Source organism: Erythrolamprus reginae, chromosome 1, assembly GCF_031021105.1.
Source record: "Erythrolamprus reginae isolate rEryReg1 chromosome 1, rEryReg1.hap1, whole genome shotgun sequence".
In the NCBI taxonomy this organism is placed as follows: domain Eukaryota; kingdom Metazoa; phylum Chordata; class Lepidosauria; order Squamata; family Dipsadidae; genus Erythrolamprus; species Erythrolamprus reginae.
Window position 1 is genome coordinate 341,227,983 of NC_091950.1, and position 111,186 is coordinate 341,339,168.

The 111,186-nt window shown below is 38.3% G+C and overlaps 5 protein-coding genes and 2 long non-coding RNA genes across 11 annotated transcripts in view; 5 read left to right on the plus strand and 2 right to left on the minus strand.

The window, feature by feature from the left end:
- LOC139157369 (cation channel sperm-associated auxiliary subunit epsilon-like) overlaps positions 1-8,338 on the plus strand; it is a 129,167-nt gene extending 120,829 nt beyond the window's left edge. For both annotated transcript variants that reach the window (XM_070734067.1, XM_070734068.1), the window contains 3 exons: positions 814-968; positions 6,699-6,752; positions 7,537-8,338. In XM_070734067.1, coding sequence (XP_070590168.1) covers positions 814-968; positions 6,699-6,752; positions 7,537-7,720 — 393 coding nt within the window. In that variant the 3' untranslated portion in view covers positions 7,721-8,338. The remainder of the gene's footprint in view (positions 1-813; positions 969-6,698; positions 6,753-7,536) is intronic.
- Positions 8,339-17,819: 9,481 nt separating this feature from the next.
- On the plus strand, positions 17,820-42,208 carry DESI2 (desumoylating isopeptidase 2). Of its 3 annotated transcripts, none has more exons than XM_070734071.1 (5): positions 17,820-18,342; positions 35,885-35,957; positions 37,280-37,373; positions 40,196-40,337; positions 41,167-42,208. In XM_070734071.1, exons 1-5 carry the CDS (start codon positions 18,304-18,306, stop codon positions 41,398-41,400), a joined length of 582 nt encoding a protein of 193 aa, XP_070590172.1. In that variant the 5' UTR covers positions 17,820-18,303; the 3' UTR covers positions 41,401-42,208. The 3 variants fall into 3 exon arrangements, with proteins under 3 accessions (XP_070590172.1, XP_070590173.1, XP_070590174.1); XM_070734072.1 differs by having other exon boundaries at positions 18,300-18,385; XM_070734073.1 differs by lacking the exon at positions 17,820-18,342 and adding an exon at positions 18,494-18,792.
- A 4,626-nt stretch (positions 42,209-46,834) lies between these two features.
- On the plus strand, positions 46,835-48,318 carry LOC139157375 (uncharacterized). Its single transcript, XR_011557468.1, has 2 exons — positions 46,835-47,739; positions 47,814-48,318. It is a non-coding gene; the product is annotated as an uncharacterized lncRNA (long non-coding RNA).
- An 11,609-nt stretch (positions 48,319-59,927) lies between these two features.
- COX20 (cytochrome c oxidase assembly factor COX20) lies at positions 59,928-67,910 on the plus strand. Its single transcript, XM_070734052.1, has 4 exons — positions 59,928-60,257; positions 63,538-63,649; positions 65,657-65,720; positions 66,442-67,910. The coding sequence occupies exons 1-4, from the start codon at positions 60,228-60,230 to the stop codon at positions 66,575-66,577; spliced, it is 342 nt and encodes a 113-aa protein (XP_070590153.1). The 5' UTR covers positions 59,928-60,227; the 3' UTR covers positions 66,578-67,910.
- A 2,893-nt stretch (positions 67,911-70,803) lies between these two features.
- Positions 70,804-82,586, minus strand: HNRNPU (heterogeneous nuclear ribonucleoprotein U). Its single transcript, XM_070734070.1, has 14 exons — positions 81,663-82,586; positions 80,950-81,061; positions 80,791-80,864; positions 78,330-78,469; positions 77,380-77,479; positions 76,392-76,504; positions 75,625-75,888; positions 75,318-75,437; positions 74,664-74,792; positions 74,191-74,359; positions 73,487-73,732; positions 72,818-73,026; positions 71,996-72,067; positions 70,804-71,887 (listed from the first exon to the last, which is right to left on the minus strand). Exons 1-14 carry the CDS (start codon positions 82,345-82,347, stop codon positions 71,834-71,836), a joined length of 2,487 nt encoding a protein of 828 aa, XP_070590171.1. The 5' UTR covers positions 82,348-82,586; the 3' UTR covers positions 70,804-71,833.
- Positions 82,587-86,815: 4,229 nt separating this feature from the next.
- On the minus strand, positions 86,816-92,890 carry LOC139157379 (uncharacterized). 2 transcript variants are annotated; one of them, XR_011557470.1, is made up of 2 exons: positions 92,807-92,890; positions 86,816-89,700 (listed from the first exon to the last, which is right to left on the minus strand). It is a non-coding gene; the product is annotated as an uncharacterized lncRNA (long non-coding RNA). The 2 variants fall into 2 exon arrangements; XR_011557471.1 differs by lacking the exon at positions 92,807-92,890 and adding an exon at positions 90,716-90,954.
- On the plus strand, positions 92,730-110,498 carry EFCAB2 (EF-hand calcium binding domain 2). The gene is made up of 7 exons (XM_070734074.1): positions 92,730-92,971; positions 98,305-98,389; positions 102,852-102,924; positions 106,198-106,277; positions 107,255-107,297; positions 107,382-107,448; positions 109,612-110,498. Exons 1-7 carry the CDS (start codon positions 92,938-92,940, stop codon positions 109,725-109,727), a joined length of 498 nt encoding a protein of 165 aa, XP_070590175.1. The 5' UTR covers positions 92,730-92,937; the 3' UTR covers positions 109,728-110,498.
- Positions 110,499-111,186: the final 688 nt, after the last annotated feature.

Here is a 111,186-nt window from a genome sequence, read left to right on the forward strand (position 1 = left end):
TTTTAAAAAAAAACCTTGTCACTTAGGGTTGGTCTATACTTCTGGTTCCACAGTTTCATTCCTAGATCTAGGGAGTTAGAGGACTTGTTAAGACAGTGCCAGCAAATGCCAGTTCTATTTGTAGCAAGACATCAGTCATCTGTGGTTGGTGAATTATCAGTCTTGGGCAAGGATATTTCATTTTGGTTTTTCATCAGCCTTAGTATTAAATAAAAAGAAGGGGGTGATAATATTTTTCTGAGACAAGTTACTTGTGTCTAATTATGGAGCTGACCAGATGTTATGTTTATAGATTAAACTGGGTTGTACAGATAGGATGGGGATACTGGTTAAGAATCATCTGCTCTTCTTCCTGGCAGGACCACTTCCTGTGCTGATAGACCTAGTTAATGGGCTTATTTAGGTAAAGATACATTGGAATTATCTTTGTTTTGGAGCTGTTGATGGGTGATTTAGATATGGAGAACATGACAGTGTGTACTTTGCTATAGTCAAATCACTTCCTTGTTCAGATGAAGGTTATTGCCATCTTGGAGCTCCATGATGTAGGATAGTGACCTTAGAGACCCCATGGATCTAAATGGTTTTCAGGAGATTTTCCCTTGTTGCAGGTAGCCATTGAATTCAGGAAGATTATGGAAAAGAGTTGTGGATTCTCTTAAGGCCCTTATAATTAAAATAAGTAATTTTGAAGATATATTTATTTTCTCTGTGTTTATTTGTATCATAAAGTAGAATAGACACAATCTAAATACTTATATTTCATAACCTAAAGTTATATTATTAAATAAATGACATATCCTTTTTTTTTAGAATTACAGGTCTTGCTTTATTAAAAGATCAGGACTATTAAGGAAACTGGATAAAAAATATGAGATCTTAAATAGATCTGGTTTGAACTATTTAACTTGGCCTCAGCATAGCAGTACTTATATTTTCAAGCTGATAATAGTGGATCCAAATTTCAGGTTAACTTTTCAAATTTGATTTGAATCTGATATTCATTTTTGTAACTTCAAAGGAATGTTATTATTATGCATATTACATAGAATGCTTCCACAATGTTTAATGTGAAATTACTTAATTTTATTAATTCATTTTTTACAAGGTATCTACAAGTTGTCATCAAATAGTTGTCAAATTTGCTTATACTTTTTCCACCTTTTCTCTAACTTCCATTAAACTGCCTTCATCTAGTCTCTGGAATTTAAAGTCATTCACAGTACAAAACTATTCTCTTAACTATGCTATTTTTTTATTTTTTCTCTCCCCACATGCATAAATACATACAATGCAATATACCATCAATTTTCCATACAATAAAAAGCAATATAGTATTAGTAAATTATATATAATCTCAAAAAATTTTGTTCCTCTATTTGATTTTGGTATCAATCACTTCTTTTCACCGCCAGGTTTTTAATTTTGTCATCCAGATAAACCAATTATCTTTCACCATTAATTATAATTATCTTTCACCATTAATATTCCTTCATGTACTTAATGCAAACAATATCTCTAACATCTCAAATGCTAAGCCTCTTTCTTGTCTTCATAAATCTTTCTAAAAAAACTAAAAACCCTTATATGACCTGTATTATTAAAAACTAAACAGAACAAATAGAAACAAGCAAATTCCAAAGTTTTCCAACTCCCTCTTTGTAATGCAATATATATTCACTAATTCCAAATTTTAAATTTAACTCAAAACCTAATTAACATGCTTATTAATCCATATCATTAAACCATCTTCCTTTTAATAGTACATTTTATCAGTAATTTTAAATTTCTATATTTACTCCAATCCCAATTAACATTCAATCCATCAACACTTAAAAATTTTTTCTGCAATCATATGTAATAATAAATGAACAATAACAAAAAAGACAAAGAAACAGCAATATATCTTATGATCATTATTAATGCTTATCAATATATCATTTTATATCTCCTTAATAAATTTCATTTATAATACTCATAAAAATCAATTTGCAAATTTACCAAATTTAACACCACCACTACTAATACTAAAGACAGATTCAAAACTATTTCTAAAGAAAAGGAAAAAAATTACTATCAAAAAGTAACCAAAGCTAATCACCCCTTTTCAAACTGCTAATCCCCTTGTTTAAGATCAACAACATTCTGTTTAAAATTAATAACTTTCTTTCTTGATTTTTTGTATCTTTTTATTCCCTTTCCCTTCTTTATTCTTCTCCTCTTTGAATAACCAATCTTTACAGATCTCAAACCTCCATTTTTCTCTCGCTTTTTAATTCCCATTTTAGTTTTAATTTCTTTATTGACCTGCCAATTTCACCTTTTTATTAGTGCTAGTGTTAATATCAACATACTCATACTGTAAGATGTGACCATTAGCCCATTCATTAACCAGACCATTTTTAAATTTCTTTATTATTTTACCATCATCAGTTTCCTCTAATGTATCATTAATTGGGACTAGACAGTCCACGTGATTCATAGTAAATCTGTCCAATTTCATTCTTAACATTGTTTCCATTTCCATAGATTCCTGCAATTTCCAGCATCTGTTGGTCAAATTCTGTAACATTTCCTTCTCCAGATCTGTGTTCAATCATTTTGTTGCCACCATTGCTGAGTTTCCTTTAAGTTCACGGCTTCCTCCACTAATTCAAGTTGTAGGTTCAACACAATCCCTTATTGAGAGTTTACGTTCTTTAATACTTCTGCAAAGATCATTATACAAATCCCTTATCTCCTGCATTTCCATCTCTTTAATCTCTGCAGAAGCAACTTTTTCAGCTGTCTAAAAAAATTTTTTTAACAGCCTAGCCCTAGCACATCACTTCTGTCAATTCCTCTGCAGGGAATCAGTATGTAGTATGTAGTAGTTTTATCATTTTTTCCAAAGTTCATTCAAAGTTCAAACTCAGTATTCACAATGTTTTCTTTCATTTCTTGTTTATCACCTATTGCATGTCAACACTCCAGCTAGTTTCTTCCTCCAAGGTCACAGCTGGTCAGACAGTCCAGAACTAAACAAACCTCAGTTCACATCTCACAGAACAAGTCTTCAAGCAGCAGATGGCACTTAAACACCAAATTCCTTTTATATTTCTTTTAAAAGAAAAAGGGAAAAAAATAGCTTCATTTTTATTTTTAGTTCTTTTTAAATCCAAATTGTGAGTCCAAAAAAGAAACAATGCATCAACCTGGGTTTTAGCTGTAACTTTCTAAGTCATTTCAATAACAATTGAACACTTCCGATGTTGATTAGCCGCTTCCCCCCTCTTCTCTTCTCTTTAACAAGCAAATGCAAAAGAAAGTTAGTAAAAAGATTTTTTTCCTCTGGCAAAATAGTTCACCACATTTCAAGTGCTCGCTTTCTCATCCTCCTTCAGCACAAAACTTGCAGTCCTTTTCTTCCCAGATGACTTCCAACTTTCAATTCAATTCTTTCTGTTGCGTAACTGCTGTGTCTAAGGTGACCAAAGCCGCTTCACACCACCGCCGGTGGAGGCTCCAGGCAGGATCTCCGTGGGGTATGCCAATACCAAAATGGACTGCCCACCAAGTCCCCTTCTTCACTTCCCCTTCAGGGAAGATCTGGGCTGATTCAAAAAGAATCAGCACCTCCAAGCGACAGGGATTTTGGATTCCCCATAAGAGTATGGGGAACTCCGTGTCACCACAGCAGTTGACCACGTCCCTCTCCAATAGTCTGAACATTTATGTACTGTACAGATAACAAAGTTCTGAACTATGAGCCAGAGTTCTTTGCATTTTTCCAATAATAGTTTAAGTGGTCTCTTAACACTCCTAGTGACTGCAAGGGTTTTTAATCTGAAATTCTTACTTCAGAGTTTTCATTTCATTACAGAGGATTTAATTTAAAGTTTTCTTAACCAACCTTGCCTTGTGCAGCCATTCAGTTATTACCAGTTCTTGTGAACTGCAGGTAATCCTATTGTTCCTTTTGGTTTCATAATGATGCTCCTTTATCAATTTGGGATGGAGAATATTTAATTAGGTATAGCTATATTAAAACACACCATTAATACTAACATTAACCAGTCACACGTTTATTAAACCAGCATTTACCTCTTACGATCATTTTAACCTCATGGTTATTTTCTTCAGATCTGAGGATTTGTTTATTTTCCACCATTTAAAAATATTTAAAGTAAAAGTAATTATTCTGAAATAATGTCCAGTCATTATAGTGAAAAAATAATTTAAAGAAAAAGATTATCTATGAATTCTAATTTCCACATGCATGTTACCTTAAGCACAGTACTAGAATGAACATAGTATATACTCCAGTACACTAACTAGTACACTCTTAATAGTCTGGAGTATACCAATATTTTATGTGTACCGCTATAGTACTGTATATCTAATCTATATATCTATAACTCTGTATCTATTCAAATGGTGATGACGAATTACACAATTTCACTTAAATTTAACACTGAAAGACCAGAGGATGGGTAGTTATATAGTGCATGGAGGTTTAAATCTGTAATTTAAACCTGTATCACCAGCCTTTCCTCTATATCCTAGTGAGTAAAGGACTAGGGAGCCTGTCTGTAAGGGACTAAGAAAAAAATTCTTTGCAAGGCAAATTTTAAGCCATTTATTTTTTCCTTATTTTCACCTTTTCCCTCTGAAGAGGTGTGACACCCCCCACCCCCACCCCGTGGTCACTAAAGTTGAAGAAAGTTGTCTTTCTTCTCCAACATACCCAATGTCTCCATTTTTTTCTTGTGGGTTATTCCTTCTTAGTCCTTCAGCATCTTGCTTGCTCTGCCTGTAACCTTACCTAAAACATGTTGCTGAGATTTGAATACAGCTTGATGAACAAAACACATTATTTTGTGTTATTCACATATCAAATACAGCAAAGATACTAAATGATTTTCAGTGCAGTCTGATCAGTGCAAAATAGAGGTCAGAGGGTCCAAATTTCAGGTTGTTGAACAAAACTCATTATTTTGTGTTATTCACATTTATATCAGATACTGCAGATATTCACTGAATTTCTAGATGAAAATTGAACTTGCAATTTAGTTCCTATTTTTCAATTGCACTTTTGTCTTGCTTGGATTTGATTTCAACTTGTTCTTCCACCTCCAGCCCATTATCAATCTTAGGCAACATTCAACATTATTAACATCTATTAGTGAATAGTATATACATAATCAAACAAATTTAGAGCTTTTTTGGTCTGCCCTCTATTTTTTCTGCATTTTAGACATAATCTTCCTGGTATATAATGACAACTGTTCTCATACTTTGCATACAATTTTATATTTTATTCTACAAGACTTAATGTTTTAACTATATTTATGGTCCAACCATACTTTGTAATGCATGGGAAGTATCTAGAGCAGTATTTCTTGTGACTTTAAGATATATAGGCTTCAACTACCAAAATTACCCAACCTGTATGGGGAAATATTTAAATTTGTTTTTAAATCAGAATTTAATTATGGCCGCTTTGTCCAATTTCTGCATAGATTTGCAGAGAAAACCCTGCATGAACTGTAGTTTTGAAATAGCTACATATTTGTATACAGATAGTCCTTGACTTACAATCACATCGAGCCGAAAATTTCTGTTGTTGAATGAGGCCTTAAGTGAATTATACTTTATAGTTATGACTTTTAAAGCCTTACATGGCATCGGACCAGAATACCTCTGGGACCGCCTTCTGACGCACGAATCCCAGCGACCAAGTAGGTCCCACAGAGATGGCCTTCTCCGGGTCCTGTCGACCAAACAATGCCATCTGGCGGGACAGAGGGGAAGAGCCTTCTCTATGGCGGCCCCAGCCCTCTGGAACCAACTCCCCCCGGAGATTAGGACTGCCCTCACCCTCCTTGCCTTTTGTAAACTTTTGAAAACCCACCTATGTCGCCAGGCATGGGGAAATTAATATACCCCTTAGCTATTATGATTTCTGTATGGTTTGTTTGGGCTGTATGATTACTTTTTATAAGGGTTTTAAACTGTTTTTTAATCATTGGATTTGTATACTATGTATTGTTTTGTTGTGAGCCGCTCCAAGTCCTCAGAGAGGGGCGGCATACAAATCTAATAAATTATTATTATTATTATTATTATTATTATATTATTATTATTATTATTATTAATTTACAAACTTGCCACAATTGTTCAGTAAGTCACTGAAGTTGTTAAGTTAGTAATAGTTGTTAATTGAATCTAGCTTCCCCATTGACTTTGCTTGTTAGAAAGTTGTGAAAGGTGATCATACATGATCCCAAGACACTGCAACCATCATAAATGTGAATTCGTTTCCAAATTTCTGAATTTTGATCAGGTAACCATTATGATACTGCAACATATATAAGTGTGGAAAACAGCCAGTGTTTTTTTTCAGTTCCTTTGTAACTTCAAATACTCCCTAAACTGTTGTAAGTCATAGACTATCTATTTAGATACATAATTTGAACTGAAAATTGGTCACAATTTAGAAAGTACAGGAGTTAGCAAATATTAAGATACAAAGTGAATTTCTGTCAAAACTGACAAGAATTAATTCCTTACTTATATTAATTTTGTAGAGCCTTATCTTAACACCCTCTATCATGTGGGTTATATATTGTTTAGAAACGTTATATTTATTTATTTTTACTACCATTTAACAAAGGGACATGATCAAAATATTAATACATTTATTTTTTGTGTTTCAGTTTTTGTAATTTGTCTACATATTTTGCTGTCCAGACATATGGTATCGTTCCAAGGTAATTGCCTATGGGCTTTAGCTAATTTTATTACCAATTAAATGTATACCTTTCGCAGTGGGGTGGTGAAGAAAATGAAATAGCTTTGGTCTCTTGTCACTGAACCGCTACAGATATAGGGAAGCTGTGATTCTGCAATAAATTTTCTGTACATTCAAGAGCTGGAACTTTTAGGGTAGAACCTACCCCCACCAATTTCAACATGCATGCTTATAGAGGCCTCAGTGGAAAACATGAGAGGAAATTAATAAGACTTCTTTGTATGTAAACATAAAACAACTCAAACAACCTTTTTGATACATTGACTAATGAATATATCTTCCTAGGTGTCTTGCAAAAAGGTTACATAGTTTCTTAAGAATGATCCATTCAAGTGGTACTATCACCATTTAACAAACAAAAATCATTAGTATTATGTTAAGTGTTGTAAGTTTAATTTACATTAATATGCTGTAGGTTGAAAAATTATATAATACAGAATACAAAATACAAGCTTGGTGGACAGGATCTGGTAGACAATCTTCACCTGTATTTTGAAGTTAGTTGAAAAGTTCTTGCAATTAAGCATGTTTGATATTTCATCTTCAATTAAGTTGAAATTTCTTCTCTGGTTTAGTTGGCAACAGGTGAAGCAAAATCTAACTGTTCTTGTTGCAAAAGTTATCTTTTTGGAAATATAGATATTGCACAACAACTTTTAGGAATGTACAGAAAAATTACTTTCTCCTTTAATATTTTAATAATAATAATATTTTTTTAAAGTACAAATTATATTGTTTTTCAGACCAAGTTGGATTCATGTTGTCGGTTGGAGCATATTTCTAATGACTTTATTTTGGGGAGCCCTCCTGTACAGCTACTTCAGATATGTGAAAGTATTCCGGGCATTCCCTTTTGTTGATCCTCTGATGTCACTTAGGCATGTTGCCACTGCAGAAAAAGTATATGATCAGGAAAAGAAAAAATGATTTATCACATTGGATGAAATATTTTCAGTGAATTTCTATGTTTAACTTAAGAAAAATGTTATTCAACTTTCATTTTCTAGGAATTAATACAATCTTAAAAATATATTTTGTTATTATTATTGTTGTGGATTTTTTGAGATATTTTGCCTGCCATAGATCATATTTCACCATCCACAATATCCTTCAAAAACTTACACTTAAATTCCCAGATTGTCAGATATGCATTTGGAGAATATTTAGATTGGCCAAGGCAACCATAGTTTGTTTTTCTAACTTTTTGAACTTTTTCTATCCTTTCTTAATATACCTTCCCATTATTTAATGTGTAAACTATCTACCATAAAGGATAACTAGTAAATATGGAAAAGTTATATTACTATATGCAGTAAATAATTGTTATTAGGTGGTAATGCACCTTTTCTGTGTTGTCAAAAGGAAGTGTTCTAAGTCAATTTAAAAGATTAGTCCAATTTAATGAAATATTTATTTAACTTCATTTTAACATATGTCAAATTGTCTGCTACTTACAATATGTAAAAATTGATAAAAAGGTCAAAATAAATTCAGTTGACTGATTGAATGTTTTCACCATTTTAAATAAAATATAAGTCCATAGCATTTATTGCTTTTTGTATTTTAATATCTGTGTAATATATCGCATCCAGAACATGTGCTATTTGAATGGGAGGACAGGAAAACCCACATACTATATATGCTAGACTGGGAAATTCAAAAAGTTTACCGACAAAGGCAATGAAATCTATTTCTCTGCTGCTACCAAGGAAATAACATGAACATGTCTGTACAGTTATCACTGTGCTCAGTTTAAATAAGCATATCTATTTAGAATATTATATACACCATGTTCTTCAAAAGGTTCAAGAAGACATGGCTCTTTGCCTAGACTCTGAACTAGGATAGGGCTTATTCCTCCTAGAGAAGGTGAACATGGTATAATTCACTGTCTTGAAAATGTATTATTTTTTCAGTTGTTAATCTCTGTAAACCATAGAGAATTGACAATTGGGAAATTCAAAATTTAAATTACAAATCAATGTGCCATGTAATGGGCATTTACTTAGATGAGGCATATATACCGTTTTTCGTGAATTTAAGATAACACAGAATAGTATTGCCTCCTTCTAGTCCCCATAACAAGCTTGTGATGTAAGTTAAGCTTGGAAATAATAGGCTGAGAGAAAATGACTGGTCTAGCGTTGTCCAGTTGACAATGGACATAGCTCCCTTTGTGCTTTTCTTAACATTTTAACCATTATACTATAGCGCAGGGATGAAATCCAGTAGGTTCTGTCAGATTTGGGAGAAGCGGTAGTGGAAATTTTAAATAGTTCAGAGAACTGGTACCGTGTTTCCCCGATAGTAAGGCAGTGTCTTACTTTTTTTTAACCCCCAAAAGCCCCCCTATGTCTTACTATGGGGGTATGTCTTACATTGAAAAAAAAATTGAAAGGGTCCTTTTAGCGGCGCAGCAGCGAGGAGGCGAAGATTGGGGTTTCCTCTTTGCGTGGGCGGCGGGGAAGACCCAGGGAAGGGATAGCGGCGGTGGTTTGGATTAAGCGATCGTAATCCCCCAAAAGGATGAACTCCAGCATCGGAAGGCCGATGAACCGATGGCTACGAAATTAAGGCTTTTCTTTGAGAGAGAGAGAGAGAGTGGGGGATAGTCGTCGTCGGAGCGCTAAAGACCAGGGCAGAGAAAGCGCGAGCTGCATGCGGGAGAAGCGGAGGAGGAATCAGGCAAGCCGAATGGGAATCCCTCCCCTGCCCTCCCTCGCTCCATTCCCCGCCAGCAACTCCTCCGCAAACCCACCTCTACATCCTCGCTCTGCAAGTGCCGAGACAGGCGGACCACATTGCAAAGGGCTGCCTCTCCTGCCGCCGCTGCTATTGCTAATGCCCGGGGCTGTAAGCAAAACCCGGAACGGACTCACACAGAACAGGCTCCCATTCGGCTTGCCTGATTCCTCCTCCGCTTCTCCCGCATGCAGCTCGCGCTTTCTCTGCCCTGGTCTTTAGCGCTCCGACGACGACTATCCCCCACTCTCTCTCTCTCTCTCAAAGAAAAGCCTTAATTTCATAGCCATTGGTTCATTGGCCTTCCGAGGCTGGAGTTCGTCCTTTTGGGGGATTACGATCGCTTAATCCAAACCACCGCCGCTTTCCCCCCCTCGCGCGATTCCTTGCACCTTCTTCCCAATGTTATATCTGCGGTTCAGCCTCCTTCCCCGTCGAGAAAGCGTGTGCAGCGGGGAAGACCCAGGGCTCCCCCCCCCCCCGCAATACCCCCGTGTTTCCCCGAAAGTAAGACATATGTCTTACTTTCGGGGTATGGCTTATATTAGCCAACTCCCCTGAAACCCCCCATATGTCTTACAATCGGGGGGGTCTTACTATCGGGGAAACACGGTAGTGGAAATTTTGAGTAGTTTGGAGAGCTGGCAAATACCACTTCTGACTAGCTCCCCAGGAAGGTGAGAATGGAGATTTTGCAATATCCTTCCCCCAGGACTGGGAAAGGAATAGGATTTTGCAGTATCCTTCCCCTGGAGTGGGGTGGGAATGGAGATTTTACAGTATCCTTCCCCTGCCATGCCCACCAAGCCACACTCACAGAACCGGGAGTTAAAAAAAATATACACTGCTCAAAAAAATCAAGGGAACACTTAAACAACACAATATAACTCCAAGTAAATCAAACTTATGTGAAATCAAACTGTCCCCTTAGGAAGCAACTCTGATTGACAATCAATTCCACATGCTGTTGTGCACATTCAACTTTGTACAGAACAAAGTATTCAATGAGAATATTTCATTCATTCAGATCTAGGATGTGTTAATTGAGTGTTCCCTTTATTTTTATTTTGAGCAGTATATTTCACCACTGCTGTAGAGAGTATAGCTTATATGACCTGGTCTCAATCCACAAATACTAAAGAGAAATTCCATATTTTGTATCAAAGAAAACGGTTACAACCTGCAGAGCACATTAGCCATAGTAGTGCAGTGGTTAGAATGCAGCACTGCAAGCTACCTCTGCTGACTGCCAGCTGCCTCAAATTATGAAGTTCAAATCTCACCAGGCTCAATGTTGACTCAGCCTTCAATCCTTCTAAGGCGGGAAAATGAGGCCCCAAATTGTTGGGAGCAATATGCTGACTGTGTGAAACTGCTTAGAGAGGGCTGTAAAGGAGTGCATAGCAGTATATACAATAAGTCTAAGTGCTATTGTTATTAGTAGTTCAGTGGATAGAACTTACAAGTATTTTATCATATCACAAAAAAGGCCTTCTCAGTGGTGACCCCTTCTCTATGGATCATCCTTCCCTCTGATGTACAATTAACCTCCACCCTATTGCTTTGCTTTAAGACCCTAAAAACATGGTTTCATCAGTGGGCCTGGGACCACAAGTAGAAATGGAGTTGATAAAGTGGTTAATTTGATTGTATTGTTGCTGTCATGCAGGTGGTGTGGGGTGGGGATTTTTATAGGTTTTTATTATGCAGTGGATTTTTAAATGTTGTAGGCCACTTGGAGTTACTTATAAGTGAGTTGGGTGGCTATATAAATTTGTTTAATAAATAAGTAATGAATCAGATTTCAGATACAAATATTCAACACTTCTACTTTAGAGCTAAGTCTACCAGGTCAGAACATGCCTTCGGATAAAAAATGGTAAAATGATATATGCCATAAATCATGCAAATAAGGATACAGAAATGTGACTTCTGGTTGACATCCCAGCGAGAACGGCTGCAAAATAGCATTGTGAAATCCAGCTGATAACTACTGTTGTGGGACCCTATGGGGATCAGTCACCTTGTAGGAGCGGTAAAGGAAGGAGGGGCGCTTCACTGACCATGAGTAACTTGCAATTTCCCCATTAGGCCTGAAGCAAGCTTTACAGAATGGCAGCAGGGACAATGGCCATTTTTTCCAGTCACAAAGCTGGACACTGTTCCCTGCGCAACTGTGCAGACGATAAGAAACCTCCGTACAACACTTTTCAAGTGCTGCACAGTTCTGGCCAACATGCCTCCCTGCCCGACTTCCCCCCCAGGAGACTCCCCTCCATCTCAGCCTTCTCCCCCCTTCCAACAGCCTCCAAGTTTGCCCCTATGCCGCTGCTGCTCTTTGGCTCTCCTCCCTCCACAGAGGAGCCAGGAGCCATTTCTCCCCCATCCAACTCCCTTGGATGGAGATAAAGTCTCCTCCACTGCTCCCAAAACTGGCTTCCCCCTCCGCAGCCCTCACCTACCTGCCTGCCTGGAGCTTCTCCTGCTCTCAGCTCCTCTCAAGACCGGCTTCCCCCCGCTGGACCTCCGGCTGCTCTCCCCTCTGAGAGGAAAGCCATCCTGGCAGGCACCCTCTCCCCTCCTTTCCTTTCCAACCCACAGCCCGGAGGGGGAGAAAAGGCAGTGGGCGGGAGGGGAGAGGGCTCAAACAGATTGCCTGCCAGCACTGACCCTGCCCGACCTGGGAGCAAGGCAGCAGGGCAGGGTTGAGTGACAGCTGTCTGTTTGAATGAGGGTGAGGGTGGTTGGGAGGTGCAGCTGTAAAAGGGGGCTTTTGTCTTGGGGGGGGAAGGAGTGCCTGGGAAGGGTCCTTGCATCAAAACCAGATGAAGGCCTCAATCACTGATGATTTAATGCCACTATCAAATAAAAGCCAAATGGGCAACTTGGAGCCAATCATAGGGGACATGAGTTCTAGTCCTGCCTTAGGCATGAAAACGTCCTGGGTGACTTTGGGCCAATCACCAGAAGAATTCAAGTGCCACCTTAATTCTTATTTGGGGGGGGGGGGGGTGAAAATTGAAAAAAAGTTTCTCATATTAATTTGGGATACCAGAAAAATACTGGTTGTAGAAAGAAAATAAACACTAGAAATTTCTTTACACTCTTCATTTTTTAAGAACCCCTGGAGGGGCCGGTAGGCAAAAAGGAAGCTGTGTGTTCTTTCCCATATTTGGATATGCCAGGGTGATTTGATAGAAAAAAACATGGCTCTTCCCTGGAACAAGCTGAAGAGATGAGATGCTGTGGTCTAGAAGTTAAAGCTGTTGCCTTGCAATGCAGAAACACAGGTTCAAATCCTGATAAGATAGCTGCAGAGAGCAAAAGAACTCAAAATAGACTATACTAGTCTCCCTTTTTTTCATTATCAGCAAAATTATTTTATTTATTTATTTATTTATTTATTTATTTATTTATTTATTTATTTATTTATTTGTGTGTAAAGTACACACCAAAATAAAAACAATCCCAAACTGAAATCCCAGACAATTTTTCTGTTCAATGCGTTCTGCAAAGGAGGTTTTGCGAAGTCAATAACACTGATTTCGCTGTTGTCTTGGATGACATCTGGATGAAAAACATTCAGGTGCTCAGGTATGAAAATGTGCCGCTCAGACACTATATTTTTCCGCACACACCAAAAAATAAAAAATAAATAGAGGGAACATTGAGCTGGGACAACCGGGACTATAAGATTTGTGCTAGAGTGGTTCATGGACGGAGTATTGAAATTGGTTAAGATAATTACCAACTTTACTCTAAAGGCCTGATTCAATACAAGAATCTTATACCATCTTATAAGCTTCCAGTGTTGGAGTATTCACAACTTCTGGAGGCAAGCTAAAAATTTAAAGGGGAACAAAAGAGTTTCAAAATGGAGAGGGACGGCATACAAATCCAATTAATAAATAAGATAGATAAATAAATAAATAAATAAGATAAATAAATAAATAAATAAAAGATATAGAGAGACTTAAAGGAACTAGCCTAAAAGCCCAACTTTGAGGATGTTTTTATAACAGACCTGGTGGAAATTAAAGTGACTGGAAAGATAAGAAGTTGAAGAGAACATCTTACAATTGCTAAATGGATTCAAAATATAGAGAAACACTTCTTCAAAAAAAGAACCAATTTGTGATATTGGAAACTCACAAAACCCTCTTCTGGTTAAAAGAAATATCACAATAAATTATGGAAACATTTTTATGTTAGTCGCTGAGACAGTGCTTCACCAGAAGGAAATACCTAAGAGTCTGAAAGAACGTGAAAACAGTATGTAACTTGTTATTGTGTTTGATGATATATTTTTCAGTGGATTGGACTACAATATAAAGAGACTACATGGATTTCAGATTCAAATAAAAAATTTGCAAACTTGGTGAACTGGACTAGATTGAAACATAAAAAGACTATATGGATGTGAGATTTAAAATTTAACTTTGTAAATTTTGTGAAAGTAAAGTGATCAGAAGAACAAGAGCTGAAAGAAAATATTTTTCAAAGTATTAAGTGGATTTAAAATACAGAGACCTATCTGCTTAAGAGACTAACCTCATCACAGTGGGAATTGATAATTTAAATTGATGCCTTAAAAAATACTATAAAAGACTGGAAGCATGTTTATGCTAACAGCTGTAGATTTATCTTAAACTTTTTGAAAACTGATCTTGACAGTATGGAGCTGTGTAATTATGAGGAGTTGGCTGGGATCTTAAAATATATCTAAAGATTTTAAAAAGTATTTTCTGGGAAATGGAGGTGGAAAGAAAAGCTGGATTATAAAGAACATCTGGAAACAACAACAGTAGGAAACAGAAATGAAGAAATCGAAGAACAAGAAGACTGTAAAGAGGAAAAGAGACTGGAAGATATAAAACATATTGATTACTGTACACTGGGGTATACAGTAACAAGAAAAATGAAATTGAAAATGAAGAACAGATTGATGATTATATTGGGATTTATAATTATTACAGTGGGATTTATAGTGGGATTTAAGTGGTATAAGAGACAGTGAATATTTTTGGAAGTTAATTTATAGTGGCCAATTCGGAAAAAAGTTGAAAATTAGAGGTGGTAGACGCAGGCGACAAAAATAAGTGGAACGAAGCAGAATTAGCCGGGGTGGCGCAGCAGGTAGAGTGCTGTACTGCAGGCCACTGAAGCTGACTGTAGATCTGTAGGTCAGCAGTTCAAATCTCATCACCTGCTCAAGGTTGACTCAGCATTCCATCCTTCCAAGGTATGTAAAATGAAGACCCGAATTGTGGGGGCAATATGCTGACTGTGTGAAACTGCTTAGAGAGGGCTGTAAAGGAGTGTACAGCAGTATATACATTATGCACATGTCCCACAAGATTTCAGCACGTTTGCTTCCTGTGCATGCACGGAAGCAAAATCACGTCGGGGACACAAGCACATGCGAGACAACCCAAGCTGCACATGTAGCACACCAGCAGCAGCTGGTAACAGTAATCCACCCCTGTCACAAACCTGTCAGAGGGCAAAGCCCAAATATGTCCAAAGTCAAAGCACACAGAGTTTTTGTTTTGTAGCAGCAGCAGCACATTAATTCCCACCAGTTATTTTGATAATTGGGACTGCAACTTTGTTCTTCCAAGTATCTCTGTTCCTGAGATAATTATAGGCAGGAAAGAAACAAGTATTGAGAAGGCAGTTAGTAGAAATGAGAATTGGCAGCAACTATTTTGCAGCATCTTCTACCTCAGTGTTTCCCAACCTTGGCAACTTGAAGATATCTGGACTTCAACTCCCAGAATTCCCCAGCCAGCGAATTACTGAACATCCAAAATATACTATTTAATTCTATGTATATATGCCATATGTGCACATACATATTACACACAGGCACAGATACATATAATACACACAGGCACACCATCCTGAATCGCTTTGAGAAGGGCGGCATAAAAATCTTATTAGATTATTAGATTAGATTTATTGGATTTATATGCCGCCCCTCTCCGCAGACTCGGGGCGGCTCACAACAATTAATAATTAATAATGATGTATATTATCTACTATATAAACTTTATGTGTATGCACACACACATACACACACAGCTCTTCTAAAATTATACACATTCAATCTCATTTGTCGCGATAGGAAAAACACTCAGAGCCTAGAAGGGAAAAAAAGAAAAAAAATTCATTTTTTTTCTACCTGTTCTGCGTACCTGACCATACCCGTAGTAATTCATCACTGCTTACTAGTATCATGTATATGATAGAGTTTGATCTGGTGACACCTGATGAAGTGGACAAGGCCATTGGAGCTGTGAGTTCCGCCACCTGCTTACTGGATCCGTGTCCCTCCTGGCTGGTCTCAGCAAGCAGGGAGGTAACACGGAGCTGGGTCCAGGAGATTGTCAACGCTTCTTTGAGGAGAGGGTCCTTTCTGGATCCCTACAAGGAGGCACTTGTGCGCCCCCTCCTCAAGAATCCTTCCCTGGACCCAGCCATTCTTAACAACTATCGGCCAGTCTCCAACCTTCCCTTTATGGGGAAGGTTGTTGAGAAGGTGGTGGCACTCCAACTCCAACGCTCCTTGGAAGAAGCCGATTATCTAGGCCCTCAACAGTCAGGATTCAGGCCCGGCTACAGCATGGAAACTGCTTTGGTCGCGTTGATAGATGATCTCTGGCGGGCCCGGGACAGGGGTTTATCCTCTGTCCTGGTGCTTCTTGACCTCTCAGCGGCTTTCAATACCATCAACCATGGTATCCTTCTGCGCCGTCTGGAAGAGTTGGGAGTGGGAGGCATTGTTCTTCAGTGGTTCTCCTCCTACCTCTCTGGTCGGTCGCAGTCGGTGTTAGTGGGGGGTCAGAGGTGGACTTCAAGGTTACTTCCTTGTGGGGTGCCTCAGGGGTCGGTCTTCTCCCCCCTGCTATTCAATATCTACATGAAACCGCTGGGTGAGATCATCCAAGGGCATGGGGTGAGGTATCATCAGTATGCTGATGATACCCAGCTGTACATCTCCACCCCATGTCTAATCAACAAAGCAGTGGAAGTGATGTGCCAGTGCCTGGAGGCTGTTGGGGTTTGGATGGGTGTCAACAGACTGAAACTCAACCCGGATAAGACGGAGTGGCTGTGGGTTCTGCCTCCCAGGGACAATCCCATCTGTCCATCCATTACCCTGGGGGGGGGAATTATTGACCCCCTCAGAGAGGGTCCGCAACTTGGGCATCCTCCTCGATCCACAGCTCACATTAGAGAACCATCTTTCAGCTGTAGCATGGGGGACGTTTGCCCAGGTTCACCTGGTGCACCAGTTGTGGCCCTATCTGGACTGGGACTCACTGCTCAGTCACTCATGCCCTCATCACCTTGAGGTTCAACTACTGTAATGCTCTCTACATGGGGCTACCTTTGAAAAGTGTTCGGAAACTTCAGATCGTGCAGAATGCAGCTGCAAGAGCAATCATGCGCTTCCCTAGGTATGCCCATGTTACACCAACACTCTGCAGTCTACATTGGTTGCCGATCAGTTTCCGGTCAGAATTCAAAGTGTTGGTTATGACCTATAAAGCCCTTCATGGCATCGGACCAGAATATCTCCGGGACCGCCTTCTGCCGCACAAATCCCAGCAACCGGTTAGGTCCCACAGAGTTGGCCTTCTCCGGGTCCCGTCGACTAAACAATGTCGTTTGGCGGGACCCAGGGGAAGAGTCTTCTCTGTGGCAGCCCCGACACTCTGGAACCAGCTCCCCCCGGAGATTAGAACTGCCCCCACCCTCCTTGCCTTTCGTAAACTCCTTAAAACCCATCTCTGCCGTCAGGCATGGGGGAATTGAGACATCTCCCTCAGGCCTATACAGTTTATGCATGGTATGGTTGTGTGTATGTTTGCTTTTAATAATGGGGTTTTTAGTGTTTTTTAAATTATTAGATTTGTTGTACATTGTTTTATTGTTGCTGTAAGCCGCCCCGAGTCTATGGAGAGGGGCGGCATACAAATCTAATTAATTAATTAATTAATTAATAAACATTGTTATATATTTGTATGCTACTTGTACGTATTTGACAAAACAAATAAATAAATAAACAAGTGGCGGCCAGATTGAGATCTTGAGCTACATCCATACATATCTTTACAACATAGGATTACAGAGCAGCACTCTATCGCATTTCCCTGAGAACAGTTCAAATTGCAGCGAGCCCTCAAACATTCCAAGCCTTTCCCTCTGACAAAGCGGAACGCGGAGAGCAGAATTCGTCTTTCGCCGAATCCTGGGGCTTGGGCTCCTGCTGTAGTGTATGCTGGGAATTGTAGTTCGGGCGTCCATTTGGCCCCCAAGTGGAAGGCGCGGCCGGCCTGAAAGATTCTCGCAACGCTGGAACCGACGCTGGAAGGAGACCACGCAGCTAATCCTCGAGGAAGGTTTACTGTCGCGGTCTCTTAGGCCTGAAGATAGGCCGGTCGAGTCGGACCAGCCAAGTCGCAGAAGCAAGAGGGGAGAGGCGGAGTCGTGCCGGCCGGGTCCCCCGCGCTCGAGACTCGCTTCTCTTATTCTCTCCCTAGCCTCGCTCTGGCGCGAGGCGCGATTCCTGAGGGTGCAGCCCCGGCTTCCCCTTCCCCCGCACTGAGGCGGCTCCATGCAGCTGGCGGCCTCTTCCCCCTCCTCACACTCCTCCGCAAGAGGCAGGGCGAAAAGGCGGCATCCGCCCGCGAGCGTCCTGAGGCCGCCGCCGCCGCCGCCGCCCTCGGCCTGAGAGAGACCCGCGCTCGGAAGGAGAAAGCATGGCGAACCAGCTGGTGGTCCTCAACGTCTACGACATGGTGAGTGACCGGGCAGGCGAGGGCTCCTCCACCCGAGCAGCGGGTAAGCAGATTGCATCCCTCCCTAAAGCTCTTCACGCGGGCGCGTCTTCCAGGCCTCCCCTCCCTCCCCGCCCTTTCTTTTAAATCTTCCTCCGAGGATTCCTGGCTTTCTCTCGGCGAGTCGTCCGTTTTCCTTCCTTCCCACCCTCCGTCCGGCCAAGCCTTAGCGAATTTCGCCTCAGCTTTCTGATGTTCCAAGTTAAGGACAGGCTGCTTTCCCCGCTTCTTTCCAGAAGTTCTTGCCAGCGCGGTAACGGATACCCGCCCGGATTTGTCTCCCCGCCCGCCGATCCACTCTCAGTTTTTCAAATACTTTTTCAACCTCCGACTTAAAGATGCTATAATAGTTTAGGAAACAAGGGCTGGGCTCGGCGGGATTTAGCGGGAGCTGGAAAGTCCTAGCAACAGGTGGGTCTGAATCCACTTTTCTCCTGCCGGCTGCTGGATTCACACTCAGATGCTCAACTAGTAAATGGTTCCAAGAAGCTATTTATTCGGATAGGTAGGGTGAATGGAATGGGATTGGATAGGATAGAATAGAATAGAATCCAATTCTTTATTGGCCAAGTGTGATTGGACACAAAGAATTTGTCTTTGGTGCACAGGCTCTCAGTGTACATAAAAGAAAAGATATATTTGTCAAGAATCATGAGGTACAACACTTAATAATTGTCATAGGGGACAAATAAGCAACGAGGAAACAGTATTAATAAAAATCTTAAGGATACAAGCAACAAGTTACAGTCATAAGTGGGAGGAAATGGGTGATAGGAATGATGGGGGGAAACTAGTAGTAACAGTGCAGATTTAGTAAATAGTTTGACAGTGTTGAGGGGATTATTTATTTAGCAGAGTGATGGTGTTCTGGAAAAAAAATGTTATTGCGTCTAGTTGTCTTGGTGTGCAATGCTCTGTAGCGACGTTTTGAGGATAGGAGTTGAAACAGTTTATGTCTAGGATGCGAGGGGTCAGTAAATATTTTCATAGCCCTCTTTTTGACTCTTGCAGTATACAGGTCCTCAATAGAAGGCAGGTTGGCAGCAATTGTTTTTTATGCAGTAGGTGTAGTTTACTAAATTAATTTCTGTAACACCCCCCCCTCCTCCCCAGATATATCTAAGGAATAATTGTTTTGATAATGAGTTGGCTGAGATGACAGTCTTTACATTGTTTACAGTGGGAAAGCCTTAAATATCACACCATTACAGGCTTGGTTCCCACCTATCACTTTTTTTTCTCTTGGAAAAAAATCAAAAGATGGAGAGTAACAAAAAAGATCAAAATATATTTTGTGGTGGAAAAATACCTTTTCCGGCAGGCCAGCTCTTGTATAATACCATGACTTTAAATTAAACCTTTCTAAATTACAGCCCTAGCTTTGTGTATGAGCAGGGAAAAATTGTGAGATATTTTACTCAGATTTAAGGCCAAAGTTTTGCAATTTAGCCTTACTTAAGACTGAAGTTTTGCCATTTATTTGGTGGACCGTAAGTAAGTCAGAGGTTTCTTATCTCAGTCTCATTTGTTTTTTTCTTAGTGTTGCACACTGTTTTCCAACAGGAAAAACCAAGATAGTGCAATAAACAGTGGAACATAGAGTTTGAGCTGTGATAAATCTAGCCAATTGTGTGTTAAAGGGCTTGGGAGTTTGCTTCTATAATCATGTATCCTGTTCCCTAGCATAATATATCTTTATCATCATTCATGCCTGCTCACCTGACCTGATTGGTTGTATTTTGCTCTGTTTGGTGGTTCTAGAGCTTAGAAAACCAATCTTACAAGCATGAAATCATTAGAAATGGGTCAGAATGTTGAGCTAGGAATAGAAAATCTGCCTTTGTTAAAATTGCCATGGGTATAATATAGGGTGGGAATAAAATATCACTTGAATTCTTTGGAAAATAGGAAGTAATATAAATGTACAAAAATATAGCCATAGTTCTAAATAAATGATGAACAAAAATAAACATAATCTTTTTTGGTATGTACAATTTTAAAATGTCTGGTACTTTGATGCTTCTAAAGCATTTCTAATAAAAATCACGACATCCTTTAAAGTTACAAATATGTTCTAATCATACAGAATTTACAGAAGTTTTTGAATGAATGTATATAGTCCTCAATTTACAACCACAAATGAGTCCAACATTTCCTTTAAAAAAAAAGATTTTTATTGAATATAAATATTAAAATTACATTAAAGACATTGATTCAGACTTGTATGCACATAACATAACGTAAATATATACACACAAACATGCAAACAAAGAAAACAAAAAAGGAAAAAGAAAAAATAATAATGAAAAAATCAACTTCTAGATCTTTTCTTTTCATGGTAAACTATGCTGTTGTTATATTCCAATCAGTTAAATATTGATATTAATAATGAAATAGAAAGTTGAGTCCAACATTTCCATTGCTAAGCCAAACAGCTGTTAAGTGAGTTTTGCCCCATTTGTCAACTATTCTTGCCATAGTTGTTAAGTGAATCACTACAGTTGTTAAGCAGATCTGACTTCCCCATTTGACTTTGCTTGTCAGAAGGTTGCAAAAGGTGATCATATGATCATTAAAGCAAGTGTTTTAATTTTGATGGCGTGACCATGGGGATTCTGCAACAGTTGGAAATGAGAAAAAATAGTAGTAAATCAAGGACTAGCTGTACTTTTATGTTGTTGTTTTTTTGCACAAGTGTTTATAAAAACTTATAGTTACAGAAATGTTTCTTAACCTTGATAGCTTGAAGTAGGGAGGACTTCAATTCCCAGAATTTCCCAGGCAGCTTGACAGTTGAAGTCCACACATCTGCAAGTTGTCAAGGTTAATAAACAATGGTCTACAGTAGCATGAATTATTAAAGATGGTGGAAAAATAATAGTTACACATTTTCTTGACAAGGATATACATCTGGTCTTTATATTCTATGTCTTTGGCAACAATCAATCAGTGTTATCAAGAGGTTGCAACATTGTGAGCGTGGGGACAGTTGGTATCTTATCTTTTAACTGCTTCAGATAGCAAGTTAATACTGAAGCTTTAAATTATAGACTTGTAGTACAGCATTTCAACAAAAACAAAATCCTGTTTGTTTACTTGAGTTGGTTAACTTGCAGATTAATCCAATCTGAAAAACCAGAAGGAAACCAGACTTAACTAGACAAAAATATCAATATTTGTCCATGATGGATTGTAATAAAATTAGGCTATATTCCAGATCCCTGTTGTCAAGTAAAATTAGCATTTTAAGAAACCTTAAGTATTGGTATGGTGGAGTGGTTCCCTCCCCCCTCCAACCCCCTTCTTGATTTGAACATTGCCTGAGGCCTCAGTGGATTGTTTCAAGATTTTCTTTGTTCTATAAATTAAAGCAGCTATATTAGCTGCTATGGACATGGCTTTCTAATGTAAAGGGTGTTTGTGTGTGTGTTGTCTTTCTGTATTTGATTGCCACAGTGGACAATTCTCTATATCTTTGATGTTAACTTGAATATTTTATGTCAGAAATTGTTGTGACATAAGTTACACAATTCTGAGAGAAGACTAGAATACTAGTTAAAAGCATAAATGGAGGGTGAAGCATAATGATGACTACATATTTTCTCCCTATAATTGTAAAAAACAGAAAATTCACAACATTTTAAAAATTCACAACAGAGAATTCATTTGAATACCTGTTTGCTGAAAAGTCTTGTTGCTACAACTATATAACCATGTACAGTACTTGTGAAGAATATCAATCTTATGATCTGCATATATTTTTGGAGTGAATATGACATAAATGTAGAGACAGCTTGAATCTTACAGAAGCTCTTTCCCATAGCATATCCCTTGCAGAAGTGCAACCATATAGTTTGTACTAGGAATGTGCATGGTGGCATGCAATGTTTAACTTTAGCTATGCATCTACATGGAATTTAATTCCTCAAGAGTCTGTTGGAAAGAAGGCAATAACTTTCATAGTTTACCAGAATTATTTAGCACGTAAGATTACATATTTGCTCATTCAAAATTGATGGAAATGCACATAGACATAAGAATGCTACTCTCCAAAATATAATCTAATAATTCCTGGAGGATTCTTTATATATAATTATAAAGTTATATTATTACTCATTTTTGTAATTACTATCCACAGTAGTTTAGAATGATTTAGAGCTAAACAGTATATTCTTTAAAGTCCATAATATATAGTGTAGTGTGTAGTGTAACATAGTTAGTATAGTATAGTACAGTTGCTTGTGTAATTATTCTGGCCTGATAATTCTATGCTCTTGAAATCTGAGATACATCCCAAGAACAGGTTTGCATTGCTTATTATTCATTTATAACATCGTACTTTGAGAGTAATAAAAACAAGTCCCTTTCTGAGGAGAAGGTAGTCTCCCTTGAGTCAAGCCCAACTCCCAGTTATTATACAGGCATATCCATGTTGTTTTGTTAGCAATAGTATAGAAGGGTTTGCCACTATAGTCTTTCACAGTGTTTTTCTACTTCCTACTCTAGCCAGAAGCATTAGAAGTACAGTGATACCTCTACTTACAAACTTAATTCGTTCCGTGACCAGGTTCGTAAGTAGAAAAGTTCATAAGAAGAAGCATTTTTTCCCATAGGAATCAATGTAAAAGGAAATACAGTTATATCTTGTCTTACAAACTTAATTGGTTCCGGGACGAGGTTCTTAAGGTGAAAAGTTTGTAAGATGAAACAATGTTTCAATAGGAATCAATGGAAAAGCGATTAATGCGTGCAAGCTCAAAATTCACACCTTTTGCCAGCCGAAGCGCCCCTTTTTGCGCCGCTGGGATTCCCCTGAGGCTCCCCTCCATGGGAAACCCCACCTCCGGACTTCTGTGTTTTTGCGATGCTGCAGGGGAATCCCAGCATCGCAAAAACAAACGCTTCGCTGGCAACAGAAGTCCGGAGGTGGGGTTTCCTAGCGAAGGGAGCAGCAGTGAAATTGCAGCATCACAAAAACACTGAAGTCCTCGAAACCCCACCTCTGAACCTCTGTGTTTTTGCGATGCTGGGATTTCACTGAGGCTCCCCTCACTGGGAAACCCCACCTCCGGACTTCCGTTGCCAGCGAAGTGCCCGTTCTTGCGCTGCTGGGATTTCCCTGCAGCATCAAAAACACGGAAGTCCGGAGGTGGGGTTTCCAATGGAGGGGAGCCTCAGGGGGATCCCAGCAGTGCAAAGACAGTTGGAGCCTGTTCCCGGTGTGTGCATGTGCAGAGCTGTCAGGGGAAGGGAACAATTAAGGAACAGCGGTCCACTCGGGAGTAAAGGTACAAGTGGACACTGAACGCTCCCCCCTCCCATAGGGAATAAATAGGAGCAAAAGGGGAGTGGTGTTTGCAGGAGCCAATTAGTTCTTGCACCTGGAAGCTATCAACCTGGCAGCTATCCAAAGACTGATAAAGTCTGTTGTTGTAATTCACTCTTGAAAGGCTTTTTGCTGGGACTTTTCTCTATAGGAATGCTAGGAATTCACATTAGCCAAATAAAAAGGTTTTTTTTTGTGGGGACAAAGAGTCTGTTTTGTGATTTTGTAAAGCCTAGGTCAGAACAATTATTTACAAATAATAACTTACAATATATTAATTTTAAAAATCATAAATCATTTTCATAAAATTCATGTATTTAAAATTAAATGTAAAAATATCCAAATCTTATATATTTTATAGTAATCAATATACATAAACATTGTTCCTTGGTAAATGACCTTTGATTAGAAGTGAGGCATACCTAGTATAATGTTAGTATATCAGTATACTGTATACCATAAGGTTTTATACTTTAAACAAATTATTGAATAGATAGTGTTTCTCAACCTCAGCAACTTTAAGATGTCTGGACTTAAACTCCCAGTGGGAAATCCTGGGGATTGAAGTCTACATGTCTTAAAAGTTGAAGAGAATAGACTGTGCCAGGATGAAGTAGTCATACTCTGCCATCATTGGGAAGAGAAAAATTCCTCAAGGCAAGCAGCTGACTCCGTGACTTGCTTAATGAGGGGAAACAAGCTGAATTCACTCATAATGAGTAGCTGTAAACCATAGGTTACACATGACAGCGTTGGGTTCCCATAAACTCAATGAACTAAAATTGAAAAAAAATAATTTAGCATGATGTGGAAACTAGTAGTCAGAAAGAACTAATTATAGGACACAGATGTTTTTGTTTGTTTATAGCTTCTTTCTCAGGTAGTTCCAGGTGGAAAAAGCCACTCTGCCTTGTACAATGACATAGCAAGCTACATTTACCAACAAGTGACAGCTCATTAGTGCGCTCTGGCAAACAGGAAGATCCAGGGATCTGACTAAGCCATTAGTCTGGCTTACTATCCGAATAGATGCAGTTATTGAGTAAATTGTTTTGTGGCGAAAGACGTGAAACTCAAGACAAATATGGCTTCCCCTTTGAGATATCTTGCTGGAAAAAGATTTGGAACTGTGATTGCTGGCTGAACTGGCAGCTTGTGAGGATGAAGTTGAAGAATCATAGAAAAAAGTTCAGGATCATATTTCTGAAAAAGGACTGCCTAGAGGGCAGGGCAAAGAATTAAATGGAAATTGAGTGTAAACAGAACCACTTTGCAAGTCAAAACAACCAAAAGGACTGAAATCAGAGGAAAACTGCTGGATAACATCTCTTCTAGTTATGTTGGATTTGGTTATGATAATAAGGAAATAGGATGTGAGAGAAAAGACAGTGAGAGATTATTTTCTCTCATAGAAGTACCGGTAAGTGGATAATCAAAACTTTATGAATTGCCAGCCACTGCAAATGGAACTACTGTAAATAGCTATACCATTTTCTGACAAAGAAGAAATAAAGGATTTTGCTCAGATCAAAGTTGAAGATTACAAAGATGTCACTACAGTTTGTGTCTTAAAATTTCCAGAATTGAAACAGCACAAAGTATTCTACAGTGGGCTTGACAGTATTTGTCCTTTGAATAAAATTTTGAGAAAAGAAATTTAAAGAACGCTTTGGCTGTTTAGAGAAAGCCATCAAATAACAGATCACTAGAAGGTTTGACAATCTTATATTGCAGTGATGGCGAACCTACGGCATGCATGTCATGGGTGACAAGCGTAGTCATATCTGAGGGCACGCAAGGCATTGCCCTGTGTCAGCTCCAGCGCACATGCGTGCACTGGCCAGCTGATATTTGGCCTTCTTTTCAGCTGTTTTTGCTCTTCCCTTCAGGAGGAAAGTCTCCTGAACTCTAGCGACAGCAAAAAAAAACCCCACTCCAACCAGAAGTCCAGAGGCTTCAGTGAGGCCTGTGTGCATGTGCATGGGTAACAGCGTGGGGAGAGGGGTTTCTATGCATGCATGGGGGGGGCAGCACGGGGGTTATGCACATGCACGGGGAAGGGCACTGCGTTCTGTGTGTGGGAACATGCGCGCACATTATCGCACGCGTACACAACCTTTTGCAATCCGAGCCAAAAAAAGTTCATCATTACTGTTATATTGTCCTCCTAAAGGAAATAACTTTACATATTCTAAAATAATATGGATTTTGAATTCAAGGGACAAAAAGCCCAGTTCTTTCAAGATTTAAGTCCTGATACCTAAAACAAAACAACTTCAACTGACCACATCATTCTGGAATACCTTAAAATTGACATTTTCATTCAAAATCATGATTAAATTGGAAGGTAATTCTTCCCTGCCTATTATCCCAGCCATGCAGCAGAAAGCTTCAAGAAACTTTTGCGAAATTTCCCAGATATTGTTTCATTATATATTATTTCATAATAATTTGACTTATATGCCGCCCTCTCCCACAGGATCGCAGATGGCACATATCAGAGGTTACACAAGACGTTTAATTAATTAATTAATTAATTAATTAATTAATTAATTAATTGGATTTGTATGCCGCCCCTCTCCGAGGACTCATTGCCCTATGTGAGCTCCAGCGTGCATGTATGCACTGGCCGACTGATTTACGGCTTTGGGAAAGGCCATTTCGCCCTCTGGAGGCTTCAGGACATTTCGCCCAAAGGAGAAACCAGAAATTCGGAAAATGCATTTCCAGTTTGCCATTATGCTGTTTTTTGCACTTTGGAGGTTTCACAGAAGCTTCCTGAACCCTACGGAATGCAAAAAACCAGCACAACGGAAAAACCAGAAGTCCATTTTTCCGAACATCCAGTTTGCTCGTTTGGCTGTTTTTTTCATGTCCCAGGCTTCAGTGAGGCCTGTGCGCATGCGCAGGGATGGAGAGGATTGTGCACACATGTGGGAGCAGTGCAGGGGTTTGCACACATGTGGGGGGTAAGGGGTGTGGGCACATGCACACATGCTAGCACCCCCCCCCCACACCCACCCTTTTGGCACACGAACCAAAAAAGTTCCCAATCATAGATATACTGTAGATATATATTTTGTCAAATATATATATCTAGATATAGATATATATTTTGTCGAATCACCCTGGTATACCCAAATATGGGAGGGGTTAATGCTTCCTTTTGCCTCTCGGCCCAACCCAGGGCCATATCCAAGGCAGTTAATTTTTCATAGCTGACAAACTACATTCTGTATGTGTAACATATTTTTGCTGAATTGAAAATGAACAGAGACTAGACCTATTTTGGCAAAAGGAAACATTAAGCTCCTCCCATATTTGAGTATGCCAGGTGATTCATCAGAAAAAACATATAAAACTTCCCTGTGATTCTTGTCATTTTTGATACTACAGCATGGTAATTATTGCAGTCTTCTTCCACACCTTCAAAAAAGAAAAACCACAAATAGTCCTTGACCTACAACCACAATTGAAGCCAGAATTTTGATTAGAAGTCTTCATTGTAACTGGTTGCTTTGCTTAATGACCACAATCCCAGCTCTCCCCATTGCAGTTGTTAAAGCTACCTCCCAGATCATTAAGTGACTGCAGAGGTACCCCAGGATGGGGAATGCCCTTTCAGCATCCAATGGAATATAGAAAATTGCCATGGGCCAGATGGCCTCAACCAACTAAGTCCAGCAGTACACAATTCTCCTTCCTCCCCCTCCCTCCTCCCATCACAAGAAGCCTCCCTCCTACACCACCACTGGCCTGAGTCTACTTCCCTTTCTCTGCTGCTGCCGAAAAGCATGCCTAGCTAAAGTAAGGCTCAACTAGAAAGCTAGTGAAGACAATTTTCCTCAAACCCAGAGTGGCAATCTTTCTCAAAGCTGCACAGGAAGATGAAGTCAGCCAGCAAAGTGGTGGATGGAGAGGGAGAAGACGTTGTGTGCCAATGGACTCAACTGGCTGAGGACTTGCAGCATGTAGTAAATTTCCAGGTGTCAGTAGATCTACCCAGTCAAGGCTTCCTGGCTCACAGTAATGCTGGTGGTGAGTCAGCCATCTCACAGTGATATGGGTGGGCTCACTGCAAAGCACCCAAATTTTAATTGCATTACTATCGGGGCACTGCAACAAACAAACTTTGGCCAGGTGTCATAAGTGCCTTCATTCAACACTGTCATAATTTTGAACTATACAGTAAAAGAAAAGTTATATAAATGTTTCCAATGATATAGATACAATTTGTGTTCTATATTCCCCCATTCAAAACTTACCGGAATAAAAAAAGAGTAGAGTTTTCTAGCATATTTTGCAATAGTTAATTAATTTTAATCATGTGTGACAAACTATGTTTCCATTTATTAGTTGAATATACTTTCCATCTAATATCCTTAATGTTCCCTTCTCCTTTTAAAATGGTCCCTGAACACTAAAATGGTAATGTGCTAAGATGCAGTTTATTTCTCTTTCCCTGACAGGTGTAGAATTAAAGTTTGTAGACTGTGCTTGAAAAGAGCCGGTAAGCTGAACATTTAATTAAATTGCTTCTGCAATTTCTTTTATATTTAGGAAGATAGAATGCCTCCAGTTTAAGAAGCAGGTTCTCCTTTCTACTACTGCACAGCCACCATCTCAGCTTTGGCTTCTGGGGAGGTTATAATTGCACTAGATTATGGAATAAGACTTCAAGTCAGAAACTATTTATTCTCTCCCATTTTGTGGCAACTCTTGCTGACACCCTATTCAGTTGGGAAATTCACAGGAAGCTTTGAAATTTCATCTGATATTATTCCTTAGAAAGTGTTATGCTGGGCTATTGTATGCCGCCCCGAGTCTGCGGAGAGGTGCGGCATACAAATCTAAATAATAAATAAATAAATGAATAAATATTGGCAATTAGCCCCCAGTGAGTTTGGAATAAGTTTCAAACACACACACACACAGTCAAAAGGAATAAAGCAAGTTTATAAAACAGTCTTGAAACACAAGCTCCGAGAGGAGTCAAATTACTCTCACCCAAAATTCCTTTGATGCAGAAGCATGCCAAAACAAGACAGCTGTAAATCCACACAGCCACACACGCCAAAAGTCCTTAAGAGTTCTTTGACCGTGAAATATCCCAAAGTTTTCACTAAAAGTCCTTGAATACTATGAGCTTTCCACGGTGTAGCAATCGATTTTCAGAAGTCTCTGTTTCCCAAATGGATAAATGCCCACAGCCCATGCTTCCCAATGCCCGCATTTATCACTACCTCATTAACATAATTACCCCTTGAACAGGTCTGCTCACTTATCTTCTGAGATGCCTGCGCAACTGTTCCCTTCGTGCCACAAGCCTGTGCATACGGGCATCCACAAGTGGGTCCTCCTCTGATTCTGATGACTCACTAACTGGAGCACTGACTGGTGGGCTGGCTGCACCCATCTGTTTCCTCTCCCCCACTATCTGTCTCTGACTGTGAGCCAGCTTCACTGTTCGATTCTGCTGGCAACAAAACAGGTCTCTGGTAAACCAAGGATTCCCATAAATCAACATCAAAATTCCCCACTGCAGGAGCTGGCCCAGAGCCAACCACAACAGAAAGTAATCTGTTTTCGGATTCTTATCACATTAAAGTATTTTTCTCAAAATTTGCTCATAAGGTTGATAAAATCAAGAGGAAATAGAGCAAGATTAAGTAGCAGTTAAAAGAACAAAAAACTTAAGTTTGAAGCAGACAAGAAATTAATTGCAGCTTTAACTGCCTGAGATATAACAATGGACAGTGGCATATTTCAGATACCCTAGGCCAGGGTTCGGCAAAGCTGGCTCTTCTATGACATGTGGACTTCAGCTCCCAGAATTCCTGAGCTAGCATGATTGGCTCAGGAATTCTGGGAGTTGAAGTCCACAAGTCATAGAAGAGCCAACTTTGCCTACCCCTGCCCTAGGACAGAATTGCCCTAGGGAGAATCTATTCAACAGTTTCTTGCCGATTTAAGATACGGGTTTCAAAATACTCTTATATTATTGTCATTCTTTGCAGATCTTATTGAGATTGAGTAGAATAAGCAGAATGATAATAAACATGGACTACCATGATTTTCGGAGTATAAGACACAACTTTTTTCCCTCTAAAAGAGGATGGAAATGTTGGTGCGTCTTATACACCGAGTACAGCTATTTTTGCTCTCCTGAAGCCGTACCCTTGTGTCCCATTTTTGGACATGTTGTGGTTGGCTCTGGCCCAGCTCCTGCCCCAGGGAAAGTGGGGCTGGATGCAGGGGAAACATCAACATGTCATAGGCCTGTTTTATTGCCGACAGAGGCAGGTAGTGCAGTTTCCTCGGATGAAGAAGAAGGTGGGGGTGACTTGGAAGAGGGGGACTTGGCACACAGCCCAGGAAGCCAATCTCCATTATCTTCGGTCGATTCGGATGCGGAAGTCTTGGACCCACGTAGGCACAGAGTTATGCGTAGAAGAGACCAATTGAGAACATATTATAGGAGATAAGAGAGGCCACCTGTGTTTGGGTGGGGCTCTAGTAATTAAAGCTGCTGATATAAATAGCAGCATGTTGGTTTGGCTGTTGTGGAAGATTACCTGATCGCAGTTTTTCAGGACCGTGCTTTGCTGTTTTTCCAGACTTTGTTGATTTTTCACACCTTTGAAACCAAAGCAGAGCAAAGTGTGTGTGTCTCACTTCGTTGGAAGAAGGAGGGCTGTGACGTTTCTTCACAGCTGCTAGCTAAGTACTTAAGGACTGATTAAGGGAATTGTACAGCCTACAAGGTTGTTTTGGGACGAGTGCTCTTTGCAATACAAAAAGGGTGCTTTGTTTCTTTTGAATTTTGTGATAAAGAACATTGTTTTGAATTTTCAAACGTGTGTGTGTCTGAAATTTGTACCCTTCAATTTTCGGGAGGCTCATACCAGAGAGCCCGGCAGAACAGGACAGAGGGCCTGGGAAGCCTGCAGAGAGTTCCTGGGTGCTGGGGGATGGCAAAAATGGCCCTGTTTTTGTGAAAAAACAGGCAAAAAAATGGCCCAGTTTTCACAAAAATAGGGGCATTTTTGCCATCCTCCAGCACCCAGGAGCTCTCTGCAAGCTTCCGAGACCTGTTGCCCACCCCATTTTTGTGAAAAAAATGGGTGAAAAACGGCTCATTGTTTTCAAAATTTGCCTTCTAAGTACCCCATCTAGCATGACTGGAGGAGGAATTCTGGGAGTTGAACTCCATTAGTCTTAAAGCTATCAAGTTTGAAGACCCCTGGTTAGCGGTGCAAGGGTCTTCAAGCTTGGAAAGTTCAAGACTTGTGGACTTTCAACTCCCGTTCCTGAGCTAGCATGACTAGAGGAGGAATTCTGTATGTGCAGAAGCAAAAAAAAAATCGCCGAAAACTTGTGTGCATGTGTGCTCCCCCTTGCAAAATTTTGCTTCCTGTGCGTGTGCAGAAGCATAAACATGCTGGGATGCATGTGTATGCAAGACACCCAAAGCGGCGGTAGGAGCAATCCGCTCCTGGATATAAGCCTTTGCAGGAAGAAACTTTGTTCTGGACTGTTTAAACTCTGAAGTTACATCTTGACTTGTGCTCCGTTTAGCCTTGCCAAGATAATTGACAATTAACTCTTTGGCAGAATGTCAAGGAAGGTAAAAGTGGGGGCTTATTAGCCTTCCCCAGAAACACTGTGGCAGACCTCTGTCTGGCTATTTATAAATTGCTCAGGACTCATTGCAGGTTGTGAATAGACATAATTTGCAGCTATTGGGAAAAAAAGAGGATTTTGGGGACTAAGTGTGTGATTGTCACTGTCTCAGGAAGCCTTGGTCAGAACAGGTTGTAAGATGGGCATGGTCACGTTTCCCTTTACCACATCGCTTTGGGATCCACCCTGAGTCCTTTGGGATTGGGCGGCACAGAAGTCAAATTAAATAAATAAATAAATAAATAAATAGTTACCAGTTGCAGTTGGTAAAGGAGGACTGCTTGTATTTCAATACCAATCCATCAAGATCATGGTAAGTACGTGTACGAAGTATGTAGTAATGTCATTTGATACCGGACTAATGAGACCACCTTTGGAATGCTCTGTCCAGTTCTGGTCACCAGAATACAGAAAGGATCCTGGGGCAGAGCAGCACAGAAGAGTAGCAAAGATGATAAGGTGTCTAGAAGTTAAGCCATACAATGAACGGCTAAGACAACTAGGTATGTTTAGCCTAATGAAGAAAAGATTCAGGAGACATGATAGCAATTTTCCAGGACATCAATCTAATCACCTTAGCTGGAGGCAGGACAAGAAGCAATGGTTGCAAACTCATCAAAGAGAGATTCAGCCTGAAAACAAGGAGGAATTTCTTGACATAATGATTAATCAGTGAAACCGCTTGCGTCCTGGAGTAAGAGGTTCTCTGTCTTGGAAGTTTTCAAGAAAAGATTGGACAACCATTTTTCCAATATGATATAAACAACTCCTGCCTTAGACAGTGGCTTGAGCTAGAAGACCTCCAAAGTCCCTTCCAGTTCTATAATTCTTTGAATTCTGTGTCGGAAAAATTGTAGTGTGTGGAACAATAAGAGAGGATTTTTTTTCCAAATCAGTTGCCGTTCAAATAATATGGGAATAGTTTGAGATACCTTTACAGCATTTAAGATAATAACTATGCTTCTGGAGAAAAACTGTTTTGAATCACAAAATAGAAAACTTGAATTATATGACCTGGATACAATATATGGTATAAAACAAACAAAATGAACATATTGGAGATAAGGAGGGAAATCCGGGAAATGTTAGATTCTTGTTTGAAATACAACAAAGTAAAATAACACTTTAGTAAGGGATTTTCAAGGAATATATTACACCAGCTATAATGAGACTAATTTTCAGTGTTTTAAATTGTATAAAACTATATATTCTATACAGGTCCTTATAGCCAGTCAAATAGATACTTATTCAGATACCATAAATCTTTCAAAAGTTTTAGATATGGAACCAGAAGATTTGGCTATATTCTTAATATTACAGCATATCTATGATGCTGTTGATGAAATGAAATCTGGAAAGATCTCAGGAAGAGAGGTATAAAAAATTGAAAGAAAGTTATTTAAGGCATTTTATGAAAGTAAAGCTCTGCCAGCTTCTTATTATAAAGATTTTTATCGCTATAATTTTGAGGGCTAATAAGGATTTCACCAAGTGTCCAAGTTATTGTCCGATCTCTCTCTTAAAAGTAGATGCTAAGATTTCAGCAGCTAATTCTGAGAACAAGATGAGATTTATGAATACCAAGCTAGAAATTGTTTGGGGGCTGAAGTGGGGAAGTTCAACACCAACAAAAACAGACTGTCTGGATCTATGTGCCTTGCCTATTTGTAATTTCAGCTCATTAAAATAAGATGTTCTTGCTAATGTCAATAACACAAGTTTGCGGAAAGGGGCGGCATATAAATCCAATAAATCTAACTTTACATCTTTGTACAATAATTGAACATTCTAACTGAGCGTGTTCTATGGATTTATAAAGAGATATAAAATTGCTAGAATTTGTTTCATGTTAATAGTCATTTTGTGTTGATATTGCTAACAGCTTATTCAAACATGTCCATGTCTAAAACATGCAAGACATTGAACAGTAGATGTCTAATTTCATTATATACTGGTCTTAATTACGCCTAAGGCTTCTTTCCTTCATTGCGAAGTAAAGATGGAAGTTGTAATAATGCTTCTACAGCTGCATTCTGATGTATTCCAATTAAATTTTACCTGAGAATTCAGAAGGGAGATCTGTTTTTTTAGGAAATCTTTGGATTGCACTCTCTGTAGCCTATTGCAATTTCAATCACCATGAATTAGTAACACAAGGAAGGGCTGATAGGTTTTGCTTTTCTCCAGCTTTTGACAAATGAATTTAGTTCCCCTGCCTTCTTCTCTTAATCTGCAGTAGTAATTGAACAGCTCATCTCCTTCCTTGCTGAGTGCTGCTAATACACAATCAGAGAGCTTCACTGTACTTTCTATGGCAATGCAAATTGAGCAAAGAAAAACAAGGCAGAAAAACAGAACATATAAATTTAACAAGTATTTCCAGTCTGCTTTTGAGAAATAAAAGATATTCGATAAAACTAAATTTAAACTTTTCTGCAGTTTTTGAAAAGTTTGGAATAAATGTTTGGAACCAAATAAATTCTGGAGGAATTCTTTGCTGAAAACGTAAGAAATTTCCAGAGATAGATCATCCTGTTGAAATACAGTGAGACCTTGATTTACAACACTTGCTCAGTGAATGTTCAATAGTGCTTAACAATAGTGCTTAACAAGAAGGACTTATAACCAGTCCTCAGAATTCCAGCTGATGCAGTGTCTTCTCAGTCAAGCAAAGTCAATAGGAAACCAACAGGTGTTCACAAATGGCAACAATATTATGGTCTTGCTTATTAACAACCCACAGGGATTCTCTTAACGATGAAAACTGGGATTGCCAAAATTGGCATTGCTAAGGGTTACAATCAGGTAATCTAGCGTATTTTGCTGAGTGAAGGAAATTCTGATCTCAATTGCTGTCATAAACCAAGATTAAAATATTTTCATTTTGTTATCAATGTTGGAATAACCACTTTGTAATAACTGTTGAAATATACTTTATTTGATATTCTTTTTGTAGTCAAAGTTAGAAATAATTGATAAGTTTTCATATTATTTTTATATTTCTTTTATAAAGATGAAGTGCCTTTATAAAGCACTTAATCCTAAATCTTCTGTAATACTTGATTTTCATATCACATAGATTTTATATTTTTAATAGATTTCTGAATGGCCATTACATGTTTTTTGTAAATTCATTGATAATGGTCCTAGAATTCTCCCAGTTCTTCTTACTGGGTATCCTAAGATCTAGTTATATTCATGTACTTCATCATATCTCTATCATTATGTGATCTAGTTCCCTAAATAGTATAAAGTATAAAGTTTTAGGTGCTTAGAGCAATTAAAAACCTAGGTCCTAAGTATTCCAGGCCTAAACATGGGATTTAAGGATGGTTGGGAAGAAAAAAGAAAAATGTTTATCTAAATATAGTTAAATATTGAGTTATCTTGGTGACGTTGAATGGTCTAATAAGATAATAGTTTAATTTTTGATATCTAAATAAGGGACGATTACTTTGGCTTTGTTTAACAATTTTTAAAAAAAAATTGTAATGTCTAATTGTTAGACATTACAGGAATATGAAGGATGAAAGAAATGTAAGCTAATGGAAAAAGAGACTATATGTTTTATTAAGTATTTTTGTTAATTATTATATAATGTTTAATTTTATTGGATTTATGCTGATTTATAAAGAGAGCAAAAAATTTAGAAGAGTTTACAGAAAATGGGGTGAGGTATGAATGAAAAAATATCTTCTTGTATTAGAAGAGACAGCAATGAGTTGTTAATGAAGTTAACATTTGCAACAAACAAAGAGAAATGTTAATTCTGATTTTGGGATTTATTTGAATTGTCTGTTAAGAGCTACCAGAAACAGCAACATTTAATCTTGATAAAATAAATCCACTTTATATTCTTTCTGTGTACTTTTTAAAAACTTGATCTTAATCATTTCAAATAATGTCCCACAAGTTGATTTCTTATCATTTTATCCGTCTCCTCTCAGAAACTCCTTCACTAGTTTAACATATCTATTTTGTACATCCAAGATAAGAAAACTATCCAAGTCATTCTTCTGATTTATTATTTGTATGTCACCTTTCATTATTAAGACTATAGCCTTCATTCACGAGGTTCATTTGTATTTCCAATATGGTATATTTTTCCATATTACTTCTGTAGTCAGCATTTTTAAATCCACTTTCAGATCCACGTTCAAGTCAGTTTCAGTCTATTTTGTCCAATAAAAGTTAGTTGTTCATCTTCTGTAGCTGTAAAAAGGTATTTTTAATGGGTGAGAAAAGTTGTTTGAATTTAGTTGTCTGATCTTTGATATATCAAATAAATAAGCATTGGATTGTTAAGCCTCCTGGCACCTAGTTAAATTATACAGTGCTCTGTCTATGACTGTCTTAATGATTAACAAACAATGTTTTGAACATTTCAGGAAAAATAATTAAAATTGTCTTTCCCCTCAAAGATAATTGCTTTGGCAGGCGGGATGTAAATAAAAATGATTTACATTTAGTTGCATCTCTCATGTTCTTTTCTAGTACTGGATGAATGAATACACTTCCTCCCTTGGAATTGGAGTATTTCACTCAGGAATTGAGATATATGGTAGAGGTATGTACCTAACTTTAGCCTTATATTTTTTATTAAAAGGAATCATTTAAATGGAACTTTTTTTGTGTGTGCAGGAAGAGATTGGAAGGAGCAGCACATCAGTTTTTAAATTTAAATTTATCACAATCCAGCTTTTCCATTTGGATTTATTATGTAAAATGGCAGAAGACTTGGGCCTCCTGTACATGGTGGGGCAGGGAGAGAACCCAGATTTCCCACTAGGGCCCAGAGATCTGGGCCTTTCCCCCACTCCACTACATCTGGGGGACTTAGGCTCACTCCATGTTCCACCATGCCCAGGTCGACCTATCTTTCAGTGTAAGGGGGGGGGGGAGAGAGACATGGTGACGCAGTGGTTCAGCTTCGGTATTGCAGGCTAGCTCTGCCCACTGCACAGCATTTGATTGTGACCAGCTCAAGGTTGACTCATCCTTCTATCCTTCCAAGGAGCCAGATAGTTGGGGGCAATATGTTGACTTGGTAAACTGCTTAGAGAGTGGTGTAAAGTGCTATGAAGCGGTATATAAGCCTACCTACTATTGCTGTTGCTTTCCATTGTTCTGCAGCTGCTGACTACTAAGGTTCCCTCACTTCATCTTGTAAACAGACCCCATTCCCATCCTATTTAGGACACTTTGGAGAAGGGGCTTTCTGAACGATCATGAGAACAGTGGGGTTCAGAGGGGACATTCCTTGGCGCATTAGAGGAGTGGAGCTCAAATCTGGTGAAAACTGGAAGGCTCAGAACGCTGGTGTTTGCTAGCATTCACCATTTCAGTGGGGCAGAAATGATAACAGAACAGACAAATCCAATGTCCATTCTGCTTTCAAACTTCCTTATCTGCTTCCTTATTGATTTTCTGGAGAGACTAGCAGAGAGGATTGTAAATGGCAATCAGATGATCATAGGGTATTTTAGCAATTGGTCATAAATGTGAACAGGTGGCCAAGTATTTGAAATATGTTCATCTGACCAGAAGAGTGTGGCATATTTTTCCACACTCAAAACTGCAATAATACTGGGTGGTGGGGTTTTTTCATGGTTTATACATAAAGATACCTTCTTGTTTATAGTTCATCTTTCTTAACCACCTATCTCTCTCAGAAGAGATTTGCTTGGCATAAAAGCATTTACCTTACTATTTTTCAACCTAATACTCTCAACTAAAATATAAATCTTACATATTGTAAGTACCAAGTCTTAAGGTTTGGCTAGATTTTGTAGCAATATTTTCTATGTGATAGTATATCAGTTTTAAGCATGCCCAGAAAAAGCATTACTAACAGCTGACTAAGGATAGTATCTTGTATTTGTCTTTCAGAATTTGCTTATGGTGGTCATCCATACCGTTTTTCTGGAATATTTGAAATTTTACCAGGCAATGCATCTGAATTAGGCGAAACATTTAAATTCAAGTAAGCAATTTTCATTAGTGTATTCTGAAATTTATGTAAACAGTTTTCATATATCTATTAACTGCAACTAAAAAACTAAAGAGGGATCTTGGATCCCTAGTGGACAACCATTTAAATATGAGCCAGCACTGTGCAGCCAACACAGTTCTAGGCTGCATTATCAGAAAGAATCAAGATCACATGAAATGTTAATACCACTTGGTAAGGCCACACTTGGAATACTGCATCCAGTTTTGATCATCATGATGCAAAAAGGATGTTTGTTTGTTTGTTTGTTTGTTTGTTTGTTTGTTTGTTTGTTTATTTATTTATTTATTTATTTATTTATTTATTTATTAGATTTGTAAGCCGCCCCTCTCCGTAGACTCGGGGCGGCTTACAGCAATAATAAAAACAATGTATAACAAATCTAATATTTAAAATATCTAAAAAACCCTTATTTAAAAAACAGGACATACACACAAACATACCATGCATAAACTATATAGGCCTGGGGGAGATGTCTCAATTCCCCCATGCCTGAGAAGCAGAGTTTTAAGAAGTTTACGAAAGGCAAGGAGGGTGGGGGCAATCCTAATCTCCGGGGGGATTTGGTTCCAGAGGGTCGGGGCCGCCCCAGAGAAGGCTCTTTCCCTGGGTCCCGCCAGGCGACATTGTTTGGTCGACAGGACCCAGAGAAGGCCAACTCTGTGGGACCTAACAGGTTGCTGGGATTCATGCGGCAGAAGGCGGGCTCGGAGATATTCTGGTCCGATGCCATGAAGGGCTTTATACGTCATAACCAACACTTTGAATTGTGACCAGAAACTGATCGGCAACCAATGCAGACTGTGGAGTGTTGGTGTAACATGTGCATACCTGGGGAAGCCCATTATTGCTCTCGCAGCTGCATTCTGCACGATCTGAAGTTTCCGAACACTCTACAAACTCTATACTCCATGTAGAAAGCATTACAGTAGTCGAACCTCGAGGTGATGAGGGCATGAGTGACTGAACAGTGACTCCCGGTCCAAGTAGGGTCCAAGAAGGGCCGCAACTGGTATACCAGGCGAACCTGGGCAAACGCCCTCCTCGCCACAGCTGAAAGGTGGTTCTCTAATGTAAGCTGTGGATCAAGGAGGATGCCCAAGTTGCGGACCCCCCCCCCCAGGATAATGGACGGACAGATGGAATTGTCCTTGGGAGGCAAAACCCACAGCCACTCCGTCTTATCAGGGTTGAGTTTGAGTCTGTTGACACCCATCCAGACCCTAACAGCCTCCAAGCACTGGCACATCACTTCCACTGCTTCGTTGACGGGAAATGTTGAGACTCTAGAAAGAGTACAGAGAAAAGCAACAAAGATGATTAGGGGACTGGAGGCTAAAACATATGAAGAATGGTTGCTGGAACTGGGTATGTCTAGTTTAATGCAAAGAAGGACCAGGGGAGACATGATAGCAGTGTTTCAATATCTCAGGGGTTGCCACAAAGAAGAAGGAGTCAATCTATTCTCCAAAGCACCTGAGGAAAGAACAAGAAATGGGGGGAAATAATCAAGGAAAGAAGCAACTTAGAACTAAAGAGAAATTTCCAGACACAACAATTAATCAGTGAAACCGCTTGCCTCCAGAAGTTGTGAATGCTCCAACACTGGACGTTTTTAAGCAGATGTTGGATAACCATTTGTCTGAAGTGGTGTAGGGTTTCCTGCCTAAGCAGGGGGTTGAACTGGAAGACCTCCAAGGTCTAAGTAAATTCTAAACTGTATGACCAAACATAACAATAGCTGCCTATCTCCTATTAATAAAAGGAACCAATTTTAATCCTTGTTTAGAATAGTAAGATATTATTTATTGTGCTATCATATAAAAGGCTTTCCCCATAATTGCTATAGATAAAAAGTAAGCCTACACAAGTAAGTTGATGTTCTTATATATAAAACAGCATAACTGTAAAAAAGCAATATTGTGAAATATTCATTGAACATGAAGTTCAAAAAGTTAATCCCAGCGGCTGATTAGGTCCCACAGATTTGGCCTTCTCCGGGTCCCGTTGACTAAACAATGTTGTCTGGTGGGAACCAGGTGAAGAGCCTTCTCTGTGGCAGCCCCGACCCTCTGGAATCAATTCCCCCCGGAGATTCGAACTGCCCCTACCCTCCTTGCCTTCCGCAAAGTGTGGGGGGATTAATCCTCCCCCCTTTTTGTTTGACCTCTGTATCATGATTAGTTGGACTGAATATGTATGACTGTGTAGTCGATGATTGCTATGGCAATGTATTTTTTAAAAAATTAAACTTTTTAATGTTGTATTTGTATTTGTACTGTATTATTGTTATGTTGTGAGTTGTCCCGAATCCTCAGAGAGGGGCGGCATACAAATCTAATAAATTATTATTATTAATAATAATAATACGTTTTAAATCAGTGGTGCTCAACCTGGGGGTCGGGACCCCTTTGGGGGTCGAACGACCATTTCACAGGGGTCACCTAAGACAAATTTCCCCTGGTGTTAGGAACTAAAGCTTTTATTCTGGTGCCTTGGAACATATTTTTACAATCCGACCAATCAGACGTAGGCAGTGGGGGCGTCCCTCTGACCTTCCTGCCAATCAGCTTCAAGCTCTGTTTGGGGAGAATTGGCCCTGGACTTATGGTTGGGGGTCACCACAACATGAGGAACTGTATTAAGGGGTCGGGGCATTAGAAAGGTTGAGAACCACTGTTTTAAATGAAGACTGGTTTCCAGAAGTGTATCTGTGTTCTTAAAAGAGAATGGAAATGAAAAAGAACTCTTGTCTGAATTGCAAGAATCCTTTAATTTTTAGTCTTTTTTTTCAGAGAATCTGTTGTTCTTGGAAGTACTGACTTCATGGAAGAAGATGTAGAAAAAATTATAGAAGAACTTGGAAAAGAATTTAAGGGGAATGCCTATCACTTAATGCACAAAAACTGCAATCACTTTTCTTCAGCTTTATCAGAGGCAAGTTTAATTTGTATTATTATAAAAAGTAACCTGTTTATCTCTGGGTTTCCAATTTGTACTTGGCGATCAGTTAAGCTATCAAAGAATTATTTCATGAACACATAATCAGTGTGTTTTCTCAGATGCAATTGAGGACAGTGTGGGATTTGTTCTATTTATTGAAAACAATACATAAGGAGAAAATAATAGTGCAAACAGCATTGGTGACCTCCTACATAATGTTTATTGTGCTATTTTTTATTGTATTACTACAACTTCTATTAATGAACCTCCATTTCCCAGATTTTTGGATGCAGTGGATCAGATTTCCATATAGGCATCACTTTAAAATAACAGACAAGTCTGGCATATCCAATGTAATCCAGATATGGCTAAAGTGGTGTTAATGTGGCTAAAGTGGTGTCAATACATGACTGTGGTATTTGGGATATTATAATGACATGACCCACATTATCTTCAGTACATATAAGTGAAATTTCATTATAGTTTATATCCTAACTAGCCACACTAGATGCTGTTCTAGGAACTCTTTCCAGAGCACGATAACATAGTCTTTCGAGTCTGAAGGTTGCCAATATAAATTAGCCTTTGTTGGAAAAACTGATGCATAGTATACTGTACATGCAATTTCAGAATTATCAAATTATCTGTCTGAATATTAGATTTATAACATATTATCTTATCAGTCTGGCATGCAATATTAGTAGAAATTTACCTTGTGCTATAACTGCATATTTGAATATTTCAATTGAAAGAGAGAAATTATTGATTTTAGATAGGAGCCCACACATACCTTAAAAATGATTAACTTGTTAATTCCATCTAGATTCTCTGTGGAAGAGAGATTCCTCGTTGGGTGAATCGTCTTGCCTATTTCAGTTCCTGTATTCCTTTTCTTCAGAGTTGTCTACCAAAAGAATGGCTTACACCTGCTGCCCTTCAGTCTAGTGTAAGCCAAGAGCTTCAGGAAGTCCTAGAAGAAGCAGAAGATGCTGCAACGTCAGCTTCTCTGCCAAGTTCAGCATCTGGGGCAAGAACTGGCCATCATACTAAAATATAGGTTTAGTCCAAAGTACTGTTATTTTGGAAGCTTTGTCAATAACTGACTTCCCTTATACAATAGTAAATAGACATTTCATGGTGTCTTTGGTTTGCAATTAGAGAGCTAATTCAAACCCATGGTGTTCTGCTCAGGATTTTATATGTAGTGAAAAAGTGTCTTGATGAGATGAAAAGAACTCGAGAAGAACTCAAATGCAATCTTCATTTTAATCTAATCAAATGACTTGGACTAATTGAGCAGAAGTTAAACTGTTTACAGTATTTTGTGCTGCTGTTTACAAATCCCGAGGGATATCAGCCATTAAAAGAAAATGAATAAATTCAGTACAGCCTGCATAACTCCATCAACATCAGTGGAAGTATAGTAAAGGTCAGTGTTCCTTGCTTCTGCCTTGGAATAGAATAAGTTAGAACATGCATCTTCCAACTCTTGTTGGTATACAAGGAACTAGTAAATACTATGTGTAAACAGGGTACAGAATTATCAATACCAAGAATTTTGTCTAAGAAAGAAAGGAAAGATAAAAAAATACTATTTAGCAGAAATGTTCCTAAAATGTGACTTCTATGTCAATTTTTTCAATTTACAATGAGCAAATTTATATTTTATTACAAATACAAGTGCATTCTTTTGGGTGATAAATTGCAGTCATTTTATTTCAATTGCCTCATGCTTTTATCTGAGTTGTAGATATGAAAAATCATTCTGAGATTTTCAGATAACAGTGCCTGTTTCACGTATCATTTAAAGTCTGAACTTATAAGATGAATGAAGATAAAACAAATAAATTACAGATTCATATAAACTTGTGGATGAGTTAATTTAGAATATGGTAAATAATAGGTAATTTGGAAAAAATGTAGATAATCCAACAGATGTAAAGTGGTGTTAAATAGAATTCCAATTAGGAAACTCCAAAAGAAGTGACCATTGTAATTGCCTTTCTCAGCAGCCAGGTTCAAACAAACAAACCAAATGCTTTATCCACCTCACTGTGTTTTTTGCTGAATCAATGAGTGTTTTAGATGAATAAGTTATAGATATTTCTGTGCCATTAAATAGCAATATATACTGTGTGAACGACAAAAAAATCAATTGCAAAAATATTAGAGGAATATCTTCTATTTAATGTGTTCTTTTGCTGACATGATTTCATTGGTGTAGAGATTAACAATAGTACTGGCATCTAATTGAAATTGGATTCAGATTTTTATATATGTGCTTCTAAGGCTAATATATAGAAAGAAATGACCTGGAAACTGTGTTTAAACCAAGGTTTTTTGAGGCTTGCATTCTAATAATATCATTTTATGCTCCTCTGTGGATACATTTATTATTGTAAACAATACTCAGGTGTGTAACATCATCTTGTTGAAAGAAAAAATAATCTAAAATGGGTATTAAAAATATTACATACTTTAGCCAGTACTTTTAATAAGCAAATAAATTGTCTTGCTAGTCATAATAATAATACAGTGACCCCCCGAGTTTCGCGATCTCGATCATTGCGAAACGCTATATCGCGATTTTTCCACCCGATGACGTCACTCCCTTCTGTTCTCATCTTTCTTTCTCTCTCTCTTTCTCTATTTTGCTTCTTCCTCTATCACACTCTCTTCCTCCCTCTCTCATCTCTTTCTTTCTTTCCTTCTCTCTCTTTCTCTATCTCTCCCCCTCTTGCTCTCGAGCGGCGGGCGGCTCCCAGGGAAGGTTCCTTCGGCCGCCCACCAGCTGATCTGCTCGGCAGCGCGGCAGCAGCGAGGAGCCGAAGATGGGGTTTCCCCGTTGCCTGGGCAACGGGGAAACCCCATCTTCGGCTCCTCGCTGCTGCCGCGCTGCAAGCGAGCAGCCGGGCGGGCGAACGGGCAAGCGGCAAACGATCTTGGGGTTTTCCCTTTGCCTGGGCGGCGGGAAGACCCAGGGAAGGTTCCTTCGGCCGCCCAACAGCTGATCTGCTCCGCAGCGCGGCAGCAGCGAGGAGCCGAAGATGGGGTTTCCCCGTTGCCTGGGCAACGGGGAAACCCCATCTTCGGCTCCTCGCTGCTGCCGCGCTGCAAGCGAGCGGCAAGCGAGCGGCAAGCGAGCAGCCGGGCGGGCGGGCGAACGGGCAAGCGGCAAGCGATCTTGGGGTTTCCCCTTTGCCTGGGCAACGAGGAAACCCCATCTTCGGCTCCTCGCTGCTGCCGCGCTGCGGAGCAGATCAGCTGTTGGGTGGCCGAAGGAACCTTCCCTGGGTCTTCCCCGGGTCTTCCCCGCCGCCCACACGCAAACTCCACCATCTGCGCATGTGCGGCCATGGAAAAATGGGCGCGCATGCGCAGATGGTGTTTTTACTTCCGCACCACTACATCCCGAAATATCGATTATCGCGAGGGGTCTTGGAACGAAACCCTCGCGATAATCGGGGGATCACTGTAATAATAATAATTTATTAGATTTGTATGCCCCCCCCTCTCCAAGGAGTCATGTTTATGATTTAATCGGAGAAACTTTTTACTGGTTAATTTCAAATATATCTAATGTTTATATCCCATACTTTATGTTCTTTAACCAATTATTTAAATTGGGTTTCTGAGAATACACTTAAAGTCAGAGTTTTCCTCTGTAAACGGACAATGGGATAAATTGGATTTTCAACTGATATGGAAGAGATTTCCTATGGGCAGTATGGATCTCTATCTATTAAGGAAGTTGACATGTTAATAAAGAAAACTTTACTCCTAATTATTCATAGGCTGATGGATAGAAATTTCTCCATCCCTTTCAAGGAAGGATGATGCACATATTTTTTGACATTATTTACCAGTGCCATGAAATTTTATGCATGCACTGGAATCTCCATCAAATTTTATAAAATATCTGACTTTAATATTAATTACAGAATAATTTGACATTTTATGTCTTTATAGTCATTTACAATGACAGCATGTAATGAATGCAAGGAAATACATGGCATACTAAGTAAAAGCAGTTCTTTAATAACATGGTTGTTTATTCAGATTTTATTGGATGTTTCTATTATACATATTGTGGCATTTTATAGTGACTTTATGTCCACAAACAGCTGAACTCTGAAGCTGCTACAATATCTTAGGGAATGGTGGGAGTTCTATAACTTACTGTATCACGTGTGCTATATCAATTCTATACTTGATTCCTTCAAAAAATCAACCTGCCAAAATCTGTTTTCCTAATTAGCAACAGTTGAAGGTTTTTCACCAGCATTACTACTCATCAGGGAATGCACTTCTCCAGTAGTCAGTAGTCATAGTCATTAAAGCTAAAAACCCTTTCTACCTATAATACTGGATATCTCAACCTTAAAAGAAAAACGGGTAGAAGAAATACATTTTGGGTTCTCTGATCTGCCCAATTTCTGTTTTATTTCTTATCAAAGAGAATATTGTAGTTGTTTGGTGCTTTGTCTTATTAAAGCCATTCATATTTAAGAAGTCAAAAATTAATTGCTAACAAATGTCAGACTACACTAATAAGCTGGATGGTTTCATTATGAAAATATGTTGAGTTTCCTGAATACATGCAATACAACTCTGTTAACAACTGATGTTCACTTTTAGGTGATTTAAGATAGTTTTCACCAACACATTTTTGTAAACTAAAATAGGTTTAATGTAATGCATAGTATTTGTATGAAATAACAGGAGATGTTGACTTTTGTTACATTGTTATGTCTATTATAAACTTGAATCCATTAATTTATTAAAAAGATGTTTTTTATAAAAATATGTGGTTTGATCTTCTCAATTTTAATATATCTTTTCAATCATTTTTCACTATTGTATTAAATTTATTTCTACATTTTGAAATCAAAATATTGGTATGCCAGTGAGGGGGCTGCAAAATCCCTGAGGGGAACGATGTCTCGGAGGGATCTAGGGCACCCCCAGCCAGGCGGTGCCAGAATAAATGAATATTTCCCTTAGCAGTAGTGGGGGAATGAAATCAGATAAATAAATGAGAAAATAAAGAGTTAAGAGTCCTTAGGCCCCATTGCTTTTGCGCATGCCACCAAATCAAGCAAAGAGGCCATGCTTTGGGTCTCATCCAACAATGTCCTTTTGTTGGAGTCTGAACTTGCACCTCCTCTTTACCTCTCTTCCCAGTAGAACAGCATCTTCATTTAGGAAGATGACTCGTTAGCCCCGTTGTAACATTCTGAAGACCTATCTGTTCCCCAAGGGATTCAGTCTAGGCGGTTAGGAATGCTCTATTTTGGGAGGGAGGCAATAGGTGTGGTTTTAATCAGGGCATTATGAATTATACCTTGTGGTTTTAATGTCACTGCTGTGAGATGTATGGTTCTATAATCACATGGAAAATTCTTAAAACCCAATTGGCACTGGTTATCAGCATTTATTTATGGTAGGTGTCCAGGATAGGTGATGCTATATTGGTGCCAACACTACTAGAAGACCAGAACAGAAAATCATCTCCAAAGACTAGAACTACAGTATTAATACAAATATTTTATTGAGAGGATATAACAACAAAACTTTACAAACCTGACTGAATTATAAGAAATAGGCAGGTATAGCACAGTGAATCAGAAGGGCATTTGCCTGAATTGCTTCTGAATATTATCTAGCTTCCCAGGGCTTAAAGAATATTTTAGCCCCCCCTTGCCTGGATAATGGTTCTTGCATATTTCCATCAAAATTTCTTCCCTTATTTTCAACACATAGGTTTTTGCTCATTGTGAGCCAGTATAGAAGCTATTTATTCAGGTTGTTTAACCATACTAATTATTGGTAGACAAAACCAAACACAAATGTTAAAGAATGAAAACTTTTAAAGGGAGATATAGCTAATATATACCCCCAATTGGAAGAGATCAAAAAAACCAAAGCACAAAATAATGATTCCATACAGACCTTACACCAGTGATTTTCAACCTTTTTTGAGCCACGGCACATTTTTTACATTTTAAAATCCTGGGGCACACCACCAACCAAAATGACACAAAATGACACCCTAAGATACTCTCCTCTCTTTTTCCATCTGTCTCCTCCCCACCCTTGTGTGTGTATACACACTCTTGAACCATTTCCAAAAACAGGTGAGGGCTGGGGGGGGTTTCTCTCTTATTCTTTGGGTGCTTTTTATCATATGCTTTAAATCAAGAGTCACTTCTCACTCTCTTTTGTTTCTCTCTCTTTCCTTTCATTCTCTGTCTCAATCATTTTCTCATTTCTCTTTTTTCCTCCCCTTTTTGCTCATTTCTCTCTCCCTTCCTCTCCTTTTCTCTCTCTCTCTCTCTCGCTTTCTTTCTCTCTCTCTCTCTTGCTTTCTCTCTCTCACTCTTGCTTTCTGTTTCTCTTTTCTTTCTTTCTCTCTCTCTCACTCTCTCTCTCTCTTTCTGAGCAAAAAGTTGCGACCGTAACCTGAGCCTCCTTCTTCGCGGCACACCTGACCATGTTTCACGGCACACTAATGTGCCACGGCACACTGGTTGAAAAACACTGCCTTACACCATCATTACCACGGGATACGTTTGGAGCAACTCTAAGCAAACCTCAGATGATCTCAGTGATATGGAGGCTCCCACAGAAACACATTATCTCAATGTAGATTAGGCTCAGCCTATGTAACCTTTTAAAGGTAATAACCAGCATTTGGTATTTCATCAAGCAATGACTTGCACTCACTTTAATACACAATTTTGTAAATATAAAAAGGATACATGTCACCGTATGCTTTACACTCCAGTATGACTAGTTTGCTATAATAGCTAGTTGAAAGTCTGTATTAGTATTTCATTCACTGTGCCTTTGTTTAGCAACTATTACAGTTATAGTGTGCATGACATCAGTGTAGAAAGAGGCATTTCTGAAAACTATGTTATAAGAACAGATGTAGTATACAAATTATACTAATTAGTCTTCACAGATGGTGGCTAAGAATAGCTTAGCTGATGGATTTGATTTGATTTTACTTGGCACAGAGGTTTTTATAACTTTGGTGAAGATATGAGAATTTTCATGATTTTAGAAATGGCAAACATAGTTAAATGTCCAGAATAAAGATCTAATATTATTGAAGTTACATCTATGCAAAGCCATCAGGTAGGATCCCTACCAGCAAATATCCAATTGAATGTGGAATTATTCAGGTAATAATCTTTGATGAATATTCTTATATGCACAATCTGTCTTATTTCTGAGCTGATATATGAAGTAATTCAACCAATAGTGATGTAATCTGCTTCCATAGAAACAGAATACTACTCATTCTTCGAAGAACTTCACCTTCACCCTGTATTTGTGTATGCAATGTCTTGATCCATGGATATCTGCCAAATTCATTAATAGAAACAAGGTTAGTGAGTTTTAACAATGTCTAAATATTAAGGCTTTTACTGATTAAAGTTAATAATATTTTCCTGTTCTTAGAACTTGAAAGCTGTAAAGAACAGGCTTTTTTGAAGGATGACTGAATTTGTTAATCTACTAGAACTGTCAGAAAAACTACCTCAATTAACAGCAAATATCAAGAAACTGAATGACAGATTCATGGCTTTCCTGAACATTGAAACAAAAATGCAAAGAACAAAAACAGAAACGACAAAATTAATCAATACTTGCAGCTACATAAATTTAAAATCACTATTTAGAAGTAAAAAACAGCATGGGAAATACAAGACTCTGAAAAACAAACCTTGCAATAAAACTAAGAAAGAGAGAAACAAAGGCAAAATTGCATCTTTCTTAGGACTGTTTAGGAAACTGAGCTCCTGGACGAAGATCAAACAAACAATTGACGAAGATCAGGAACTGATTCCATTAGATTTATTTGGTATTTCTCAAGAGATAATGCAAGTTACCTGATATTGTTTTCTTTCTAATTTAATGTTATAAAATATGATTTTTAGAAAATAAAATAACACATTAATTTGAATACATGCATAATTTATTCAGTATGTTTATATTATAATTCAATAAATTTCCAGCTATTACTTGAAGTGATACATGTAAGCTATCATATTTAACTACAGTAATCATTTGAGGTCATTCATCTTTGAATACCAAGTGTCTATAACAAAAGAACTAGATACATCTAGACTCTTGTTTTATTTGTGTGTGTGTGTGCTACCAAAGATAATTGAATGTCTATTGCTGGGAAAAGAATCATTTTAAAGTTCAGTTATTCACTGTTTCAAAATACTGTCACTTGGTTAAATTTATAATATGCGTTTTCCAGCTAAGCTTCACACCTGTAATCTCTATCTTGTTTTCGTTCTCCTTTTATATTCCATCTCTTTTCTCAAGCAGTGTTGGGCGAACCCGTTGAAATTCGGGTTCGGACGAACTTGACATTGGCGTTCGGGTAGGTTCGCCGAACCCGAACCCCAACGGCCCGGCAGGGGGCGAAGCGCTGGAGGGGGGGATGTCAGGCTCCATCAAACGGGCGATGGCCGGGAGCCGCCGAAAATCCCTGCCCCTAGTTCTCTCTCATTTTGGTGGCTCCTGGCCATCGGCTGCTTGATGGAGCCTGACACCTCCCTCCCAGCGCTTCAAGAGAAATGAGAGAGAACTAGAGGCAGGAATTTTCAGTGGCTCCCGGCCATCGCCTGCTTGAAGCTGCCCATCAGGATCCTCAAAAGCCGGCCCAGCAGAACCTGCCTCCCAAGCCCTCTTGCCCGGCATGAGGCAAAGCGCTGGAGGAGGGATGTCAGGCTTCATCAAGCGGGCAATGGCCGGGAGCCACTGAAAATCCCTGCCACTAGTTCTTGTTTCAGCGGCTCCCAGCCATCGCCTGCTTGATGGAGCCTGATGCTTCCCCTCCAGCGCTTCAGGATCCTGGCTGGTAGCTTCAAGCGGGCGGTGGGCAGGAGGGGGAGGCGGGGAGGGCTCTGACTCAGAGCCCTCCCCACCTCCACCTCCCGCCCATCGCCCGCTTGAAGCTGCTGGCCGGAATCCTGAATCCTGACTCCTGACTCCCCACCCCTCTTGCCCGGCGTGAGGCGAAGTGCTGGGGGGGGGGAGGTCAGGCTCCGGGTCTGGAGTGGCCCCTCCTGCCCTCCCAAGCTGAGTTGGCGGCTTGAGCCTCAGAGCCCTCCCCGCCTCCCCCTCCCGCCCACCGGGTTCAGATTCAGTATGCCGAACTATGCAAGTTTGGTTCGGCCAACACTATTCTCAAGTCTATAAGCTGACAGGGTTGGTTTGTCTTCGTTACTTGATCATTATACAATATTTAAAGCCATACGCTTTTATATAAATAATTATCATGAATTTACTGTGATTACACTGATTCATCAGCACATAGATACATTTTGAACAAAAACTACTTACATCACACATACTGCCCAATATGTAGTAATCTCTATTAACTTTTACTACACAAACTATCTACATTCCATTCATGTAGTCAGTCCTATTCCTGAATACTCATGTACAATTAATGTAGTATTCCCTAGCAAGAATTAAGCACTGTCTTTTGATTGCATTATGTAGAATATGGTTCAGCAAATACAAGAACAGTCTATCAACATTTAGTAATTATATTAAATCTCAGGGTATTTTATGAAATAATCTTATACATGCTTTCCAGATCTTTTCAGAAGAAAATGCCACTGTGTGGCTTACTCCCTGCTAAATATGTTTAAAGTAACAGAGCTTTTACTTTAACGTTATAAGCGGGATTATGACTTTTAAAATGTTTTAACTTTGCTGCATTTTTTTATTTATTTAGAAACATAGAAACATAGAAGACTGACGGCAGAAAAAGACCTCATGGTCCATCTAGTCTGCCCTTATACTATTTCCTGTGTTTTATCTTAGGAGGGATATATGTTTATCCCAGGCATGTTTAAATTCAGTTACTGTGGATTTACCAACCACGTCTGCTGGAAGTTTGTTCCAAGGATCTACTACTCTTTCAGTGAAATAATATTTCCTCACGTTGCTTTTGATCTTTCCCCCAACTAACTTCAGATTGTGTCCCCTTGTTCTTGTGTTCACTTTCCTATTAAAAACACTTCCCTCTTGAACCTTATTTAACCCTTTAACATATTTAAATGTTTTGATCATGTCCCCCCTTTTCCTTCTGTCCTCCAGACTATACAGATTGAGTTCATTAAGTCTTTCCTGATACGTTTTATGCTTAAGACCTTCCACCATTCTTGTAGCCCGTCTTTGAACCCGTTCAATTTTGTCAATATCTTTTTGTAGGTGAGGTCTCCAAAACTGAACACAGTATTCCAAATGTGGTCTCACCCATTTTGAGACTGTCAGAAATCACTACCCCTAAATCCTTCTCTTCTGAAGTTTTTGCTAACACAGAACTGCCAATGCAATACTCAGATTGAGGATTCCTTTTCCCCAAGTGCATTATTTTACATTTGGAAACATTAAACTGCAGTTTCCATTGCTTTGACCATTTATCTAGTAAAGCTAAATCATTTACCATAATACAGACCCCTCCAGGAATATCAACCCTATTGCACACTTTAGAGTCATCGGCAAATAGGCAAACCTTCCCCTATGTCACTCACAAACATATTAAAAAGAATAGGACCCAGAACAGACCCTTGTGGCACACTGCTTGAAACCTGTCTCTGCTCAGAATACTCGCCATTAACAATAACTCCCTGATGTCTATGCTTCAGCCAGCTTGAAATCCACTGAACTATCCAGGGATTAAGTCCAATCTTCACTAATTTATCTATCAGCTCTTTATGTGGAACCGTATCAAAGGCTTTGCTGAAGTCCAGATAGGCAATATACACGGCACCACCTTGATCCAACTCCTTTGTGACATAGTCAAAGAAATCAATGAGATTAGTCTGACATGATTTGCCTTCAGTAAAGCCATGCTGATTTGGGTCCAATAAGTTATTGTTTTTTAGGTGCTGATTTATCCTCTTTTTGAGTAGAGTCTCCATCATTTTAACTATAACTGATGTCAAGCTAACTGGCCTGTAGTTACCAGCTTCTTCTCTACTGCCCTTGTGGATAGGCACAACACTGGCCATTCTCCAATCCTCAGGAACATCTGTTAACAGGGATTGGTTAAACAAATCAGTTTGTTTAACCATTTGCGTTATCTTAGGAATATTTTCATACTTATTTTGCAAACCATGCCTGTGGATATTTTATTTTACAAATTATTATCTGTACATTAATTTAAAATATAATTAGTACTAACTATAAGAGATGGGAGAGACTACAGTGAGTTTAATTTTCCTTAATTTGCTTTTCAAATAATATGAACTTGCTTTATCTTTCACCTTCCACATTCTATCCATACAAAGAAAATCTTATGTATTTTTAAACATATAAAAGAGCATATAAATTGGAAAATGTAGAACAAGCTATGTACTTTTTTGAAAACAGTGGCATCAGCCGCCTGGACCATGCAAACCAGCAACAAGTGGTTGAACAACAACTAGTTCAACAACAACCAGGGGAAAAACTAACATCTCAGCAAGAAGAAGATCTGGGGGCTACTGCTCAGGCAATAGAGCAGGACCAAGGCGCCAGAAGAGTTCAACCTCAGCGAGAAACCAAAAAACCTATCAAATGACAACAAGTAAAGATTTAAAAATCTTTTCTGTAAACGTCAATGGACTTAATGAACCAAGGAAAAGGAAACAAATTTTTTCTAAAATTAGAAATCAAAATGCTCAAATTACAATATTACAAGAAGTGCATATTAAAAAAAACAACCAAAAATTACTGTTGAATCCAAAAATTGGAAAAATGTATGCTGCATTAGCAGATCAAAAAAAAAAGAGGTGTAGTGATGTATGTTGAGAACTCTATAAATTCCAAACAAATATTTAAGGATAATGAGGGTAGAATATTGATTGTACAAGTTGATATTGAACCTAGACCTTTAGCTGTTGTTTCTATTTATGCCCCTAACGAAGATCAAATGACATTTTATAAAAATTTGCATCAAACAATAATAGACCTAGCTATTGAAAATGTATTAATAATAGGTGATTTTAATGCTATTGCGAATAGACAATTAGACCACTCAGGGGGGGGAGGTAACAATAAAAGGAAAAGAAGCAAAAAGACAAGAAGGAATTTGCTACCTAGTACTTTTCAAAAAATGAAAGGGGAATTATTGTTAAATGATATTTGGAGGGAAAGATACCCCCATAAGAGACAATATACTTTTTACTCTAACCCCCACAAAATATGGACAAGAATAGACATGGTATGGGCACCAAAAACGGTTGCAGAACAAATAAGAGATGTAGAGATAGATGCTAATACGTGGGCCGATCACAATCCAATAGTGGTTTCTATGAGAATGAATAATAAACAGAATAATTGGCGGATGAATAGAAATATATTGAATGATAAGAAATATAAGGATTGGATCGAAAAGGAATTAAAAATATTTTTTGAAATCAACAAAACTTCAGAAACTACGCCACAGAACTTATGGGATACAGCTAAAGCTTATATAAGAGGATGAACAATATCTTATATTGCAAAATATAACAAGGAAAATAAATTAAAGTATGCACAATTAATAAATGAATTGAAACAATTAGAATTTTTATCACAGCAACACATTAAGAACAGAGACTTAAAAACAGAAATAAATGTAATTAAACATAAAATTAGAATTATAGAACAAAACCAAATAACTGAAAAAATTAAAAGAGCAAAGCAACACTATTTTGAACATGCAAATAAATCAGGCAGATGGTTAGCATATAAACTTAGAAAACAGCGCCAATCAAAATTAATTAAACAACTAGAAGACAAAGATGGTACAATAAAATATGATACAGAAGGAAAGGCAGACATTGTGTATAATTTTTATAAAGATCTATATGCCAAAGATAATGTTAGCGAAGATGAAGTCTTTAACTATTTACAAGCTTCAAAATTACCACAAATAACAGAAGACCAACAGGCCACCATGGATGGACCAATAACTATGGAAGAACTCCTAACAACAATTAAAAAACAGAAAAGCAACAAGGCCACAGGCCCAGACGCCATACCCGCAGAATGGTACAAGATAGAAAATGAAACAATAAGAAGCCACATGTTAGAAACCTTCAATCTATGTAGACTTGAGGGTAAAATTCCTAAATCTTGGTCAGAATCACTGACAACTTTAATACACAAACAGGGCACAGACCCAGAAAAAATTAAAAACTATAGGCCCGTATCATTATTAAATGTAGATTATAAGATATTTATCGCCATTTATGCAGACAGACTCAAAAGAGTTATAAATGGAATAATACACCAAGACCAAAATGGGTTTCTACCAGGGAGACAAATTAAAAACAATCTTAGAACAGTAATAAATACATTAGAGTATTATGAACAATATCCAGGCAAGACAGCATCTTTAATGTTTCTAGACGCTCAAAAGGCCTTTGATAACGTCAATTGGATATTTATAAAAATGCAATTAAATAAAATGAGATTTGGCCCAAAATTTGTTAACTTAATAGATACTATATATTCAAAACAAACAACTAACATAATATTGAACAACAATCAATTACCAACACTCGATATAAATAAGGGAGTCCGTCAAGGTTGCCCTATATCACCATTGTTATTTATCATGATTCTTGAAACTCTATTAATTAAAATAAGAGCGGATCCTAAAATAAAAGGTTTAACTGTAGGAGATGAAACTTATAAAGTCCAAGCCTTTGCTGATGACTTAACGTTCATAATTGAAGAACCGATAACAACAGTTCCTACTTTACTGCAAGCTATTGAACAATATGGAAAGGTAGCAGGTTTAAAGATAAACAAAAGCAAAACATATTTTTTGACCAAAAATATGAACAAAACACAAGAAACTAAATTAGAAAGCATCTCTGGAATAAAGACTGTAAAAAAAGCAAAATACTTAGGAATAAATTTAACAGCGAAAACAATAACATTAAAAAATGATAATTATACAAAATTACTAACAGAAATTAAAAAAGATTTAGCAATGTGGAATAATCTGAAAATATCATTTTTAGGAAGAATTGCAACAATTAAGATGAATATTCTACCCAAGGTTTTATTTCTCTTCCAGGTAATTCCAATAAATCCAGGGGGAATTTTTTTTTAAACTTTAACAAACCTAGTTAAAAAATTCATATGGCAAGGGAAAAAAGCAAGGATAAAAATGAACTGCCTAGAAGATATTAAAGAAAGAGGAGGATTTGGCCTTCCAAATTGGAAATTATACTATCAGGCTGCCGCATTAACATGGCTTAGAGAGTGGATAACTCTAGAGAACAAAAGAATACTAAACTTAGAAGGACATGATCTTATGCTTGGATGGCACGCATTTGTATGGTACGATAAGGAAAAAAATCATTCATATTTTAAAAGGCATCTACTAGAAGTCTGGAAAGACATAAAGAAAAATCACTTTTTAAATATCCCAGAATGGCTAGCTCCCCTAGAAGCAATAACGCATCCAAAGTCCATAAAAGACAAGAAAATAACTTATAGATATAAAGAATTACTAAATGACCAGATGAAGCTAAAATCTAGGATTAAATTACAAGAAGAAGGGATAATAATAGACTGGTGGCATTATGCTCAGATTCGATCTAGATACCAGAAGGATAAAACTCTTTATATTTTTAATAAAGGTAAGAATCTTTTAAGCAATCTAATTACTACCAATCCAATAAAAATGATAGGGAAAATATATAAATTTCTCATCGCTCATAAAAATATAGAGTTGACTTTAAAAGATACTATGATAAGATGGTGTAGAAATATTGGCAAGGAAATAGACATAGACACATGGGAGAAAGTTTGGATTAATAACTGGAAAATGACCAAATCAGTTTCATTAAAAGAAAATCAAATCAAAATGTTCTACAGATGGCATCTCCCACCAAATAGGATAGCAAAAATGTTTCCCAAAACATCCCCATTATGCTGGAAATGTAAGAAGGATATAGGAACCTATTACCATCAATGGTGGACATGTGGTAAAGCTAAAACATATTGGAAGATGATCGAGAAAATATTAAAAGAGATAATAAAGCAAGATATAGATAATACCCCGGAATTTTACTTATTAGGAGTTACCAATCAGACCTACAAGAAAGAAATTCTTTACCTAATTATACACATATTAACTGCAGCTAGAATAATATATGCGCAAAATTAGAAAGGGGAGGAAATCCCCAAGGAAGAAGAAGTTATAGCTAAAATACTAGATTGCGCTGAAATGGATATGATGACAAGAAGATTAAATGATCAAGAAGATACTAAATTTTATGAAACATGGAACAATGTTTATAAATGGATAGATAAGAAAAAATAAGATATACACATTTATTTCTAGTTAACTTTTTGTATTTGTTTTTACCTAGGTGATAACAATATTAATACTAGTTTAAATGCATTTTTTGATTATTATGACATAGTAGTTTATGTATAAGTATAAGTATAAGCAACATATTAAGAACTTTGGTCTATATATGTATAATAGTTGAAATTAGTTTAAATGTTTTGTTTGATGAATATGGTATTTTACTATAGTAATTAAGATTACATTAAAGGTATTTTTTTTTATGACTATGTTATACTAATTTTACTTAATATTCATATTGTATTCAAGATTTGTAAAACTTTAACTCAAATTTACTAAACCTTTTAACATTTAACATATATTCAATTATGTATTCTTTTTCAGTACTTGAATGTACACTTTCAAAAGAAGCGGGGGAAATACACCCCCACTTTATGTTTAGTGTTTGTATGTGTGTCTGTTTATTTTATGAAAAATTAATAAAAAAATTGGGGGGGGAAAAAGAGAGCATATAATACAGTATTACTATCTTGATAACATAAAGGAGCAAACCTAAACAAAGACAATATTATAGATAACCACCAGAGGGCAGATAGACCTATATCTTATAATGAATTATACACACTTCCTACAAATGTCAGGAATTCTTATCAGACAGCTATTTTCATTAATTTTCCATAAGTTTGCACAAGTTATGTATAAAACGTTATCATTAGGATATCCTGTAACATTTTATCATATACATATTTTAATAATTATATTCAATATATCACTCTTCCTGAAGCGACTTTCAACATATTATCATGGTGTTTGGAGTCTGAAGAGAGACTGAAGTTGAACCCAAGGAAGATTGCTGTAGATTCATTGCGTTTGTCTATCAAAACTAGTGTCATCTTTGAATGGGCTTCCACTGCCTCTAAAGAACAGATTTGCAAGGGATCTTTGGTTTATGTTTTATGTTTAATACATATTGTAATTCTTCATTTTTATTTTGTTTGTCAAACATGCAAGATAGCAGGCATATGTATAAAAATAAACATATACAAAGTAAGTACAGATAAATGAGGACAGTAACACAGGAATGGTGGGCACAATGATGTGCTTATGCACGCCCCTTTCATACCTTGGACCTCACAAGATTTAGGAGCGCTGCCACTGAGTTTTTCTCTGAGTTCAGTCCAAAGTGCATGTGAACCCCCTGCATGCGCATGCAGCCTCCTGCATGTGCCATCCCGTGCATGTGAGCATCCCCAGGCATGCAGCCAAACCCCCATGCATGTGCAGCAGATACCTGAAGAACAGCTGGCCAGTGGTAAGTGCATGCACGTGCCATAGGTTTGGGGCTGGATCTGCATTGGGGCAATTGCAGTTTCCACAGAACTTGCTTGCTATCCTGCAAGGTAGGATGCTGGGCAAAGATGGAAGTGGAGGAAAAGATAAGTAGGTGGGAAATGTTGCAGTGACCCTGCACATGGAAGTGTAGGCAGGTTGTGAAGACCCAATTTTTGATCATGTAATCACAGTGCTGGGAAAAAATGTTCATCTGGACTTAGTTCCAAGTGGGGAGAAAGACACTGGAAACATGGAGGTTGATTGGAAAGATGGTTTAATGGTACACAGGACCACGTTTTGAGGATCTGGGCAATCAAGCACATAGGTGAGACAGAAATAAATATTTATACCAGGGGTGAAGTCTACTTACCTTCACTATGGGTTCGGAGACGTGCACTATGCACATGCCACCATCACACACGCTTTTTCACCTGCACATGCGCAGAGGCTTTGCGCATGCATAGAGAGTTAAAAACTAGAAAATGGTGACGGACGGGTGAGCGGAGCCTACCGTTGCTACTGCTACCAATTCTCCGAATCACTGGCAGCCACTGCTACCGGTATGCACAAACTGGGCCGAACCGTTAGCATTTCACCCATGATTTATACCTTTTCTTGGGGTTTGAACTTTCCTGTTCCTGTGAAAGAAATGTATTCTGATTGCTTGTCAGAGTCCCATGGGGCCATGCAGGGGTAACTTTGAAAGCTGCCTTGAGTCTCAGACTTGGTTGAATCTTGCTGGGTGATGCAATCTCCCCAGGTGCCATGTGGCAAGTTCTGTTGCTAGATGGGTAGATGTTGTGATTCAGCCTGAGGCTCCTCAGGGAACGGCTGGAACTCTGCCGGCTCCATGCTCAGAGGGGGAGGACGAGGAACAGGAGGAGGAGGAGGACCAGGCAGACGGGGAAGAGGAATGTCAGAACGAGGAGGAGGGAGAACAGCCTGAGACCCCCGGGGGGGGAGCTCTCCCCAGTGAGTAGCCTGGAGTCATTAGATGAGAACGCACAAGCCATCATAGATATGAGGCAGAGTAGGGCAGCACAACGAAGGGGACAATTAGCCAGGTATTTCCATCCCTAATAGGCAACAGCTGGGTTTGGGTGTGGTTCTCCTCAGAAAGGTTGAAAAGGCAGGCCCGCCCTTCTTGCATTGTGGAGAGTTATCTTTTGGGAGTCCTGTGACCTTGCTTCGATCCTTGGCGTCTCTGATTCTGGCTTGTGGCCTCGAAGGCTGAAAACTTGGGGGAGGCGTGGGTTTTATTATCTACAGTGGTGTGTGTGCCAGCAAGAAGCCTGTTGTATTGTCTGGCCGTCGTGACTCTTCTGTGAAACTTCATAGCATTCCAGTTTGTAAGAACAGTTTTTGTTATCTGTGTTTGTTTTCAAAGATATAAAATGACTTTGCTTTTTACCAGCGTGTCTGGCTACTCTTTTTAGTTGGTGTTGAGGTCTGGGGGAACCCAGACAGAACAGGTAGAGGGCTATTATGTCCTGAGGGTGAAATCCTTTTGTTTAGTGGATAAGCTGCCCAGTCTTTTGTCTCCTAGATCAGTGATTTTCAACCTTTTTTTGAGCCGTGGCACATTTTTTACATTTACGAAACCCTGGGGCACATTGAGCGGGGTGGTGGTGGGGAAACAAAGTTTGGTCAAAAAAATTATCTCTCTCTCTCTTCCTCCCCTTCACTCCATTTCTTTCTCCCTCCCTCTTTCTCTCCCTTCCTTCCTCTTTCTTTCTCTCTCTCTCCATCCCTCTTTCTTTCTCTTCCTTCCTCCCTCTTTTTTGCTCTCTTTCTCTCTCCCTCCCTACCTCCCTCTATGTCTCTCTCTCTCTCTCTCTCCTTCCCTCCCTCTCTTTCTCTCTCTCTCTTGCTTTCTTTCTCTCTCTTGCTCTCTCTCTCTTGTTCTCTCTCTCTCGCTCTTTCTCTCTCTTGCTTTCTTTCTCTCTCTCTTGCTTTCTTTCTCTCTCTCTTGCTTTCTTTCTCTCTCTCTTGCTTTCTTTCTCTCTCTCTTTCTTTCTTTCTCTCTGAGCTTCGCGGCACACCTGACCATGTCTCGCGGCACACTAGTGTGCCACGGCACACTGGTTGAAAAACACTGTCCTAGATAACCAAAATATCTGCTTGGGGGGGGGGGGGCGGGGAGAGCTTGGGTTGAGTTTCTTGTCTTAAGATTTCTCTTTCTGCCTTTTTACTAATTCCTAAAATATTTCATTCTTCTAGGAGTGAGGTGGGTGCTAACTTTCTACAACAGGGATGCAGCAATGGCTATAAATCCATTTTTTCAGCATTGGTGTAGCTTCAAATGGTCCCTGAACAAATGGCCATAAATTGAGGACTACCCATATATGACGCTTTCTCCCCTCTATCTTCTCTCAACTTATTCGCAGTGCTTTGAACGTACAAAAATTTACTTATTTTGCGCTATTTTTGCAAGTCATGATGAAAATGATTTTATTATGGATATCTAAAATGTAATATATTTATTGATAGCTGGAAACTGGATACAGAAAAATCTAGAACGTTTGGGAAGAGGAATTTTGAAAGGGTTGGCAAAAGATTTTAAATATCTCCACATAACTTTTATAAAAATATTGTAATATACAACCAGGCAGCATTACTTTAAAGTGCCATACTGGGGTATTCCTCCATTTTGTTTAAAGCTGTTTTAAGACCGATATTCTAATCCAGCCTTCCCTAAACTGATACTACACTCCACCGCAGCTCAAATTTCCAAGCCAGAAAGTCTTATCATTCCCAGAGACTCCTATGATGCGTTTCTCTAGTCATTCTATTAGAGTACATAACCGGGTGGATGGGGTGTTTTTAATTTCAAAAAGTGTATAGATAAAAAAATTCGGTTTCCCCTTGAGCGCTCAGAGACGGGAACGCAGAACAGCGACGCGCGGGAAGGAGCAAGTGCGCGCGCGCGGGCAAACGACGCGCGCGCGCTGCTCCGTGACCCATCTCACTGAACAAAGGATTCCTGTTCGCAATCTCTTAGACCTAAAATGGCGTCAGTTCAATCTCCCAGCACCATAGAGATAAAGGAGAGGCCGAGTTAAGGAAGGGCGGAAGGGGGGGGGGGACGGGAAACGCGAGTGGGTAGAGCGGCTGCTTGGTGGTGGTTTTTAGGCCTCTCTGCCTATCGCGGCATTCTGACTCGCTGGTCGTAGTTTTGAGCCTGGACTGGGGGGAAAGAAAGCCCCGGCGCTTGCCTGATGATGGGGTCGGAGGAAGAGACTAAGAAGGTAATGCAAGTGAAATCATCGTTAAAGAAAATTGCTTCTTCGCCGAATTGCTTCAAATCGAAAGGCTCGGTTGGTCGAAACGTACCGCCTTTCTAGCCGTGAAACTCAAGCAGTCCAAGCTAGGCGAACCTCCCTTCTGCCCGTCCATAGCTCTGATAGCTCTGAACACGAAGGTTTCGGTGACCTCTCGTCTCCTCCTTTTGAGAGCTAAACGGAGGAGACTTGGATTTAATTTTAATCTGCCAAATCTCCTTTAAAGCAACAGGCTCCTTTTCCCCCCTTCCACGTTGGGCTGCTGACGGTTGCTTCTGGAAATGCCGCTGCACCCAAGCGACCCCCCCCCCCCCCCCCCCGAATAACAGCCATAATCCCTGCTGTTCAGCAGTATTTTAAAGGGAGTTTGGCTACCAGGAGGAAAGAGCAAAAATGGAAGAAGGATAGTCAATCTTAACTGAATTAATTGTATTTGTTGATGCAATTATATCTAAGGTTTATTTTTCTTATTTTTCTTTTTATTAGTATCACATATATAAATATTATATCTTTACATACCTCCAATATGTATTTGAAAATAATAATAATAAAATAAAATAGTGGTAAAAACATCGTGTGGGGCTATGATCTTAATTATTGTTCTGATGTTAAAAAAATAGACCAAGTGTACTTGATATTTTTAAAATGAACAAACAATTGCTAGGAAGAGAGTTTTTATAAAATATAATATGCTCAGCATTCTGCTAATTTAAAATTCTTAGGAGCTGTTGCATGGTATCAGACTTTCAAAGGTCCCAAGGATAAGATCATCCTTAATTTAGCATATGCATATTTTAAAATGTGTAAATGTGTTTATTTGTCTGGTGACAATGTATTACAGGCATATCCATATAGCAGTGCTAAATATAGACAACACACACACCTGTCACAACTTTCTGTTCAGAGTAAGAAATCTTATGCAAAGTATAGAAAGGGAATGACAAATGAAGAAATTAAAAGTCGAGATATGAAAAAAGTGTAGTCACATCTAATTTATTATAAAAACATAGGTAGTGTCAAGGTGGATTGAATCCTTGGCCAATCTAGTCCAGTAATCTCTTCTCACAGTGGCCAATTGACAGCATAAGGAACCCCATTAGTTTCCCATCAGATAGCTTTCTAAAACAGGTGTTTTCTATCTATATCTATCTATCCATCCATCCGTCCATCTATCTGACTTCTATGTGGTCCTTCTCAACCGACTCAGGATGGCATACATCATAATAAATACAACACTGGTTTAGTGTATATCACAGTCTAACAGCCATTGATTGTCTGACTTCTATGAATTGGTCAAACCTTTTTGAAGCCAGGCAAACTGGAAGTCACCATCATATCTCATAGTAACAAATTCCAAAGTTTGATTACAGTTATGATATCTGAACACCATTCACTAAATCCAAATTTTCTGTCCTGCCAAATGAGTCATTCATTCTATCAAGTGGACCAGGTGTCCACTCAACCACCTTCAATTTCAATGAAACTTTGCACATATATTCCTTATGGTATAAAACTCAGTTGTGCAAAATTTTAGGTCCATATTCCAAACATTCATGGTTATACCATAAGGAATATATGTGCAGTTTCATTGAAATGGAAGGTGGTTGAGTGGGGAAGATTCTGAAAATTGGTCCACTTGACAAAGAATGTCCCAAATAATTGTTTTCTTCACACCCATATATCATTTTCTGTGTGACCTTTGGTTCTGAAAACTTTTTGCCCTTTTTTCTTTTTTGCAGATCTTATTACGGTAATTCAGATTTAGATTTATTTATTTATTTATTCATTCATTCATTCATTTGATTTTTTATGCTGCCCTTCTCCTTAGACTCATGGCGGCTTACAACATGTTAGCAATAGCACTTTTTAATAGAGCCAGCATATTGCCCCCACAATTCAGATCCTCATTTTACCCACCTCGGAAGGATGGAAGGCTGAGTCAACCTTGAGACAGTGATGAGATTTGAACCGCTGACCTGCAGATCTAGCAGTCAGCTTTAGTGGCCTGCAGTACTGCACTCTACCCACTGCGCCACCTCGATTGTTTTAAATAATGGATTTCTTCTACATTTTTGTATTGTTCTTGCTGTAAGCTGCCCTGAATCTGCGAAAAAGGGCAGCATAGAAATCTAATAATGAATGAATGAATGAATGAATAATTCCATAGACCATGACTTTCTCCATCTTCCCATTCTTCTCAATCTCAACCCTTTGCTATATCTTTACATGCATAGATACACACCATACACTTGCAATTCAATTCTCATTCATTCTTTTGTACAGCCGAACTACCACGTACATACTTTTATATTCAGCTGATATTCTAGGCCAACCCCCGTTCCACCCAAAGTAGGAGTCTTTATTCCATGCCAGACAAATGGTTGTCCAGTATTTTCTTCAAAACCACCAGCGATGGTGAGTTGCACTCACAATTCCAGGAAGCAACTGTTCCATCTAATTGTTCTCACTGCCAAGAAGTTTCTCATTTCCAGGTTAGATTTCTGACAAGCTTCCAGTTATACATGTTATAGATTCTACCTTATCTGACTGATTTCATTTTTATATACTGCTCAAAAAAACAAAAGGAACACTCAAGTAACACATCTTAGATCTGAATGAATGAAATATTCTCATTGAATACTTTCTCCTGTTCAAAGTTGAATGCACAACAACATGTGAAATTGATTGTCAATCAGTGTTGCTTCCTACGTGGACAGTTTTGATTTCACAGAAGTTTGATTTACTTGGAGTTATAGTGTGTTGTTTAAGTGTTCCCTTTGTTTTTTTTGAGCAGTGTACATGACATATAACTTAATTAGATACATAAATTTGATGTTGATATGTGACCAATCATCACCTTCTGCAACATATCCACCAGGAAAGTAATATTAGAGCTACCCAGTTCATAATCTATTTAATACCATCAGAGACCACTTGTAAACCAATAGAATCAAAGGAAGCATATTTCCTGTATCCAATCTAAGTTTTAATCTCTGAAAAATCTACTACAAGTAACATATGATGAATGAGTTTTATTTGTTGCAAAACTAAAGTAATTGTTTGACCTTACTGTTCAGTTTTTCCTGTCTTTCTGGCTCAGTAAAAAAGTTTTCACCAAATTTCTGTTATGCTTAATTATAGCAGAGGTTGATGCTTTTTAAAAAACAGGATCTTAAATTTTTATTAATTACATTCAGTGATCCCTAAGTACAGTATATCTTAACTACAATATAGTATTTCTTTTCAGTCCTTTCTGCAGGAGATGTTGGAAATCCATAAAATTCCTTGTGCTCGACAATCATTTCTTTATGGAATATTGGGTGGTCTAGGTGTAGGGCTTGGGCACTTTTTGGCAACTAGTAAGTAAAAAATACCTATTAACATATGAGATTGTGTGTAGGTTTTTTTATTTTATTTTCCCATCATACTTTCTCACAGATTGCTATTTGCCATCTGTGTACCATTTTAATAAACAGAGTTGACACATCTTTCAAAATAGTGCTTCTGTTACTCTGCATTCCTTTCTAGAAAAAGTGCATGTCAATAATGCCTAAGCTTTGAATATTGGCAAAAAACTCTAAACTTCTAAATGTTAATTAAACTTAATAGGAAAAGAATAATTCAGTGATCAAATTAATAGAAAAGAATAATTCAGTCTGTTGCAGTCATTAACTACAGTCTTATTTTGATAGTTTACCTTTCCTGTTCCTCCATCAATTTAATATGCTCTTTGTAATTTCCAAATAATCGTTCTACAATGATGATCTCAGGTTTAATGCAGTTTCATTAACTCCTATGCAACTAAAATAAGTATTCCATTTCATTTTCATTTTATTGGATTTGTATGCCGCCCCTCTCCGTAGACTCGGGGCGGCTAACAACAGTGGTAAAAACAACATGCGACAATCCAATACTAAAAGAAGCTAAAAACCCTTATTTTAAAACCAATCATACATACAAACATACCATGCATAAATTGTAGAAGCCTAGGGGGAAAGAATTCCCCCATGCCTGACGACAGAGGTGGGTTTTAAGAAGCTTGCGAAAGGCAAGAATGGTGGGGGCTATTCTAATCTCTGGGGGGAGTTGGTTCCAGAGGGCCGGGGCCGCCACAGAGAAAGCTCTTCCCCTGGGTCCCGCCAAATGACATTGTTTAGTTGACGGGACCCGGAGAAGGCCCACTCTGTGGGACCTAACCGGTCGCTGGGATTCGTGCGGCAGAAGGCGGTCCCAGAGATAACCTGGCCCGGTGCCATGAAGGGCTTTATAGGTCATAACCAACACTTTGAATTGTGACCGGAAACTGATCGGCAACCAATGCAGACTGCGGAGTGTTGGTGTGACATGGGCATATTTAGGGAAGCCCATGATCGCTCTCGCAGCCGCATTCTGCACGATCTGAAGTTTCCGAACACTTTTCAAAGGTAGCCCCATGTAGAGAGCGTTACAGTAGTCGAGCCTCGAGGTGATGAGGGCATGAGTGACTGTGAGCAGTGGCTCCCGATCCAAATAGGGCGGCAACTGGTGCACCAGGCGAACCTGGGCAAACGCCCCCCTCGCCACAGCTGAAGGATGTTTCTCTAATGTGAGCTGTGGATCGAGGACGCCCAAGTTGCGGACCCTCTCTGAGGGGCTTAGTGATTCCCCCCCCCAGGGTAATGGATGGACAGATGGATTTGTCCTTGGGAAGCAAAACCCACTGCCACTCCGTCTTATCAGGGTTGAGTTTGAGTCTGTTGACACCCATCCAGGCCCCAACAGCCTCCAGACACCGGCACATCACTTCCACTGCTTCACTGACTGGACAAGGGGTGGAGATGTAAAGCTGGGTATCATCTGCGTATTGATGATACCTCACCCCATGCCCTTGGATGATCTCACACAGCGGTTTCATGTAGATATTAAATAGCAGGGGGGAGAGGACCGACCCCTGAGGCACCCCACAAGGGAGCAACCTAGAGGTCGACCTCTGACCCCCCCACTAACAACGACTGCGACTGACCAGAGAGGTAGGAGGAGAACTACTGAAGATCAGTGCCTCCCACTCCCAACCCCTCCAGCCGGCGCAGGATACCATGGTCGATGGTATCGAAAGCCGCTGAGAGGTCAAGGAGCACCAGGACAGAGGATAAACCCCTGTCCCGGGCCCGCCAGAGATCATCCATCAGAGCGACCAAAGCAGTTTCCGTGCTGTAGTCGGGCCTGAATCCTGACTGCTGAGGACCTAGATAATCGGCTCGGATTTATCTTGTTAAACTTCATAAATCACTTTATTTTGGATTGTTACTGTGATTTCCTACATTTATATTATTGCTGCCTTATCAATACATGTTCTCCATGAGTAAGAACATTTTTCTCATCACCAGGCAAAGTGAAACGATCCTATAACTTGGGAGTAGGAGGTTTCTTTGTGATGACGTTAGGATGCTGGTGGGTATAATTAAAAAATGATAGCTTATTGTTTTAAGATTTATCTACACTTTTGGTGCTCACCCTTGGCACTTTTTTACTAATTATCATTTGTATAAGATTTCCTTATTACCTGGAAGAATTGTACTTTCTATGCATCGGTCCAAATTTATATCCAGTTGGTATCACTAGCAATGGCAACTATATTTTCTTCCATAATTTTCATATAGAACTTGGTTGATTTCAGAATTGGCATTAAATTGTGATTCTTAAATTTATTGTGAGTCATCCAGTTGTTTTTTAATTGGCAACCATACAATTTTTTTAAATTAGGTAACCAAGAAGCTTTTAAAATTTCAAACTAGTTGCTGTTCTTTAAAAAAAGGCTATTGAAATGAAAAAAAGAGTAGGCATATCTGCTGGGGGTTTTTTTGTGAAGGCATAATGGGGAAAGCATTTGAAATAGCTTCCATAGCAAGTACCGGTGGAAGTCTGACAGTTTTGGACTGACACAGAAAATAGAAATATATAAATATGAATGGGAATGAAATATTCTTCCATAAGGGATAGAGAAAAATGTTATGCAACAGATGTTCTTTAAGATTAATGTATATCAGTCTGATAATAGATGAACTTCTATTTTGTAAAAAGGGGAGGCTTTTTTTCCTAACTCAATTTTTTAATTGCTGTAAAGCAAACAAAATATAAATAATGCAAGTGATAATTGTGTGCTTTTTTAAAGGTTCTATTGTAGATACAACAATGCAAAACTAAGGTTTCAGCAACGCATGGTTCAAGAAGCAATAAAAAACAAGATATTGTTTGAAGGCACGGAGTTTGATCCCACAAAGAGAAATAATCATGAAAAAAGCAGTTAGTTTTGGCAATGCCATTAAAATTGCATATACTGCTTATGTATATTTACTGTACCTTACTGTAATATGAAACATTTCTTATATTGTTAAAAAAAATCTCATTTTAATATTGGTTTGTATGTAAATATACTGCTTTGAGAGCATGGCAGAAATCTTTCCAGTGGCACATTGTAGCCATGTTTTTTCTGATTAATTAAAAATATAGCAACAGCACATTGAAAGCTTTATCCATTGGACAAAATAGTCAAAACTAAAGGACAGTAGTGGTTACTTTGATCTTTTAAAGCTACTGCCTCTGAGTGCAACTTTCCCATTCGCAGTACCTATTTTAATAGGAAATTTAGTATTTTGCCCAAACTCACATTACAAAGTACTAATACATTTCAAATGCTAGAATTTTTGATGATCATGCAAAATATTTAGAATCTAATGTTAGCAATGCCTTTGCTCTTGTGCCAGTCATTCCTTCAGTCATAATTTGTGCAGGCTTTGCATCAAGCTGGTATATGCATGCATGCATGTACTGTATAGCATGTTATCTACCAATCACTTTTTTAAATGGGCAGTTATAAAGGATCCAAATAGTTCAAAAAAACATTTTACCAAAGTGTACTAGATTACTGACCTACTGACCTTTAGAATATTGCTAAAAAGCAAATGATTCTTCTTTCCTTACTTTTAATTAAAATGTATACCTAGTAGAAAAATTCAGTATGTTCATTTGATTGCATGTGTACAAAGTATTTATAAAGAACACAATATATTAATGTATGATTTTAATGTGCAATACCCTTTTCTAATAAAGTCTGTCCCAAGTGCACTGAGAAATCATGTAGTATAAATCTCTAGCAGGTTAGTTTCTTTGTCCAAGTCATAAAGTTGCAACCACAAATCCCAAATTCTGTAATGGTTAAATCTCATTAAATCTTAAACGAGGTGAATAGTGCTGAGGTTGTTTTCTTGCACCTTTAATTACCCAAACTAGGTAACATAATCACTGATGTCATCTAGTTTGGGTAATGAAACAAGCAAGCTCAGAGAATATCAAGGGCCCCTCACTTCAACCCTGAGCTACAAATAATTTTCCTTTATTTGGAAATCTTAAAACCTACTTAGGCTCAACTGATTTTTGGTAGCAGTTGTAGTTTGTTAGCACCTATAGAAATTGTCAATTGGAAATACAATAACGTTTTTTTTCTGTTCGTGTCCACTACAGTTCCACAGTGCTGTAGCCTTCAAAATCTGTGCCTGGATTTCCCAAGTAGAGATCAATACTTCTCTCCCTCAATGTCATGAAAAATTTTCATGTTTGAAGAGTAAAATGCTGTTTGAAATATATTGCTTCATCTTTTTTTTGAAGTTATCTCAAGTTCAACTTATCTGATTTTGTTTTCTTTCTACTGCCATTTTAAATCTATCATCTAATTATTGTTAGAAAAAAGTGTTTAACCAGCCAACCCTATTTATTTAATTTTGTAACAACTTAAAACATGACTCTAGCAGCAGTTTGCATTCCACTCTTATTAAACCTGTACGTTTAGCCAAGTTATTGTTCCAAAGTTTTTCGCTGAGAATGGGACTTGAACCAGGGACTTCCCAGCCCCAATTAACTTTAGTTCTCATTTAGCATTAGAACATGGCATGAAACACTCCAGGACATTTTGAGGACCCTGGTCCGTTTTGTCATACACTTAAGGTGTTTGGGAATCTAGAGAAAAACTAATTAGTTAATTCCATTTTCAGCCAAAGGTGTAAATCAGGGGTCCTCAAACTTGGCAACTTTAAGACTTGTAGACTTCAAACTCCCAGAATTCTCCAGCCAGCTTTGCCAAGTTTGAAGACCTCTGGTGTAAACTGATAGAATAGTACTTATGTTCTTCATTGTGGGTTTTAGTCCATGGCCTATAAAGAACCTGGCTGCACAACTGGAGGTGAGCAGATGAGCAAGCAAAACCATCCCTACCCAAGCTATGGAAAAGGTATCTTCCACTAAACCAGTGGTTCTCAACCTGGGGGCAGAACCCCATTGGGGATCAAACGGCCATTTCACAGGGATTGCCTAACACCATGCAAAAACGAAGTCCCCATGGTGTTAGGAATTAAAGCTTCTATTCTGGCGCCTTGGAACATGTTTACATTCGAACCAATCAGGTGTTTACAGTGGGGGTGTCCCTCTGACCTTCTCGCCAATCAGCTTAAAGCTCTGTTGGGAGAACTGGCACTAGACCTATGGTTGGGAGTCACTACATGAACTGTACTAAGAGGTCACAGCATTACAAAGGTTAAGAACCATTGCACTAAACCAATTCCTGGTGTCAAAAAGATTGGGAATCGCTGGCCTACAACACACTTGTTACTTATTTTGAAAATGTATATGGCAGTCTATCTGTAACTAACAAGGTGAAAATACGTAGTTAACGTATAAAAAATAAATATGACTGGTAAAATGCACCCAAACTAAAACATGTATGTAACAAAATACAAAGAGGGACTTGCTAGCATCTTGGCCCTAAAGCCTGAAAGAGAAGCAGCATTGTTTTCAGGTCTTCTGGGAAGCCAAGAAAATTGGAACCAGAAACCCAGCCTTTTTCACAAGACTAAGGAATGACTTTCAGAGAGACCTGGAATATATGTATGCTGCCAGATCTGGCAAAACAGATGTAAACCACTAGTGTTTTGGCCTTGTGCTATGTATGATTTAAAGGGGACAACCAGCAATGCATTCAGAAACTTGTTGGAAGCAAATAGTGGCAAAATGCCTGCACTGCTACTTTCTAAGCTACCTGGTTTTTAAAATGTTTTTCAAGTGCATGCCCACATAATGTATTGTAATAATCCAACTAGGAAACAACTAAGGCATGAAATACATCTCTTGATCTGGAAATAGGACCAACTGCTGCACTAAGTGGATGTGTTGGCGCCTGCTCGAGCCAAAGCCAATAGAATTGTGAAATTATGTAGTGTGTACAATAAAAAATACCGTTTCCCAGAAAATAAGACAATGTCTTATATTAAGTTTTGCTCCAAAAGTTGTGCTACGTCTTATTTTCAGGGGATGCCTTTGTTTTTCCACCGTGCCGTGTAAACTTGACTATGCCTCATTTTCGGGGGTGCCTTATATTAGCAAATTCTGCAAAACCTCTGACACGCCTTACTTTTGGGGAAACACGGTAGTTTCCTACAAACTTTCTTTTCGAAAACTAAAGTAGCTTCCCAAATGTTTTCTACTGTCACAAAGGGTCTTTTTTTAAAGAGCATATATATCCCTTCACAAAAATGGTGCTTTCTTTACAGAAAACCAATTATGATATTAGCACGTCCACAGGTATATTGAATACCTACAAGAATGCAGATTGCTTAAGTTTCCTATTAAAGCAAATCTAGGAATAACGTGTTCATGTTAGTAAATATTTTAAGACTGATACTAAGTCTGAACAGTAAAGCATGCAACTAAGCTCCCAAAAATCCATCCAAAGCATCCCAAAACCTTTCTTAGCCCAAATACAAATGGGGAGTCTTCGGAGAGGGGCGGCATACAAATCTAAGTAATAAATCTAAGTAATAAATAAATAGGAGGGAAAGGCACAAAATACAACAAATTAGGGAGAAATGATTCTCAGGCGTGCCTATAATTTATTAAGGCCAAGTGCATTTTGGGAAACAAATATTTTTTCAATCAAAATAAATTCTATTACTTGTTTTCAAGGACATCAGTATTTTGCTGAAAGCTATTAAAATCTATGGATAACATGTTTCCCAAGAACTAGAAATGCTGAAAATAGTACATGCAAACCATGATTGCCAACTTAATGGAATTCACGATAAAATGCACAAAAATGTCCACTTTCATTTTACTCCTCCTGTTAAACTCAATTATTCACTTGTACCCAACACTCCCAAAGCAATTCTTCTCTGCTACTAATTTTCATCTATATTAAACTGCAGTCAGAGTTCTGAAAAATTCTGGTAATGAAGTTAGGAGTTTAATCACTATTAGTGGACATAAGAAAGCCATTATTAGCTTTAGTGTAGTAACTTGCAACACAGGAATTCAAACTGCAAAAATAATAAACAGGCATATTTTCTATTAAAATGACAATTTGTGTAGGGTTCTCTCCCCTATATCATAGGATGTGGAGAACATACATTTTGAACCTTCTCAGAAATCAATTACGAATCTAACTGTTTCATTAAAGGGATTTTAGACCAATGTGGTGAGAATCCCAGAGTAAGAGTAAAATGATTTTATTTTATTGCAAACAAACTGCTAAAGTTAATTTCTCCACCCACTTTCTTTAAAGTAAATCAGCAGGCTAAGGAGACACACCCATCTGAAAACTAACATGATTAAAAATTAGATATAAAATGGGTGAATCACAATTTCATTTGTTTACAAAATGGTGGAGTATACTACTACAAGCACACTAAATACACAGTATTTGTGGGGAAAGGGTTACAGACACACAGCTAACTTTATATAGATCCCATTAGACAACTGGATTTACAACAAGTTTGTTTAATAAGAAATGGGCAGAGCCAGCTTTTTCAGAATCAAAATGCAGAACAATGGAAAAATTTGATGGTGTGTACCTTCACAAGTTGAGCCTCTACAGACAAATGCAACCAGGTTAGATGTGCACTCCACCATCACTATTTAGTTTTTATGGTTTTCCCTCTTCAAAAACATTGCCAAATTTTTTAAAAAAGAAAGAATATCCCTTTCTTTATTGCCAAAAAACTGTTTTGATTTTTCTTCCCTCTTCCATACCTAAAAACTATATAGAGAATGGAGTGGAAGATGGAGTGTAATTAATGTTATTTACATTGTATTGGGGGGGAGGGGGAGACAAAAAAGCCTGGTTGCTAAATATTCTGTTTTGATGACTCACGACTGTTTCCTAGAAATTGAGGGGAGGAGAAAAAATCTTTAATCAGAGGACACCAGATACAAAGCAACATTTTACTTTTGTTGTGGTAAAAAAAAAATCACATTTTACAGATAAAATGTAAGAACCCTGAAATACTGACACATTCGCTCATCGTGCACAATGCTGAGGTTCTTTTAAGATTCACTTTAAAACTGCAATTAAAAATGTACAAAAAAAAAAACCAAAACCAAAACCCACAAAGCTTCTAAAAAAGGAACCTGCAGGCACTTCCTCTTGTGGAATGTTTAAAAAGTTAGCCTACTAAAGAAAACAGTCGATTTCTTGTGAAGGTTTTGAAGAAATATGGATCAGTTCATTTTTATTTGGGAATTCAATAATATCCTTGGTGGTAATGCTGACTCCATGGCTTCTGACCCCAGAATTGCTGAAAAAGAATAAAGAGAACAATGTTTTGTTACTTATGAGTCTTATAAAAAGAATGAGTGAGATATATGCAAACAATGTTTTATTTAAAATTGAGAAGCATACTTACACCCTGCTGCCACTGGTTGTAGCCCTGAGATTGATTTTTGTAGCCACGATTGTTTCCCCTTCCTCTGAAATTCTACAACAAAACAAGAAATAGCTTAAATTGGTTGGCTGTTGAACATAAATCTGTCAATCCCATCGTTTTAGTTGAGAAAAAGGTTTTGTATCCCAGCTAGATATGAATTCTGTCTATGAAGAAAATGCTAAACCTATTACTAAGAGCATGTTCCCAATACGTCATAGCATATTTGAAAATGTGTTTGCAAGCTATTTCTTATAAAGCACAACAGTCATGAGCCATTTAGAGAAACCTAAAAGCTTTGTTCAGGTTAATAGCTGTGATTTATGCAACACTGCACCAAATATAATTTGAATCTGCCAGAATTCTACCTGTACTATTTTTTTTTTTTTTTTAAAACTGACTCAGCCTACAAGTTAACAGTTTAGGACTCCAACTGATTGCACACTTGTATTAACACTAAATGTGGCTGGTGCTCACTGTTCTTTGGTCATATTATGTTATATGTTTATGTCTTTATCATCATTTGGAGTCTTGATTACAACTGCACACAAAATAACATTAGAAATAAATGAGTACAGATATTATTCCTTGATTAGAGATCACTGGAATCTGGTAAAGCATGTAAGAAAAACCTGATTCAAAGTAAAGGTAACTGAAATGTTATAAAGTTTAAAACTTTAGACATTCTATCAGCAACAGGCTCCTTAAACTTTAGTTATCATTGCAACATACATCTAGATTGATTACTGAAAGCAAATTATTCAAGAAAATAAGACCATCTTCTTGGTTCTAACAACACATTACCTGATTATAATTCCCTCTGTTGGGCATTCCACCTCTGTTATAATTTCCTCGGTTTGAATAGCCTCCACCGCCGCCACCTCCTCTTACAGGGAAGACAGGACCACGAGGATACGGATAGCCTATGGCTCCACCACTGCCGCCACCGCCTCCACCTCCGCGCTGAGGCATATTGCCACCTCTCCTGTTATAGCCGCCACGATTTCCAGGGACTGTGGAGGGAAAATGCTACTAATTCTATTTCTTTCCCCCACCCCCTTTTTTTAAAAAAACCCTATTAACCCAGAAAGGCACACAACTACAAGCAACTGCTCCCCTTCAATGGTTAGCTGCTGCCCCAAACCCAGGTTGCCATGAACTTTGCGACTATAATCCAAACCTCAACTGGCACAGGACCCCAAAAGGATTTCCTTAAGAATCACTGTAGTGAAAGGAAATGCCAAGTCCCAACATTTTCAGCCACCACCTGTCACTTTCATATTAACCATGAATCACGACAAAAGGGATTTTCAGCAAGTGCATGTCTTTATCCTACTTTACAGATAGTGATACTGCCTTGCCTCTGAGCCAGAGAACTTTCTGGAACTAGATAACCCTTCAGAGTTCTTTAGGATCAGGCATTTAAGATTCCTACAATATACGGAACATAGGACAAATTGCACTACTGTCTACCTCCTCCTCTGAAGTTGCCACGCATGTTAAATCCACCACGTCCTCTCTGTCCACCTCTGTTAAACTGGTTTTTACCACTCTTTTTATTACTTTTCTTTGAACCAGTATTCTGCTTTTTTTCTGGAGGAAGGGCCTTCTTGCTTTCTTCTTTGTATTGCTCCAGAAGTTTTTGAGCTTCATCTTTTTGCAACTCTACGTAGATTATTTCATCAAAACATTCTGACACCTCTGGCAGAGTAAAATTTCCTATAAGACAGAGAGCCCTCAATGTTCAGTATTTATTTCTGAAATTATTAGAATAAGCCAAAGTTCCCCTCCTATATAAAAGGAATATAAGACAGGTGATCTTCAACTCAAGATGCTAAGAGCAAGCAAGATTCTCGAACACTTGACACATTCTCCCTAGAAGGTTGAACTGGGAATACATGTCCACTAAACATGTTTAGCTTCGTTTTCTAGGGCACTTTAATGCCAAGACAGCTTTGTGCATCTGCATGAAGCATATCATCACTGAATAGTGTTAAGGACTGCAGCAGAGGGAACACAATATAGTGTTGTCTTAACAAAGTTACAGAAGTCTTCCAGTTTTTTTAAAGAGGCATTAATTGTTTAAGGCAAGAAATTTTGAATCTTTATAGATTTTACATTACTCTTTTAAACAGATACTCAACATCCTAGAACACAGTATAGATTATGTTCCATGCCTTTCATTTTGAGCACTGCATGCTCTGGAAGATCTTTTCCCTCCACCTCTGCCTTCTTTTGTGTTCTTTGCTTGTAGTCTTCATCTTTTGGGCAAACAACAACTGCTTTGCGCTGGAAGCCTGCAAACAGGCACATTTTTCTCCTCTGCGCAGCTGCAGACACATTTGTCTGAAAAAAATGCAGTAACTTACTACACGTAGCTGTCATTGTTAGAGCTAAGTTAAATTAGTGTGCTTAGATTTCACCTCCATATGTATAATGCAATGAAGTTTACAAGTAGAAGGAAGCTATGTACGTTAGGCCGAGATTCTAGAGTAACCATTTTCCCCGATTTTAACTGTATTTTGAACATAAATGCTGCAATTTCAACTTTATACATCAAATACTATTTCCCACTGAAGTTTAGACTATATACCCCTTACTTAAACTGCGGATTAATTGCATTAGTAACAAAGAATTCTAACCCCCATACCTGATCCAGAATAAAGTTCCGTTTCTTACGAGCAGCAATCTCAATAAATTTGCCAAGACACTGAGGTGCTCTTTGAAGCAGTGTGTTAAGTTTTCCAGTGTCAGCCATTTGTTTCTTAAAACCTGCAACCTATAAAAGTCAAAGTAGGATATATGTCATTTCTGATTTTAAGTTTATTATCCATGTTAAGGTCAATAAATTGTCAAAAATAAAGCCATTTTATCCTTTCACTAAAGACACCAAATCTTAAGAATTAAACATACTATCCCAATTTATTTTCAAAGTGTTAACTTGATTAGCCAGTTTCATCATCTTTCAAATCAGAAATACTAATTATTGGAATGTCAAATAAATAACAAAAAGAACTGTCTCATCTGAACAGCCAGGATAGTTTTAATACTACCTTTCAATCAAGAATCTGAAGCACAGTAACAGCCACATTTCCAAATATAAGAATGAGCAATTTAGTGAATTCCCAACTCACATGAACAACTGTCCCTGCCCTTTCCAATAATGTCACATCCTCAATGAAGAACACACAACTTATAAAACTAGTCAACCAAATGACCTTTAACTCCACTGCCAAAGTATTTACAACAACCTTAGTTTCTATATATAAAAATTGTGCAATAAATTAGTACAATAATATCTCACCATCATTTTGTCCATAATAGTATTTGTTCCAAGGATGTTGTATTTTCCAGGATTATCTGTTGAATGTTTGGTGACCCATGTAGTCTTCCCAGCCCCAGGCAAACCAATCATCATGACCACCTAATGAAAATGTAGTCATGATCTTAATTACAAGGCCTCAAAATAAAACACTTCAGTATCTACCCAAGTGTTTAACTTGTACTATAAGCCTTCAGCATTACAGAACACAGTAGGTAACATAAAAAACAACAATTTCTTCTGAAAACACTAAGTTTTTATATTACTTCAAAAATGGGCTAGTACTTACTTCACAGTCTTTCTTATTTTCTGGTCCTTTGGGTCCTCTAACTCTATCTTCCAGATTAACATTCTGGATGAACGTATACCCCTCGGGTATGGGAAAATAAGGCTCATCCTTCTGGCCAAAGTTGAATTCCACTGCACAATTATGGCAGAGGACATGTGGGAAAATGGGCCGTTCAGAAAGAACGTCTTTAGGGATCTTGAAAGCAATTCCAAGGTCCTGCCCATTCTTTGAGTAAGAGAGTTCCACATCATCGCCATCAAAATTCTGTCATAACAAAAAATACTTTATTAAGCTAACAGCAAATCCCTAGTAATTTAAGATATCAGAAAGAAACCGTAAATATAAACAGATTACTAGTTACAATTTAACAATAAATTTTAGACTGTAGGTCTTAACAAAACTAGAGAAAGAGTCTGAAAAATATTCTAATCTATTTAGGAATGTCTTAGTTGACTTAATTCCTCCCCGACTACCCTGTTTTAAAGTAGTTCATTGCTATTAAGTAAATTCACCATTAAACAGAAGGAATTAAGATTTGAGGTTCCAGATGAAATATATTATTTTAATATTCATCTCCTGGACATCTCAAATAACTTCCAGTTCAGAGGATTTATTGGTTGAATCTGGAATGACTTGGTACAAAAAAAAACTCAGCATGCTTATTACTGTAATAAAGTTATCCAGTTAGTTGTTCATTATTAAAAATTACAAGCACATAACAACAAATATGGAACATGTACAACGCTAATAAGATAATGAAGACTTACAGCAAAGCATCCGATCACATCATTTTCATCATATTTCTCACCAAAATCTTCAATATCACAATTGCATGTTTTTATCCCTTTTAATGAATATCCATAAGAGAATTCCTCCTCACCTAATAAATATGAACAATTGTAGATGAGGCTTTCAAACTGTCAAAAACACAAAAACTTACTAATGGCACATGGCAAATTATATTTTGGAGAAAAAAAGTTATAGTTTGGCAGGGAGGGTTTTAAAATATCTATGGCAATAAAACTCCATTATTTTTCTATCCAATTGGATTCTCTCTAGCATTCTATGCCAATCTCTGAAAAATTATTTTCACAAGCACTCACCATCCTAAAGGGAGTCATGAAGTAAATGAGTTAAACTTGAAAAAAATCAGTGGTTTCTAAGTGTTAATTACTTATAACTCTTTCCTTGATTTACAAGAAATTCTTTCCAGTAGCCAGAAGCCACACCTTCTATATTCCAATGCGGAAGAACTCCCAAAAGTGAAAATGATGTTTGTTGAAACTTTTTTTGTAACTTATGTTGATTTGTGTGCCTTGGAAGCTTAACACAAAACATTTCATTTTTACTTCTTGTGAATACAAAATCTAGTTTCAGGCACAAATCATACCCGTGAATATTTCAATTTTGTAAGAACACCAATGCAACTAAAAACTTCGAGACAAAAGTTTTGAATAACCGAATTTGCTATAATATAGCAGATTACACAGAAGCTGCTTCATCTTCCCTTTACTAAAAGAAATGAATAATAAAATGTTTAGCTAAGAATAGGAGGGGTGTGGGGGAGAGAAACCAAAGATGCCTAACTGGTCTGCTATCAAATGTACACTTAGCTAAACTTGTTATATAAATAAAATGTAATTAATTCCAAACAAGGATATAATTAACCAGTTTTTTAAAATTGAAGTTTGTCCTTTCTCATCTCAGAATGCAGGAAAAAAACTCCACAGAAAAATCAGGAAAGAAAAATCTTACCAAGCAGCATCCCACTTGTGTTTAGTGACCAGCCAACTCTCACTTCATGTATGTCAATGTCTTTTGTATACAGATGCTTAACAGGAATTTTTTCAGTTACCTATTCCAGAAAAATAGTATTTAGTTTTGACAATAAAACCAGCTGAAAATATATACCTTCAGGAATTTCTCTTCAGAATTTCAGACATACCCATCTTTCCTGCCCACTTTTCATGCTATACTTATATCAGGGTGTCCAGGGGAAAAGCATTTTGAAAATTCCCTGATATTTTCCTGACATTTCCCTGTAACTTGCGATTTAGTTAAGGCGTGATTGTAGATGGCGTCATACCAAACGGCTAAGCCATGGAAAAATATTGCTGGCTGAGGAAGCAAGTTGTTGCCAGTTATGGTAATTTTTGCTTGACTGCCAGGGAGCATGATCTGTTTTTTTAAACATGATTTTCTCCTGACTTAAACATTTTAATAGTTTGTTTTTGTCCAGATTTATTCAATTTTTTTCACTAATTCCCTGATTATTCCCGAACCGCTGATTTCCCTGGTAATTCCCTTATTTCCAGGTTTGCTGGACACCCTGCCATATTGAACATAACTATTTCCCACATGGTCATTTTCTTGCTGTTTTTGCAAACCTGAACTCAAAAGACACATTTCCTGTTTGTGTATTGATGCTATTTTGGTTATATTTTAATTATTTTAATAAACTCTTGATAGTGAATTTAATATTAATCATATACATTCTTCCCAAGAGGCAACAATTATTTTCTGGTAAGCTTTTTCTTTAAGAGCAAAGGGGGTTATTATACTCTTTAAGTATTCATTTTTAATTAAACCTTGTACATATTCATAATACTTTCAGATACCAACAAGATATCTTCTTTGCCTTTGATTTTCAGCAAAAACACTTTCAGCATCAATGAGCACCTAACACCACTATTAATTTCACTTACTTTCATCTCAAAACAGACTTTTCCTTTAGAAACTCCATAGGACGCTCGTCCTCCAGCCCAGAGAAAGGCAAAACTTTCCATAGTTAATGAAGAAGCACTAAAACGATCTCTTGAGATTTTAAAGTGTAGGTCACAGTTATCTGTCCCAAAAAAAGGGGGAGGTGGGATATAGTTGAAATATGTTGTAGTACATTCTAACATAAAAATGAACAATGTCTATGGAGATTTTCAGTCATCCAGGTCATAGCTGTCCCAATGGTGCTTTTTTTCAAGAGACAACTGGACTTTCTGGTTTGTCTTTGAAGCAAAATATCTTCAAATAAAAACCAGAAAGTCCAGTTCCCTCTTGGGGAAAAAATACCCTTGGGACATGAAAATAAATAGCATCTTTAAAAATTGTGGTTCAAATTATTTTGATTTTAAAACTTGCATGCATTTCTGAATTACCATGGTTGTATTTTAAATTAATTTAGCTCACCTCTTTGTAAAAGCTCCAAAACAAAGCAGTAAAATCAATGTAATGGACACTTAAATTGACTCCAGAATTAATTTTTTCTACATGCAGCTTAGGTATAGTGTGCTTGTTATGTATTTAAACTAATGTGGATATAAAATAGATGATAGTTGGAGATTGGATGACTTGTAAAATTTTCCAAACTTTTTAACAATACACAGAAAGGATCAAGTTGCCCTTGTATCAATTATTTGATACCATTTATTTACAAAGCAGTTACCTTTGATCAAGAGCTTTTAAAGCTCCATGAACCAGATTTTGAGTTCTGTTGAGCATCCGGGAAATACTCAGATAACTATGCAAACAATTTCAATTAAACTGCAGTAAGCAAATAATTTGCTGTGGTTCCTTATCTAACTTGCTTACTTCTGCGTGGTCACTAACAGGTATCCAGCATAGGAAAGTGAGCACATTAGTAGCAAAATAAATGCCAAAAGTTTGCCCAACTTTCCTTTGGCATATGCTCCTTTGTATGCTTTGCTATGTCCATTATAGCAGAAAATTAAAACAGTACACAAGATGATTTTCAAGACAACTTAGGTGTCAAGTTAAGCAATTTTCAGTGGTGCTTTTGAATAAAGAACATCAAAATAATCACACTTCCCAAATTGATGTTAAATTAGAATCTTATTATAAATACAAGTCATACGTAATAAGATAACTTAGAATGTTTGATAACTTGATTTCTACACTATTCTTTCCAGATTATATGAAATGACAATATTCTCTTTCCATGTTTCCCAAAATTTCTATATCATTTTCAACTTGTGGGGTACCTTGAGATTTATAGATGGGTACTGAGATAAATATTTTTCATCAATTTCAATATCTTGTGACAGATATTACCGTATTCACTCAAAGCAGCATAAGATATTCAGTGTATTTTTGCCTTTAATGCCAAACTTAAAATTTTGGCTCCTTAACAGGACTTAAGGCCTCTAAAGTATACTTATTCACATCTAAGCCTCCCTGGATCTGTTAGCTCTCTATCCCAAAATAAAGCTCATTGTTCATTCTAAACTACAGTGAACATGCAAGCGATAAGATTTTTTATATAAAAGAACAGTTTTCTTCAATAGCCATACTCCATATATTAGGTACACTTTTTATATTTAAATAGAGCTTTAATCACATATCATTTAAACCAATTCATGGGGAACATTGCATGACGAAACTGAAGGAACCTGCAGCAAAGAAAAATCTGATTTATTGTAAACTTGATATAAATGTTTTTAAACTGATTTCAGTTTGCAATACTTCACCAATGCAGGATTATGCTTTTCGTTTCAACCCTTAACAATACTTGATTACAGCTCTGAAAGTAACACCTACAATATAAAATTCCAATAGCTTTTTATAGATAATTTTTTAAAAAATTCACCAGTAATTAGTATTTTCCATCATATTGGCTTCGATAGGAATATAGAAGTTACAATTTCTCTATTACAGTATTTTAGTTCAAATGTTCATATGATAAAAGTATTCAGAATGAGTACAGTGAGATTTTCCAAGTAAATCTCTAAAATATATCCATTTTTATATGCATTATAACCACAATCCTACATCCATGCACCATTGAATACTTCCTACCAAACTTCAGAATGTAGGAGTGATGAAATATACATTAGAGCTCTATAGCAACCCAATGTGGATGGGGAAATGATAATTCAGAGACTAATATAGATGCTAGAAAGTTAATTTTAAAATATAAAGTTAGGCATAGGTACAAAATACATTCAATCTATATCTCTGTATGTTGCACCACTTTCCCATTTGGCTTTTCATCATTCCATTTTGAAACAATCTTGATAAATTACAGTAAGGGACACTGAACAATTAATTCAAATAAAAGCAGAAATTGTACCTCAGCTGCGCAATAAGCATAAGTAGATCTTCAAAGTCTTATCAAAGTACCTTTTAAGAGACCAGCACTTTTTTTTTACTTACAAGTATCAAGACAAACCACTGTGTCATCAAAATGTTCGTCCTCTTCTTCAACAGGTGGCTGTGGTGATTTGGCCCTGATCGATTAAAAAAGGCACTTGAATTCAACTATCGGAAAACATTTCAGTATTTCATTAAAAATTTTAAATATCCAGTTATTACCTGCTGTATTTGTTTTCTTCAATATACTCAAAATAGCCTCGTCCGTGGTCTTCCCGGGGTCTTTTCACTCCCCTTTTTTTCTCGCCAGGTTTTTGTTCAGATTTAGTTTCTCCTTGGAATTTTTGGAGGAAAAAATAAAGTACATTAGAAGCAATATAGTGGAACGCGAAGGGACAAAAATCCTGCTCTGGAAAAGATCCGCCCTACAGCCGACTAAGCAAAAACGCATATCTATATCCATCGACCGCTTTCTGTTTCATTTCCAGAGCTAGGCGGCCATTTCGCGGCTTCAGGGTTCACTTCCGCTTAATAAATTTGAAGGCGGCTCCCAAGAGATCTCGTAACCTCACAAGGAGGCCTACATCGGAAGGATTTGCCTGCCTCCATCACGCTTCGCGTTTGAACACGAGCCCTCGGCGCCTCGCGAGCGGATGTGACGCAAGAGCGCACAAACGCTTCCTCCCCCTCCCCCCCGCGTTCTATAGCGCGCCCCAGCGGCTCCTCAGGGCCGCCCTTCCCCCGCACCCTCGCCGCTCTCGCGAAAATGGCGCAAGCGCCCCTCCCCCCTCCAAAACACGCGGCGCGCGAGGCCTGGAAATCCCCGAAGGACGAGTCGCCGCGGCCCGCCGAAAGAAAAAGATGGCGGCGCCCCCCGACCCCGTGAAGAAGCTACCAACCGCCCCCCGCCCACCTGGCCTCCACGAAGTACTCACCCGCAGGGCGAGCGGGCCCTCCGGGCTTTTGCTGCTGCTGCGACTGCTGGGCGGGCGAAAGCTGCTTGGCGCCGGGCTGGCCCGAGGATGCAGGAGTCGAAGCCGTGGCCTCCGGAGCGACAGCCCCTTTGCCAGACAATTCTTTCCCCACGGCGCCATGGCCGTTGGCGTTCCCGCTGCTGCTAGTGGTGGACGCGCCGGCGCCGGCGTCTTCCTCCTCATCTTCCCCCTCCTGAAAGCCTTGGTCGTCGCCGTTCTCGTCGTCTTCTTCTAAATCGTCGTCGGCCGCCTCATCGTCACCGGCGCCCGCCCCTTCACCGTTTTCTTCGCCCAACTCCATGCTTTCTTCCTCCTCCTCTTCCTCCTCCTGGCAGCCGCCGAACTCCGCCTCCTCATCGTCGTCGCAGGCCGCGGCCTGGTCGGGGCCTTCGCCTCCCGAAGCCATCGACGACTGTTCTTGGGCACCTCCGCCGCCCGGAGCGGCTTCTCCCAACTCCTCGATGTTGCCATTGCCGGGTTCGGTGCTGGCTAAGCCCCCTCCGCCGGTCTCCTCTTGGTCGAGCGCGGCTTGGAGCCGTTCCATGAGCTCGGCCTTGAGGCCCTTGTCGGAGAGGCGCCGCTTCTTCAGCTCCTCCTTGAGCTCAGACACCTTCAACTTTTTCACGTTCACCGGCGAGCAGCTCATGGCGGCAGCGGCGACGGCAAGAACTCGATGCGGTCGGGGCGTAGGCGGCTGGCTCGTATGGCTGCGGCAGCTGCAGAGAGATCCGCCTGGCGCCAAATCCTTTCACCGAGGCTCGCGAGGCAGGAACGAGGAGCGCGACTCGCGGGCTCGAGCACGTAACGCTACTCTCAGATTGCTCCGCCCCGCCCCCGCCTCTTCTGTAGCCTCGCCCTCAGTGCCACACCGCCTTAGCTCTCCCTACGGTAAACAGGGGGCGCCGCAAAAAATAAATCTAAACTTTTCCATGAATTATGGGACAATGTTCCAGATTACGGGATAATGCGTAGACTCCCTGGATGCTGGGCCCTGTACCTTCACCCAGAAAACATACCTTATTGAATTAGATATTAAATATTGCTTGGTTTTTTTCTACCAAAAATTTAGGTTATTTTTTGGCACAAATTGCACATTTAAAATTATTGTTTATTAAAAAAGCATCTAGACGGAAATGGAAATATAATGTGGCCAAAGGTTGCATTGGGTGCCAATGTTTTGTAGTGACTCCGAAGTTATGCAAGTGATAACACTAAAAGGAAAAGCAGCCTGAATTCCACCTTTGTCCAAGTCATTTTATTAAAAATTGTTCTGTTCCCACTAACTCAGTCCTTCAATTCAGTGATGGTTGAATGCCCTCAACTATGGAACCGTAGCAGCTAAGATGGCTACACTGGTATCTGAAGACTTGCATATTCCAAAGTCACTGCAAAGGATACCAAATCATAATACCTTTCATACTTCCTCTGCATATTTTAATCTATGCTTTTATTTTTAAAATAATTAAAAGATTACAGAATTAAAAGAAAGATTGTGCTGAATAACAGAGCACTTTGGATTCATATTTGATAGATTTTTGTATACTGTTCTGTTATTCAGCACAATCTTTCTTTTAATTCTGTAATCTTTAATTGCTCTCTGCATTTGTTGGGTTTTATTTACACAGAAGCAAGTTTTGCACTATTCTTTAACAAAAATCAAAGAATAAAATTTTAAATTATATATAAGGCAAATCGAGTCAGACAATCTCAAACATACGGCCTGCATAGAGGGAAGAATAATTCACTGGGGCACTCTTCTTTAATGAAATATTAGCTAGCTAACAGCTTTTTCATGTGTTGTATCAATATTATTTCAGCATTCCAGTCACATATTTCATTTATTGGATTTATATGCCGATTCTATCCTAATGTGCTGAGTATATGGAGAAGTGACAATTACATGCTTTTTATTTGCCTTACAAATTAGACAATAGAATTAAGTGCACTATTGCTGTTTAGAAACCAATGCATATGAAATAATAAACAGTTCATTTCTATCACTGTTGGCAAAAATTTCATTTTCAAATATTGCCCAATCTTATATCTTATATATAATATAAGAGAGTTATTGTTAATGGCGAGTATTCTGAGCAGAGACAGGTTACAAGCGGTGTGCCACAAGGGTCTGTTCTTGGTCCTATTCTTTTTAATATGTTTGTGAGTGACATAGGGGGAGGTTTGGTAGGGAAGGTTTGCCTATTTGCCGATGACTCTAAAGTGTGCAATAGGGTTGATATTCCTGGAGAGGTCTGTAATATGGTAAATGATTTAGCGTTACTAGATAAATGGTCAAAGCAATGGAAACTGCAGTTTAATGTTTCCAAATGTAAAATAATGCACTTGGGGAAAAGGAATCCTCAATCTGAGTATTGCATTGGCAGTTCTGTGTTAGCAAAAACTTCAGAAGAGAAGGATTTAGGGGTAGTGATTTCTGACAGTCTCAAAATGGGTGAGCAGTGTGGTCGGGCGGTAGGAAAGGCAAGTAGGATGCTTGGCTGCATAGCTAGAGGTATAACAAGCAGGAAGAGGGAGATTGTGATCCCCTTATATAGAGCGCTGGTGAAACCACATTTGGAGTACTGTGTTCAGTTCTGGAGACCTCACCTACAAAAAGATATTGACAAAATTGAACGGGTCCAAAGACGGGCTACAAGAATGGTGGAAGGTCTTAAGTATAAAACGTATCAGGAAAGACTTAATGAACTCAATCTGTATAGTCTGGAAGACAGAAGGAAAAGGGGGGACATGATCGAAACATTTAAATATGTTAAAGGGTTAAATAGGGTTCAGGAGGGAAGTGTTTTTAATAGGAAAGTGAACATAAGAACAAGGGGACACAATCTGAAGTTAGTTGGGGGAAAGATCAAAGGCAACATGAGAAAATATTATTTTACTGAAAGAGTAGTAGATCCTTGGAACAAACTTCCAGCAGACGTGGTTGGTAAATCCACAGTAACCGAATTTAAACATGCTTGGGATAAACATATATCCATTGTAAGATAAAATACAGGAAATAGTATAAGGGCAGACTAGATGGACCATGAGGTCTTTTTCTGCCGTCAGTCTTCTATGTTTCTATGTTTCTATATACAAGAACATGATTACAAATTAAGTTATCAAAATAACATCGAGTTGCTTAAAAAGGTATCTCTGATTATATTATCAAAGTACCGTAAATCAAAATTATATTTAAAAGTCTAATTTTTTTTCTCATTCCTCACATGCGTCCCAATTTTATACAAGTTATCTTCAGAGATAGATAACAATATAGTATCAATTTCAAAAAATCAGAAATTCTTACAATAATTTTGCTTTAATCGCTTACATGTTCTGTCGCAAGTATTATAGAGTGAAAGATATACAATGGTAAAAATATGTGCACCCTTCTTTCCCCTTTTACCTTAAATGTCCTGGCCTTCAAAAATCAGATGGATGAATCAATTGCTCAGCAGAAAAAAGACAACTGAAGGAAGATGCAATCACAAACTGCCAGTCTCAAAAACATGGTATGCTGAACAGTGAGGATGACAGCAGAACAGAGAATTTGAGAAGATGTCAACCAAATATTAGCCAAACGCCTAGAGCACTGGCAACTGAAAACAAGTCAAGTCACTGGCATTTAAACAATTGGGCCAGAGCACTAGCTATCACCATTTAAAGACCCAAGATAGGGGAGGGTCATAGATTAGTTGTTTTAAAAGTTCAGGGTAGTGCTAACGAAGCAGATGCTGAAGCAGAGTACTCTGAAAAGCCTGGAGCAAAGTCAACCATCCTCAGAAAGTCAAGACAGTAGGTAACTAGGATGTGACTGGCTGTGAAAAGGGATTGTTGGTCCAGGAAATGGAGTAAGTGGTGCATAACCACAGTTGCACAAAAGCCCTTCTGCTCACGTTTGCCACCTGTTTTGAGTAGGAGTGGTAAGTCCAGAAGAACCCTCAGGTTACACTGGGTCTGTTTGGGACAGTGCCATCTCATTTAAGATCAAAGGTGGCAATTTTTCATGGACTAAAGAATCCAAAACCCAGAGCCACTTCTTCTTGTCAGGGTTCAACATCAGCCCGTTGCTTCTCATACAGCCCTTAACAGCCTACAAGCACTGCAAGAGGGAGGACCATGGCATTGCTTGGCTCACTATGGGCCGAGACATACAACTGAATGTCATCAGTATACTAATATTTAAGACATCCATGAAGGTGGATGATCTCAGCCAATGCTTTCATGTACTGTAGATGTTAAAACAGAAGTGAGTCCCAAAAGTGATTTTTTAGGAGGCAACTAGACTTTCTTATAAACCTCTAAATGCTTCAACAACCCTCTAAAAGGATACAAATGGCTAGATGTCTGCAGGAATCTAAATTCTTCCATTCCCCATCATTCAGTCAGAGCCAAAGAAGCTTCTTGGATGAGAAGCGAAATGTCTTCAAAGAAAAAACAAGAAAGTCCAATTGCCCCGTGAAAAAGTACCTTTGGGACAACCATGACCTGGATGCAGTGGTGGGTTGCTACTGGTTCTCCCTGGATCAGGCAAATTGGCAATGGCGGTGGCAGGAGGCTCCACCCATCTGCCTGGATGTCTCTGTGCATGCACAGAAGCTTCTGTGCATGTGCAGAAGCATCATGCATGCCCACATATGCTCCCAATAGCAAACTGGTAATTGAAACCCACTACTGCCTGGATGGCTGAGAATTTCTATAGACTTTCAGAAGAGAGTACTGAATCCTGCAGAACCCTGTCAAGCAGTGGACAAGGACTGGACCTCGTATCAAAACTGAGAGCAGCCACAGAGGAAGAAAATGAACCAGGACAACACAGAGCCTCCCACTCCCACACCCAAAGGCACTCCAGAAGGACATAATGATTGATGGTATCAAAGGCCGCTGAGAGCAAAGATGGATGCCATAACCTCCCCCCTTCCCCCGAGTTCATCAAAAAATATGATTAATGCCATTTCCATCCCATATCTAGGCCTGAGCTCTTACTGGAAAGGATAATTCATTTTACCCAGAAAACTCTGGAACAATAGATGAATTATGGTCTGCTTAGTTCTTGCTTTATTTTTTTTACACTCAAATGGGTAAACTACAAGGGAAGCCCTAAAAGTAATGTACAGTACTACATTTTTTTCTTCAACAATTATTTATTGAACACAATGAAATTTACACAAAAGAAAGAATGTTGTTTCTCCTACACTCCCTATTTTTACTCATAATCTTCATCCTGTTTTATGGCCTTCCTCCAGCGAGACACAAGGCGTGTATGCCCTCTGGGTACCACTCCTTGTTCTGGTCACAAAGCCATTTCTGCACTGTGCAAATCATCTCTTTGTCATCCTCAGCTGTGCCCAGCGACTAACCATACTTCTGTCAACTGCAGATTCTCCATAAAGTGGTGCACACAAAGGTTTGTGAATGTTCCCAACAGTTTCTTTCTCCACAGTGAGAAATTCAATGTTGACACATTGCTTGTAACATACATCACTTACAGATGCCATTTCGAAACACTGCTGCAGCTACTCTATCTGTCTGAAGAAATGGAAAATTTACACATGCACTCCTGACAAATATAAATAATATATTGTATATCTAAAATTTTGCATTCGTACCATTACTGTAGGCTGAGAAAAAAAATGTGGTGCATTACTTTCTGGGCGATCCTTGTATGTGGTTGATCAAACTGATAACTCAGTAATCAATGAAGACTCACTGTGGTTTCCCATACATTTGTTCAAAAGAAGCCTTGCTGGTATTAAGCTGCTTTTGGTTTACTACTGTTCCAGAACAGCACATAGAACAAATAGTTATGCTTTAGTCTAGTGATGGCAAACCTATGGCACGGGTGCCACAGTTGGACATGGAACCATAGCTGCTGGTATGCGAGCCGTTGCCCTAGCTCAGCTCCAACATGCATGTGTATGCCGACCAGCTAATTTTTGCCTCGCACAGAGGCTCTGGGAAGGCTTTTCTGGCCTACAGAGGGCCTCCAGAGGGTGGGGGGAAGCAGTTTTCACCCTCCCCAGGCAATGAATTATGGGTGTGGGCACTCACATATGCACAATAGCACATACCTATGCTCTTTTGGCACCCGAGGAAAAAAAGGTTCACCATCACTGCTTTAGTCTGTTTCCTGATGCACACATTTTCAATAAACTCTTTCCTCACTCCATTGATTTCATTGTGTCTAAGTAAATCCCCCTGGAATTACATGAATTTAATAAGAGAGCAGAGTTAGACTTGGCTATCATATGTCTAGGAATGATATTTTTCATAGTCCTATTTCTCAAATTGCAAGGAAGTTTTTTTGCCTGAATATTCCTGTTTACCAATTTTTCCTGAAGAAATTCTCATTTTCAACCCACAAAACAGGATTTGCTTTACATTATGGTATGTGTCCCATTTACAAAAACTGTTTAAAATATGCCCCTTTTGTTTGATCCTCAAGACACATATTGCATCAAAGTGGTTTATTTTTTTTTTTAAATGCCTCTCAGAAATGTGTGGCTTGGTTTTTAAATGTAATGCAAGGGTTCCCTCCTGTTTGCAACTATTACCATGTGGCTTAAAGAAGAAGATATTTATCACCTGTTTGCCTCAAATCTTGTAACTTGTTGCTTGTATCCTAAGATTTTCATTAATATTGATTGTTTCTTCGTTGCTTATTTGACCCTTATGACAATCATTAAGTGTTGTACCACATTTCTTGACAAATCTATATTTTCTTTTATGTACGCTGAGAGCATATGCACCAAGACAAATGTGAAGTGCTTACTAAAATAGGAGCTTGCTGGGCAAGAGATGCCAGATGGAAAGGACTAAACCTTGATTTGGTAAGCCTTATAAATGTCAATAGCGCATGCTTTCCTGTAGGAAACTTTTTACTGATGTAACTCCTTTTAAAATCATGACTTTTTAAAAAAAGAATGAACGCCCCCAAGATAAATCTGTCTTCTGTTTTGACATGCCATATTGTTTAATCTACAGTTGGGGTACGTTTTGGTATGGTGCCAAACCATTAACTTGTTTAATCATAGTTTATTGAGTATACCACAATTGGTTGAGACATTAAGCTGTGAAACACTCTTTTATAAAACAGCTGTCTTCATAAATCATATCCTTTGTGTTTTATTGTGAAGGGATTATGAGTTTTAGGCCTGAAAATTATTTTAAATACACCGTTGCATTTGGCTTGCACAGAGGCTCTGAGAGGGCATTTTTGGCTTCGAGAGAGCCTTTGGGTGGATTGGGGAAGGCATTTTTACCCTCCTCTGGCTCCATGGAAGCCTTTGGAGCCTGGGAAGGGTGAAACATGAGCCTACTGGGCCCACCAGAAGTTGGGAAACAGGCTGTTTCCAGCCTCCAGAGGGTCTCCGGGGAACAGGAGAAGCTATTTCTGGCCTCCCCAGGCATTGAATTATAGATGTGGGCATTCGCACATGCACGACAGCACGCACGTTCTCTTTCGGCACCCGAGGAAAAAAAGGTTCATCATCACTGGCCTATAACATGCCTATACACATGGACTTTACTAGATAGAGTACACAGAAGGAAGATTGTTACAAGATACTGGTACAAAAAGGTGGTAGACATCAGTTATAATGATATGGATATGCCCAGGAACTTACTGTGGAACTGTATGATAGACTGCTCATGGGCAAGTCCCAAATTTAACTAAAGAGGGAGAAAGGTAACCAGTTTTCATGATACGATCTTGAGCATATATCCACATTTGTCAAACAGAACATCAGGAGTTGTTTTTAATTCCTTTAATTCAAGGGCAAGTTTCTCTTACCTTTTCCTACCAGTATGCTGCGTGCGCATTGCAACATTTTGTGCATGGAGGCACTTGCTATGCTCAGTCACATGCATGTCTCTTTGCTTATATATATATATACACACACACACTGGAGTCGTCGTGCCAAAATTGCACAATCGGTAGGGCACTGCCAGAGCGAGGCACCAGCAGGAACCCACCTCTGACCTCATTGATAGGGAATCTGAGGAACTGTGGAAGGAAATCATAAAATTGTTAAGAATAAATGTGAAAAAAGGCATCCAGAGATCAAGAAACAGAAAAAGGAAAATTGAATGTCAGAACAAAATGATGGAAATTGTTCAAAAGAAATGGCAAAGATCTAAGGAATGAATTTAACATAGAATTTCAGATAGCTGATAGAAGAGACAGCAAGGAATATTACATATGTAAAAGCAATAAAGGTGAAAACACATGAAAAAGCAAGGCAAGTCTTCCAAATAACTGCAACTTGTTGGAAGTTTGAACCTCAAATAGCTGTACTAAATGAAGAAATACTTGATTTCAATATGAGTAAACAAAGATGGGAGTGTTATACTGAAATTCTTGACAATATAGATATTGTTATCCAAGATACCTTAGAACAGTGGTCCCCAATATTTCTAGCTCCAGCAGTAGCAATGGCAGTGAAGTTGGGGGATGCTATCTATCTATCTATCTATCTATCTATCTATCTATCTATCTATCTATCTATCTATCTATCTATCTATCTATCTATCTATCTATCTATTAGATTTGTATGCCACCCCTCTCTGTAGAGGGGCGGCTAACAACAATAAGAAAACAACATATAACAAATATAATATTTAAAATGACTAAAAACCCTTATAAAAAACCAAACATACACACAAATATACCATGCATAAATTGTATAGGCCTGGGGGGAATGAATATCTCAATTCCCCCATGCCTGACAACAGAGGTGGGTTTTAAGGAGCTTACGAAAGGCGAGGGTGGGGGCAAAGACTGATCTCTGGGGGGAGCTGATTCCAGAGGGTCGGGGCCGCCACAGAGATGGCTCTTCCCCTGGGTCCCGCCAAATGACATTGTTTAGTTGACGGGACCCGGAGAAGGCCAACTCTGTGGGACCTAACTGGTCGCTGGGATTCGTGCGGCAGAAGGCGGTCCCGTAGATATTCTGGTCCGATGCCATGAAGGGCTTTAATCTACCTCTCACACATGTGCAAATGAAGCTTCAAATGCTCACCTGCCACTTGTACAGCCTGGGTCCCAACAGCCATGTGGGGGAATTTACTGGAGAAAGGAATTATGCTTAGAAGAGTTAGTAGTAAAAGGAAACCAGGCTGCCAAAGAACACAATAGCTGGACACTATCAAAGTGGAGAGACCCGGCTCACAGAATTGTCAAGAGTTGGACCCAGCTGAATGGATAATATTATGCTCAGTTTTACCTATTATATAGCAATTAGTATAATATATTGTAGAACTAATAGAGAAGTATGCTTTCACTAATAGGAAATATTGCAAGAAACATCCTTAAGACCCAACTAACAAAATATGAAAATGATTATTTTCCTCCTTAACTAAATGGAAAAATTGCAATTCTCAGCTCTCAGTCTCATTTATTCAAGAATTTAGAAAATCCTGTCCCTTAATTTTTAATATCTCTTTAGCTTCTAGATCTGATTTTTGCATCTGAACTTCAGGCTGATGAACTTCATTCGATCCTTGAAAAAAATGAAAATCTATCCACTGTTGTATGAATGGATGACAGTTCTTTCCTTATAACTGCTCCATGTCTGCAAAATACTGCATTAATAAGGAAACCTGATAAATTGAAAAGAATAGTGAAATCAGTGAAAGTGTGATGGCAACAAATCGAAAGAAATAAGAAAAAAAAATGACAACAGATTGGAAAGGCAACTGGAAAGTATGATAACAGTGGAGGAAAAGATTCAAGGGGCAGTATTTGTTTGTTTGTTTGATTGATTTTTTTAAATACAGCCCTTCTCCTTAGACTCAGGGCGGCTTACATAGTCTTTCAGAGAAATGGAAAGATGGTGATACAATGAATAGAGGTAGTGATCCAGAAAGAAAATATTGGTGAATGTATAGTGCAAATGGAGTATTAAAGATCTGATGTGGCCTCAGTATAGAGCCAAAGCCCCCACCCTCCTCGCCTTTTGTAAGCTCCTTAAAACCCACCTCTGTCTTCAGGCATGGGGGAATTGAGATACAGGTATTCCTTTCCCCCTAGGCCTATGCAATTTATGCATGGTATGTTTGTGTGTATGTTTGGTTTTTAATAATGGTTTTTTAATTATTTTAAATATTAGATTTGTCATATGCTGTTTTATTATTGTTGTTAGCCGCCCCGAGTCTACAGAGAGGGGCGGCATACAAATCAATCAAACAAACAAACAAACAAACAAACAAACAAACAAACAAACAAACAAATTGGGTGTGCCCCCTTACCTGACAATTATGGTATAATAAAATGCATAAATGGAGATGATGATACTAGATAAGTCTGTGTAAGAAGTGTCTACAGAAGGTATATTAGGCTAGATCTCCATAGTGTATTTCAATGCATTGATTTTTATGATTGCTTGGATAGGTTTTGAGAATATATCCAGGTATCAAAAAGACCAAAGGAAAATTAATTTCAGAAAATGAGATTTTCAGATGGAAAATAATGAAGATAATGACAAATAAATAAAGCCTAGCAAGGCACATATTAGAAGGGAAATAGCATTCTTTATAGGGGATTCTTCAAGGTTGACTGTATTGATTGTTTAGTAAATATATTTGAAAGAGAAGGGATACTTTGTCATAGAAACTTTTAGGAAGATAATTTAGTAACTTCATGTTAATTCCATGAACAAAACAAACTAGAAAAATGCAGGATGAAAATGCCTAAAGTTTGCAATTCTCAGAACAGTAGACTGGTAACATCTACCAGCTGATCACGATTACTTTCCACATATACAAGTATTCAAAGTCTTGGCATTATCTCAGCCTGGGTAGAATCAAGACAAAATTTTTGCATTACAAAATACTCTTTGTATACACCATCTGGTAAAATCAACATGGTTAAAAGCAATCCAATTTTTAGTTGGAACAATAATAAATAGAGAGAAGTTAGTTCTTTTGTGTTCAGATAATAAGATTACCATTGAAACAGAGCAGAGAGAATAGAAAAAGGCTACAGCCATATAAAAAAAGAGAAGTTTCTTATTGACTGTTGTTATTGAGATTAACGGCTCATCTTTAAACACACTGGGAACAAGTTTGCCGCTGACAAAAAAAATCCCCCAACAGCGCTCGGGGCGCTTTACCTGCAATCAAACTGCGCCTCCCCTTGAAGGTCCGGAGAGAAGCAGGGTCGTCGTCGGGAAAGTTGAGAGAAACTCTAGCTGGGAGCCGGCCTGTGTCGAACGTCTCCATGGCGACCGCTTAAGAGACAGCCATGGCGACGGAGGAGCGTGAAGCAAACGCTGCGGGTAAGGACGGGGGATTAGAGAGGAGCTCCAAAATTTCCTCTCTAATTTGTACCTCCAGCCCGCTATCTCGTACACTTTTTAAAATAAAAAAGCCTTTTTAAAAAAAAAATGTAGGAGAGTTAGGTTACATCTTCTTCCTGGCCAACCGCCTCAATCTTCAAGTTAATTTAATGTTCAGTAGGACTCCCTAGTCTCCCTGCACAGTCCCGGTTTCCCCCCCCCCCTTCTTTCGTCACACGAATCTTCGGGCCATGCTGCTTGCTCTATCCCTTGCGGGGCTAGAAATAAAATTCTGAGTTTTAAAACGCCTTTTTTTTTTAAATTATCAACGACAACACAGAATTCTGGCAATGCGTGCCTTCTTCCAACTTCGTTCCTATTTTTAAAAGCATAATTCCCTCAACACTGTCAAACTTTTTACTTTTTACTAAGTCTGCACTTCTAGTTCTATTAGTTTTTTCTCATCATTCCTATCACCCACTTCCTCCCACTGTATGACTGTACCTTGTTGCTGGTATCCTTAAGATTTTTATTAATATTGATTGTTTCTTCATTGCTTATTTGACCCCTATGACAATCATTAAGTGTTGTACCATATGATTCTTGACAAATCTTTATTTTCTTTTATGTACACTGAGAGCATATGCACCAAGACAAATTCCTTGTGTGTCCAATCACACTTGGCCAATAAAGAATTCTATTCTATTCTATTCTATTCTATTCTAATTATTCTATTGATGTTAGATTATTTGGTTTGCTTACTTTGAGAACTAGAGAGTGCTGCCCTCAAGATAGTCTGGAGGAACTACTTTATTAATTCAGCCTAACATGGATACATAAAATATGACATTAAACCACCCACCCACTCCCAATTTAACATCTAGATTGTTATTTTAAAAAATCATGTGTGATTCAAAATCACTCATCGTTAAAGAATCAGAAGCTGGTCTTGTTACTGGGACTTTGTTCTGTAAATTATACTGAGTCAAAAAGCCTGTATTTTAGTTAAAATGTAGACTGTAGATATTTTATGCTTCCGTGTGTCGTGAAAACAACGAAATGTGGTATTTTAGTGAAACATTTATGATGGGTGGGCTTGTTTTGCAAACATAGGCAGTGCTTTAACATTCTTAGGGTGACCTATAAGATAAATATAGCAGGAGTATATTTTCTCCCAAATCCAAACAAATTGGATAAAGTGATAAAATTCAAAACGTGCAATTACAGTACTTAAAACGTATCAGAAAAGAAAGATTTAACAGGTTTATTCAGAAATGCAACGTTTAAGTATACAAATCCAGGCATGTCTTTAAAATGTTATGATTATGACTATAGTATTTATAAATTAAGATAAGAATTTGTTTACAATGTATAGCTTTGTTGAAATTTTTAGAAAATGTATAGATCTTAAAGACGTTTTTCAAATGTTTGCCACTGGCCAGTGACTTCATATCCATCCTAAATATTCATTATAAAGAGTAGCAATACATAAAATACATTTGTTTAAATGAACAGGATAAGTCCATATCTGTATACTTTATATGTATTATAAAGAAAAAAAAATATTTTTGAGGAGAAATATCGTGATTGTACTGGACAATGCAGAGAACTTCTATAACTTATCAATTTATGCAAAGGATATCCTGTTTTTTAATTGAGCACCACTAATAGAAAGATACATGACATAAAAGAAATTAAATGCTGAGAGTAATTTTAAAATTGTAATTATAGCACTTTATTCTTTCCCTCATTAAACAATAGAGTACATGTATCTTGATTCTTCCCCACTTTTGCATTTTCTTGTGGATGACCGCCAGTTTAACAATGTCCTTGCTAAAATGAAGCGTAAACAAGACATGATTTTCAGAGACATGATTTTCTCTGCTGAAGGCCATAGTTTAAAGTACAGATAGTCCTCATCATACAACAATTTATTTAGAATGATTTAAAATTACAATGGCACTGAAAAAAGTGACTTACAGTATGACCATTTTTCATAGTTACAACCTTTGTAGCATTCCCCAAGATTGTGTCATCAAAATTCAGATGCTTGGCAATTGATTTGTGCTTATGACCATTGGTGTATCCCAAGATCATTTGATTATCTTTTGCAGCCTTTTACAAGCAAAGTCAATGGGGAAACCCCATTCACTTAACTAAATCACTAAGCTATCAGCTACAGTGATTCACTTAACAACTGTGGCAAGAAAGGTTCTAAAATGGGGCAAAACTCACTTAACAAATGTCTCACTTAACAACAGAAATTTTGGGTTCAATTTTCATAAGACAAGGACTACCTGTAAACCCGCTGGATACTATGCTCCTGTTACAATAGCCCAATATTGTACCTGTATAAACACCACATTATACAGTGGTACGTCTACTTAAGAACGCCTCTACTTAAAAACTTTTCTAGATAAGGTCTTCTAGGCTTAGGACAGCTATTATTCTTCCCTACTCTTAAAACGAATTGCGACTTCTCCCACGGCTTCTTCTCCTCATCTGCGCTCCCAGCCAGGGGGCTGCGAGAGAGGGTTTTCTCCGCGGGCTTCGGGAATGCCCGCCCCGCCCCTCTCGCAGCCCCTTCGCTGGGAGCGCTTTCGTCCCGGACCTTTCAGCAAGGGGGCTACAGTAGAGGCAGGGCAGGCGTTCCCGAAGCGCTCAGAGAAAGCGCTCTCGCAGCCCCCTCGCTGACAGAGAGAGAGGGGGGGAGAGAAAGTAAGTGAGAAAGAGAGAGAGAGCGAAAGGGGTGGAGAGAGAGATAGCAAGAGAGAGAAGAGAAAGAAAGAAAGAGAGATAGAAAGAAAGAGTGAGAGAGAAAGAAAGCAATAGAGAGAGAGAGAGAAAGAGTGGGAGAGAGAAAGAGAGAGAAATGACTCTTGATTTAAAGCATATGGTAAAAAGCACCCAAATAATAACAGAGAAAACCCCCCCAGACATTTGTGTGTGTGTGTGTGTATGCGTGTGTGTGAACTCTTGAACCATTTTCAATAGCTCACCTGTTATTGGAAATGGTTCAAGAGTTCACACACACACACATACACACACACACACACACACAAGGGGGGAGGAGACAGGGATGGAAAAAGAGAAGATAGTAATAATAGTAATAGATTTTGGTTTTGTTTTATTATTAATTTCTTTTAATAAAAAAGAAGGGAATTTATTTATTTATTTATTTATTTATTCATTCATTTATTTATTTATTTATTTATTTATTTATTTATTTGTTTATACTTCTATGCCGCCCAGTCCCGAAGGGACTGCCGCTCAGACACTATACTTTTCCGCCCACACCGAAAAAAAATTAGAGGGAACATTGGTCAGGCCTGACCTACATTACTGTGTTTTGTTTTGTTTTTTGGTGTAGCTAAGAATATTTTTGTTACTGTAATATCAACAGTATAAAACAATGATGGAGTAAGGTTCCTTGCATTCACTATTGGTCAACTGGTGGGATCACTAATTGATTGATAGTAGTCTCAATATTTCAAAGTCAGCAGAAAAATAAAGATAAGCACAAATTAGGCTTCTGTTTGTTTGTGAAGAATTAGGGAGCAACAATATTGTAGAACAGCTTACTGTTGTATAGGAAATCTCACTACAGTGTTCCCTCAATTTCCACGCGGGATGCGTTCCGAGACCGCCCGCGAAAGTCGAATTTCCGCGAAGTAGAGATGCAGAAGTAAATACACCATTTTTGGCTATGGACAGTATCCCAAGCCATCCCTTAACACTTTAAACCCCTAAATTACCATTTCACATTCCCTTAACAACCATTTACTCACCATTATTACTGGTACTCACCATTGAATAAGGCACTTAGTGATCCTGATATTTATAAACATAATTATTTATTACCAATAATTATTTTTTTTGTTATTTATTTGCAAAAATTATTAGTTTGTCGATGACGTATGATGTCATCAGATGGGAAAAACCGTGGTATAGGAAAAATACTGCAAAGTATTTTTTAATTAATATTTTTTGCAAAACCGTGGTATAGGCTATTCGCGAAGTTCGAACCCACGAAAATCGAGGGAATACTGTATTCACAATGCTGTTGTAAACCTATCCCCTCCTGATTTGCACTACATTTGTTCATATTCAATATTAATCTGATATGCAACGTGGGTTCCAGACAGGTGAGCTGTATTCTAGAATTGGTCTAACAAATGTTTTGAATGCAAAAACACATAAACACAGGCATTTATTTTTATTTATAGTTTGTGTTGGAAGGAACCCTATGGATCTTCTAGTCCAACCTCTTGCTGGTGCAGGAGACCCTATGCCATCCCAGACATATGGCAGTCCAATTGTTTCCTTTTTTGGGTAAACAACTTTTTGTAGAACATCACAAATAAGTGAGTGACGGCAAAAAGTTAAAAAAATAGTATAGCAAAAAAGAGATAACATAATTGATAAGAAGGAAATAAAACATTCAGAACGCATCCTCTCCAGCAGCTAACATCTTTTATGTACACTGAGAGCACATGCACTAAGGACAAATTCCTTGGGTGTCCAATCACACTTGGCCAATAAAGAATTCTATTCTATTCATAAGCAGGGATCAACACCAGATTAACAATAAAACAGAAAACAATGTCCTAATCAAAGAACTACCAGCAATACTGGGGGAGCAAGCTACTGTATATAAACAGGGAACAAACCACTATTTATACATACTGGTGATGTTACCTAGCTGGGTAATGAAATATCTGGAAACAAACAACCAAGCCCAGAGAGCACCTGGGTTCCATAGTTCAACCCTGAGTAGCCTATGTTCTCTTCTATTGGAATTTAGGTATTCTGCCAACAATGATTATCAGCCTTCAAGAGTATATACATATTTAACTTACATTCCCAATCCATACACCTGTAGCATCACAACAACTGTTCCTTTATCCATAAACATCTTAAATAATCAGAGAGACATCACACATTATCATGTTCCTTGCTTAATGCCAAACTGTTCTCAGATCATTCAGTTTATTCTGGTACTTCCTCTATTTCCATTGAAGGGTGCTTTTACTGTATTCAGCATATGATTAATGCAATGTCAAATTTAATCCTAGCGCACCAAGATTGAGGGATGACATTTACATCCAGAATTGATGAAAAAGAGAAAATTGGGACAATGACAGACTGACAGTGAAAATAGAATGAAGGCAATCGATTACGTCCCATTTATTTATTCCCCTATATTATGCCTAACAACAAAGCTAACTCTGTAAAGGTCAAAATGTTTGCTATGTTGCTTCCAATGAACACTTTACTGCTAATTTTGACAAAAAGTATACTATATGATTGATTTTTAATTCCTTGCTTTATAGAAGCTGCAATAGCAGAAATCCAAAAGAAGATTACCGAAGCCTTTGAAGTGTTTGACCATGAGTGTAATAAAACTGTGGATGTCAGGTTTGGAAAATTTAATCTGTTGAGAATTAATAGCCCTAGTGATAAAGCAATGTGGGTTAATGAAGACAATTAGTGTATTTCAAAGAGAAATGTGCAACATTTTGATTGGTTTTAGATTAAGTTAGCTCCAATGTAATTGGCTGTCTGTGTTTCAAAGAGGAAACTTCCCAGAAATCAGGAATCTCAGAATGGTTTGGCTGAATTGGGGGGTGGGGTCTATTTTTCTTTGCTGCCAGTTCGCTCCTTGAGGCGCCACAAGGGTGTGCAGATACGTATGTGCAGTACTAAACACTCAGCTTCTGTGCATGCGCAGAAGCAAAAAACCAAGATGGCAGTGAGAGATCCAGTTCGGGTTCATGGCAGGCCTGGGTCACTGCTGCTTCTAGTGACCAGGCCACCAAGTTACTAGCGGTTCTATAGAACTGGTCCAAACTGGCAGGATCCCACCTCTGGGTTGAATGCAGAAGAGAAGTTAATGTTACGCACAAATCAGAGATTGGGAAACATCATATAAAAGGCAAATGGAGATGGGAGGGAAGTTCTGTTCTCTTTGTTATGGGGGGAAAGTTTGAAGTGCCAAAGCCCACTGCAACAATATAGCCAAGAAGGCTTCAAGAGTTGTAAACCTAATCCTACATAGCTTCTGCTCTGGCAATCTCACACTACTTACCAGAGCTTACAATACTTTTGCCAGACCCATCCTCGAATACAGCTCATCTGTTTGGAACCCATATCGCATCTCAGACATTAACACCCTTGAAAATGTCCAAAGATACTTCACCAGAAGAGCCCTTCACTCCTCCATTCGAAATAGAATACCCTATGAGACTATACTTTCAATCCTGGGCCTAGAAAGTTTAGAACTAAGACGCCTTAAACAAGATCTAAGTATTGCCCACAAGATCATATGCTGCAACGTCCTGCCTGTCGGCGACTACTTCAACTTCAACCACAACAACACAAGAGCACACAACAGATTTAAACTTAATATTAACCGCTCCAAACTTGACTGAATATGACTTCAGTAACCGAGTTGTCGAAGCGTGGAATTCATTACCGGACTCCATAGTGTCATCCCCAAACCCCCAACACTTTACCCTTAGATTATCTATGGTTGACCTATCCAGATTCCTAAGAGGTCAGTAAGGGGCGAGTACAAGTGCACTAGAGTGCCTTCCGTCCCCTGTCCTATTGCTCTCCTATATCTCCTATATCTTTCTTCTATTCCTATATCTCTTCTATTCTTTCATTGATATGTTCTATTACTATACCTTTTTTTCTATTATTTGTTAGATATATTTTACTATGAGTATCTTCTCTATAACCTTCATCATGTATTTTACTATGTGTATATAGATATATACCCGCTAAAACCCTCATTGTGTATTGGACAAAATAAATAAAATAAATAAAAACTTGTAAAATTTGGTTTTGACAAAGATTAACAGAGGATAGGTTCTAGTTTGGTTTGCTTACTATACAGGTAAAACTAAAAAAATGATAATATTGTACAAACATTCATTTATTTCAGTAATGCAACTTAAAGGGTGAAATTTAATATATGAGAGATACTCATAACATACAAGGCAAGATAGTTCAAGCCATGATTTGTCATAATTGTGGTAATTATTGGATACAGCTCATGAAAACCCCAAATCCACCATCTCAGAAAATTAGAGTATTACATGCAATCAATAGAGCCAGATTGTACTTAGAACAACATCTGATTTCTGAAAAGTATAAGCATGCATGTGTACTCAGTACTTCGTTTAGGCCCCTTTTGCAGCAATTACTGCCTCAATGTATTATATGTTGAAAACCTCCCCAAGTCCCCAGAGAGAGGCGTCATATAAATCCAATAAATAAATATATTAATTAATTAATGTGGTGTGGCATGGAAGCAATCAGTCTGTGGCATTGCTGAGGTATTATGGAGGACCCTGGACTTAATGAAGCAGAGTGGACCAACATCAGCAGATGATATGACTCTCCAAATCAACACAGATTGTGGAAACTTCACACTGGACCTCAAGTATCTTGCTGTGTGTGCCTCTCCATGCTTCCTCCATACTTTGGGTCCTTGGGTTCCAAATGAAATGCAAAAGTTTCAAGAGTCTGTGTTGATTTAGGAGCAATGTCATCTGCTAGTGTTGGTCCAGGATCAATGCAGCCGTCTACCAGGAGATTTTGGAGCACTTCATGCTTCCAACCGCATACAAGCTTTATGGGGATGGTGATTTAAATTTTCCAGTAGGACCTGGCATCTGCCCACACTGCCAAAAGCATCAAAATGTGGTTCAGTGAGCATGGGATTATTGTCCTTGTTTGGCCAGCAAACTCACCTGACCTGAACCCCATAGAGAAAGATGAGAGACATGAGACTGAGCAATGCAGAAAAGCTGAAGGCCACTATTGAAGCATCCTGGTCTGACTGCTGATTCGCTAGACTGTCTGGCAGCTCCCTATAAAAGGCTGGCTGTCAGACAAGGTCTTTGTTGGGTTGTAAATAGTTGCCAGATAAAGAGCCTTTGTTTTGAAACCACTTCTATCTGCCTCTTCCATTCACCCTAACACTCCAGATGAACATACTATTACAGTGATGAGATAAAACTAGAGTAGGCCAGGTAGTCTAAATGCATTTAGAAAATGAATAAACTTTAGGACATTCTCATAATTTGTCATGACAGGAATTTAAATCTAATACTACAGAACTATATTTCAATTAAATAGAATCTCATGTGAGATATGATCACCAATTATTTTAATACTTACAATACAGAGACTGATCTGGTTCACAATTCAAATGTTTATTTCAGAGAGAGAAACACTTTTGCAAAGGCAGCCTGCAAGTCTCTTCCCAAGTTGGATTGAGTACAAGGAAAGCAAAGCACATCTTACAATCCATACATTTTATACCTTCTATACAATACACGCCATCCCCAAGAGGCCCTCTCCACATCTCTTTATTCTCCTAAGTAATTTCTTAAATCATTCTATACTCTAAGACAGTGTTTTTCAACCAGTGTGCCGCGGCACACTAGTGTGCCGTGAGACATGGTCAGGTGTGCCGCGAAGCTCAGAGAGAGAAAGAAAGCAAGAGAGAGAGAGAAAAAGAACAAGAAAGAGAGAGAAAGCAAGAGAGAGAGAAAAAGAACAAGAGAAAGAAAGCAAGAGAGAAAGAAAGAGAGGGAGGGAAGGAGAGAGAGAGAAAGACATAGGAGGGAGGGAGGGAGAAAGAGCAAAAAAGAGAGGAAGGAAGGAAGAGAAAGAAAGAGGGATGGAGAGAGAAAGAAGGAAGGCAGAGAAAGAGGGAGGGAGAGAGAAATAGAGTGAAAGGGAGGAAGAGAGAGAATTTTTTTGTCCAAACTTTTTTAGCCCCCACCCTCCCCCCGCTCAATGTGCCCCAGAGTTTCGTAAATGTAAAAAATGTGCCGCGGCTCAAAAAAGGTTGAAAATCACTGCTCTAAGAGGTCAACATGACATTATTCCCCCACTCACCCCCGGAGGAATAGATATCTTATCTGGTCTGCTTGTAGCTTCATCCTGAGCAGATATTCTTATCTAACTTAATTGTAGCCTGACCTTGGGTGTATTCCTGTGGCCTGGCCTTGGCTGTGTTTCTGTTCTCCAAGAGGAATTGTCACAAGTCATGTTATGTTGTTTTACTGAATATATACTGGGTTAGTTCATAAAAGAAAAGAGTATTATGGCTTATGCTTATTGAATATAATGCTTGTTAGTACATTAACTACTTTTTATTAAAAAAGTAACTCATCATTATTTTCCTTCATTCAGTTTGTTTGTAAACATGAATTAAGGAAACTATTTCATTAATTTATGCTTTCACTATTACAGTATATATTCATTAATTCATGCTTTTGTTATTATATATATATATTTGCTATATTTACAGCAGCACAAAGCTTACAACTTCAGCCTGATGATGGTGAATGTGATTTCACTGAAACGTCGCATAGACATGCAAAATATTACACGGGGCAAAACCCGAACTCAGAACCATCTACATACATACATACATACATACATACATACATACATACATACATACATACATATATATATATATATAATCACAATTATATATTGGAATGTTTGTTTGGTCACTAAGCCCTTAAAGATCCATCACATGCTTTTGCTCAGGTCCAGTGAATTAACTGTATTTGGAGGTAGAAAGAATAATTGACACTTCTTTGTTAGCACTGGTATATCTGAAAAACAATGCAATTTTTATACGTTTTACTAAATCTAGACTACTTCACTAAAGATCTGGAATTCACTAAGGGCATGGTAACTATATCCCCTCTATCTATTGCTTCAATGGTTATGAATTTATGAACTAGGCATATTTGATGGGGAGGCAATTGAATTAAAAAATAAAATAAATCAGAATTTGAGATTTGCATTACTTGTATATTTAATAACAGATATTCTCCTTTTTCAGAGAGATTGGCACTATCATTCGATCATTAGGCTGTTGTCCCAATGAGGCGGATCTCCATGATATGCTTGCAGAGGTAGTGTTTCATCATTTTAAAGTGTGGCAGCCAAAACCCGGTAATTTTTTACTGGAATTGCTCCGGTTGCACATGCACGACACATGCACGCCTGGCGACAATGGAGCGAGGCTACGCACTCTTTTTCTGCCGTCGGAGCAGCATTTCCAACTGTTCCGTCTCCTGTCCATCACTGTTTGTCCCCATATGCAGGTTAGACCTTGACTTACAACAGTTCATTTAGTGACAATTCAAAGTGAATGGTCTGAAAAATCTGGCTTATTGGCGTTTTTCAGTTACGATCTTTGCAGCATCCCCAAAGTCAGGTGATCAAAATTCAGATGTTTGGTAACTGGTTCATATTTATGACTGTTGCTGTGTCTCAAGGTCATATGATCCCCTTTTGTGACCTTCTGACCAGGCAAGGCGGTGGGGAAGCCAGATTCACAAAGGTGTCACTAATTTAACAACTGCAGTAATTCACTTAACAATTGTGACAAGAAATGTCATAAAATGGGGCAACGGTCACTTAACAAATTTCTCACTTAGCAACCTAAATTTTGGGCTCAATTGTAGTTGTAAGTTGAGGACTACCTATATAGAAACATAGAAACATAGAAGTCTGATGGCAGAAAAAGACCTCATGGTCCATCTAGGCTGCCCTTATACTATTTTCTGTATTTTAACTTAGGATGGATATATGTTTATCCCAGGCATGTTTAAATTCAGTTACTGTGGATTTATCTACCACGTCTGCTGGAAGTTTGTTCCAAGGATCTACTACTCTTTCAGTAAAATAATATTTTCTCATGTTGCTTTTGATCTTTCCCCCAAGTAACTTCAGATTGTGTTCCCTTGTTCTTGTGTTCACTTTCCTATTAAAAACACTTCCCTCCTGAACCTTATTTAACCCTTTAATATATTTAAATGTTTCGATCATGTCCCCCCTTTTCCTTCTGTCCTCCAAAGTCCAGACTATACAGATTGAGTTCATTAAGTCTTTCCTGATACGTTTTATGCTTAAGACCTTCCACCATTCTTGTAGCCCGTCTTTGGACCCGTTCAATTTTGTCAATATCTTTTTGTAGGTGAGGTCTCCAGAACTGAACACAGTATTCCAAATGTGGAATATATTCCAAATATAGCACTTCATTAATAAATGTTATTCTAAATATCATAGTATTTTTGTTTGTGTTTTGCTTTTCTTTGATGGAGAAATATTTTGCATAAAAATAATTTTACCACTAGAGGACAATATTGCATAAATGTACTCTTACAACATTCTTTAGAAACATAGAAACATAGAAGTCTGACGGCAGAAAAAGACCCCATGGTCCATCTAGTCTGCCCTTATACTATTTTCTGTATTTTATCTTAGGATGGATATATGTTTATCCCAGGCATGTTTAAATTCAGTTACTGTGGATTTATCTACCACGTCTGCTGGAAGTTTGTTCCAAGGATCTACTACTCTTTCAGTAAAATAATATTTTCTCATGTTGCTTTTGATCTTTCCCCCAACTAATCTCAGATTGTGTCCCCTTGTTCTTGTGTTCACTTTCCTATTAAAAACACTTCCTTCCTGGACCTTATTTAACCCTTTAATATATTTAAATGTTTCGATCATGTCCCCCCTTTTCCTTCTGTCCTCCAGACTATACAGATTGAGTTCATTAAGTCTTTCCTGATACGTTTTATACTTAAGACCTTCCACCATTCTTGTAGCCCGTCTTTGGACCCGTTCAATTTTGTCAATATCTTTTTGTAGGTGAGGTCTCCAGAACTGAACACAGTATTCCAAATGTGGTCTCACCAGCATTCTATATAGCGGGATCATAATCTCCCTCTTCCTGCTTGTTATACCTCTAGCTATGCAGCCAAGCATCCTACTTGCTTTCCCTACTGCCTGACTGCACTGTTCACCCATTTTGAGACTGTCAGAAATCACTACGCCTAAATCCTTTTCTTTTGAAGTATTTGCTAACACAGAACTGCCAATACAATAGTCAGATTGAGGATTCCTTTTCCCCAAGTGCATTATTTTACATTTGGAAACATTAAACTGCAGTTTCCATTGCTTTGACCATTTATCTAGTAAAGCTAAATCATTTACCATATTGCCGACGCCTCCAGGAATATCAACCCTATTGCACACTTTAGAGTCATCGGCAAATAGGCAAACTTATCCAAACTTATCCTTATTTCTCTTATCCATGTATGGCTGTAACAATAAAGTAGGTGACTAGAAGATCCTAAAACCATTTTATTTTTTAAAACCCTGCTCATTTTTAATCGGGAGAAGCTAGCTTTGCTGCTTGGCTATTTTTCTACCTTTCAGCCCTTTCAGAGGAAGAAACTAAATGTACTAGATAGTGATATTTTTCAACCAGTTTACAAAACATTCTTTTCTTCCTCCCACCCTTTAGTTGGCCATCAGTACTGCTGATTTGCAAATTGCCTATCATACTCCCAAATCATGAGTCCTTATGAGACCATTTGAGACTTAACCTTTACTTTATCTGCTTCCATTATCTATCTCATTGCATAGCAACAGAGCAAATCTCTGTATTTAAATTTCTATTCACAACCTTTTAAAAACAAATTCAACTTTTGTTTTTAAAGGGAGAGGCCAAGAATGAATGTAGAGTTGACGGAAATGTAAGGTAGTGTACCTTTTTGCAGTGGTTCTGCAGTATAACAATAGAAGTGATACAGAGAGATAATGAAGCCTAAGGGTAATTTTTTGATGGAGGTTGCAAATCTGTAATAATACATATCAGAGTACATTTAGTAGCTAGAAATATATGTTCTTTAAATCCATGTGTTACATTCTGCATATTGAATTTGTGCATGAAAAGAACATAGTCATGTTTAATTGATTAATGAGGAAAAAGAAGGATGAGGTCTGATTTGGCAAATGTTTTTTTTCTGTTAGGTTACATGGAAGGTATCACTCAATATTAGGTAATGGATGATTCTTAGCATTCTTAGCACTCTATAGAACAAGGTTACTATTTTTTTATTTTATATATTATAGTCTAATTTCAGATGGTGTAATTCAGTGATGGGCTACCAAAAATTTTACTACCACAGTGTGGGCATGGCTTATGGATTTTGTTTCAACATCTTTCAGTGCAAATTGGGTGTTTTGGAGTGGAGCTCCAAATTTTGCTACCGGAACTGCATTCCTGACCGTTCCCGTAGGAGCCCATCACTGGTGTAATTTCAGATTAGTTTCTGGTTCATTTTCCAATAAATCATCATCATTTATGATATGCTTCTTTTAAAAATTAGGTAGAGGAAGAAGAACCAACTGGGTTTATTCGTTTGGAAAAATTTCTTCCTATGATGACTAGAGTGTTAATGGAAAGAAGGTAACAAACAGAAAGAGGTATTTCAGTTTGGGAAACTTGGTTAGGTATATATAGAGAGATTTTTATTTTACACATATCCAATTTAAAGAACAAACTTCTCTGTGATAAACAAATTAAAAATATTTTTGGCAACCATGAAATGGGTTTGAATTTATTACGGTGTCAGTACTGCTCAGTTGGCTGTAGCTTTGTTCAAAATATTTGGCAATCCTTTCAGGCAGGAGAGAAATCTGTGGTCTTCCATATATTTCTAAACCATTAACAGCAATACTGTACCACCAGTGAAGGGCTACCAAAACTTTTACTACCACAATGTGGGCGTGGCTTATGCAGGATACCCTGCATTTTCTTTCAACATCTTTCAGTGCAAATTGGGTGCTCTGGGGTAGAGCTCCATTTTCACTACCCCACTTTGTCGTTGTAGTCCCCCTTTGTGTCTGGGCAGTAATCCACCCCTGAATACCACCCAATATTCTCAGTAATGCAGATACTGAGAGTTATCCTTCAATAACCTCAGGAGGTCATAGATCATCTATTGCAGAGGCTACCTGATGTGTTAGATACGGCAAATAGTTTCTTCATTTTTCTAAAGTGTCTTGTCAGATTACCACAAGATTCACAATATTTATTTTCTAAAGTAGGCATTTATTGAAATTGTTCTTATGGATTATTTGGAGATTTTAGTTTTATTTAGTTTTATTTTTTGTTTTATTCTTTTTTTATGGTGAATATTTTACTTTGCTCAGGTAAATCTCACATAGACTACCAATTAGGTAAACTGTCAATAATTGATCTAGATTGCAGTAGGATAGAAATCAAATAAGTAAAACTGATTCCACAAACAAATTTGCCAGCTTTTAAAGTTTTAAGCTTTAAAATTTATGGCAAAAAGAGTTGGAAGGCTGTTTCAAAGTAACAGTCAAATCTTAGATACACATGTATTATCAATAACTATTTTATTAACCATATTATTTCAGATATCGACCAATTGCAGAAGATGTTCTTTTACGTGCTTTTGAGGTTTGTATCATTCCATATATGGGAAAATTTCTTAAACTTCAAGGCAATAAGAATAAAATTTACATTCAGTGTCCAATTTTATAGGTTTTGGATCAGAATAAATCTGGACATCTTACTAAAGATGATTTGGTAAAGTATATGACTGAAGAAGGTAAAATGTTAGCAAAGTATTTATTAAAATTAATTTTATTTGCATAGGAATAAAATAGTTCTATTCTGCATGTGAATTTGAGTGTATCTGTATGACACAATACAGGTAGTCCTCAACATACAACTGTAATGGAGCCTACCCATCACAGATATATGTCATAATGGCTTTAAAAACCAATTGTATGACATTTTTTCTGGCAGTTGTTTTGTGGAAAATTTGCTTTACAACGGCCACCATGGTTGTTAAGCGAATCTGCAGTTATTAACAAACCAAGGGTTCACCATGGGCAGTTTTGCTGAAAACAGGAAGTGCCATTTTCAGCAAAACTTTCGTAAAACACAGTTGCTGCCAACATCCTGATGTTCTGTCATGTAACCCTGGAGGAGGGCTGTTGGAACTTTGAACCAGGTGATAAATCCCCCTTTTCAGGTGGTTTGGAACTTCAAACACTTGCTAAGTCACCTTAGATGAGGATTAACTGTATGAAAATATACTTAACAGCCATAGGCCTTAGAATGGAAGGAAAACAACCTGGAGGTTGAATACAATACTGTTATGCTGGGCTTCTCATTAATAGCCCCCAGTGAGAGAGGAATGCAAAATCAAACACACACACGCTGGCCAGAAGAAATAAAAGTAGTTTATCTGAAATAGTGTTAAAAGCACACACCTTTAAGCAGAGTCAAATTTCTCTCACCCAGATAACAGTCCTGGAATGCGGTCAAAAGCAGGAACAAAAGAGAACAATTAAGGCAGCTGTGATTCCTCACAACTCCCCCTTCTTTGAGTCCACAAGAGTTAACTGCGAATTGTCCAAAGAGTCAACAGAAATTCTGGAATAGTCCAAACCTTGGCAATGATCCTTCTCCAAACGAATAAATGCCCACATGCGCACTCCCCAACGCCCGTAATTTATCATCAACCCCATTAATTAATTGCCTCAACAACAGGTGTTCTCCCTTATCTCCGACGATACCTGTGCAGTTGGTCCCTTCTAGCCATGAACCTGCGCATTCGGGCATCTATCCACCGATCCCCCTTTGAGTCTGATGACTCACTAATGCGGTCATTAACTAATGGGCTGGCTGCACCCATCTCTCCATCTGATTCTGCTTCCCCACCGTCTGACCTTGGCAATGAATCTTCACTATCAGAAGCTGCTGGCAATAATACATTTCTCTGTGACCCTGAGAATTCCCCTAAACCAACATCCAAATTCCCTGTTGCAGGAGCTGGCCCCGAGCCAACCACAACAAATATTATCCACAATCTTGTGGAAGAACATGGAATTCTACAAATGTACCCATCTCTATCTGAAGAATAAAATCCAACCTCATAAAATAATGCTAATGTCTTTTCATTATCAATCCAGAGGCATACTCAGTAAATTCCACATTGATTCAAATTTGTGTGCCTTACAAAAGAAAATTGAATTAATATAAAAAAAGAAAATCATAAATGTCAATGCATTTCAACTTGTATAAAGTCATTGAGCTTAGAAGAATAATTACAACCACATGATATATAAAAAAAGAAAAAGGAAAATATATACATAAAAATGTGAAATCACAGCTGCCAGTTCAGTGATTGGTGTTGGCCTTCATTTTCATCAGGTTCTAGGACAGGATTCCCAAAGTTGGCAACTTTGATACTTGTGGACTTCAACTGCCTATGCTGGCTGGAGAATTCTGGGATTTGAAGTTCACAAGACTTAAAGTTGCTAAGTTTGAAGACCTCTAATCTAATGTCATAATGTATTGGTGTAGTACAGTGATGGCGAACTTATGGCACGGGTGCCACAGGTGGCACACAGAGCCATATATTCTGGCAAGCGAGCTGTTGCCTAGCTCATTTCCAACATGCATGTATGTTTTGGCCAGCTGATTTTTGGCTCGCACAGAGGCTCTGGGAGGGCGTTTTTGGCTTCCAGAGAGCCTCATGGGGGAGAGCATTTACCCTCTGCTGGCTCCAGGGAAGCCTTTGGAACCTGGGGAGGGCGAAACGCAAACCCACTGGGTGCATCAGAAGTTGGGAAGCAAGCCATTTCCGGCCTCCAGAAATGTTTATGTTTACTGCTTTTGAAATAGTTTGAAAATACAATAATTTAAAAGGTTTATGTAGTAAGAAACAGTACAGCCAATTATTATTATTTTTTGGCTGCAGGTGAGCCTTTTACACAGGAAGAAATGGAGGAAATGCTTTCAGCAGCAGTTGATCCAGAAACAAATACTGTTCGCTACAAGGACTATATTTCAATGATGGTTGTGGATGAAAACTAAGGATGTTGTTTAATTTGTTGGTCTGAATTTACAGTTTTTACATTAACTTCACTGTAGTTACTGTATTTGCTGTTGGATACAAGCATAATAATAATGACACTGAAATTTATGAAAATTTTATTGTTTATTTTGTAAAAGATAAACATTCCTAAATATCTTAAAATGTCATTCTGATGACTGAAAATAATAGAATTCAAAATTTGGAAATAAAATACTAATTGGCCAATCTTTATGACAATTCTCAGGAAAGTTGCATTGAATTTAATAGGGTTATTAGAAAAATGTGCAAAAAAGTGTTCAATATTGCAATCTAAGGCTGAAATAATAGACTTACTGAAGAATAGGCTCTGTTGAATATGCTTTAGAAAAATAAGCGTAACTTATTTTCAAGAAAGAAAGCATAGGATTATAATGTATACTGCATAGGATAATGTAATTATAGTACTGAACAAAAACAATTTAAAATTGGTGAAATAACTCAAACAAAACTAGGAAAAATAGAAGTTACAAATGTAGTAAAAACAAAGAAATGCTACAGTTGTGCTAAATTTAGAACAAACCTCTCAAAACATTAAGTGTTGATGTTCAGGCTTTATTAAAGAATGGTTAATAAGAAAATTCAAACCTCATTTTATGTTAAAAATTGATATTTAAAGTGAGGAGAGTAGAGGTGCTTCTACTCTCGAAAAAAGTTTCTGGAACTAAAAGCAGATGTCTTCACCTGAGCACAACTTTCCCCATTGTTTCAATAAAAGGAATTTGTTGACTTTCAGCTATGTTGAGATGTCTTTGTTATTCATGTGCTCACTTGAGGGGAGTCTTTTCCATTGAATTTATTCACCTGATTTAATTGTGTTTATCTTGAAGATATTTTCAAAGGTTTCAAACATTTTTGTTGATATCCTTTAATATTTACCTAGGAATCTAGGGGCTCAATTCTTTTTTTAAACTTTTGCACAGATGAACACATACAAACTTGCAACTAAATATCTTCCAGAAGTTAACAAACTCTAAAGTAAGTTATTTGATATAATAAGGATTGTATATGATCGCGTACACATATAATTAAAGAGAAAAGGATAGAGCAAATGACATAGGGTATGATATTAAATCAGCTAATGTTAAAAATAATGAAGGAATTTTTGACATACAGTGGAACCCCGACATAAGAGCTGCTCGACTTAAGAGCTACTCGAGATAAGAGCTGGGAGAGGAGAGACATTTTTTTATTTTATTTTATTTATTACTTGGATTTGTATGCCGCCCCTCTCCGCGATACGAGCCGAGAAGAGCCAGGCTGGCTTACTTTCCTTCCTTCCCGCGCTGATGCAGAGCCACTCGAACAAAGCGTCGCGCCCCTCTGATGCTTTCGGCGGCTTCCGAAGCGACGCTGGGCTCTTTTGCCGCCAAAAGCGTCAGGGGGGCGTGACGCTTTGATCGAGTGGCTCTGCATCAGCGC

Bases quoted from the DNA above. Each gene is read 5' to 3' on its own strand.
- COX20 (XM_070734052.1), top strand. From the start codon at position 60,228: ATGATGGGGTCGGAGGAAGAGACTAAGAAG. The intron at 60,258-63,537 runs GTAATGCAAGTG...ATTTCTTTTCAG, and splicing joins CGGAGGAAGAGACTAAGAAG to TCCTTTCTGCAGGAGATGTT. The intron at 65,721-66,441 runs GTGGGTATAATT...GCTTTTTTAAAG, and splicing joins GTGATGACGTTAGGATGCTG to GTTCTATTGTAGATACAACA.
- EFCAB2 (XM_070734074.1), top strand. From the start codon at position 92,938: ATGGCGACGGAGGAGCGTGAAGCAAACGCTGCGG. The intron at 106,278-107,254 runs GTAACAAACAGA...ATATTATTTCAG, and splicing joins AGAGTGTTAATGGAAAGAAG to ATATCGACCAATTGCAGAAG. The intron at 107,298-107,381 runs GTTTGTATCATT...CCAATTTTATAG, and splicing joins TTCTTTTACGTGCTTTTGAG to GTTTTGGATCAGAATAAATC.
- HNRNPU (XM_070734070.1), bottom strand. From the start codon at position 82,347: ATGAGCTGCTCGCCGGTGAACGTGAAAAAGTTGAAGGTGTCTGAGCTC. The intron at 80,865-80,949 runs GTAATAACTGGA...TTAATCGATCAG, and splicing joins GAAGAAAACAAATACAGCAG to GGCCAAATCACCACAGCCAC. The intron at 76,505-77,379 runs GTAAGATTTTTC...CATATTTATTAG, and splicing joins CACAAGTGGGATGCTGCTTG to GTGAGGAGGAATTCTCTTAT.
- DESI2 (XM_070734071.1), top strand. From the start codon at position 18,304: ATGGCGAACCAGCTGGTGGTCCTCAACGTCTACGACATG. The intron at 18,343-35,884 runs GTGAGTGACCGG...GTTCTTTTCTAG, and splicing joins TCCTCAACGTCTACGACATG to TACTGGATGAATGAATACAC. The intron at 37,374-40,195 runs GTAAGCAATTTT...CTTTTTTTTCAG, and splicing joins GGCGAAACATTTAAATTCAA to AGAATCTGTTGTTCTTGGAA.